The sequence below is a fragment of the Daphnia carinata genome, chromosome 8, assembly GCF_022539665.2.
Source record: "Daphnia carinata strain CSIRO-1 chromosome 8, CSIRO_AGI_Dcar_HiC_V3, whole genome shotgun sequence".
NCBI lineage: Eukaryota > Metazoa > Arthropoda > Branchiopoda > Diplostraca > Daphniidae > Daphnia > Daphnia carinata.
In genome coordinates this window covers 3188255-3310150 of record NC_081338.1, presented here as the reverse complement: position 1 = coordinate 3310150, position 121896 = coordinate 3188255, and the positions used below count along the sequence as shown (strand labels likewise).

Sequence of the window (121896 nt, the reverse complement as noted above, 5' to 3'; positions counted from 1 at the left end):
ATGATGAAGAGTAAAAGGAAGAGACTGTCACGATAGAACGTACATAGTCAAACAAGACGGGCGCAATATCGTGCCAGCTGGTGGCCCAAAAGGCCAATTCCTAAAATTACAGGTCGTCATGTATTGTATTGCTGTGAGATGGTCATCAACAAGTCATCATTATTTCCGATCGAAAGGCATGAAAAAGAAACTATACGATAAGCAAGAAGAAAACAAAAATAGCAAGTGACGAATTGAAATGGGAAATGTCGTGGGTGGGGTGCAATAGTTATGACCGCGGGTTATTGAGTTGAAACAAGTTTGTTCTGGAAAATTTGGATCTTACATAATGACAACCATTTTTGTTTACCCTTTCCACTCAAATGATGTTTCTTTTGTACCCTTTCCTGTCATTAGTTGGTTTCTTGTATTTCATTGCAGCACTCTATTGCCCAGTTGCTAAGAGGCTGCCAGACGAGATTGTACGTAGCATTTCTCTCGCTGTATTCATCTGTGCCCATTTCTTGTTCTTTTCATTTTATCTGATTTTGTTTATTGCATGTTCTTTAGTTGATGATAGCGGTGAAATGCGGCTCGCTATCACTCTTGCTTTTTTCCTCCTATTAGTCGTATTGTATTAAAAGAAACACTAATACCAATAAGTTGGTTGGCTTAGGTCTCACGATCATACGATTTTGAGCGTACATTGTAAGGTGCTGACGCACAATCCGCGTGTGTCAGTGACTCGCGTCGAACCACGCACACGGAGCCTGCACATCCGCTAATCAAGGATTCCGATCAAGGATGCTACATGTGTCAGGTAAAATGGACTTTGGCCTAACTGGATCTGCCGTTCCATTACATTCTTGATCTGTTTCCATTTGCTGCTATTCGATCTTGTCGTACTGTTGCTGTTTTGCATTTATAATTCTATGCCTTTTTTCGCTATTTTTTTTATTTGTTTCGTTAATCGTTCAGTTGGCAGATCGACACAGCTATGACGAAGTAATCGGGTTGCATTCGGGTTCGGGTGCATCTGGATATAGTCGAACATCGCCGTATGAGTGACGTCACTGTCGATGAAGGCGACAGCGTGACGCTGACGGGCACTGCAATGGGCAAACCTGCACCGAGGATCGTGTGGTGTCATGAAGTCGGTCAAAAAGTCGTAATAGTTTGATCTATGGCCCCGACTTCAGCATTTGGTTTCAACTGAAATAGTAGTGGAAGAAAGACGTCCCAAAATGGTAGCAAACTAAATGGAACCACAGCTGTTGCGACTGTTGTTGTTCCACGGCGGCAGACTTGCAATCATTGGTCAAGGAAGTACAGTAGCGACGCCGAGGGAGAGATTTAAAGGTAATGAAACTAACGATAGTCTCCTGCAATGTCATTTTCTTCTCTTGAATGTTTAACGATGAACGGAAATCAAGTCCAGTTCGTCTGTCAGTTGTTTGAATGCCATGTCCTTGTTTTTGGAAGTAGCGATTGCTGGGAAACGAAACGAATTTTTCTTTCTTCTTTCTTCATTCTGTTTGTCAATCCGACTGTCCATTTGGAATGCACATCTAATTTAGCGTGATGTCGTTTGGCTGTCAAAGCCACGTGAATTCCACAATCGGAGCTAGACAAAAGGTTTGACAATCAACGGTTGGCGGTGAATTCACTGTCTAAAAATCGATGAAAATATCCAGCCATCTTGTCGGCTATATCCTGGCTCCTTGATGGAATAGATAAATAATGCCTTGTCTATTGCTGGCATTGTTAGCTCATCGATTAGCGATTGTGTGTTTCTTGCCCTCCACGCAGCGCGTGTACGTTGTTTAGGGTTACGAATCGAAGTTTCATTTGGTTTTGATTTACATTTTGAAAATGATTTTAATTTGCTTGTTCAAGTTGGGTGGCATGGACGTTTATAATGGAGAAACGTTGAGACTGTACTGCGTGAAACGTCAAATGATGGCCGCCTACATGTACATTGCCTTAAATGACGTCCCACCCGCATTCAGCGAACGTGTGCCGCTCAACGTTAATTGTAAGTCTTACTATATTTAGCATAAAGGTTCTAGTGTTTTCAAGTTTGCTTTTAATATCTCTGTAAAAGATTTGCCCCAAAATAACCAGTTAACAACGATTTTCTGCCATTTTCTCAACTTATTCTCAAATTAATTGGTCAAAATTCTGAATGCCTGAGACTGGGATCCCTTTGATCCTAGAAATGTGCTATTTCTGTGAGATTAGAATGCCGCATTCCTTTTCGCAGAAAGAGAGACGAGAATGTCACAAAGGCTAGGTTGCAATCTGCTTTTAAAGTACAGTATCAATATAGACAAACATTTAATGGCATATACATTTTTCTATCGTTAAGTTTCAGCCGTTGTGACGTCGTCCATGAACATGGTGGGTGCTTTTGCTAAACACCAACGCACGTCTGACTTACTAAGTCGAATCGTATCCACCGAGCGTTAACTACTGAGTGAAAGGACGACAACAACACCAACACAACACGATGCTGCCGAGGTAACCTCAGGTGTTAATTAGTTGTGTAGCTTTTAAATTGTGGATTTTATCATGAATTGTTATAGTGCTAAGTAAACCATCAACGGTGAAAGAGGTGGGTCTTCCAGCTACAAGACGAGCATGTCGTTGATCATCCACAACTTCCAAGACAAGAGCGCTTACATTTTCGTAGCCGCAAACTCACTCGGCACAGCAGAAGCCTCAATTCAAATCTACGGTACGTGGTCCTTCAAAATTTTAACAAGACCCACCGGACGATATTTTGAGTGTAAGATATTATTTAAAACAACAGAAGTGACCAAACCAGTGAGTAGGATCCACATTCAACAGCCGCCGGACAGCTTCGTTCGGCAGCAACATCGAGTACTTCGCCATGGAAGATGGTAAATATCAGCTATATAATTTCTAATAGATTCTAGCTGTAGTGTAGTGACTACACTACACTACAGCTACAGTTGCATATGAATGTTGTGGCTACTGTAGCCACAGCGTTCATACGCAACTGGTTTAAGTTAATCTTAGAAAAGTTTTACCTTGCTCGAAGTTATCACGTTTTTACTTCACAGAGATTAGTCTACTTTTCTTCTTCATTTTAAGTTTCTGTTGCTCGGAGTAGGGCGGATCAAACGCAGTTCGTATATGACAGATGAAGACAGCCATCAGTCAATTTAGCATGTTGTCGAAACTATATAGATACCTTAACACACTTTATGTGCAGTAAGTGACACATTCCGAGGAGTGTTTGAGCGGAAGTTATACTTCTTCCGGGGGAGGGCTTATCTAATCGAAAGACTCGTAAATAGCATAACGTTCTCCAGTGGGGCGAACTTTACTTGATGATTGGAACTTTTCCATGTCGCTCGTTCTTCCTGTAGCCTACAATTAAAAATGATAAGGATTCACTTCGAGTACAAACTTTTGCTACCAACACATTGAAAAATTGTTCAGGAACCTAAAAGTACATTTAAAACAAAATAGTGTCTTTATAACTTGGATTTTTCTGTTACGAGATTAATTTCGTTACTTAATTTTTGCAGCCCAAACGTCACACATCTCCATGTCGCCTAATGACCAATATCGGGATAGAAAACAAAAGCAGCGAGATGGGATGGTTAATCAGATCAGAAGCGCTGCTTCAGCTGGTGCTGCACGTTGCTATCAGAAAGTCCAATCATTTATACATCACCGTGTCATGATTGTTTATTTATGTCTTGGTGTTGCGTCCTCGTAGATGACATAAAATTCAATTTGCAATAGCTTTATAAATTCATTATTATAACCCACAATTTTGTGTAAGAAATCTTAGATGTTTTGGTCAATTTACATTTAATTGTAATGGTTTTTGCCAAGTTTATTGGTTTATTTACTTGCAATGATTTGTACATACATATTGGATTGCATTTGATTGAAAGCCGTTAACAACCTTTCAAGGGAAATTGATCTTTGAACGAGAGGAAAACCGTGGCCGCTATGAAGAGGTGTAAAAGCGCTTATTCGCAACACGTCAATAACTTATTACCGCATTACCCAAAATTCGGCTGTATTATCGGTAAGCGCTGTTTTTCGAATTACGAGCTGGCTGTTCGAGTCGAAACTTCGGCAGCAAAACAATGGGTAACTAAGGCCAATCCAGCAGCAGGTTGAACAACGCGTTCAATATAATAGGCTGTATTACAAAACTGTACGCTGCACGAAATGAACAGCGCCGCCGAAAATCGATGAACTATTTAATATAGCATCGGCATCACTACATAAGCCAACTTGCCCATGATTCCATTTTTTATAGGCTACAGAGTTCATTTCACTTATTTCGCTACACGAAAACTAAAACAGACATACGGATATCAAATACTTTATAGACGTACAAAAGCGATACTGGGAAAATTGGGCAAATGCTTTTAATATTCATCAACATGCAACGAAAGATAACCGCAAAATTTATGGAAATGTGGGCGATTCATTCAAAATAATGAACCTTTTTGAGATGGAAGGAGAAATGATTTTCCTTTGGGGTGATGCAAGTAGATGATGCCTACATGTTTGATGATCTCAACCTTTTCTTTTTAAATGGCTCTATTGGGTTATAACTGCCTTCTAGCTGTTCCCCCGCTTGCAGGACTCATCATTGATCCTCTTCTGTTGCTGTCACTCCGAGATAAAAACAAAAGCCTTATTGTGTGAGCCTCAATGCAGAATAGTGTTTGTTTTGAGGGGAGGGCTTGAAGCATTGGAATCATGAAGGCGAGGCTGTAATGACAAACCACAAAAGTCATCATCATATCATCGACGGCAAGTGCGTTGCGCATCAAACCAAACGACGTCTCTCTCTCTCTCTCCATTTTCCATACAGCAAAGGCGACCAAATCGAATCCCTTCAAACTGCCACAGCATCCAGCGATTGATGATGCGGATTTTGCCCTCATCGACGTGTTCTAGTGGCTGTCCTGATAGAGTCTATTCCACGTAACCTTTTGCGAGACACGACTGGCAAAACACTTGACTGGCGACAAAAGATATCAATGCATAGAAGACAATAATAATTGTAGCGAATGGATGCGTGCCGATCCGCACGGGAAGCGGAAAAGGGAATCATTGTGATAATGCTGAGTAGAAAAATGATTGCCGTATTGCTGGCTACCTATTGTATACGACAATCTATGCTGATCTTCAATTGTCTCTAAGTTTGTCTTCTTGGCTAACCATGAAATTTTTTTGAATCTTGTGAACCGGAAATCAAATACAATTTCCTATTGGCTTTGCTATTGCACTTGTCCAGAATAACCGACAAGTTGGATACGTGTTACACGTTCTCTTGAAAATCGATTGGCGAATTGGAAATTGAAAAAAATTAATAAAGAAACGAAACACATGGAAAAAAAAGCGTTGAGCCATTTGTTATATTCCTCCAAGGGCAGTTACAGTTGTCTTCCATAAATATTTGATTATTAGCTCAGTAATCAGCCGTCCTATCCGCAATTTTCATGAGCTCGTTTCCCTATCGTTTTCCTTTTAAACTTCTTTCTTTGCCTGGCCTTTTTCTTCGATGCCACCTCATTTCAATGGAATCTTCTATGCACCCCGCCATAATATACATATCCTAATGTACCACGTTTAAAAATTCTGTACGGATGCGGACTGGATTCGTGATGTAAGCTCTTGGTTATCCGATGCGGTCCCGCAATCCGGAGGCCGGATTTGCTCCAGGTAAAACAAGGCTCAAACTCGAAAAAAAGCGAGTGGGACAATAAACGAAATGCCTACACGCTAATTCCAATCGGTTAAGTACATAAGCATGAGGCCTTCAAATCTTTAAGATAACGATTGAAACGTCGTCTATGACTGGCATAATTTCACAATTTTCAGCGTGACTAGATAAAATGTACTCTTCGATAGTTCACCATGTTTTCTACGTGTGCGTGTGAAAACGTGACGGATACACTTTCTGGCTGCTATTGATCGGCATTGATGGATATGATTGAACGGCGATTACGTTACAATGCTGGTTTGACAAGCTCGAATGACTACGCAGTATTATTTACGCTGAAAAAAAAACAATGGAAAACCTTTTTTGTTTTGAAAATTCCTGTATATATTTATGCAAAAAATCTCGTTATTGACACTTGCCAGTATTTGAGACTAGCTAGATTGACGTTGATCAAGTTCTATGAGTTGATGATTTTATCCTTATCACCATTCGTGTCCGAATGACAACATCCAGTTTTTATGGTGCTGTTTGAAAATAATAACACAAAACGTTTGGATGTTTTGACGTGTAATGATTTTGTTATTCTTTTGGCATGGCGTATAAACACGCCACGCTATCATCCAATATCACGGATGGCAGCTATTGCTCGCGTTTCTAAATAACAAGCAAAGCCCGCCGTGAAACAGGGTGCGTTCGTTCGCCCTAAGTATAACGCACGTCATATAAAGAAAAGAGATAAACCGATCAAAACCAAGTGTTGGCTGCTTTATTTTTGTTTCTTTCGTTTATTTTTTTTTTCGGCTTCAATTTTCTTACGTGCAAAGTAAAATCAATTAACAAGCGTTAATCGCTAAATTCTTGCACGATGGCTAAAACAGCGCAATAGGTCCCGGTGGCGAATGAAATGGCTCCAAAGATGAGGATGGCGATTTGTTTGGTGAGGTTTAATTTACTGACGTTAGGTGCGTACGTAATGTATTCTAGCATCGGTGGGAAAATGAGTGCCTGCAAAAGATTTTATGTTTTATTAACACCGGAAACGTTTGAATTAAAGTACAGTGTCGTAAGGTTACCAAAAACGTTCCGCTAACTGCTCCAACAAGCGAAATAACCAAGTCAATTTTGGGAATCGCTACAGCCAGAAGTACTAAATTTCAAAGTAGATTGCGATTAGTTCTGATCTTGATACACGTCCTAGACTTTTGACTCTTACAGGTAACAAGGACCATGAATGTGCGAAACATTAATTCAGCGGCAAACAGATTGCTGGTATACCGGGCTGCATGTTTCGATAAAGGTGGCCATATGATGGAAATGGGAACGTAAAATGCCCTTTCATAGTTGAATCAAAGGTTATTCCTACAATAACTGATAATGCGTGGATAAAGTAGGCAGTGAACTTACATAGCATAATTCCCAAAAATAGCCATGACTAACAAGATTTTAACCACTTGAGCTAACCTGAGAAGTAAACAAACAAATTCGTTAATCAAATGGACTAATTCTCTAGTGATTTTGTTAAAATTACACATCGTCTTTTGGTAAATTTTGTGTAATGCTCCCACCGATTTCATCCCCAAACGATAAGTAACCTGTCAATAGAGAAAAGAATACGTTAATCGCACTATCTTTATCTTTGAAGTGACATAAGGCACGTATGTCATTAATCTGATCTCACCATAGAAACCCATAGAAACGTAGATTACAGTAATTAAAACCATTCCAGTGTTAAGGATTCCAGTCCAACCTTTGAAATCCCACGGGCGGCCCATTTCTTTCTGGATGGGTAATACCAATGGAATGCCTTCAAACGCAAAGACGGCCGTACCGAAAAACAAGGGCAGACGTGACCAGTTCCCGAAAGCTGGCACAGAGCTAACTGGTGGCAAAGGATCTTGGAATATGTAATAGAAGACGACGATGATGCTGGCCAATTGCACAATTCCGGCCACCACCGACACGGGTGCCAAAAGCTTAAGATTGCGGATCCATGTGATGAATATAATTGGAATGGTCATAAAACACATGTATATGCGCACGTCCCATCCCAAGCCTGTGTAATATTCCACCACCTGAACAAAAAAAACGATGATTACAATCATTCATGGAACGAAAGCCAAGTGCATGTGTGACCTACCTCCCACATATTTGTACCTGTGAAGACGATGTATACAACGCAGGCTCCAAAATTCGTGAGGCAAATGAAAACATTCACCGTTATGCTGCAACGACATCGTTATTTGAGTCTTAAAGAACTTGAAAATCATTTTTTTAAATACCCAAAGGCTTCTCCAAATTTAGCGTATTTTTTTTGGCCGGTACGACAAACGCTTTCCGCTACACCTGCATATGAAACAGAAAAATCGCCTTCTCTCTTTTTCATAACAGATGCTGATTTTACCTGCCAAAAGGTTGTAAAGTTAGGAGTCATTTTAAATTGTAACGTAAGTCTCTGATTGAATGACGTCTATTACCAACATCTGCATACCTGCATAGAGTTAAAGAAAAAAGTTGTTAGATCAATAAAATGTTAAATTAAACACGCAGACTTACAGTGAGTGCAAATAATAGCAAAAATCGGAAGTAAAGCAGTTCCGACCCACAGGCCTGAATTTTTGAAGGCCGAAGGCATGGAAAAGATGCCTGTACCAATGTTACCTTTCAGGAAATGAATCATGGTCTCAAAGTTCCTTGAAATACAAGATTCTCAATCAGGAAAAAAGAATGGCATTTTTAGTCAGAAGACCAATATTTACGAAATAGGTTTAAAGGTTAGCTCTCCGGATGTAGCAGCTACCTTAGTGGCGGCATCGTTTGATTCAAGGCTCTCTCGTTTATCATTGGCTTTGTCTGTCGATAAATCTTCCAATGCAATTGTTGTCGCCATTGCGTGGCCACTCACTTCGCCGTCTAATTTTTCGTCCATCTCGTCAAACAAATTCCTTAATTTTCTGCTAGTATGTTGTACACCGGGCTTTTTGGATGGGATTCGATCCGGCTATCCCGTATTACATGAGGAAGATGATTGAAGACTGAGTGAGACTTCTCATCTAGGTTTGCCTCAACCTGTTTAGGCTGTCTTATCTTTTTACAGATCGAAAAAAGCTTGGCATTTGTCTAAGGTCTGACGATAGCAAGTGTCAATAATTAATCAGTTGGCAATGATCTTTGATTCCGAGTCCGCAGGCATGCGTTTCGTTTCGAAACATTTTGCTTGACAATTCAATAAAAACTGTAAACTACTGTCTTCCAGTTTAGATTTAACACGGATTTTTTACCACCGTAAGTATTGCCGGATGTGGTATTATATCGTGGGACAAAAAAGAAACACTTTGCAAACAAACGAGCGTTAAGAAGTCCACTTGTGTCTTTAAGAAGTCGACCGTGGATCGACTTTGTCCTTGTATGGGCAGTTTGTGTTACATGGGAACCCATTTTGATATGTGTATTTAAAAATAGAAAAAGAATAGCCCAAAACCTGATCGTTATCTAGCTACCTTCAACATAGAGTGCCATTACTGCACCTGTTATGCACAAGAAGGATCAACAGTTGCCCAGTGTTAACTGCTAGGTTTGACACTTTGACGTAACCGTGGGAGAGCGCATGATTCAATGCTCTTTAGGCAGATTTGCGTTTACTGTCCATACGGCTGAGGTCATGTCTGTTAAAATACTGTGATAACATTTGTCCTCAAGTGTAACATGAATTAAAGTTAATGAGTGAATTACAGGCTGAAAATTGTAGTTTTTCAACAACTAAATCGCATTTCAGCACTGCGTCCTAGTAACATATTCTTTTTTCTAAAGTTTGAATTTGATGCCAATTTTTCTAGCGACCAATCATTAAAATAATCCAAGCCATCTAGCGGAAGCCGTTTAGGTTACTTAGTCCTATCAAATGTATATGACGTGGAGATAAAGAGCTGAAAAACAATCTCTGACAAAACCATTAAAAACCTTTAAGATTTGAATGTGGAAACTCCGGTGACGTCAATAAACGTATTTGGTTTAAAATCTCAAGAAGGAATTGGTTCACGTCGGGATGTTTAACTTTACAGACACGCAGAGTAAGGGTTGCTTTCAAATTATGAATTCTAATGGTTAACAGCTACTTTGATTATGGTTGATGAATGTTATTGAATGAATCCTTTTCGCTGGTTTGCTTCAGTCTGTTTTATTTGGAAGACGAAATTTGGCTGTTTTTCATTCCATTATATGTACAACATTGTTTTTTTGTTTTTTCAGAAATCGGGGCTGGTTTGGCTGGAATGGGAGTTGCTTTCATATTTTTAGGCATTCTACTTTTCTTTGACAAAGGCTTACTTGCAATTGGAAATGTAAGACATGCAAAAAAGACATCATCATCACTCTTAACTAATGAACAATTAAATATTTTAGTTGTTATTCCTGGCAGGCCTAGCCTTCATAATAGGAATGAAGAAGACACTTTTATTCTTCTTCCAGCGCAACAAGATCAAAGCTTCATCATTCTTCTTTTTAGGAATTATAATTGTATTTCTTGGGTGGCCAATTATTGGCATGATAGCTGAACTCTATGGTTTTATTCTTCTGTTTGGGTAATGTTAATTGTTGTATGTGCATTATTAGATGTGCAAACCCATAAATACTTTTTTAATATTCCAGTGGATTCCTGCCCAATGCGGTGTACTATATCAGAAGGTTACCAGGACTCAATATTGTACTAAATCTTCCAGTAATCAGTACGGTAAGTTTCATCCAACATTTAAATATCATGCAAAGAGTACTGTTAATTAATTAATTTTTTTCCCCCTCACGTTTAAGATTGTTGACAAACTGGAGTCGCAAGACGCTAGAACACGAGTATAATACGTGAAGAGTGTGTGTGCGTGTGTGTGTGCGAAGTTTGCAATGCTGTTGGAATAAATGTCAGTGCCACTGCTGATCAACTATCAGATTTTTAAAAAATAAAAATTTAGTGCCATAACGCAACTTCTCCTACGAGTGTTATCCACGTTGCTGGCGTATCTTGACTGCCGTTATAAAGCTAACTGTGAAATGATCGCGGAGCAAGATAGTGATCTAGGATTTGGAATCGTGAGTACCCGTAGACCAAATAAGTATTCTCAGGAATCGCGTGAGTCGGCTTTCTCAGTATCTACAGATAGTCATTTATTGTAGCTGGCGAAAATATGACGTGTAGGATAGCGTCAGCCTAGAATAACCATTCCCGATCTTATGGATCAGTGTAACCTACATAAAATAATAGCTGTCATTGTCTGTATTGATCTTCCTATCATTCGCCAGTAAACATTCTGACGAACGATGTGCAATACGCATAAGCGAAGCTTAATGTGGCGGGCATGCGTACTGTTGTTTCTGTGTAAAAGTATTGTGTAGAAATCGTCAAACAGCGATCTTCAAGAAGAAAAACAGACGATGAACAGCATTTGTATTTAACTTGTATAGACACTGGGAGATCGAGCTCAGTCCACATCTGGAAATCGACCAGCTGCAAGTTGCTCATAACGTTATAAGTAAAGTAAAACTTTTTTAGAATAAGGAGACAAGTTAATTTAAGGTGATAAAAACATTTTTGTTAAATTTGTTAAAATTACCTTTTAATTTGTAAACGGAAACTACCGTTGACAAATAGGTGTGCAATGTTAATGCTCATGGTTGTAACCGAATGTCGTGGGACTGTCAAAGACTACCGCAAAGCATCGAAAAGTATTTCTTCATCGTCTTCGGCAAGTAATCAAGCGAAAGAGACAAAATTCTTTTATGGTTGTGAAAAATCTCATCGTGGCGATATTTATTCGTCTTGGTCTATTAAAAATCCAATACGAGCAGCACTTACGAAGTTTTTCACGAAGGCAAAGATCAGTTGCTCGACAAAGGCTCCCGTCTATAACATGAAGAAATTGTAATCACATTATTGTAACGAAGAAGCCGTCGCCTATCACGGAAGTGTTTGAAATTTCATATTTTTTGTGTTTACTGAAGCCCCTTAATTTTTAATTATCAAAACAGCTTGTGCACTGCTTTTCGTATTTGACAAATAGTTTGTTTTCTCATCCTGTCAAAACTCTGCATGCAGCATAAGCAAATGATAATTATATCATTGTTTCAAAACATGATGTTTTTCAAATTAATTTCTGGCTGCTAGCCTCCTCACTAGATTCTACTAGGCGGAAGGCCGTATTGGTTCAAAGTAATGATTAATTGTGTTTGGAAACAATTATCCAAAATCTCCAAGTTACAGAAGGACTCGATCACTTTTCTGCATTCGGTACGGAAAAACAAAAAAAAAAAAAAAATGAAACTTCGTTTATAATGGTTCTACTGTTGCTTTGATAAAAGCGGTCGTAATGATTTTTAAGTTTATTGCAATTGATACAGTCGAAATGCCTACGCGTTCCACACGAGTTGAATAGAATATATATCCCGCCAACTGAATCTACAGAAATAGATCCAAAGTTTCTGACGTCGGCCGACTGTCAATTAAGGAGAGTCATGCAGCTTCGTGCTGATAGTGGCGTGTAGCACGAGCTGGTAAACCACTTATTGGAAAGGTATCTTAGACCCTCCTCGGGGGAGCTTTTTTCGTAAACGAAATTTTGTAACGCATAAGTGCTTTGGAGATTAATATCGAATTGCGTACCCCCTACACTTCGTTAATAGTGTAAACGACAACGGTTGGTGAAATCGATCAACTCTTTTCGTTTTGAAAAGGAATTTATAAAAATAGAAGAAATACCAACAGTTTTTTTTATTTAGCGCCATGTACAAGATGCCTAAAACACCAGATATGTGTTATATCCATAGAATATTTGACACAATGCTTGCGCGCCAGTACGCTACAGCGCTAGCGCGATGCAGCAGAAATATTCGATATATTTCCAAATGGGTTGACTTAATGAAAAAAATAGCAATTTTGTCGGAAACAGTACTCAATTTTGAATATATCCTAAAATATTCAATCAATTCCGATGAGTGCCGGCTTTTGCAGAAAAAAATTTTAAGCCCGACTAAATAAGCCCGACTAAATAAGCCTGACTAAATAAGCCCGACTTTTCTTTTTCATTTTTGGTTTAATTTTAAATTTCACTTAAAATACATGATTTCGATTCAGAATTGAATGCTTATCCCAAATATCACATTAATTTTTCATTTCGTCTTATAGTTTTTTAATTAAACGTAAAAAACGAAAAAATAAGAAAAGTCGGGCTTATTTTGTCGGGCTTAAAAAAATTTTCTGCAAAAACTGACACTCATCGAAATTAGCTGAATATCACAGGATATCCTCAAAATTGAATGCTGATTCCGAGAAAATTGCTATTATTTTCATTACGGCAATCGTTTTTGAAACACACCGAATCTTTTTACTGCATAGCACTAGCACTATAGCATACTGGCGAGCTAGTATGGCAATCCGTTTTACATAAAAAAAAAAAAAAGATGGCGGAAAAAAAAATCGCGAAAAAAAAAAATCGCACTTTTTTCTTTTTTTCCGACACGTAGCCATCTACCGCTCAGACTCATTATTACTGGCGTAGGCAATTTCAGTCCATTGGATGCCATTCGCAGTTTGTTCAGTAGCGTGGATGGAGAATAACGCGTGGCTGGAGGAACAATTGAAAAATGGATAAGATAATACAACAAAAGGATGGTAAGTATAAACATTATTATATTGGTTTTCAATTATTAATTATTGTTTATTAGATCAAATTATGAAGCTGCAGGCCCAATTATTGGAACAACACAAAATATTAGATAACAGCAATGCTAAGGATGGTAAGGCCTAATACGTAATGATTCTATTTATTTGCTTTTATTCATTTGTGTTTTGTAGCTCAAATTTTGAGTCTACAAGGTCAGGTAGGGGAAAAGAACAAATTGGAACGGAACAGTTTCCAAACAGTGAAGGAGGTTTTTCCAAACTCATCCCTAACTGAACATGAGGATGAATTGGCATTAGGTGAACACAGTCAGGTACCTAAACTTTTCAAATAAGAATTCAAAATAAGTATAGAATTTTAACAAACAATTATTTATTGTTTAGTTATTCAGTCTACCACCTGACAGTGTGTTGAAGTTAAATTCTGTTAGTGCTGCACAAAAAGAATCGTTAGTAATAAGCCCATGCAGTGAAGGAAGTGAACAATTGTGGGACCGTATTTGGGCCGAAAATGGGTGTGGTACGGAAACCAAGATATGGCAAAAGTTCAACATGAAACATGGATTAGGTACTTTTCGGTTTTATGTCTATTGAAAAAGTATTTTTAATGCTATTATTTTGCATTCACAGAATTTAATGGGGGATCAAATCAAGTCTGGAAGTGTTACAGGATGGAAGAGTCAGCCTACAGATGAAAAAACACAGAGTGCATTACCATTAAGGTATGAGGTAAAGTAATAGAGTATGCACATTGTCTAATGAGAAGTACCATCTTGTGTTAATAAATCCAGTACAACAGCAATCCTTTATAGTTCTGTCACAGCTAGAAACCTCAAATAATTCTGCTTCTCTGTCTAAAGAACAACTTGTCCTTTACGTTCAGAGTGTTGGGGAAACTGGGTACTTAAATGGCCCTAAAGATGTTTTAATTTTGCTGCCATTGCAGAGATGAACATCATACATGGACTCTTTAGGTATGAAAGGATTTTTCTTCAAATAATTTTGAATTTATGACGAAGAATTTCTCCTCCTTTTTGCCAACCAGGTCTAATCTACCAAAAAAAATTTTATCCAATAGGAAAGGATTTTCATGTACTGGGAACACAACTATCAACAATGCAACATTGTACAGGTGCTAGTTTATCATTCAAGAGCCTTATACAATGATGTTAATCTGCAATTTGTATGTCCTTCCCCAAGCTTCCACCAGAAGTTGAATCTATGAGTCATGTAAGTTACATGATCAACAGTTGATATGTTTAACGGTGTTGTTTTTCTTTTCTCAATATAGGTTAATAGTAACATTGGATCTGAAAAAATTCTTGGTTGGGGCAAGACACTGAATAAATTGTATTGATTGGATGGATGACATGACATTTCTATACTTAATTCGGATTCCCCAGACGGTATTTGATATTAAAAAAATTGAAGTGCATATCTGGGCTCCCTTCTTTTCTGAAGCCCCGTTTCCCCTTGACTCGTAATAAGCCCGTAGGGGGTCATGCCCCTACTGTACGGTATATATAAAAACAACATATACCGAGGTTTGGAGGGCTCTGGCCGGAAAGGGGACGTGGGGTGCCGCTTAGTCCGATGATGTGTTCACGGAGGGCGATGTGGCTACCCACAAATCCGAACTAAAGGTTAATCGCTCCTGTAAAAATGTTCCAAATCTTCAGCTCTTCTTCCGGCTTCTCTTAGCCAATCACCGGGTAATCTCCCCGGTGGGTCAACAAGGCAGTGTCTCCCCCTGCCTGGGTTGACGGCAACTTTTGAAAGGGCTATTATGCCTTTTTAAAGTTGCAAAAATAATTGTAATGTGCAGAGAATTGTCAATAAATTTTTTTTATAAAATATTTTATCCAAAATTTGTTTCTTTCATTGTCTGTGTTAGCTGTGTTCACACATTACATTTATCAACTTTTTTTTTTTCTTTGCATTATTTGTTTTTGTCACCTTTGATGGTAACCATTGTTTCCATTGGTTTATCGTTTATCTGTAAGCATTCTATTATTATCCAGGGATCGAACCCTGGATGTTCGGCATACCGCGCCGATGCTCTACCAATGAGCCATGAATCATGTGATATTAAGTTGGCTTTTTTCTAGTTACTTGTGGACTTGCATTTACACTTAGAATAAAAATCAAATGCAATTCTGCAATATACTCTTCTACATTTAATCTACTTCATTTTTACACATATACTGAGGTTTGATCCCAGGGTAACAGGTATCGCAACTGAAGGCTCTACCACAGAGCTATGAACCTTATGAAAGAAATAGAAAGATAAACATATAGTTGTGAAAGACTGCATAAACATCCTAGACGATAACATATAATATGCGATAATAAAATATTTAGATAAATCTCGTGGCTCAATGTTAGAGCATCGGCGTTGCACGCTGAATGTCTGAGGATCGGTTCCCATACGGGTAAATCAAAGTACAAAATTACTTCAAAAAATATCCAGATATTACATGTTGTTCCTGGAATCTAAGTGGAAAAATTCAAAGAGTGTAATAAATAATAATTGAATACTTACATATAAACGATAAACCAATGGAAACAATGCTTACCATCAAGGCATCAAAGGTGACAAAAACAAATAATGCAAAGAAAAAAAAAAAAGTTGATAAATGTAATGTGTGAACACAGCTAACACAGACAATGAAAGAAACAAATTTTGGATAAAATATTTTATAAAAAAAAATTTATTGACAATTCTCTGCACATTACAATTATTTTTGCAACTTTAAAAAGGCATAATAGCCCTTTCAAAAGTTGCCGTCAACCCAGGCAGGGGGAGACACTGCCTTGTTGACCCACCGGGGAGATTACCCGGTGATTGGCTAAGAGAAGCCGGAAGAAGAGCTGAAGATTTGGAACATTTTTACAGGAGCGATTAACCTTTAGTTCGGATTTGTGGGTAGCCACATCGCCCTCCGTGAACACATCATCGGACTAAGCGGCACCCCACGTCCCCTTTCCGGCCAGAGCCCTCCAAACCTCGGTATATGTTGTTTTTATATATACCGTACAGTAGGGGCATGACCCCCTACGGGCTTATTACGAGTCAAGGGGAAACGGGGCTTCAGAAAAGAAGGGAGCCCAGATATGCACTTCAATTTTTTTAATATCAAATACCGTCTGGGGAATCCGAATTAAGTATAGAAATGTCATGTCATCCATCCAATCAATACAATTTATTCAGTGTCTTGCCCCAACCAAGAATTTTTTCAGATCCAATGTTACTATTAACCTATATTGAGAAAAGAAAAACAACACCGTTAAACATATCAACTGTTGATCATGTAACTTACATGACTCATAGATTCAACTTCTGGTGGAAGCTTGGGGAAGGACATACAAATTGCAGATTAACATCATTGTATAAGGCTCTTGAATGATAAACTAGCACCTGTACAATGTTGCATTGTTGATAGTTGTGTTCCCAGTACATGAAAATCCTTTCCTATTGGATAAAATTTTTTTTGGTAGATTAGACCTGGTTGGCAAAAAGGAGGAGAAATTCTTCGTCATAAATTCAAAATTATTTGAAGAAAAATCCTTTCATACCTAAAGAGTCCATGTATGATGTTCATCTCTGCCATGGCAGCAAAATTAAAACATCTTTAGGGCCATTTAAGTACCCAGTTTCCCCAACACTCTGAACGTAAAGGACAAGTTGTTCTTTAGACAGAGAAGCAGAATTATTTGAGGTTTCTAGCTGTGACAGAACTATAAAGGATTGCTGTTGTACTGGATTTATTAACACAAGATGGTACTTCTCATTAGACAATGTGCATACTCTATTACTTTACCTCATACCTTAATGGTAATGCACTCTGTGTTTTTTCATCTGTAGGCTGACTCTTCCATCCTGTAACACTTCCAGACTTGATTTGATCCCCCATTAAATTCTGTGAATGCAAAATAATAGCATTAAAAATACTTTTTCAATAGACATAAAACCGAAAAGTACCTAATCCATGTTTCATGTTGAACTTTTGCCATATCTTGGTTTCCGTACCACACCCATTTTTGGCCCAAATACGGTCCCACAATTGTTCACTTCCTTCACTGCATGGGCTTATTACTAACGATTCTTTTTGTGCAGCACTAACAGAATTTAACTTCAACACACTGTCAGGTGGTAGACTGAATAACTAAACAATAAATAATTGTTTGTTAAAATTCTATACTTATTTTGAATTCTTATTTGAAAAGTTTAGGTACCTGACTGTGTTCACCTAATGCCAATTCATCCTCATGTTCAGTTAGGGATGAGTTTGGAAAAACCTCCTTCACTGTTTTGAAACTGTTCCATTCCAATTTGTTCTTTTCCCCTAGCTGAGCTTGTAGACTCAAAATTTGAGCTACAAAACACAAATGAATAAAAGCAAATAAATAGAATCATTATGTATTAGGCCTTACCATCCTTAGCTTTGCTGTTATCTAATATTTTGTGTTGTTCCAATAATTGGGCCTGCAGGTCCATAATTTGATCTAATAAACAATAATTAATAATTGAAAACAAATATAATAATGTTTATACTTACCATCCTTTTGTTGTATTATCTTATCCATTTTTCAATTGTTCCTCCAGCCACGCGTTATTCTCCATCCACGCTACTGAACAAACTGCGAATGGCATCCAATGGACTGAAATTGCCTACGCCAGTAATAATGAGTCTGAGCGGTAGATGGCTACGTGTCGGAAAAAAAGAAAAAAGTGCGATTTTTTATTTTTTCTCTGCCATTTTTTTTTTTTTTTTTAATGTAAAACGGATTGCCATATGCCTTGGCAAAGTCGGGCTTATTTATTTGATCGGGCTTAAAATTTTTGTCTGCCATGGTCGTAATGAAAAAAATTTAAGACATCTGGCGGACAAATTCTAAACTTGATCTAAACTTCTTCTTTGTGTTTGGTTCAGTATGAGGTGGTGAGTGGGCGTTTATGTGTCGTTGTTCTTTGTGTTTTTTATGAATAATTGAGCTAAAATTCAATGGTTTGTTATTTAATTTCTATATATCCATCATTTTGTGTTTGGAGCTTTTCAAACTGATTGTTTTTGCAATTATGTAGGCTGGAATACCCCTAATGGCTTCAAGTGCTGTATGTAACCATAGCTGAATGTTACAGTTTTGTGATGCTCCCATTTATTAACTGCAAAGTGCCCCCCTTTCCTTATGGTGCCAACTTTCAACATTTCAGCATCCTTTCGTGCATATCCAGTTAGCTAGCCATCAGTCATTAACATCACCCCATTTTTAAGATTGTAAGTTACTCAGTTGTCCACCATCCCCTTGATGCGATAATAATTACCCATTATAGGATAGGCAAGTGTTCATCTGCTTATTGCTGTAATAATGCTGTTCCCTGCAGTTTATCCAATCTTTGCTGTATGCAGGCTTGACATGTAAGTTGAATTGCCTTCTCATTGGTTTGATTACAATAGCAGTATTCAATTCCACAATGAATTATGTTTTATCTCTTTTCAGTATTTGAAATTTCTCATCCTGCCACGTTATCGTTCCGTTGCCGCCTTCTCTTCATCCTGTTTTGCTTCCCGTCTACGGTTCGTCGTCGCTTCGCCAGGCCGCCGCCCCGTTTTCACTTCGCCTTCGGCACGTCATCGCTTTTTCGCCTTTCCTTCGCCTCGTGTTCGCTGCTCGTCTTGCTGCCTGGTTCGTTATATGCCATTTCGTTATGTTTGTTATGTATAATACTAGTTAACCCGTTGGCTGCCATCCCGTTTTTCTCCCCTTTTTTTTGTAGCTTTAGGGACGGGCCGCGCTGTTCTGCCTCTTGGCCGTATGTGCCATGAGGCGGAGCAGTCGCATCTGCCCAAGATTGGCCGAAAGGCCCCACAGGCAATGCACCAGTAGGGACTTCCCTTTGTTCGACACGCTGGTGGTATCCCAGGGATGTGCATTTCCGTAATGGTTTGCACCAGCGTGTCAGCCCGGACTTGTCTATCGACAAGTCCCACTTTGGTCGACATCCTTCTGATTAGACGCGTAGAAAGTAGAAAGACAACCTAAGGGTTGTACGGCTTGGCAGCCAACGGGTTAACTGTATGTGTATGTTTATGTATGTATGTAATTATATGTATATTTCAAAAAGTGGTGGAATTGTGGGTGGAGGAGGGACAATAAAAACAATTCTTTCATTACTTTGTCTACTTGTTTATTTTTTATCCTCTAGAGATTACAAATACTTAGATAAATTACTCACATCGATAAGGTCTGCAAACATGGTTTTTTGTTACCACTGCAACCATAAGCATTTCGCTTTCAAAGTTACCAAAGACTCCCTTTCACAGCAAGCGAAAAAGAATGCTTTAAAAACATAACTTAGGAAAACGACCAGTTTCGTTTGGCCAAACAAACCTTAAGATCACCGCTGCAACGAATAACTGTTAAGTTGTTGTAAAAACATTTGCCCGATCGGTTGAATTCAAATGCACTCAAAAAATACCACGTACTAATATCATTTAATTTTTTATCATCAATATTATTGCCTGATAATTATTTTTCCAGAAGGAAAAATTACATATGGTCATCACAGCTGCAAGGAACGCCACGAAGCCTGGAATGAAATGATGCAACATCTAAGGATCTAACTGGTCAAGAAGTATTAATGATGCAAAATATACTTGCAGATTACAACTGTAAGATTGACGTGGAAAAACATGTTTTCTCCATTAAGAGTGAGCGCTCATGGCAGACTATGACAAACACGATCTTTAACAATATATGGAAACCCAATAAAAACCGACGAATTCCTTGATTATAATTTCTAGAGTGGAAAATCACCTCACGCTTTCAAATCAACAGATTTAAAAAAGAAAAACACGAAAAACACTTTGTTCAAATTAAAAAGTTGGTTATTGATAAGAAAAAGGAAAAGAATGACCTTTCAATCTAGACATTTAGGCAAATGCAGAAAAAGAGTTAAAAAAACCACTTCAGTTGTTCAATGTAAGCATATGCAGCAAAAGTCCTACAGTTACTTGTTAGCTAAGCAGCAAAGTTGTCTATCAATACTCTGAATGGTTTCCTACAAAAGACTTGGGCTTATTTAATCAACTTCTACCAAAAAATTATCTGGTTCTAGTTAGATTGTCTTCCAGTAATGCAAAGATATTTACTGGAACACACTTGAATATCTACAGCACCTGCTAAATTTTTTCAGGATCATCTCTGATATAAGTTGGAAAAATTTTACCAGAATATTGACTCACCATCACACAACTATGTTTGAAGCCATTGATACTTATGTAGTAATATGTGGTCCCTGTCCCAGCAGAAATAGCCCTACAACTAACAGCCGTGAAAGGAAATCATGATTAGCCATTTCCGAGTTTCATCCCATTTCAAGATTTGCTTATAAGACATGAAATTTGATATTCTGTTTTAATTGATAATCCGTCTAATATGATATGAATAAGTAATAGGAAAACCTACTTTATCAGGGCATGGCATGATATTTGATATTTCAATAGATTCGGAGTGGTGGTGGTAAATCTAGTGGCTGAGCTACTTTCACGTAAGACTTTATTTCTGTTTACCGGTTAGTGGGTAAATTCATGTGATTAAACCTAAACAAAAAAGACACTTTGAAATGCATAAGGGAACTGTAAGAATAATATTATCTAGCATTTCGACACGATCAACTTACCTTTAACGTACGCCGTCAGAAGAAGGTAATGGAATGGAAGGCCGTACCTGACAGTCCAGCGTTGCCATTTGCTAATGTTTCAACCGGTTCAACCAAAAATTAAGACCTCTCACAAACAATTTCCATCAGAGAAGAATTTCTACTAGAGTTAAAGAATAGTTAGAGATAGTTGTTTAGGTTAGTCAGAGATAAATCCATAGCTCTAGTATCCACTTTCCACCACTATCACGGTGCGGGGCATCGAAGTTTTTGCTTCGAACGGGCTTTTTTCGGGATGGGGTGGAGCGCGATTACTGCCAATCGGGTTCGATCGCTACTTACACAAATTTTATTTAACAGTTTACTAGATTCCCTAAGAAGAATTCCTACAAGAAGGACCCAGATCTTGAGCACATCCAATCCGTGAATAAATAATGTCCCGATCAGTCCAGATCAGCCAATTTTAGAGGCGGGTCGGGGCGCAACCCCAGTCGATTCGACTTGTTTTGATAGAAAATTCCCAATAACCTCGGACTGGTTGGCAGACGACTAGACGAATCAACAACTTGAAGGGAAGAGGAGGATTAAAGAGTAATCTGACTCAGTTTTAAAAGAGAGGCGTTACTTCAGTGACAATCTTTCATCGAATTTTGACGTCTTAACCGCTATACATGGTAATATTAATTAGAAATTTCATGTAGTTGAATTGAACGGCCGTCTTTTGACAAACTAATGTTGAGATGTTTGCAGTCATATGAGCAGGAAGATGAAGATCATTATGGTCCGGGTTACGAAGTGGGATCATACACCAAAGACTATAATGATGGTCCATACGATGGAGAAAGTGATTTGAACGTAAATTCCAATCCAGAAGGAAAGCCTAGGATTTTGCTGATGGGGCTTAGGCGGTCTGGAAAATCATCCATACAAAAAGTTGTTTTCCATAAGATGTCCCCTAATGAGACACTATTTCTGGAGAGCACAAACAAAATAGTGAAAGATGAAATCTCAAATTCATCATTTGTGCAGTTTCAAATCTGGGACTTTCCAGGACAAGTTGATTTTTTTGATCCAAATTTTGACTGTGAAATGATATTTGGCGGTTGTGGTATGTAGTTAATTAGGATTATAGAGTACTTGTTCATGTTAGTTAACATGTTCTTTCACTTTCACTTGTTGGAAATTTTAATAGGAGCCCTTGTATTTGTAATAGACGCACAGGTAACTTTTAATTGAATGACATAAAGTATTGTTTTAAAGTCAATTTTTTCAGGATGACTATATTGATGCTTTAATGAAGCTAAATCTCACTGTGACACGCGCCTACAAAGTGAACCCCAATATTCGTTTTGAAGTGTTTATACACAAAGTTGATGGTCTTTCAGATGATCACAAAATTGAAGCACAACGCGATATTCACCAAAGAGCGAACGATGAACTGATGGAGGAAGGCTTTGACTCAGTTAATTTGAGTTTCTATTTGACTTCCATTTATGATCATAGCATATTTGAAGCATTTAGTAAAGTGGTTCAAAAACTCATCCCACAACTACCTACCTTGGAGAACTTGCTCAACATATTTGTTTCGGTATTATCTAGTTTTGCCTGAACATTTCAAAAAATCAGTAAATCAATGGTTTTGCCATATTAGAATTCGGGGATTGAGAAAGCATTTCTCTTCGACGTCGTTTCCAAGATTTATATTGCCACTGACTCTTCACCAGTCGACATGCAAAGCTACGAGTTATGTTGCGACATGATAGATGTTGTCGTTGACATCTCATGCATTTATGGGTACTATTTCCACTTCAAAAAGATTTAGTTTTTTGCAGTTGGCAAACATCGTACATCTTTGTTGTAGGACAAAGGATGCCGATGGTGCTGCATTTGATCATCAGAGTCTAAGTCTCATTAAATTAAACAATTCAACAATCCTTTACCTGCGGGAAGTAAACCGATTTTTGGCTTTGGTTTGCATCTTAAGAGAAGATCACTTTGCTCGTCAAGGTATGTCATTAATTTGTAAATGAAAACCAAGAAATGTTTGCACGTTTATGTTCCAGGATTAATCGATTACAACTTCGTTTGTTTCCGAAACGCCATCCAAGAAGTATTTGAAGTGCGTATGCAAGTACAACAAGCAAGCAACACTAACCCGGGCGCAGGTGAATTGATTCAGCCACTGAACAGTGTTGCTTTGAAAGAGTGACCTTTTATCTTCTCATTCTATTACACTCATCTTTTGTATCAATTGAATTCGTGCTGTTTCCATTTAAAAATGTTTTGCTTTACGAAATAATTAAATAAATAGTGCCTTGTTGTCAATATACATAAACTTTACCAACGTACTGAAGAGGGGTCAATCCATCAAAATAAATGGAGTCATTTTGAGGTAAGCACTTCTACGCCGCTTTCGGTGATAAGCACAGTGTGCTCAAACTGAGCCGCCCTACTTCCGTCTGATGTTATCGCAGTCCACTTGTCTTCGAGTATGATACATTGAGAACTTCCTTGAGCAACTGCAGGTTCAATAGTAAACGTTTGCCCTGCTTCCATCAGGCCCGGTACAGTATTTTCTGTTAAAAATCAAACACAAGTCGTTATTAGTTATTCTGTATAGGCAGCAATCAGCATACTAAAATGGTATATATCTGGAGCTCCATGAAAGTAAGATCCTATTCCGTGTCCTGTAAACGCAGGAACAACCCGGAAACCATGCTTTCTGGCACATGCTTCAATGACAGCGCCTTTTGATAGTTGAACAGAGAGGGTTAGCAATCACGCTTCCATTAACGAAAGAGAACATTTAAGCTTCTCTCAACGATGTTCACCGATGTAGTTAAATGGTCGGCCAGGTTTGCATATTGCCACAGCTTCATCCAAACATTTCTTTGTGACTGCTACTAGCTCTCTTCCTTTTTCATCAACGTCACCAACGAGGAAAGTTTCGGAAACATCGCCATGAAAGCCATTCAGATACACCTACGACAGCCATCCAATGAGCTGTTATTTTAAGTAGGGCAAAACACTAAAATGATTAGCTTACAGTGATATCCACATTTATAATATCACCATTAACTAGCGCTCTGTTATCAGGTATACCTAAAAAGATGTAAATGACAAAAATCACAAAAGTGGTCAAAATTAGCTGAATAGAAATACTATACCATGGCACACAACATTGTTGACAGATGTACAAATAGATTTTGGGAAGCCTTTATAATGCAGTGGTGATGGATAAGCTCCATGCAAAATAATGTATTCATGCACATTTTTATCTATTTCTTCAGTTGTAGTTCCAACCTATTGATTCAAACACAGCTAAAATTATAACAATTTACCAATAGATTCCTGTAAAATAAAACATTTACCATGACTAATTCTTCAGCATAAATTAATGCATTTCTTGCAAGTCTACAGGAGGCCCTCATACCATCTATCTGTGTATGGGATTTTATTTCAGGTTTAGTTGACTCAGCAACTGGAATTGGAATCCTTTGCCCATCCTGTGCATACAGAGGCTTCATAATTTTGGACGGAACACATCTTAGCGTCTGTAGGACCTGACCTGGAGTTTCTATGACTTGGTAATTTCCAAAATCTAAGCGTTTCCTTTAAAACGAGACATTAAAACTTTTCTTTTTCTAATTTTTTAGTAGTATACTTAAACCAAGAGTTCATTCTTATAGAGCGTTTTATTTGCAGTAGACTTTTCGCTGCCAATGGCGAACCTCGGTAACTCAACGCACTAATATATACTTGAATGAAAAGCATTACTGCTTATTGCAGGTGAATGAAATCAAGATAAAGGCTTAACAAGATCAATGGACGTACTCGTACTTGATGCAAGCCTATATTTGCAGGGAACACTGAATCGGAGAAGCAAATTGGAACAAGCTGGGCTATGTTGACAATTCACAAAAGATTTTTGTCTGCTAGACGTAACGCGGGAAAAGACGGCCCACGCCATCTATTGGGCCAACTTTTTCAGCCGTTCAGGTTGTCCCCACTCCTAGCAAGTTTCGCATGCTGCATGTACATTAAATAAGAGCTACAAAATTATAATTTATAAGAACTTGTTGCTATCCGTATTACCCTGAAATTCTTTATTCAACAGTAATATGGAAGGTAATTTTTTTTTGTAATATTCCACTAATCTTCAAGACATGACTAAAGCTATTTGTTTACTATGCTGCTTTTTGCTGACATTCTACCAAATTCATAGGTTCTTACAAAAAAAATCTCCTCCAGACGTTCATCACCGATTCGAATGAAGCTCTAGATTTAAAGTTAGGTGTGCAAATTCATTGTATATTCAGTTGTGTTTGTGTCAAACTAATTCATACAAATTCACAGTACGAGAACCTTCTGATGTTGAGAATGATGAAACTACTTTCAAGCCAGAAATGTCTCATCAGATCTTTGGGGAAAAGTACTACATTATCTACAATTAGTTTCTAATATTTTGTGGCTTAATGGCCCATCTAATTTATTATTTTTTCTTTCGAAAGTGAAAGCATATTTGGATACCAAAACCTCAAAATTAGTTTGTACTACACCGCAGGAAAGCTGAACACTTACCTAGGAATGACATACAAAGCAGAAGTGGATCCAAAGCAATTTGATGGGGCAATAGTGTGTTCTCTTTGTTTTTCTCCTACAAACTATTATTGTGCTGATCAACTATACTTATTTTTCATCAGGCTGATGATGTTATGGGAGCTATTTCTGCCAAGTTACCACCAGGTTACATGACCAACCTTGATGACTTTGTTGCTACACTCAATAAGGAGCAGACCTTCAAACCTTTTGGTGAACTACTTTCAACATACTCAATCAATAAAGGTAAATCACATTAATTTTTGAAATTTTGCACGTTCATGGTAAGTTCCATCATTAGGTTCAGTGACGGAAAGACATTTTCAGTTGTACAGCTGTACGATCGAGGAACCTGGTTTCCGGTCATATCATGAACGTTTACAAACTTTCCTGTTGTGGTATGTTGATGCTGCTAGCTTTATCGATGTTGATGACGACCGATGGCGCTTTTATTTAATGTAATAACTTGAATCGAAAATGATTATCAAACCTCAGTCTTCTAAGATCCTATTTCGTGTGTAGATTTGAAAAATACCCTTGCGAAAGTGGTCATCGATATGCTATTTGTGGATATGCTACAGTTTACCTTTACTTCGCCTACCCGAACAAAACTCGACCTCGCATTAGCCAGTTTTTGGTTTTGCCGCCGTTTCAACGGTTGGGTCTCGGAGCGGAACTTCTAAACGTTATTTATCGCACCTTCTTGAAGGATTCTAACATACTGGATATTACAGGTATCTACAATTCTTTAAAAACAAACTTCTAATAATTCCTTACATAATTCGTAATAGTCGAAGACCCTTCTGAAGAGTTCACTCGTCTTCGTGATTTCGTTGATGCGCAAAATTGCAAAAAATTGCCGTCCTTCTCAAAAGAAAAATTGCATCGAGGATTTAATGCTGAAATGGTGGACGAAGCTCAAAGAGACCTGAAAATTAATAAAGTATGATCGTTCTTTCTATCCTGCTTGGAATCTTAAAAACACTTCTGTTATATTCAGAAACAAGCGAGGAGAGTATATGAAATTCTTCGTTTCCAAGCTACTAATCTCGCCGATCTTGAAGAGTATCGCGCTTACCGCCTAGATGTAAAGCGTCGCCTGAACATTCCTTATCAGGTATTTTCCATCTTCACCGATTACTTAATAACTGCGTTACACAAAATCGTGTACATCTGATTTCAGAAAGAAGCATCAGATTACAAGAAGTTGCAGAAAGCTCTCAACCCAGAAGAACTACGCTCCACTCTATCTACATCGACAAAAGAGCAACGGATTGAAAATCTAGACAAACAGTATCAAACCCTAGAGAACGAGTACAGGTAATATAATTAATTAATTCAATTTTATTTTACCTTCACGTCCTTGTTCACGTTGGTCATTAATACGTTTCGTGCTATTTTCCGCTAGGCATACTCTGGAACGGCTTGCAGCAACGCAATAAACGTCACTCGATGTCTTGTACATGCTGCACGAATAAAAGGTTTCTTAAGCATTCGATCGAATCAAGTTCTGTTCTACAAATTTCTTGTTGAACAGGAAAGCATAGTACATAATGTGGCATACCATAGCACCATCTTTTATTTCGAATGATTGAATTAAAATAGTAGTGGTAGTTTTGCTGAATTTGTTCGCCATCCCATTTTCATAAGCTTGGCATTTTCTAATGAGGACAGGTTATGACGTCATCTAACAAGTGGTTAGTTGTTAAGAAAACGCAGTTACGAAGTCAAATTCAACAAACTTTACATACCCTTTACCCGCGCTCACTGGTTGGAACTGGTTTATTTACGTTGTAAGCTTGTATACGCACAAAGTCGTGTCCTTATACGCAACATAGCAACTAGCAAGAGAAAAACAGTGGGAAAGCCCAGGGCACGTTAGGCTGTTATCGTTTTGCTTTCCCTGAGATGCTTTGAGTACTCCCATTCCCCTGTGAGGACTATTCGACAAGAACCTTGTGAGATCACGTGATACAGATTGGGAACTTTAACTTTCCAGCAGGGTCTACTCTTGGGTATATAAATGAAGGGAAATCGTAGAACGGCATAAAGTGTTGTGCATCTCTTCGCTGCGGTGGGGAAAAAAAAATGATAGTTGCGGGCTTTGCTCGTAGTCTTTTTGTTCCTGGGAGGCAGGGAATTTCGTCACTAAGGGCCCAGCAATCAAGTAAATTAGACGACAAAGACGAAAGTCAATCCGTGTCTCAATATTTTAAGTTATTTAATTATCCTTAACTTATTCCAACTAACAGAACGCTACTACGAAGCATTTAGGCTGAAACAAACGAACAAGGTGAACATTTTGTCAGTAGTTCCCGGAGGTCATCAGCAAGCAGCAAAAATCATTTTTGATGACAGCTCTTCTACCACTGTCAACTTTAAATATATCTGGGTAAGATGTCACTTTTGCTTTGAGACATGGAACGACCATAACGAATTATCTAAATTTCCTTGTTACGCCTTTCGTATTTCCCTAGCTAAGAGACAATTGCAAGTGTTCACAGTGCGTTGATAAATCTACCAAGCAAAAATTAATCGATACGCCATCGCTTGATGTTAACATACGACCCGACCGATTGAACGTCAACAAAGACGGCCAGTTAGTGGTCGAATGGATGGAAAAAGGACAGAGTCATTCGTCAATTTACGAACCAGAATGGTTAGATGAAAGTTCTCAATTTCAAACATCGAAAGCATCTATAACATTAACACTATTGGATTTTACAGGCTCCTGCGTCACAGTAGATGCTTTATAGAAGATAATTTTGCATCGCCAGTGGAGGATGAACAAGTAAGTGAACGACCTCCCTTGACCTTATGGGATAGAACGACCATATGGAAAAATTTGCCAGAAATATCTTACGAGGAGGTAATGGAATCGAATAGGGGTCTTGCCATGTGGCTAGATATGTTTCACCGATTTGGTACAGCCTTGCTACGTGGGGTCCCTACTACCAAGGTACACTAGCAACACCCGCAATTTAAACAAAAGCATTCTTATGCTAGGATAATGAATTACATTCGAATCCCTCCGCACAGGGTAAAATAATCGAAGTAGTTAAAAGATTCGCCTACGTTAAAGAAACATCTTACGGAGTTACTTTTGACGTGGTAGCTGAGCCCGATCCAGAGCACTTGGCGTACACAGGAACACATCTTCATCACCATACAGGTAGCGTTCAAGTTGATCACATGGTCTTAGGATTCCAGATTAAGTTATCGGAATTCACCATTGCAGACATGAACTATCGCGAAAAAAGCCCAGGAATGCAGCTCCTACACTGTTTGAAAGTAAGTGATACGATTAGCTTTGAGATGTCACATGGATTTAAAGTATGAAACAAATTTTTCAGTCTACTGACATAAAGGGCGGCGGCAGTGATCCTGGAGGGTTGTCATTCCTGGTGGACGGCTTCCGGGCAGCAAATTGGCTCAAAGAAAACGAACCAGCTGCCTTCCATATTTTGTCGGCAACTCCAGTTCGTTTCCAGATCAGCGTTAATGGCGTAAATATTCCTATTTTGCGCCAGTGAAATAAAAAATTGAAATGACGCCATCGTTTTCAGATGAAATTTTCGCAAACTTGGCCCATAATTTGCACCGACAACGAAGGCAAGGTGACAGAGATTCACTATAACAATCGCACTATGGGTCCGCTTCAGGCACCTACCCATCTGATTACTCCGTTTTACCACTCCTACCATGTGAGTAGCTTTGGTTTTGACCAAAAGTTCTGCGACTAAGTTGTCACAATATCTTGCAGCTCTTAACGGAGAAAATCCGCACGGAATCAATGCAATTCGCTTTCCATTTGGCACCTGGGGATTTGCTAGCTTTCAACAATCGAAGAGTTCTACACGGGCGGACGTCATTTGATGAGACTCGCGTATCACGTCACTTAGAGGGGTGTTATGTTGACATCGACGAAACTATGGCTATTTATGATTTTCTGCGTAACAAGGTTTAATATAAGGTAACTTTTTGAACAGGGGAAAAGAGCGGGACCACTGTTTAACATAAAATACTCAAGTGAATTAAATGAGCTACCATAACATTGATAATTCTTTAAAAATTTTAACTTAGCTATGTCACCGTATTCATATCGCCTTATTTATCTATCTGCCTGTTGGGAGTCACTGGAAGGCTATGAGATGTGTTTCATCGGTTTCACTTTGAGTTTTCCAGCAAGAGCGGCCTACGGGCAACAATAGATTTGAAAGTGTTATGACTAGACAAGGAAATTTATAAATGATATTACCGAAGCATTAATTTGATTCACGTGATATCGAATTCCTCCTTCAGCATCTACCAGCGCAATATGAGCACGTTCAGGATCGCCAGCTACTAAGATAGGCTTGGTGGGATCAGCCTATGCCAACATGGCGATATACAAACAAATTTTTGGTAAAATTGCTATGAAAAACTAACGCACTTTATTACCGGCTCCATATGACGAAGGTGGGACATCAGATCTGACATTCTTGTCTGAAAACCAGAAGCAAAGCATTCTGGGTCGACGGCAATGAAACATTGACCTAAATCAGCTTTACGCTTAGTGTCCATCCATCTTCTAATGTTAGGTCCATAAGTAGCCCCTAAACCGCGAGTAAAGAAATATATTTCGTCACAAACTGCTTGTGATCGATATTTGTACCTGCAGAGATTCCACAGAAGATTTCAACCAAAGTTGCCAATCCGTACCCCTTGTAACCAGACGTTTCCTCTGCTCCTCCTAGTGGCATTAGGCAACCTTTCATCGCCACATCTGCGCTCGTTGTAATCTTTCCATCTGTGTCGATAGCCCATCCCTCTGGGATCGGTAGGCCTTTTCTTCGTTGCAACTCGATCTAAGAACATTGGCTTTCGGTTATAATTATGGCCCCTTATCTCCGTTTTCAGATGTACAACCTTTCCAACAGCAACAGTACAAGTAGCCATATCGAGAACGAATTGGTCCCCATTGAGTGCTGGTGCCGCCAATGTAATAGGGTTGGTTCCAAGGGCTGCCTATTTGATAATACGCCAATAAGTTTAACCGACGTTAGTTTTGTAATTATTATTACCGTTTTTGCCCGTGTCGGAGCCACTAAAGGCGATGTGCTGGTAAAAGACAGTCCCTAGAAGAAATGAAGACAATGAATAAGAGGCCTGTCATGAATAAAATGTTGTTTACCAAGAGGCCTTGGTTTGCTGCCAATATACTATACCAGCCAGCTATACCATAGTGATTGGAATCTACCAGAAAAATTAATAAGTTTGAAGGTATTAAAACAGAGAAAAAAAAATAAAAAGCTTACTATTTGCAACTACCCATCCAACTCCATGCTTTTTTGCCTTTTCAATTGCCAAATTCATACAAAAATTTCCAACAACAGGACCAAGACTGTTTTGCCCGTTTACAAGGGCTGTTGAATATTTATCTTTCAAAATTGTTGGAACTGCATTCCCATCACATATTTTACTTTTGATGTCTTGGACATACATCTCTAGATAATTAGAGGGAATATGAGGAATGATTTTTCTTGATTATCTAAAAGAAAAATTTCCTCACCTAGACGATTCAACCCGTGAGAATAATGACCTCTGTAATCAGCTGCTACAAGAACATCAGCTAAAGCAGAAGCATGATCTTCTTTTACACCTACACTCACCATGCAATCTGTTGCATACCTTTTGACTTCAGCAACCGGAACCGGGCTACTCGTGTTCTCATCATGCGTTTTTGCCGCCCATAGTCCTTGGCTTGTAGAAACTTCACGACGTTGGTTCACATTATTTTTAATTATGCCTGTTGATGATGAAAAGAAATCTTAATGACACAAATGTCGTTTTGTTTACAGTGAAAATTACATTACATAGCTATTAAATCTCTAGCATTGGCTTATTAAAAGCAATCTTTTTCTGAATTAGCTGACGATGGAGTTGAGTCGCTCGCGGTTAAAAGAAGACTACTCTAATGCCATCTGTCACCGCACAATCGAACTCGTAGATCTTAAACTGCGTAAATAAACAGATGGGTGAGAGGGTGGACGATAACAAAAAGTAAACTATTGCTATTTTTAGCCCAGCTTTAACCCTTTACTGATTCTACACTAGCAAATGTATGCAATTTGAGTAATCAAGTAGACGACACCGGTGGACTAAAATTACTACTCCAAAAAAGGAATATGTAATACACAGACATGATAATATATCTAGAAATTACGTTGTATCGTTGAAATTGGTACTGTCTGTCGTTTGAGTACAAGTTTGTGAACGTGAGCCATGATGATGAATAACGAAAAGAAGGCAACTTTTTGAATAAACGGGATAAAAAGACCAGAGATCCAACTAGGTCGACGTTATCGAAAGAACTTTTCCTTAGCTACTCATTCTGATTACGATTGGTTGTTACTAAGATCATCGTCTGCTTACTAAGATTAGAGACCTCTAACGTTGATTCTATGAAGTCCGATTGATTTAATATACAAAGACGGTTCTTCATATGTAGAGGAGAATAAAGGAGACTCGAAGGAGAAATAAAGGACGAATCTTAATGAACAACAAACAAAACTAGCAAACCAGCTGGCGATTAAACATCTTGGAAAATAACCTTAGTCATACAAAACAAACAGAAAGTCATTATTCCGCGATGATATTGCATAGGTCACACGCCTCAAAATCTATTATGTAGCAAACCTAAGCCAGTCCGCATGCCAATTACTTTATGCACGCCTCCTACACGTTAACTCGTGTTTGTTTTAAAGGAATCTTGCCCATATGTGCCACGTCTTGCTGACGGCTGAAATCTGTGATGCATTCCTAGAATCAATAGACAAACCTGTGTTACAGGTTGTTACTCTCATTGTATGCTTGGGCAAGTCCAAACGTCTTGATCGTTGATAACTTCCGTTATGTTATCAACGATCCTCGTGATCATGACACAACCATACCTTAAGTCTTATTTATTCAGCTTCTCAATAAATGTCAGGATGTCAAGAATCCGTACGCATCTGCTCTTTAGTGTCTTATCAACGCAGGAAACTTAAACTAATGACCACAATTGCTCACAGTCTGGGAAAACCTAGGAAACAGATCGGGTATATAATAAGCTCATCTTGCATGCTAGGCAACAGTATAGGACTGAGAAAGGGCAGTTTTAAGCAAGGTCTTGTAATAATTCTTTTGCCGTGAACTATGGCTAGTTCCACATCATATCTTCTTGTAAGTAATCTTAAATACTTGATTGATGATAGCAAAAAATCAATTTCAGTTTCTGCTTGTGTGTGATTTTCGTTAAAAAACTACCGTTACCAGGTAGGATTTCTTGTCTTGGCCACAGGAGCTCATGCTCAGAATTGTCCCTCTTCGAGTCCAAGTGGAACTCGTTGCTATTGTTATCCGCAAAGCACAGGCTACAAAATTGATTGCGATGTTAACTATTATAAAACCAGTCCGGAACAAATGAGAAATGTAATCACGTACTACCAATCTTACGGCAACATTGCCACTCTTTACGTCTACGGAATCGGGCAATCGTTTTTCAATTACGTGGGAGATGATTTCTTAGCAGGCAGCCAAATATCAAACGTCATCTTCCAATGTTCCCATTCCTCATCCGTAAATAGCATGTTAGCATTCAGTGTTGGCGCTTTTACAGACAGCCAAGGAATATGCGGTTTAACAGGAGAAATTAATTTTAGTCAGTGCAACTTGCGTCAGTTCTATGCATCTGCATTTAAAAACTGCAATAGATTGGAAAAAGTGGCATTCATGTCCAGCCACGTCGAAGGCCTCATCGATTTCCCGACATTGGAAAGCTTGAGAAACTTGACCGTTTTCACGCCAATCTTCTGGACTGGTGCAACGCAAAGAGGCCTTTCCCGTCTCACGGTGGTTCCCGGTTCATCGTTTCCTCTTCTTAATTATGTTGATCTCACCGGAAACAGTCTAGAAGACGACTCGGTTCAATTTGTATCTCAGCTAAGAAATGCAGAGCAAATTTATTTGGAAGGCAACAATTTCTCCACTGTGCCCAATTTGACGGATTGTTTTAGTTTACGCCAGTTTTCCATCACCCTGAATTCCAGTTCGTCTAGTTCTATTCTTCTCCCCAAGCCGAGATCACAAACACGACCTCTCCTTGCATCTTTTTATTCCGACTCCAATGCTGTGAACGACGTAACTGCTTTTGATGGTATGGCCTCTTTCGTATCTACTAATTTGCTATACAAAAATAAGCTTTAATTTATTATTCGCATTATAGGGATGTTTGTCCAGGACGTTGTAAACCTTAAATTGAACATGACGATGTTTGCTGAGGAAGTTTTCCTAGACCCCCTTCTCCAGTCGAGTGGCCTCACCATTAACCTAAACCCAAGTATGAACTATTTCTAATTGTAAATATCCTATGGTAAACTAATGATGATGTGTGCCATTTTGCAATATGTATATAGATGCGCGCATTATGTGTGGATGTTCAATTGCATGGCTCATTCGTGATAACCCCTCTCTGCTCTCTCAAATACATAACGGAAATTGTGCTGATGGGCGACCTTTCGAAACATACCCTTTGGAAGACGTTTCTTGTTGTAAGACAATTAAGCTGTAATGAAGCCTATCTTCATAGATGCTTATTGATTTTTTAAAAACTGAATCATAGGTTCAACAGAGCCTTTGATGGCGCTGATTAGACGCCAACGAAAGGAGATAAGCGATCTAAAGGCTCTTCTTGTGACTAATTGAGATGTTGAGTCTGCAGCGGACCCTCTTGCCAATCAAGACTATTTAGCCCCGCAATCTTTAGTGAAGTATGTGAATGACATTAGAACATAAAGTCTTGTTTGGTCTCTACCCTCTGTGTATACATTTGCTGTGTATGTAATATAAATATACGGCGAGTACTTGTAGATTCGTTTAAATAAATTTGCCGTTCTGCTACTTGTAGCAACATATTCGTTAAACGGGGCTTCAACATTACGCAGTTTAGGTCCGATAAACTTTAGACGATAGTAGGAAAGAACATATGCCTTTGACATCGATCATTAAACTCACGAAAGCTGTGATTATTGCCTCCTTATCATGAAAGTGTAACGTCCCTACAAAGCATTTTGACCACAGTAGCTATTTTAAACACTCTGTTTTATTTGGGACTGATTGGAGATATCGAATATCTCCTAAATAAAATCTGCATGTATAATAGCTCACAACCTTCACGTTCTATCAGCAGTTTTAATTTCGATCAAGGCATCTTTTATTCCGAAGTCAATAACATTTCCATAACAGAAAGAATGACAAATTCCTTAGTTTTCCTTTTCGTAAGTAAAATTTGAATCCATTATAATATGCCTAAATTAAAAAAGGGCATTTTATCTTCTTCCCTGATGTTGTTCACCACAGGTAGGCTTTGCTACGTTAACGTCAATTGTAAACGCACAAAATCCGACGTGCCCCACTGGCGGTCCCGCCGCATATTGCAGTTGCTACGCCGAGAGCCCTGGATTCAGGATCGAATGTGATGGTGGTTATGCAGATCCCGAAGAAGTTAGACAGTATCTGATATTCCACCAATCGTACGGCCTCATTGTTTCTTTGACCGTAAAAAACATTATGCAGAGTACGTTTAATTACGTTCCAGACGATTTTCTAGTGGGAAATCAAGTTCCAAGCGTCTCTTTTAAATGCGGTCACGGATTCTCAGTCAATCAAGGCATTTTGGTGTTCAGCGTCCGCGCGTTCACCGACAGTTTCAACGAATGTGGCCTCACAGGTGATTTAACATTTTCAAACTGCAATCTCCGTCAGTTTGATGCGGCCGTTCTAAACAATTGCAACCGATTAAACAAACTCGCTTTCATGGACAGCCATGTTGAAAGTCTCATCGACATTCCCACACTGAGGAGCTTGACAAATTTCACGGTGTATTCGCCAAGACAATGGGCTGGTGCCAATCAGAGAGGTCTTTCACGAATGAGCTTAGCTCCAGGTGCATCTCTTCCGCTTCTTACCTATCTGGATCTCACTGGAAACAGCCTAGACGATGGCTCCATCAGCTTTGTGGCTGAAGAAACAATCATTGAGGAGATGCATTTAGAAGGAAACAACTTCGCCTTCGTCCCTAATTTGACTAGCGCTTTTAATTTGCATACGTTCTCCATCGCGCTGAACGTGAGCTCATCGACGCCCATCCTGCTTCCCAATCCGAGATCGCAGTCACGGTCTCTAAACGCCAGTTTCTATTCAAATTTTAAAATAAAAAACGAAGTTGCACTTCTAGATGGTACACAAATTTGATTGATTTCTTATAATGTAAAAAACAATAAGCTTCAACTAAAATTCACCTTTTAATGTAATAAAGGAATGTTTGGGCAAGACGCCATCAATCTCAAACTAAACATGACAGAGTTCAGAGAGGATGTATTCTTCGAACAACTCAGCCAATCATCTGGTCTCATCATCAACCTGAACTCAGGTAAGAAAGGCTTCTTCGTGTTAGTCGGTATACCTATATTGTTATTGATTTTTGTTTTATCATGGATCAATCAGCTGCAAGGATCTTGTGTAGCTGCTACATTTCATGGCTATTGCGCGATAATCGATCTCTACTCAATCAAGTCAAGAATGGATTTTGCACAGATGGACGTTCATTCGAGTCGATTCCATTGGAAGATTTCGCATGCTGTAATCTGATATGACTAAGCTTTCATTTACAGCAATCGTTACAAATTTTTTGCATTTTGAAGGTGGGTCGGGATCTTTGATGAAACGCATCGAGCGCCAGCAGAAAGAGATTGAAAACCTGAAAGCTACCGTAAATCAGCTATTACATTCCGAAGCACGTCATGATTTCTAGGTCTATATGTGTCGATTCAAAACGAAATATTTTTTGAATTCTTTTCCTGTAGTAACAGTTTCGTGTCATGGCATATTTTGTTGTAAGAAAAGCCCACCTTAATTCCTGTACAATAGTGATTTAATTATTTGCGATATCAGGGCTATGGTTCGAAATAAAAACAAGTTGTTGTGAGGCATCTAATGATTTATTAGTTTTTGGGACATATCCATAAATATATATCGTCATTGGTCAACATTTTTTATCGCAAGCTTTTACAGTTGATTGGTTGGAAAGACGACAATCCTTACATTGTTATGCAGAGCGTTTTTTTTGTTTACCAACGGCTTCTTTTTTTTAAACTAGCAACACAACGATACCTGCATTCACTCCACAAACATACAGAGCCTACAAATGCTGCTTTTATTGATTTTTCGTGCCCGTGTGTCCATGCATCTCTCCTTTTTTTATCAATGTAAAAAGTTATTTATTGATTGCGTTGTGTACGGACTGACGTTCCTGATATTGAACTAGTCAAAATGATTGAACTTGGCTCTGAATTATAGACAGTTCTGGCGTGTAGTCTAAGTTTGCTTACCGTGATTTCACGTTCAGTTTCTCTCGGCAAAATGGCCGTGTCCTTTGTTTATTTCTTCGTAAGTATATCGAGTTCGTATGAATCCCTTAGATTCAAGTCTGATGTTCGTCGTTTTAATGGCACAGGTTGTTTACTGCGCATTGGCAGTAGGAGCTCAAAGTCCTTCGTGTCCCGATACTAATCCCACCTCGTACTGTAGCTGCTATCCCGAAGGCTCTGGATTCTGGATTGAATGCGAAGGCGATTACGCCACTGCCGAGAAAATGAGCGAAGCCCTCACGTTCTATCAATCGTACGCGCTCATCGTCCGATTCGATATCATTCGAATTAAGCAAAACGTATTTAACTACGTACCGGACGATTTCCTGGTAGCCAATCAGATTTCGAGCGTTTCGTTCCAGTGCAACCATTATCACAACGTCAACGACGGTTTGCTAATGATCAGCGTTAACGCATTCAAAGACAGTTTCGGCGAATGCGGATTGACGGGCAATTTGACTTTCAGAGATTGTAATCTGCGTCAGTTCGATGCGGCTGTTTTGAATAATTGCCATCAGCTGAAACACCTGGCCTTCGTAGACAGTCACGTCGAGAGCCTCATCGACTTTCCCACGCTAAAGAATTTGCAGAATTTCACAGTTTATTCTCCCAGGCAATGGACAGCCGCTCCGCAAAGAGGTCTTTCACGAATGGCTTTAGCTCCAGGAGCTTCGCTTCCTCTGCTTTCCTATCTGGATCTTACTGGTAATAGCCTGGAAGATGATTCCGTCAAGTTCGTGTCCCAGGAAGCCAGTATGCAAGAGATGCATTTGGAAGGCAATCATTTCTTCTCCGTTCCCAATTTGACTAACTGCTTGAATTTGCATACCTTCTCGACGACCCTGGACATCAGCTCTTCCGTTTCCATTCAACTTCCTGATCCCAGGGAACAGCTGCAGCCTCTGGAAGCTTCTTTTTATTCCAGTTCCAATACGGTTCATGAAGTCACTTCTTTAAGAGGTCAGTGTGATGTGAATGAAAAGCTTTTTCTCTATTTAGCAAGTGAATTTACACTGCAAACTCATATGTTGAATGAAGGTATGTTCGGCTATGACGTCCTCAACCTGAAACTGGACATGACGAGGTTTGATGAGAGTGTCTTCCTTGGCCCACTTCTGTCGAGTAACCTCATCATTAATCTAAATTCTGGTGAGAGCAAAATAGCATTAAAATATAAACCACTAAAAAGATTTCGATTTTTCAATTAAAATGCCTCAACTTATTCAGATTCGAAGTTCTTATGCGGCTGCAATATCGCGTGGCTGGTACGTGATAATCGCCAGTTACTCAATCGCGTTCGCAACGGATTTTGCGCGGATGGAACCGCGTTTGAATCCATTCCGGAACAAGAATTATCAGGCTGTAACAACACGAACTTCCCGTTTTTTTTTTTTGCTCTGTAAACAATAACAAGTGCATTGCGCCTTTCTTCTAGGTTTAAAAGACTCACGCGTCCGCCATCGTATTGATCGTTCCCATAAAAACAATGGCAGTCCGGGAGTGATGGTGAGCTCCCGTTACGGTCGGAACGCTGGACGACAGTCATAGGTCGATTTGCGGATTGATGGATGATTCACATCAACCTCCATTTCGCTAACAATAAATCTATTTCAATACAATAACGTTACTACAATATAGGATCGTTGATTTTCAATCCCGAACGGCCTTTAATTGCATTGGCACCCGTCCTGTATTGTTAGCAATAAAAGACAGCCAGCCTAAATAACAAGAAAAATACTAAATGGATTATTTTGATTGAATGTATTTTAGTTTTGTACGTTCAGTTGTGATGAAGAGTGTCCTACCTTTCCCCTTCAAAATATTTGATGGGCACAGCAAAAGGGCACAGTTTAGCGCCTTCTCCTCTGAGCCCATTTCTTTGACGTTAACCTCCCCATGAAGTTAATGGATATTTATACAAAAGGTTGGGAATTCACCTTCAAAAAAAAAAATGGGAAAGGTAAAAAAAAAGGGGGGGCGTAGGACAGGTAGGAATTTATCGGACCCTCCCCTTTGAAACATTGGCATTTAGTAGAACTATATTTGCAAAATCGGAGGAAAGGAAACCTTGTTGAGTTTCACCGGTTGTTATCGCAGATGGCAAACTTTGCATTTCTCCTTTCTGTTAAGAAAACAGTTCGAGACGCGTCTTTTGCCTGTCCACAGTTCACTCGGTGAAGTCGGAAGTATGCACGCACTGCGTTACAAAACATTTCAAGTGAAAATGGGGAAAAGAAAGTGATACCTTGTTATCCGCGACATGTCGTTTCACCTTTTCTTTGACAGGTGTAGTTGAATCTAGTGGTCTGACTGCATAGCTAATCGGGGCAGATTTCCAAGGCAGCCATGATGAAGTAGATATCAGCATCTCTGTCCAACAGGTATAAGCTTAACAAACTGTTGTTTTATACTTTGAACCTTGCGTGAAGCAACGCTAGATTTCAATAAATGTCGTGTATTCACGATCACTTGGGTGGATGCTGAAATGATTTCCCAGTAACAATGTCAACAGTTCTCGTGACAATGACGAAATTTTGTTAGAACAAAGGTCTCTCACTGTCACTAACTCAAAGAAATCCATCTGGTTCACATCACTGTCCATATTTTATCTCTAAGTAATAAGAGCATTCAGAGTTACCGTATCGTTGCCATAGAAACATGTTCAGTACATGTATTTAAAAGCTCCACCTAATTAACTCATCTTCTTCATACTAGGACAAACCACTGTATCCGACTGAGGTCGTCTTCATCTCCCTCTTATCCTCCTGTCTTATAGACATCAGCAATGGCGAATCCATTTATTCTTCTTGTAAGTTGAACTCGTATTTTTTTACTACATTAAATTTTACGCACACACAGTAAGAAAAACTAAATCATTTTTCTTTTTGAAACAGACGGTGTTTGTCGTGTTTGCTCAATTGACCAATGCACAGAAGGCTTCCTGCCCTAGTGGATCTTCTATATGCTATTGTCAAGTTGTTAACTCTGGAATTGCTCTTAACTGCGACGCTTACTATAGCAGTGCTGAAACCATACGAGCAAAGCTGGAATTCTACAAACCCTATGGTCCTATCTCGTTCCTCCAAGTAAACGGGATCGGAGATTACTTCAATTACATACCGGACGATTTCCTCGCGGGAAATCAAATCCCGGAAGTTAAATTTACTTGCAGCCACGGACACTCAACTACCGGAAACATGCTAATGCTCAGCTCGAGGGCATTCACTGACAGCGCGGACGTGTGCGGTTTAACAGGCAATGTCACCTTCGCAGACTGTAATATGCGCGAATTCGATGCAACTGGTTTAACGAACTGCGATCAGTTGAGGAAATTAGCCTTTATGGACAGCCACGTCGATAAAATTAGAAACGTACCCACTCTCGACAGTTTGACCAATTTCACGGTGTATTCTCCAAGTTCGTGGAACTACGCAAGTCAAAAAGGACTCTCGCAGATCACCTTAGCTCCAGGAGCCTCGCTCGCTAATGTGACTTACTTGGACCTTACGGGCAACAGTCTACGAGACGATTCGATTGAATTCGTCCCTCAGCTGCGTTTCCTCCAAGAATTGCGTTTGGAAGGCAATAATTTTACATCGGTAGTTGATTTGACGCACGCCGTTGATTTGCATACCGTGTCGATGACGCTGAATTCAAGTGCGACCAACATTTCCATTTCGCTGCCGAATCCGAGATCGCAATCACGACCTCTATTTGCAAAATTCTATTCCGCCAGTTCGTCCATGGTCTACGACGTGGCTCTTTTAGAAGGTACGTAACGAAACGCAGGATTCGTAGATTGAATCGACTAACAGTTTGTCTTGTTTTCGCAACAGGATTTTTTATTTATGACACCATCACTTTCTACTTTAAGATGGACAAGTTCCAAGAAGATGTTTTCCTTAGCCCGTTGCAGTCGAACGGTCTCACCATTAACTTGAACTCAAGTAATTAAAGAAGAAAAACGTTTGTAGAACGAATCGAAGAAATAACATTAAACTTGTTTTGGGATAATGTTGAATTCTTTCAGACTCAAGGATCACATGTGGCTGCGAGATTTCGTGGCTAATTCGCGATAATCGCCCTCTTCTGGGCCGTGTTAACAATGGCATTTGCATGGATGGACGTTCTTTCGCCGATATTCCATTGGAGGAAGTGTCTTGCTGTAAGGCGGACAGCGTCCAGCGCAATTTCAATATAACGATGTGTTCACTTCAACTAACCTTTTTTTTTTTTTTTTTGCACACGCTCTACTTGTTTCAGGCTCAACCGACTCGCTCCTACGGCAGATCAGTTTCTTGAGAAAAGAAAACGATGACCTAAAGGTCAATCAAAATGCCAGATGCAGTCGAGAGGAAGCTCACCCTGCGCAGCTGTATGGGCATTCGGCGGAAGTGTCAATAGTCTGAGCCTTTTCATTCCGGCGCCAATACCAAGAGATTCCATTACTATTTTTTGTTGTTGAAAGAATCATACACAGTTCTACTACCATACAATATAAAATAGCCTAGAGCACAAAAATATTTTTTTTCTATGAATTCGGTATGTTTTTTTTCCGTTTTCCCCCGAAAACCATTATAAGGCGGGGCCGTTTTGGTGTCCTATTCTTTAAAGGAACAAATTTCTAGGTGGGTCAAATATCTCCCCCCTCTGTGTGTACAGATCGCCGAAAGAACGGTGAAAGTTTCTCTTTCAGAGGGCATTCCTATTTCGAAGCTACCTGAAATCTCATAGTCAACAAACAATAGCGACGTACCAGCTCCATGTAGTACTTGTGTATACGCTGTTGTTTGTTTCCTATTTTTTTCGTCAACTGCCGTAGAAGAATGGGCATCAATTCTAAATAGGCGATCTGTACCATTATTAGATACAATATTTTTGTTGAACCAAATCCGAAATTTCAATGTTCCATCTGCTGTTTTTCCTATTTGGGTTTGTCGTTCGGCTAATGCATGGATTTTAATATAAAATAATAAAACGAAGGACCTGTTTTTTTTTTTAAATCGTAGCGCGATGATTTTTTTTTGAAAGTATATAATCAATCAGCTAGAAATTCTTCGTGTATTTCAAGGCAGTGTAAGCTTCGTTGTTTCGTTCGCTCTCAGTCAGATGATGTTGCTCGACTTATCTGTGTGTGTTTGTGTGTGACCCGACAGACAACAACAGGCAAAGATAAAAAAAAAAAGAAATGATGATAACAAAAGCCCTGCATCCCCTCCCCCATCCAAAAACGTCTCAAGTTTCGTGTTTGCAATGCTTTTCAAAAGTCTGAACCGAAATGATTAACGATGCCAAGCATTCGGAAAAAAGAACTGTCCTACATTATATCAAGCGATATGGGAAAAAACAAAACAAACTAATTTTTTTTTTTTAAAGTCTGATATTCTTTAACGGAAGAAGGAAGCTACTACAAGAAGTTAAGGGGTGAAAATCAAAAGGTGGAAATTGGAATTTAAAAAAAAAGAGAGAAAAAGTTTTTGTTTCTGTTTTTTTTTTTTAATCAGCTGTCAGCGCGTGTTATTTTTTTGTTTGTTTTGTATATATAAAGACGGTATAAAGTCATTAGAAACATGTGTCTGTTCGTTATGGTTGTTCTTGTTGGGTGGACATCAATTTCAAATGGTCGCCAAAAGCCGCAAAGTATGTATATAATAAGGCAATGAAAATAAAAGTTTAAAAAAAGAAATATCTAAATTAAAAAAAAAAAAAAAGGACGATGCCAAACAAATTAATAATCAAAACAATCGTTATACATACATGGCCTTCTTTTCATCACGCTCGGACACATCGTCATCATACACATGCGCGCTCTCCTTCAAATAACATAAAAAATTCAACATGTGTTTTATAAATAATAAGAAAATAGCAGCATCAAATAATAATATCAAAAGCCAAACAGAAAAAAGAAATAAACAAACCCCAAAAAGGATAAAAAAAATATTAAAAAATGAAAAGAGAAATGTCCAAGAAATGGGAACCTAAGCGTCACCTGTTGTCGTTTTCTTTCTCTCTCTTTTCTCTATCCGTCATTCAATTTTGATTTCATTCTTCTTTTTTTTTAAGGGCTTCTCGATAAGATGCACGTATAAAATGAGGGACTAGAACGACTCATTCCGTGAATAAGAGGAACATTTTCACTTCGAAATTCAAAAAAAAAACAAAAACAAAAAAATGACATTTTGCAAAAAGAAATGGCTTGCCATTAAGAAACTAGATAGCTACCGAATATAAAGAGATAAATGATCCATTAGTATTTAAGTCATTTTAGAGGAGGACAAACTCGAGCGGAAGGAGAAACAACAATCAAAAAGGATTGAACAGTGTGGATTATTTTTGGTTGGGTAAATTAAGACTCTTTTTCGGACACGTATATCAAAAAGCTTGAAAAATTATTCCCTTTTCTTCTTTTTTTTTTTTGTGTGTGTGTTTTAATTATAGAAAAGATTTCCTCATTCCATTTCAAAAAAAGCGTTGATTAATTATCTTTTTCTATTTTTTTTTTTTTTTTTTTTTTTTTTTTGTGTTGGGGTCTGAAGCAGCGGACAGCGCGCGTTTCGTCGTGCCACCATCAACAATCATCGTCGAACAAACTTTCGTTTTTCATTTTCTTTTAAAAAGTCTGGAGAGCTCCAGCACCCATTCCGTAACCGACGCCATGGGGTCCGTATTTTTTGCGATAGCAACCGGCACAGTAAATCTCATTGTCTTGACCGTCGTTCAGGTTGGTCGAGTCCAACGAACGGTGACAATCACCGCAATTGAAACAGCGTTTGTGCCAGATCTAACGTCGCAATATTTTTTTGTTTTCCAATCACTTGTTTTTTCATAATGAGGTAAATTGAAAAGAACAAAACAAAACTTACTCGGGTCTTGCTAATCATCTGCTCAGCAGCGTAGACGAAGAAACCGCATCGAGGGCAGCCTTCGCCTTCGGGAGCCTTGATGCCTTGCTTGGCCTCGACGGGCACATCAGCACTTCCCGACGTGCATACCAAAGTTGGGGCGTGTCCGTAACCGAAACCTTTCGGTCCCCATCGCTTGCCGTAGCAAGCCTTGCAATAAATATCCTTGTTAGGGCCGTCGCAGGCCAAAACCGAATCAAGTGGCCGATGGCAATCAGCACAATTAAAGCACAGTTTATGCCATTCCTGAGATTTTGTTTGAGGGATTTTTAAAAGAAAATTACACGAGGTTTTCTTATTTCGATGATTTTGCAAAAACACACCTGTCCCTTGGAAAGCATCATTTCAGCCGCAAAGACGCATCCACCGCAGCGAGGGCATCCCTGGCCTTCGGGAGCCTTGATGGTCTTGGTATCAATCGATTTGAATGCCATTTCCATTCCATTCCTGTTTGTTTGTATCAAAGAAAATGATCGCATAAAAATGCTGGATCTTGTGAATAAATGTGAAGGTTGAAGTCACGTACGGGATGGAATCGGCCATCAGGAAAGCGCCACCAGCGCCGAATCCGTAGCCTTTAGGGCCGAATTTCTTGGCATAGCAGAGCTTGCAGTAGACGTCGCGATCTGGTCCGTCACAGGCCAGCACCGAGTCCAAGACACGATGACACTCCTTGCAGTTGAAGCAAGTCTTGTGCCACACCTATCCAAAGCAATGAATCACGTGATTTTAAATATGGAAATGAGGCTTTATAACTAAACAATGTTTTACCGTTCCGCGAGCCAACATTTGTTCAGCGGCAAAAACGGCTCCACCGCAGCGCGGGCAACCATCCTGGCCTTCGACGGCCTTGATGACCCCCAAATCCGGCCGGCTCGGTCTCATCTTTTCCGCATCGCTATTGCGTCAAACAATCAAAAGCAATTGTTAATATGGCGAGTGTATAAAACGATTTTTCAATTCAAATCAGATGAGTCTATTGTACAGAGTGTAAACAAGCAAGAAAAAGAATGGAAGCAGTTCAATCGATAAATATTAAAGCAGCGGGCAGACCTACCCCTTATCGAGGCGATCTACATCGGAGGTAAGTGTTGTGCCAAAGCCATAGCCAATCGGGCCGAATTGTTTGGCATAGCAAACTGGATTATTTTTTATAGGCCGGAAAAGGTTTAAATAATGTTTTATGTTTTATTTTGCCATGATCAGCGGGGGTCGAGCGAACCATCGGAAGTTCATCCCCAAAATGGGTTTTGGAAAATTGAAAAAAAAAGGAGGTAAAGAAAGAAAAAGTTATGTGTTAGACAGGTTATATAGATACAGCCAAGCTTTAATACTACATTAAATCGGAATGAATTTGTTTTTTAAAGTTTAGCGGAATGAATTATTTCGTATTGGTTTGTTGTAAGATGAGCGCAAAAAATTCTTGAAGCCATCGTTAAAATTCAAGCCATTTCTTTGCTGTTTTTTTTTTTTATTCATTCAGTGTTTGCTGTTTTGATTTTATTTGTCTTCGACTGTTATGGAACTTTTTTCTTAGGATATATATACCTCGAAACTGTCAGAGCGTCGCTCTGCAAGATACCGGCACCTTGGCCAAAACCGTAGCCGGACGGTCCAAACTTCTTGCCGTAGCACACTAATGAATTTCATCCAATCATTTTCTTTTCTACTTCGTTTTTTGTTTTTTACTCCCACGTTATTAGATCATCTTATGGAACACGTTTCTTAAAAGAAACCTATCGTTATCGAGAAAGGGCATATACGTACGTTTACAGTAAATCTCTTTGTCGGGCGCTTCGCAGCAATTGGTCGAATCCAAATGCTTGCGGCAGTCCTTGCACTTGTAGCACTTCTTGTGCCATGACTAAAAATTTAAAAAAGGGGAAACATTAAAATATTTGAATCAATAATTTGAAAAATGAGATCATTTTTTAAAATAATATACCCGTCCTCCGGCCAACATCCTTTCAGCTTCGTAGACGTGGCCTCCGCAGCGAGGACATCCTTCTCCGGCCGGAGCTTGGGGCACGGGCTTCTCGGCAATCGGGACCGGACGGTTGCTGTTTATCGTGATCGCGGGTAAAAGAAAGATTAAACGAAAACAAAAAAAAAAATTGTTAAAATCGTTTGATGACGGATAGAAAACAGATTAAAAATCAAAGTCTGTCCTGGAACAGAACTGCCAAAAACGTTCAGGCAAAAAGCTCGATGGTTTTTCATTCCAGTTCGAGACGAAAGTCGTTGTCATTGTTTATCATTCGTAAGACTACGAAACACCACACGTAAATATTTATGTCTTGTTTTCATTTACACAGCAAATGAAGTAAACAATCGAATTTCCCCGAAAACTGGATAGAACGTCAATCGAAAAATTCCGAGTTATTTGAAGCTGAGTTATTTCGTTTTCGACCACACCCCATATGAAAATATCAACATCATGCCGCAAAAAAACAAATGTGAGGGCACAATTGAAAGCCAAGCGTTCTATTAATTTTTAATGTTTTCCCTTATGTATTGTTTTTTTTTTTAGTCAATGCGTTTAAAGATTCCTATCAAATCACAGAAGCTGTCGAAGCTTTCAAAGATGAACGTGGGCAAAACAAAACAAAAAAAAAATAATGTGTTTATCGCTTTGTAGCAGCAGGTAAATAAGCGCATTATCGGTAAAGCGTGAGTGTGAATATTGCTTCGTCTTTCGTGTGTGTGTGTTTAGTAAGAGTTAAATCGAGTGTGTCGTGCTAGTCGTAGCGTTTAAGGGCAAAGGAGAAGGTAAATACGACGCGACTCTCTCTTTTTTTTTTTTAAACGAGATCTGGAATTTGCGTTTACTATCGAAAAGAAAATCAACTATAGAATTGGGGACTGTCAAATGATGTGAAATAGCAACGGGAAAAGGGACTCCCAATATCGAAAAAAAAAAGAGATGGGAAAAAGCCAAATACGAATGACAAGGAATGTGGAAAAAAAAGAGAGCAGAACATCAGGCATCTAATTGTCCAATATGTAGGTAGGAGCAGATTATGAATGAAAATTCAATCCGACAATCAATTCCATTCGTTTTGATTGTCCCGCCAATGCGGAAATAAATTTTGAAGAAAATAAAACAATTTCAAAAAGACAATTTGCCTAGATTTACTTTCTTTTTTTTTTTTCTCATTTGAAATTTGGAATGATATGCTGAAAATTGATTTTTAGATGAGGGGAAAAAAAGAAATTTATAAAAATAATCGAAGGGCTCGTAAAACAAAAAAAAAAATACAGGGCAGTTCCTTATCCCATTACCATCCGATACGACGGCAATCATTAACACTTGATGGCCGTTCTTTCTCTTCTCATTCATGGACTTTGTTATGTGCACATCAGTATCAACTGAAGAGTATTATTATCATTTTTACTTTTTGTGCATCGTCAAAAATTCTAATGTTTGAACTCTTTTCGTTCGCGGCTGGTTATTTCATCAAAGAAAATTAAAAAGAAACCAAAAACCAAAAATAAACGAAAAAAATAAAAGGTGATAGACAGTCACAATCGTGAAGTTTTTTGTTTTTTTTTAATAAGTGATGCTATATAGATACCGATGTGGTGAGTGTCAATTTTTTAAAAGAAAAAACGATATGAAAGCAACAAAGTGAGAGAGAGAGACAGAAACTGGAGAAAAAAAATAAAAAATAAAATAAAATTCAGCCAAATCTTAATGAATTACACGGACACACGTGACGTGTGCACATGTTACGAAAACGATCAAACTCCAGAGCTCTGGCAGACTAGCAACCAAGAGTGAGAGGTGACGGTGAGGGAGGAATTGTAAATGAAATTAATTCAATTAAAAGGCCAAGATATCCCCGTTCCTTTTTTTTAAAAAAAACCGTTAAATCATTTTCTTTTTTTTTTTTAATCAATTCTGCAAACGAAATTTGTTTCGCGCTGCGCTAGCAATCAGCCAAAAGTGCCAAATAGCTCAAAGACGAATTAGAAAGAATTAAAAAAAAATATATATGTTTTGTGCTGATTAAAAAATACTGGAGGAGAATTTCAAACCTTTATCTTCTGCTTTCGTCTTCCACACACACAAATACCTGATCTGATATGTATATATACTGTATATACGAACGGGTAGCGCCGTAATCATCAACGCCGATTGGACACACACGGGGCTAAGAGTGACGTCATGACGCAAAAAGTGGAATTGAAAATTTTACGGATCACAAGACGTGGAAGAAAATTCTTTTTCTTCATTTTTTTATTTTGACTGAAACCAATGGTGGTAGATAATTGTAACGCCACATCAAATCAAAATTTAAAAAAAAAAAAATACGAACCAAAAATTTAAGCGGAAAGGGCTAAGAGATTGAACGGAAAAGAGAAAAGTTTAAACATTTTTTCTAAAGCCAAAAAGGAGGGATGTCAATCGTATACAGCGAGGAAGATCAGTCAGTTTAAGAACTCAGAAAATAAAGCCGTCATTTTCAAATTTCGAATCGAAGGGCAAAGAAAAAGTATTTAAAAAGCGCGCAAAATTTGAATTTCTTTAAGAAAATTACGCATAAAGGGGAGGATAATGGGAGTCTGTGGTTCTTGTTCTTTTGTCTTATTATTTTCTTTTTTTTTTTTTCGAGTCTTGTTTTTTTTTTTAATAGGCAGTAAAGGTGTGTGTGTGTGTGTGTGTTTGCAACGTGGCGTTCTCCTTACTACTGGCGCGTTCAAGGCTTAGGCCCGTAAACAGCGTCGATCGGCTTGTTTCTAATGTGAGAACAGGAACCAAACATGGGGAAAAAAAGAAGGGAAAAAAGAAAGAGAGAGAGAGAGAGACAACACGTCACTCTTTTTGAATATTTCTTGCTCGTCTCATCGATTGTCGACGACAATTAGATGCTAACAACAAAGTCAAAACAACTAAAAAACACGAAGTGGTGTAAGGAACGCCCTTTTGTTTTTTGTTTTTTTTCATTAGCCCCCGACCTGATTTATAAATTTCTTCGTATTATAGCAAAGAATTAAAATTAAAACTTTCGATCAATGAAAAATTGATTTGCCCATCGGATTGGATTGGTTTCAAATCGGGCCCCGACAATAATTTTATGAATGCTGTTGGTGGGTGGGCCAAAAAAAAAAAAAAAGAAGCTAAAAAATTTGAATGAAGCGCGCGATTGGCGTTAAGTCAACCGTTCACAAACCAAAAAAAATAAAATAAAAACAAATGCCACGAATTAATAAGTAATTAAGAAAAATAAAAACGAATTGGCTTCTGCTTTTTTTTTTTTTGTTTGTTGAAATGTACACAAAGGATTTGAGCTAATCGGTTATAGAACGACGATTGGTCATGTGTAACGTAGGCTACGCTTTGATATATATGTATGTATACAAAAAAATGTTGTTAAAAATCCACCCATTGAAATTTTTTTTTTTTTTTTAAAGAGGAGAAAAAAAATGAGAATGTCAGGACTTACGAGACGGACTGAGTGTTGCCCAGATGTTCACCGGTGTCCATGCTCAAGGCGCCAGCACCACCGCCGAATCCGTATCCCTTAGGTCCGTACTTGCGAGCGTGACAAACCTTGCAGAAGAGCTCATTCTCGTGAGTGTTGGCGTTGGTCGAGTCCAACATCTTGTTGCACAGGCCTATAGGATTTTATCATTTTAAAACATTTCAAAAAAAAAAAATTAAATAAATAAATAAAATGTGTGGGTTTCGAACGTTGTTTCGTGTGTGTGTGTTAACATTACCGCATTTGAAGCACTGCTTGTGCCATTTCAAGCCACCGGCTACGCGCTCTTCGGCGGCGTACACGGACTTGGAGCACTTCGGGCACTTGGGGATCTCGGCAGGGGCGAAAGGCATCTTGAAGTGCTAAAGGTTCTGTCCTCCCCCAAATTCAAATGAAACGGACAAATGAGTGATCATTTCCCTAACAAAAAACACTGCAAATATCCTGACGGATCGCCCTAAAACACGCGACATATCGCCGACGCCATTTTTTTATTTTTAAAGGATGCGCCAACGTTTGAGAGAGAAAACGTATCAAGTAGCAGGGAGGTCCATATAAGGACCTCATTGGACCGCCCCCGTTTTCCCGTGTTGTATATGTATCTCTGGTTTACATGGCCGTGCTGGGGTCTGACTCGTTTTCAGTGTTTAAAATTAGATCCCAAAAAAATCTAACGGGCAAAAACGGCAGCGGGGGATCGTCTGGGGGTAATAGACACGCACGGCTTCGTGGTGTTAGATACGGCCAACACACACGCGTCACTACCCACCTTAAACAATAACAAAAGGCAAAAACAAAAACAAAAAAAAATCCTATCCTAAGGATTTTCAAGAAGCAAAATGATCGAGCCAAAAATGACAAACAACATTTCCAAAGCGACAGGAAATATTTTTCCTTATTCCATTGGCGTGGAACGTTACAGAAAAATTGAACGACGCGCCAAATAGAATGTCGTTATTTGCCATCCCCAGCCAATAACTTTGTGACGTGGCACAAGAGACAACAAAAACAAAACAAACTTTTACCCAATGTTTTGTATGCGATGGCTATCCCCCCCCCCAAAAAAAATACTTGCGATGTCAATAAACTAAAATTAGCATTTGGAATTAAAAGCCAAAAACACGCTGGCTCTGGGCAAAATTTTTCGAACAGATAGGACAGGAGATAAAAAGACGATGGTGTTTCTTACCGGCTTGAACGGGTACTCGTTAAATCAAAACGGTGGAAAGAGACGAGTGAAAGTAAGTACGTGTGTTAGGTCACAGAGTCGGTAACCAACTAGCGTCGAGACAGGTTAAGGCACTGGGTTTCTATCCCTGCTGCTGCGGCGGCGGCGGCGATGCTGGAGCGAACGGTTCTGCTTTAGCTGAGAGCTTTTAGTGAGGACTAGCCATGCTCCCACCCCGTGTAATATAGGGTGGAGGGACGTGTGCGGGGGTCAAGTTCACAAAAAGAAAGAACGAAAACAAATCATATGACACGTTACAGCACCACCCGAAAAAAACAAAAAAAAACAAAAAAGAAAAACTGTTGGCCGGCGAAGAAGACGGGCAAAAACGGTGAGTCGTGTGTGCGAAAGGCCATCCAATCGTCATCGAGAATCCACGTGCATCGTACCTCCCTTTTGCGGCCTTTTTTCAAATTGCTTTGCCCCCTTGCTTCTTTTCCGGCGTGAATCTTCAATGCTTTTCCTCTTGACCACGCCCTTTTCCTCTTCGACTTTTGGGATGGTTCTAGTATATCTTTTTTTTTTTTCTTTTTTTCTTTTTAACCCCCCCACAAACTTCTTAGGTTTAATTATAGACCGATGCGCTCAATAGCTATTTTTCACTCGGCGCCGACAGCGCATCGCTAGCAGCGGCCCGTGCGATAGAACGTTTGACGCGCTTTTCAACCCGCTCACTCCCGCGGCCTAGTTCGCAGCCCCCCACTCACAGAGAAACGGAATCATGTCATCGTTTTTTTTCTTCTTTTTTTCTTTTTGTCAAACGATGGCCAACAGATTTTTGGAAAATCTTTAACGAGAGGTGTTGGCATTAAAGGTAGAATTTAACAGACATAGCGGCACGAATTCGTCACGCTCAGAGCCAGATGTCGGAGAAAATAATACTAAAAAAAAGCTTAATCATTTCTTTCTTTTTTTTTAAAAGAAGTTATACAATTGGTATTCTACATATAGCTACCAACGTGGTTCACGTTGTTATTGAGTGTCGTTTTTGTTTTTTTTGTTCTTTCTCTTAAAGGTTATACCATGTGTTATGCAGAACAACAAATGATCTGTTGGTTATTTTCTAAGTTTAGCCGTGAATCATCCCGGCCTGTGTATCAAACTAAGCAGCAGCGAACGATCTCCCTGCTGCAAACGGCACAACATCCCTCAGCGAACACTTTTCGAAAGTGAAGAGACTTTTGCGAGCAAAAAGGGCGAGGAATGTGACCTCGATGAACGAGGGCACGGTGACAGCCGACAATCTTTTCTTCTTCTCATTTATCTCTTTCCCTTTTTTTTCTCTTCTTCTACGGTAACACATGTGTTCTCCCCCCCCCCCCCCCTCTTTCACGTCTCAGAAATAGACCCGGGCACTTTGAAGTATAGAAAAAAAAACAAGTCAAATATGTTGCCTTCACATTTTTTTTTTGTTTTCAAAAAGAAAATTTTAATTATTCGGATAGCGGCAAGCAAATGTCCCGTTATGGGATTTCTATCGTGATCGATGGCGTATAAGAGAACTCTTTTTTTTTTTTTTTTTTCAGGATAGGACGTTGCCTGTCCATCGGCTGACAATCTACGTGATGATTTGTCATCACTTTGAGGACATCACAATGATTTTGAAAAGATCCCTTTTTTTTCTGCGTTATTCAGTTTGCACCCAACAGACCGTTTGAAATGACCAAATATAGGGCCAATGAGACTCTCCCTTCCAGCCGGCGGAAGGATTCCAGACAGCGTCTTGAGATTGTGGGTGTGACCTGAAAGCAGTGTGGAACGAGAAGCATTTCTTTCTAAAGCTTCACACCGGTGACGAAACGGACGGAGCGAGTGTCGCGCACAAGAAGGCGGCCTGTGTGTGCCAGCTGGAAGTGTGCGAACGATGAGCCGGCCGCAAAAGGGTCAGTCGCCATTTAGCTAATGAGCTGTCTGATTTTTTCTTGGCCCTTACGTTTGATCTTAGCTTCCCTTTGAACATTTTTCGAGGAAAAAACAAAACAAAACAAATCTCATACTAGTTAGCAACCATGCAGAGACCCCCCTCTTTAATTCCAGTAGCGTATAGTTCCGCCTTCATCGGTCCCAAGTAGGTGCTGAACAGAGATGCAAATGTTGTCCAGGATAAGGTAAAAGCGTAATCCAAAAGATATTGGGGGACTTCATTCTTCTCGTTTTTTTTTGTTTTTTTGTTTTTTTTTTTTTCACACGAAAATAGATGAAGGCATTTGCCTTGTTCACAATCTCATTCCAGAAACGATTACGCATCTCATGTTTGTACCTTTAGCCAAGACGGACAAAAAACAAAACAAAACAATGTGGGGATGGCTCATCGAATGGCTAACCTTTCAAAAAAGAAAAAGAATTAGAAAAAAAAGGCAATTGTAACAAGACTCATCGCATAGGTGTCTCAACAATCTTCGAGCTTCCAAATGAATCACACGATACGCAAAGACACGGGGAAGCAAGTTAAGAAAGCCCCCGTTTGTGTTTGTCTTGAAGTTGTCGGGACGATCGACACCCACGCATCACCGACGCAAATAGAGCCGTGAGTCAGTCGAGGTAAAGAGCTCTAAGTTTAGAGCCGGCCGTGCTCCACATTCTCGCTCCTGACGCCTGGTCGTTTATATAGAGAAAAACGAAATAAATAAAATTATACTGTATATATATATATATATATATAAAAAAGGGAAGGAGATTGGTCATGTCCAATAGGTATTTTGCTTTCTCCTTCTGTTCTCACTTTGAAAACAAAAAAAAGAGAGAAGATGGATCTTATTTTCTTTTTTTTTGTTAATACTTCGCCATGTTGCTGTGTTCATTCGGACGGCAATTGTTTACCTTTTAAATGCTGTTACCATCAGAGTGTTGTATAGGTTTCGTCGAAATGTTTTTAGTTGGGAAAGGAGTTCACCACTTTTTCGAGTGAGGTCTGGAAAGACCGAAGCTTTTCTTCATTTATTTTGTTTTTCTCCTCTTCTAGTTCCGAGGTGATGCAGTTGATGGTGGAGAGGCCAGGAGCTTGTTTTAAAATTAAACTCGCCGGGTTCGTGTTATCTAAAAATACACCACCCTTTTTAGTTTTTCATTTCATTTTTTATTGACTAGAGCCGAGAAGCTAAGCGACCATTTGCAGTAGCAACATGATATTAGAGGGCTCTTTATGTCATTGGCAAATCAATATGCAGCTTTGATTTCGCCTGGTCCTCCAACACCTCCTGTGGGCTGGTTGTTCTCGGGTCCCCGTTGGGCCGTCTAGATCACCACTGTCTAACAACTGGAAGATTCTCAAGGACGTTCAGAGACTTGGCAAATGTCCTGACGGCCCGTGACCGGTTTCTTTTTTGTTTAATTTTTGTTTTTTTATTTTTTTCCTAATGCCAAAATCATCCATAACTCAAGAGTGTTGTTGTTACTGCAATATTACCTGGGCCACAAGACAAATTATCACGTGATAGGACTGATTAGCGATCTGGGTTTACAACGAGTCCGTCCATTTCGTAAGAAACTGTAAAGTCTACGTATAAGTCGGAATCTTCATGCATGAGAGTATAGAAGGCATCGTTTTTGACTGCATTTTTTGGAATGATTCAATCACATAATTGCTGTATCATATTAATATTCGTCGCTGTTGGATTCTTCGTTGTCGGAACTCGAGTGGTTCGATCGAGCTGGTGCTGGAACCTTGGCAGCATCGGTTCTTGCGCTATTAAGCAACGACGGATCGTAACCTTCTGCTCGCATTTTCTGCTCGACGGCCATTAGAGGGACGCCAACTGCCAACATTTTCACGAATCGAAGGATTTCGGGATTAGAAGGAGGCACGACTGCCGTCTGGTGGACGTCGGAAACATTTTCATGAACGGCTCCTGACGGGACAGGTGGTGGAATAGGAACGATGACGGACGATGGCGTAGAAGATGAGCTGGTAGTAGGCGCCAGTGGCGGTAGAGCCGGAACTGCAGTGGATTCCAGCGATGGAATCGAAGCCAGCTATTTGCAATTTTCCGAACGACAAAGAACAAAAATAATCATTCCCCTTTTGGCTCTGCTGGCTTCATATTACAATGCCTGCTGCACAGAGTTGACTGTAAGAGGTATTGTTTTAATCATCCATATGAATAAGCTACATGTTTTAAAAATTGTCTGAATTGTAGAAAAATCATTTGATTTTCATATAATATTCCAATTTCAGGTAGTACAGAAAAATCTGCAAATCCAGCAATGTCTTTTCCAACACGTTATTCTCTCTAGAAAGGATGGGATAGGACAAAAAAATTTTACCTTTGCTTCCAGAATGGCTAGTGTTGCTTCAATATCTTGTAATCGAAAATCGAGATCCACCAGTTTGGTATCACATATAACGGCGAATTTGTTCAGCAATTGGACCGAATTGGAGACAAATTGATTGAAATAACTCAAGATTCTTTTGGTTTCGATAGGCGGAACCTAACCAACGAAACGACATATGAGTTATAACATCAGCAGTTAGAAACCATAGTTTAACAAACCGAAGAGAATTCGACGCTAGGTCCGAAAAACGGCAATCCTTTGCCTTCCATCCCCTTCCGAAACCTCCTTGTTTTCTTCTAGTTAATAAAGAGATTAAATGACTAGTTGATCACACGGAATACGTTTGATTGTTTTGTTTTTATCTGGCATTAGCAGTCGACGGAATACGGAAAAACAGCGTTTCAAGTTGGTGCGCAAAAGGGACCGAGTTGGCAATGCCGATTTCTCATCCACATAGTTCTCCTTCATTTTAGTGTCTTTCTCATTCTACGTCTAGTACGCCGTTCCTCGTCGAAAATGGTTCGTCTCTTCTTTTTAATATCCTATAACATCGTTTGATATATAGAAATTTAAAGGACTTTGTTAGTTTCTGTATGCATATTAAAATTTAATTGTGCCTAAACATTTTGTTTGATTACTCTGTTTTGCTGGTACGAATATTTTTTACGGTCTGTCATTGCAGCATCAAAGTGTGATTGTTGATCCAGATGTAATGTAGAATAATAGTTACTTTTCGAGAGTTTCATTAGTGGCAATTATTTAGTAGACATGTTGGTGATAAAAAATTTGCCAGCCGTCTTCCTTATCGTACATTCTTGAAATTTTGAACATCAGGTATTGATATGTTGATGTCGTTTTAGGTGAACGTACCAAAAAGTCGTCGCACCTATTGCAAAAAATGCAAGACCCACAAGGTCCACAAAGTGACGCAGTACAAAAAGTCCAAGGAGCGTAGTGCTGCCCAGGGTCGTCGTCGTTACGACAGAAAACAAAAAGGTTATGGTGGTCAGACCAAACCTATCTTCAGGAAGAAGGTATAAGAATTCAATGTGTTTTGATAGTTCATGTACTAATGCTTGTATTGAAATATTCAGGCCAAGACCACCAAGAAGATTGTGCTGAGAATGGAATGCTCTGAATGCAAAGTTCGCAAGCAGATCCCCCTGAAGCGTTGCAAGCACTTTGAGCTCGGAGGTGACAAGAAGAGGAAGGGACAGATGATTCAGTTCTAGACTGTTTGTCCTCATCTTGTGCTGGCCAATACAACATCTTTGGCGCCTATACTCTGTTCAATAGTTCCATTCGCAAAGTACTTAACAAATCCAGGGTGATGCATTTGTGGTGTTTTTGGCTTTCTAGCAGATTAGTTTAACATTCATTTGGTAGATGTGACATTAGATCCGCCCTATTGAGATTGGTTTTTGGGTAAAAGTGGTGAGGGATGGTTAGATGCCAAATTTTCAATTTGTAATTTTTTCTTTAATGCTTGCTCAGTAACAGTTGGCCACCTATGGGTAGTGATAACAACTTGATGCTAGAAGAGGCTTTAGGTATCTGGGCGAACACGCATCAACCGTCGAAAAGCGATAAGGAAAACTCTTCGTCATTGGTTGACGCGTTCGCGGTGTACATGTTGAAGAGAAGACGGAGATTGTAATAGATGGCGAGAGTGAGAGAACAAGAATAGACAAGAGTAAAGCGTTTCTTGGCGACCATTGCAATGTGTGTGACCGTATTTCCGGTTATATATAAGCCAGAAAAAAAACTGCGGCGACTTAGAGCAAAACATTAAGTAACAATGTAGTAAGTAAAGTTAAAGAATAATCGTATGGGTTTTCCAAGCCGTTTCCAGATTTTTAAACGTATGTTTTTCTTTCTGGGTAAGAGGTTTTGATCGACAAACGATCGCCCGAATTCCACGCTTTGATAGCTTGGACGGATAAATGACGTTAACGCTATTATCTTCAGTTGGAAGAACGTCAACTCGCCGGCAGTTGGGAGATGAGACGTTGAGATGAGCCTTCTTTGTTTTTCAGGTTCGCGCGGATTCTCAATCCGCCCGGTTTGCCTAGACAGCACACGGATATATAAAAACCATTGTAAAATATGGCCGGCAAGAGAGATAGGGGGTTAAAAAGAAATCGCGGATGGTGCAACCGACTTCTTTAAACAGTGACGTGCATCTTGGTGTTTTATTTTTACATTTTTTTGGTCAAACCAAATTCGTACTTTATTTCAAATCAAGGGCTTTGTATCATTCGGATTTTTTCTCCAATGAGAAAGTTCAGTTGAAACCCCAAGTACGAGCACGCCACGCCAAAGAACCGGCTTTTTCTTGCTATGCTTGAGGGGATATTCGACTGGCTTGGGCTTTGACCACCCCACGCTTCACTCAATGTGTGTACCGGTATACGTATATACCAGATATAAATTTTAATATACTGTAATACCTGAAGCACTAGGAATGGTGGATGGGAAAAGAAAGGGGATAGGGAGAAACGGTCTGTAAGCAGAGCCATCTGGGAAGCAGCGTGGCTGCGCCATACTATCGACACGGGCTGTCTTTTCCGACCCGAGCTTTTTAGGTACCAACATTTTTACTTCTCCCTGCACTCTCTTATGCCTTATGCCTAATGAAAGAGAAAAGGGCGGAGCCTCAGCTGGAGCGCTAGTATACACAGGGTCCTGTGATTCGATCTAGACGCTACGGCAATGCAAAAGGGACGCGCGCTTTGCCAGCGAAAAACCCGAGGCGAAGGACAACCCATCCGCTAGAGGCCGACCCAAGCCGACGCTAGTCACCGACGATCAGCGGCCCTACCAGTGTGCTCTACACCGTCCCGTATATAACACCTCGAATCAGAACTCTTGCGAACGCGCCAAATTTCCTTTTTTAAGGCACATCTCTCTACCTTCTCCCGTTTCGTATATCTTTTTTAACGGTCTCTTGTTAATCAAACAAGTCGAGAAACCTCGATTCGTCTCTTTGCACGCTCAACAACCCAAAGCAACACACCTCAAACAAAATGAGTTCCAAGGAAGCAACGAAAGAAGTTGAAGCTGACGAAGTCATCGCCGCCGACGCCAAGAAAGACGCAGTCAAAGGCACAAAACGGCCAGCAGAAGTAAGTCATTTTCTGTTTAAATGTTTTTGGCCTAATATTGAGTGCAGGAGAATAGTCGTAAAGAAAACTTATTTTGTCCAAATTAAGCGTTGAGTCGAAAACCCACGCGCCGCGTGCTCGCTTCGATTGCCGCCATTTGTGTGTGTGTGTGTATGTGCTGTGTGTGTCTGGCACAACGCCGGCTTCTAGCCCCACGCTCCGTCTCGTTCGCCATGACTGCTGTTGTTATGGAATATCTCGTTATATTTAAAAAGGGATTTTGTTGAATTAGGTAAAGCATATTTGTATCGACGAATGGTTTGCGTTGAATCAAGTGTTGAGTCGAGAATTTTGGCGCGTTGAGCAGAGTTGCCGTTGAGTAGACGCCTTTCACTTCAGCTAAAAGCCGGTGTGCGCGCGGTGACGCGCCGCCATGTTTTCTCTTGGATTTGGCTTGCTTGCCTTTGCTCTATACACATCCGTGTACCAACCATTTGTTATGTTTTGTACGAAGTGAAGACAATTTCTTGAGGTCATTGATTTAATAGAAATGGAAGGGTTTTTAGAAAGTTATTTTGGGGGAGATTAAGTCCTTACAATGTCTTGGCGTTATTTTGTATATCGAAAAGGCATGTAACGCGTAGTGCTGCAACCGGCTGTTCAGTTTCTAACATTATCGAACTGCCGACGCCAGGCGACCGGCTTTTATTTCACGTCTGTTGGCAGACTGCGCGGGCATTTTGACAACGATGCTTCTACATCCCAAAACTTTTTCTATTCCTTTTTTTTTTTTAATTTGCCAGCTTCATAAGTTAGGGTTTTGATTGAGTTTCTAGTTGAATGCTTTAAAATGTGTTGTAAGTGGTAGATGGCTTCTTGTGGTTGTTGCATAGATTTTCTTAATTAGTTGAAATCTTTTTGCCTCACACTAGCAAATCTGTATACCTGTACAGTTTTTCCGGGATGGTTTTACAAGAGCTCAAGTTTCAAGTAAATTTCTAATTAGAATGCTGAAGAAAAAAAACGAAATGGGAAAATGGCGTGCCTTGAGAATGCTGTGAAGTGAGAAGCGTCTTCTGGAATCGTATTTTTTTCCCCTTTAGTTTTTTTCGTTAAGAAGTCATGGCGGCGGGTAAAGGAAGCCAGTGGGAGCCGGCGTGGATCCGCGGATTTGGAACCGCTTTTTCCCACAGTACACATGCCTTCTTCTTCCGCTGTGAATAACAAAGAAACACCCGGTTGGGGTGGGCAAAGTGGGAGGACTTTGATGAAGAGGGTAGGGTGGGCAGCTGCAGAGCAGATGAAGTCCTGGCAAAGCGCGGAAGAGGGTGGTAAGGGGAGGTCAACCCCCAAGGTTGGGCGAGTGGGGTAGTGCCGTGCGCAAAACCCACGATTTTTCCCCCACCCGTGTCAGGCAGCATTCAGGCTTGAAGTCCTTGGGAGCCACTAGCGCCGGACGTGATGCTAGCGTCATAAAATGGCAACTCTTGAGGGAAAACGTGATCGTTTCCAATTAAGACCCACCGTTAGCTTTATCTCTCAATACTCTTTATGTAATTTACTATGGCTCATTACGCAACGCTATTTTCATTTAATAATTTTTAAATTCCCTGAATTTCTTTTATTTTAATTATATATTCAATCCTTGTCTTTTATTAAATGGCATAAGCAAAGTTGTAGACGTCTACCGGTAGATGGCTTTCGGGTAGCAAATCATTGATTTGTCCTCGGCTGATATTGAACATCGATTTCTTGGCTCTGTTTTAGCGTTTGGACTAAATCAATTTTTTTGTGTTTGTATAGGACAAAAAGGATGATATTAAGAAATTAAAGACAAACGATGAGAACGGCGATGATGAAGAAGCCGAAGATGAAGAAGAGGCTGAGGGCGAGGAAGATGAGGAGGAGGAAGACCTGCCCGAAGGTGAAGAAGATTTTGACGAAGAGGGCGAGGGTGAAGGAGAAGGAGACGACGACGGTAATATCGAATTTTAAAGTTTATTTTTTCCTGCTGTTAATCGATATGTTTTTCAAATTTCATAGATGAAGGAGAAGGAGATGATGACGATGATGATGCGTAAAAGTGTGTGACAGGAGAAATTATTATTTTTTTTTTCCTTTTTTTTTTTTTTGGCTTCGGTCAGGGTCCACTTTTTGCGCATGCGTTACACCGCTCAGCGGGAAAGCAGCCGGCACCGGTCGGAATTTTTTTTTGTGAATTTTGATTTCATCTCTCTCTGTCTGTCTCTTATACACTCCCCTGAATCATGATACCTTTTATACCCACCTTTTTTTTTCGCCTCCATTTTTTTACCGAGACACAACACAAACAACACGAAAACACTTCATAATGTACGAAAAACAACTTATCAGAGCAGCCGCCCCTCCATCTTTATGATTTTGTAATTGTGTGTGTGAACGAGCGCGCGAACCCAACGCCATCTCTTTTTTCTCCCTCTACAACTTAACTACTACTTCGGTCGCACTGTAATTTGTATGAACGTTTTTCAGTTTGACTTTGGAAAAAAATCACTCACAAGACACAACCCCACCACATACAAACATTACCACCACCATCCCTGATCTGTCCAGCCCAATTTTTTTCCTCCTTTATTTACTGGCGGGAGATTTTTGAATTAAAAGAGGAAGAAAAATTTTTTTGAGCGGTGCCGTGTCTTTTTTTTTTCTTTTTTATTAAGATTTTCTTTGGGATGTCTTGAAAAAGGTAGGGGAGACAAACCTATAGGAAATAACACGAAAAGAATCAGATACAAAAATAATAATCTTACATAAAGACTAGATACCGTCTCCTCCCCTCTCGTACATGAACGTTAATGTGTGTTTAAGTTTACCGTACAACTTTTTTTATGGCATCGTAGAGAGAAAAAAAACCAACGATGTAAAACTTTTGGGTTCGGTAGATTTGTTGTAACTGCCGACACTTTCTTTTTGACAGATTAAAATCAAGCTGAGCGCTCAGGATCATTATCATCAAACTCTCCTCGCCTACCATCTCCTCATTTACCTTTAATTCACCACCAGTATCGTCGTTTATCGTCCGACTATTTCTTTATTTTTTGAAATTTCATACCTCGCCACCAATTTCTGGCCCAAACTCACGATGTCAATTTGAAAATAATAATAAAAAAAAAACAAGACAAAAGACTTGCAAGTGTTGGTGTCATGACCGCGATCAAACTATCGATTTGCGTTTGGCCTCGTTTCGAATGGAAGGTAACAACTTTAAACGATGACATTGATGGAAAATAAGTCATATTTTATTCAATTTACATCTACAGTGACGTAAGAACATAACTTTATTTAATCGCGTTTGGTTTTCAATGATGGGCAGTTACGAACGTCAGCACAAAACAAAAATCCAACTACATTATGTGAAATTCATTGTACTACTGGCTGCGTTCCGTTTCCACTAAAACATCAATAGTTGAATATGAAATGAAAAGTTTAGATTTATACTACGCAGTTGATAGCAAATCAGTAAAACAGTTCGACCGTTATCGATCGAACAGAATACGTTTCCACGCGCTGCACACCTAACAAACTGTGCGGAATGTCCTTGGCTGAAACGTAGGATCGACGTCTGTGATTGTTGGACAAGTTTGGCTTTGTGTGTAAATTCTTTCAGTACAAAGATCTGTCGTGATTGTCCCAGATCAACTGTACTTTACAGCCAATGTGTAATCATATTTGATCAAAGATAAACATTTCTATGTGTTTTTTTGTGTGTAGTGATATCGTTTCGCGTAATCTGGTGACCGTTAACTTTGTGTGCGTTAGGACGAGAGGCATTTTTGCCGTTAAGATCACATTATTTCCTCTGACAAACTGTTAGAAAAAAAACGAGATAACAACTACATAGAGTTTTAAAAATTTTGTGTATTTTAAACTGGCAGAACAGTTTAAAATAGTTGGTCAATCGAAAAGTAAAATGGAGGACAAACAAACAAATGAATTTTGCTATATACATAACCGAGTGACATGCGTGTGAATTTTGTTATATACATTCAAGCAAACAAAAAGGAATTTTGCTATATACATACAAGCAAACAAAAAGGAATTTTTCTATATACATAACCAAATGATCGTACAAACCAGAATTGGTCATGGTACAGATTTCACTGTGCTGGAGAACTCTCTGCGAGTTGTTTAATCACCATAATGCTTCGGGGCGAAAATGTCGGCACGTCAAAAGTCGGTTACGGATAAGCACTTTTATCGTAGATAAGTGCTATATCTGATACCGCCATTTTCCCTGCGTCCAAATGGCCACGAAGACACCAATGAATGAAAAAAAAATCAAAGCATCGACAGAGAGTTCCACTATGCTGATGAACGGGATGAGACCAATTCTGGGCTGGTGGTAGATTTCTGTACAGTTTTTGATCGAAAACCAAAAGATGCCAAACTGCATCGACGTCTAAACTTGAGGGGCTTTTTGAGGACTTGGGGGATGTAAATGTGAGCATCAGGGCCCAAAGCTGCACGCTGAGCTTTCCAAGCTGCCGAACGCCTCTTGTTGGTATGGATGTTACGTTTTTGCTTCCGTGTTAGTGTGGCATACCAAACAGGGTCGACTACTCGTGGTTCAACTTGGCCAGCGGGAGCATCCGGAGCAGGTCGAGCCTCCGGGACAGGTGGAGCATCCGGGGCAGATGGAGTATCTGAAGCAACCACCTTGTTCTTCTTCTTGCGATTTCGCTTCTTCTTCTTCTCAGTTCCAGAAACAACTTCAGAAGGAACAGGGGCCTCAGCAGCCGAAGCTACAACGGGAGGTACCACTTCACCATCATCAGCGGCTTCAACAACCTCTGCGGCAACAGGAAGGTGTTCAATCACCTGTGCAGCATCGACAACTTCCTCAACGGCCTCAGCGATGACAACATCTACGTCGACGACCGGAGCAACTTCAACAAGTTCTGCAACAGCAGCAACTTCACCTACTTCGTCTGGACGGACAAGTGCGGCCTCAACAGACAAAGCGGCTTCAACAACCTCTGCAGCGACAGGGAGGTCTTCAATCACCTGTGCAGCATCAACAACTTCCTCAACGGCCTCTGCGACAACGACGTCTACTTCAACGGCCGGAGCAACAACTTCAACAAGTTCTGCAACAGCAGGAACTTCACCTACTTCGTCTCGACGGACAAGTGCGGCCTCAACAGGCAAAGCGGCTTCAACAACCTCTGCAGCGACAGGGAAGTCTTCAATCACCTGTGCAGCATCAACAACTTCCTCAACGGCCTCTGCGACAACGACGTCTACGTCAACGGCCGGAGCAACTTCGACAACTTCTGCAACAGCAGGAGCTTCACCAACTTCGTCTGGACGTACCATTTCTGCATCAACAGACAAAGCGGCTTCAGCAACCTCTGCAGCAGGGACTTCAACAGCCACATCGACGTCGGCAACTTCCTCAACTGCGTCTCGAGATGGAGTGGCTAGAACAGCCTCGGCAGCAGGAACTTCCACGACTTTAGGAGCCTCGTTGGATGCAGGACTCTTACGGCTCAGCACAGGTCGAAACGGCTGGGCGTAGTGGCTTTTCGGAACAGGTTTGGCACGGAAAGGTATAGCCAATTCCTGGATGGGAGATGATTTGAAGGACGTGGCACCGGTGGCAATGGGCGATTTCGTCGTCTTCAATTTGGGGCACTGACTCTCCTGGATCGGTTTGCCCGGGGCAGTTGCGGCAACAGCGGATGGAATTGCTGGCCTCCTGCAGTCAACCTTGGATTGAACGTGCACAAACTGCTTCTTCGCACCTGGAAGCTTTCGAATGGGCGAATTCATTTTCGGAACTTAGCAGGGGAAGTTTTCGAATACTTGACGTGATAGACTTGGTAAGATTTGCAAAATCTAGTTTGAACTTGAGAGTATGTGAAACTCAGAAAGAACTGCGGATGAAAATTCGAGCCGAACGCGTTTCTTAAGTACGATTTGGCCACGGTCGATACCCATTTTGAGTCGCCATCCTCCCTTGATTTCGCGTTTTTTATTTCCATTTGATCGCGAACGCGCAAATTTCTATGTGAAATTAGTTGTCAAATGCAGTTACAATTACTGTTCAATCATTTTTAAAGTCGTGTTAATTGAGAAAATATATTATCTCCTTGTTTAAAGTGAGAGGGTATTCATGGCTGTGCTGTGGCTTGTCGCGTTCAAATGAGCCATTACGCGGAACATTGTATATTGCTATTACTCTTATGGCAACGGTTTTTTTTTGTCGTCAATGTTCCGCATAGTGACTCATTACGCAAAATATTAAAATTCAAAACACTTAAGTATCGATAATTAGTGCCCCGTCTTTTTAACCGTTTTTTGAATACAAAAATGCAAGTGTTTAAATATTTTAATTGAAATAATGAAATTATATTTTGAAATAATGGAATTATATTTTCATTAAGCCGGGACAGAATTCAATTGAGTTAATAATAGGAAATGTCGAAAAACATCAAATTTGGCACACCTGTGGTGGGTAGGGGAAAGAGTGCGCCATTTCATCAAAGGAATCATTTTTGCTTTAAGCTGTAAAAATGCCCGTAAGGTAAATTTACATGTCACTTGATGTAATCATTTTGCCGTTGAGATCACATTTTTTCTCTGACAAACTGTTAGAAATAAAACGAGGTAACAACTAGATTGAGTTTTAAGAATTTTGTGTATTTTAAACTGGCAGAACAGTTTAAATAGTGAGTCAATTGAAAAATAATAGCAAGGACAAACAAACAAACAAGCAAACAAAAAGGAATTTTGCTATATATATAACTGAATGATCGTACAAACCAGAATTGATCATGATACAGATTTCATTGTGTTGGAGAACTCTCTGCGAGTTGTTTAATCACCATAATGCTTCGGGGCGAAAATCTCGGCACGTCAAAGTCGGTTACGGATATATACGGATGTATCTGATACCGCCATTTTCCCTGCGTCCAAATGGCCACGAAGACATCAATGAATGAAATAAATCAAGGCATCGACAGAGAGTCTCGAATATGCTGATAAACGGGATGAGATCAATTCTGGGCTGGTGGTAGATTTCTGTAAGTTTTTGATCGAAAACCAAAAGATGCCAAACTGCATCGACGTCTAAACTTGAGGGGCTTTTTGAGGACCTGGGGGGATGTAAATGTGAGCATCAGGGCCCAAAGCTGCACGCTGAGCTTTCCAAGCTGCCGAACGCCTCTTGTTGGTATGGATGTTACGTTTTTGCTTCCGTGTTAGTGTGGCATACCAAACTGGGTCGACTACTCGTGGTTCAACTTGGCCAGCGGGAGCATCCGGGGCAGGTGGAGCCTCCGGGACAGGTAGAGCATCCGTGGCAGGTGGAGCCTCCGGGGCAGATGGAGCATCCAAAGCAACCGCCTTGTTCTTCTTCTTGCGATTTCGCTTTTTCTTCTTCTCAGTTCCAGAAACAACTTCAGAAGGAACAGGGGCCTCAGCAGCCGAAGCTACAACGGGAGGCACCACTTCACTATCATCAGCGGCTTCAACAACCTCTGCGGCAACAGGAAGGTCTTCAATCACCTGCGCAGCATTGACAACTTCCTCAACAGCCTCAGCGATGACAACATCTACTTCAACGGCCGGAGCAACTTCAACAACCTTTGCGACAGCAGGAACTTTACCTACTTCGTCTGGACGGACAAGTGCGGTATCAACAGACAAAGCGGCTTCAACAACCTCTGCGGCAACAGGAAGGTCTTCAATCACCTGCACAGCATTGACAACTTCCTCAACGGCCTCAGCGATGACAACAACGTCTACTTCAACGGTCGGAGCAACTTCAACAACTTCTGCGACAGCAGGAACTTCACCTCTACTTCGTCTGGACATAACATTGACTTTTTAATGATGGGCAGTTACGACGTCAGTACAAAACGAAAAACGAACAAAACATTACGTAAAATTCATTGTACTACTGGCTCCGTTCCGTTTTCCACTAAACCATCAATATCTGAATGTGAAATGAAAAGTTTAGATTGATACCACGCGGTTGACACCAAGTCAGCAAAACAGTTCGATCGTTGTCGATCGAACAGACTACGTTTCTATGCACTGCAGACCTAACAAACTGTGCGGAATGTCCTTGGTTGAAACGTAGGATCGACGTCTGTGATTGTTGGACAAGTTTGGCTTTGTGTGCAAATTCTTTCAGTACAAAGATGTGTCGTGATTGTCACAGATCAACTGTACTTTATAGCCAATGTGTAATCCTATTTGATCTAAAATAAACATTTCTATGTGTTTTTTTGTGTGTAGTGATATCGTTTCGCGTAATCTGGTGACCGTTAACTTTGTGTGCGTTAGGACGAGAGGCATTTTTGCCGTTAAGATCACATTATTTCCTCTGACAAACTGTTAGAAAAAAAACGAGATAACAACTACATAGAGTTTTAAAAATTTTGTGTATTTTAAACTGGCAGAACAGTTTAAAATAGTTGGTCAATCGAAAAGTAAAATGGAGGACAAACAAACAAATGAATTTTGCTATATACATAACCGAGTGACATGCGTGTGAATTTTGCTATATACATTCAAGCAAACAAAAAGGAATTTTGCTATATACATACAAGCAAACAAAAAGGAATTTTTCTATATACATAACCAAATGATCGTACAAACCAGAATTGGTCATGGTACAGATTTCACTGTGCTGGAGAACTCCCTGCGAGTTGTTTAATCACCATAATGCTTCGGGGCGAAAATGTCGGCACGTCAAAAGTCGGTTACGGATAAGCACTTTTATCGTAGATAAGTGCTATATCTGATACCGCCATTTTCCCTGCGTCCAAATGGCCACGAAGACATCAATGAATGAAAAAAAATCAAAGCATCGACAAAGAGTTCCACTATGCTGATGAACGGGATGAGACCAATTCTGGGCTGGTGGTAGATTTCTGTACAGTTTTTGATCGAAAACCAAAAGATGCCAAACTGCATCGACGTCTAAACTTGAGGGGCTTTTTGAGGACCTGGGGGGATGTAAATGTGAGCATCAGGGCCCAAAGCTGCACGCTGAGCTTTCCAAGCTGCCGAACGCCTCTTGTTGGTATGGATGTTACGTTTTTGCTTCCGTGTTAGTGTGGCATACCAAACAGGGTCGACTACTCGTGGTTCAATTTGGCCAGCGGGAGCATCCGGAGCAGGTCGAGCCTCCGGGACAGGTAGAGCATCCGTGGCAGGTCGAGCCTCCGGGGCAGATGGAGTATCTGAAGCAACCACCTTGTTCTTCTTCTTGCGATTTCGCTTCTTCTTCTTCTCAGTTCCAGAAACAACTTCAGAAGGAACAGGGGCCTCAGCAGCCGAAGCTACAACGGGAGGTACCACTTCACCATCATCAGCGGCTTCAACAACCTCTGCGGCAACAGGAAGGTGTTCAATCACCTGTGCAGCATCGACAACTTCCTCAACGGCCTCAGCGATGACAACATCTACGTCGACGACCGGAGCAACTTCAACAAGTTCTGCAACAGCAGCAACTTCACCTACTTCGTCTGGAGGGACAAGTGCGGCCTCAACAGACAAAGCGGCTTCAACAACCTCTGCAGCGACAGGGAGGTCTTCAATCACCTGTGCAGCATCAACAACTTCCTCAACGGCCTCTGCGACAACGACGTCTACTTCAACGGCCGGAGCAACAACTTCAACAAGTTCTGCAACAGCAGGAACTTCACCTACTTCGTCTCGACGGACAAGTGCGGCCTCAACAGGCAAAGCGGCTTCAACAACCTCTGCAGCGACAGGGAAGTCTTCAATCACCTGTGCAGCATCAACAACTTCCTCAACGGCCTCTGCGACAACGACGTCTACGTCAACGGCCGGAGCAACTTCGACAACTTCTGCAACAGCAGGAGCTTCACCAACTTCGTCTGGACGTACCATTTCTGCATCAACAGACAAAGCGGCTTCAGCAACCTCTGCAGCAGGGACTTCAACAGCCACATCGACGTCGGCAACTTCCTCAACTGCGTCTCGAGATGGAGTGGCTAGAACAGCCTCGGCAGCAGGAACTTCCACGACTTTAGGAGCCTCGTTGGATGCAGGACTCTTACGGCTCAGCACAGGTCGAAACGGCTGGGCGTAGTGGCTTTTCGGAACAGGTTTGGCACGGAAAGGTATAGCCAATTCCTGGATGGGAGATGATTTGAAGGACGTGGCACCGGTGGCAATGGGCGATTTCGTCGTCTTCAATTTGGGGCACTGACTCTCCTGGATCGGTTTGCCCGGGGCAGTTGCGGCAACAGCGGATGGAATTGCTGGCCTCCTGCAGTCAACCTTGGATTGAACGTGCACAAACTGCTTCTTCGCACCTGGAAGCTTTCGAATGGGCGAATTCATTTTCGGAACTTAGCAGGGGAAGTTTTCGAATACTTGACGTGATAGACTTGGTAAGATTTGCAAAATCTAGTTTGAACTTGAGAGTATGTGAAACTCAGAAAGAACTGCGGATGAAAATTCGAGCCGAACGCGTTTCTTAAGTACGATTTGGCCACGGTCGATACCCATTTTGAGTCGCCATCCTCCCTTGATTTCGCGTTTTTTATTTCCATTTGATCGCGAACGCGCAAATTTCTATGTGAAATTAGTTGTCAAATGCAGTTACAATTAATGTTCAATCATTTTTAAAGTCGTGTTAATTGAGAAAATATATTATCTCCTTGTTTAAAGTGAGAGGGTATTCATGGCTGTGCTGTCGCTTGTCGCGTTCAAATGAGCCATTACGCGGAACATTGTATATTGCTATTATTCTTATGGCAACGGTTTTTTTTGTCGTCAATGTTCCGCATAGTGACGCATTACGCAAAATATTCAAATTCAAAAACTTAAGTATCGATAATTAGTGCCCCGTCTTTTTAACCGTTTTTTGAATACAAAAATGCAAGTGTTTAAATATTTCAATTGAAATAATGAAATTATATTTTGAAATAATAAAATTATATTTTGAAAGAATGAAATTATATTTTCATTAAGCCGGGACAGAATTCAATTGAGGTAATAATAGGAAATGTTGAAAAGCATCAAATTTGGCACACCTGTGGTGGGTAGGGGAAAGAGTGCGCCATTTCATCAAAGGAATCATTTTTGCTTTAAGCTGTAAAGATGCCCGTAAGGTAAATGTGCATGTCACCTGGCAGGTATATAATGGGTCGTACGTTTGTTTAAACTTCAGTCTTGTCTAGTTCTGCTTCGCATATACAGTAACTAGCCACCTCAAGTCTGGTGTCTGTCAAGTTCATCTTCATTTTTCAAAAATGGGTAAATATTTGTGTGTTTTTTGTTATTGGTTTAGAAAAAGTTACTTGAATGATGTCATAACCTTACGCTGAACTTCTAAGGGTGTTGTTTTTTGTTTAAAATTTGGCTAATGATTGTTCTTTATTTCATAGTTCACCGCAGTTCCATATTATTGATGGCTGTGGCCGCGTTGATGGCTGTTCCTGTACATTCTGGGCCGATGGGCTCGGTGTCTGGTTATGGTTCCTATTCGTCTCCGATTACCACTAAGGAGTACTACACAACGAAGCCGGCCGAATACTACACCACTAAGAAGGCTGAGTATTACACAATGACGTATGCTGCTCCCGTTTACACAACCAAGGCCCCCGAGTACTACACTACGGCCTCTTACTACACAACCAAGGCCCCCGAGTACTACACTACGGCCTCTTACTACACAACCAAGGCCCCCGAGTACTACACTACGGCCTCTTACTACACAACCAAGGCCCCCGAGTACTATACAACACAAGCTGCTTACTACACAACTACCTACGCGGCCACTTCCTACTACACCACTAAGGCTGCAGAATACTACACGACGAAGAAAGCTGAATATTACACTACACCGGCCCCATACTACACAACAACGTACGCAGCTCCATCTTATTATACTGAGGCCCCGAAATCCTATTCAGCTCCAAACTACACCACAACGGCTGCTCCTTACTACACCACTGAGGCTGCCAAGTATTATGTGGCTCCAACTTACTACAACCAGGCTGCTCCGTCTTATTACTCTGAGCCGACTTACTACACCGAAGCTCCGCAATATTACTCTGCTCCAAACTATTACCAAACAGCTGCACCCGTCTACTACACCGAAGCACCAATGTATTATTCTGCCCCGAGTTATTATACGACAGCTGCACCTTCGTACTACGAGCCTGTCTACTACACCGAACCACCGAGGTACTACAGTGCACCCAGCTACTACGAGACTGAGGCTCCTGCTTACTACACAAAAGCACCCGAATACTACACCGAAGCCCAGAAGTACTATGCTGCTCCAAGCTACACCACGACAGCTGCATCGTACTACACTACTGAAGGTGCCAAGTATTACGTAGCCCCAACTTACTACACACAGGCAGCTCCGTCCTACTATGCAGAGCCGACTTACTACACAGAAGCTCCTCAATATTACGCTGCACCCGCCTATTATACTGAAGCCACGAAGTACTACACTACTAAGGCACCGGAGTATTATACCACCAAGAAGGCTGAATACTACACCACAACCTATGCAGCTCCCAGTTATTACGCTGAGCCTCCGAAGTACTACACTACAAAGGCTCCTGAGTACTATACCGCTGCATCCTACTACACAACAAAAGCCCCAGAGTACTACACAACTAAGGCTCCGGAATACTACACCACAGCTTCGTACTACACAACTAAGGCTCCAGAATACTACACTACAGCTTCATACTACACAACTAAGGCTCCAGAATACTACACTACAGCTTCATACTACACAACTAAGGCCCCAGAATACTACACTACAGCTTCATACTACACAACTAAGGCTCCGGAATACTACACCACAGCTTCGTACTACACAACTAAGGCTCCGGAATACTACACCACAGCTTCGTACTACACAACTAAGGCTCCAGAATACTACACTACAGCTTCATACTACACAACTAAGGCTCCAGAATACTACACTACAGCTTCATACTACACAACTAAGGCTCCAGAATACTACACTACAGCTTCATACTACACAACTAAGGCTCCGGAATACTACACCACAGCTTCGTACTACACAACTAAGGCTCCGGAATACTACACCACAGCTTCGTACTACACAACTAAGGCTCCTGAATATTACACTACAGCTTCATACTACACAACTAAGGCTCCTGAATATTACACTACAGCTTCATACTACACAACTAAGGCTCCTGAATATTACAGCACAGCCTCGTACTACACAACTAAGGCTCCAGAATACTACACTACAGCTTCATACTACACAACCAAGGCTCCAGAATACTACACGACGGCGTCTTACTACACCACTAAAGCTCCCGAGTACTACACAACCAAGAAACCGGAATACTACACCGATGCACCTAAATATGCTGCTCCTGCTTATTAAATTTTAATATGTTAAAGAGTTGTTAATCTATCAATTGTTTTTCCCATAAAGTTGTTTTTGGATGGAATAAAGAAATCTCTATATGCCAGTTAATTATTTTACGTGTTTTCCAAATTTAGTATACAATCAGCATAAGTTATCCATTAATAATTATAAGTTATAAAACAAACTAAGTACAGGATGGAAGTACTTATGCAACAGTGAGTTGAAACAGCAATTACAACATGCTTCTTACTGCTGCAAATATGACAGTGAATATATTGTACTCTGAAAATTCAACATTTCGATAGAAAATTAAACTTCAAGTTGAAGGTAAGAAATTCTTTTAATTGGTTGCGAATTAATTCATCAAATTTTAATTAACGTCCATTCAACAAATGTAAACCTTAATGTGAAGTTTGTCTGGGAATTTTTCAATTGCTAAACTGCGATACGCGCACGAAATGTGAAAAATTGCATTTAAAAAAAAGCAGATTTCATTAAATTCAATTTTATTTTGATGTCAACCAAACTTTTGCACAGCACTAACAAAGATTAATTCAACGTATAAAATCCACAACATACGCAAACATTTCCATCTTACTTGTTTTTCACTTGGTAGTTAAAGCTCTAGTGCCGAGCTGGAAGATGCCAACTAATTTGGGATGGTGCAACAGCGATAGAAATGGCTTCTCCAAAACAGATATCAGCAATAGGGCGAGGCGCATAAGTCGTTTAAGCAACGTACTGAACGTTAGCCGGACTGAACGGACTGAACGTGGCTGTGTCCGCTGCCAAGTTGGCGTAGTAGTAATTGACAGAGACGTCCGTAACGTAGGCATCGCTTCCGGCAACGTAGTTCTGCTGGCCGTCGTAGACTGGAACACTTCCGGCGTAGGTGGGCGCGGTTTCGGCGAAGACCGGTGGGCTCGCGGTGTAGTAGCCAGCGTTCTGGGCATATTGTTCAGTACCAGCAGCCACAGCGTAATACTCTGTCGTGTCGGTGTAGGGGTAGTAGGATGGAACACTTGCCACATTGTATCCAGCGTCCATGTAATGGGCTTCGACGGCTGTGGCGTAGTCAGGTGGAACGGCTGGAGCGTAGCCTCCTGCACCTGCTGAAGCGTAGTCTCCTGGAACGGCTGGAACGTAGTCTGACGAGGCATAAACATTGGGGGATTCGGTAACCTGTTGGGAGACATCCTCTCCAAAATAGGTTCCTGCATCGACGTAAGTGTACTGGGAGCCGGTGTAGTAAGGAGACTCTGTTGCTGTTCCAGAAGCGGCTGGTAATTCGGTGCTGTAATAAATACGTTCGGCGTAGTAACTAGGAGGGGTAGTGGTGTAGTAGACAGGCTCAGTGGTATAGTAAACCACTTCAGCGGTGTAGGGCGCTGCAGTCGTGGTGGGTAGAAGCGTTCCAGCGGCGTAGTCACCCGACTTGTACGAGGCGGTGGCCACAGGCGGTATGGCTGTTGTTGTTGCTGTCGATGCCACGTATTTTGGAACGGCGGTCGCTGGTAGTACGTACTTGACGGCCGGCTGCTGGGGCGGGATGCCACGCGCTGCCGGCCGCACGTAGGAATACGTTGAAGGCCGCTTAGCAACGTAAGCAGACGGCCGGACGACGGGCTGCTGTTGAGGTCTGTAGCCATAGGCGTGAGCTTCCACCGAGATGTAAAGACAAGACAATAACAAAAGCCATCTCAATTTGAAACCTGTATGCACAGCACAATCAAATCGATTTGCTGTTTTTTTAAATCAACGAAATCGAAACGAGTTAATTGACTTGATCATTTTTTATTCAAATGCTTACCCATTATGAGGAGGTCGATTGAGAAACGAAAGGCTAGTGCAACTATCACGTCAGATGTCGTCCACGCGACTGACTGGAACGCTAGATAGCCACCCACAAATGGCAAAAAAAATGGCGGATGTGGCTCCAGGTGGTTTATTTCACTGTATTTTGGGGGTTTACCTGGGGGGGGGGGGGTGTTATACGATCGTTATGTACGCCACCCATCATGTCTGTGACGTAAGAATAGAGTCGTTAGAGAACTCAGAAGGTTGGGTAAGGTTTAAGGTGTTGTTTTAACCGCCGTACAGAACAAAGGGATTTCTCACCTTTAGGAACAGTATAAAAGGCCAGGTGAGTGGAACAAACATCACTCGTGTTTGCTCGTTCGTTATAGTAACTAGTAGCATTTCACTTGTCAACATCTCCCCCTTGTGTTTGCTTTATATGCTAATTATGAGTAAGTGATTTGAATTTAGTTTTATTTTGTAATAATTTCTGTATAAATTATTTGGGTTAAGAGCGATCGTTAGTTCAAGAGCAATTTGAAATTGCGTTAATTGAATATTTTGATTTGAATAGCTCGCCACAGTATGTCATTGTTGTTGGCTGTCGTGTGTTGGATGGCTGGGTTGATCCAAGGTGGTCCGATGATGGGTGGCTATTCTTACGAGACCACTACATCAAAGCCTTACTACACCACGAAAGCTGCAGAATATTACACTACGAAGAAGATGGAGTATTATACTACACAAGCTCCGTACTACACCACGACTTATGCGGCACCTTCTTACTACACGAAAGCGCCAGAATACTACACCACAACGTACGCGTCTCCGAGCTACTACACCGAAGCGACAAAGTACTACACAACAGCGCCTCCTGTCTATTATTCTGGGCCGGTTTACTACCCTGAAGCTACGAAATATTATGCTGCTCCGAGCTATTACGCTACTGAGGCATCTTACTACACCACTAAGGCACCCGAGTATTATACTGAGGCTCAGAAATACTACTCAGCTCCGAGTTACACTACTACCGCTGCACCTTACTACACTACTAAAAAGTACTACGCCGCTCCAACTTACTATGCCGCTCCTTCGTACTACACTGAGAAGCCAACATACTATACCACTGCCGCTCCATCGTACTACACTGAGAAGCCCACCTACTACACCACTGCCGCTCCATCGTACTACGCTGAGCCCACCTACTACACCACTGCCGCTCCATCGTACTACGCTGAGCCCACCTACTACACCACTGCCGCTCCATCGTACTACGCTGAGCCCACCTACTACACCACTGCCGCTCCATCGTACTACGCTGAGCCCACTTACTACACCACTGCCGCTCCATCGTACTACGCTGAGCCCACTTACTACACAACTGCTGCCCCGAAATACTACACTGAGGCGCCACAATACTACACAACTGCTGCCCCGAAATATTACACCGAGGCCACGAAATACTACACTACAGCTGCATCGTACTACACTACCAAGGCTACTGAATACTACACCACTACCTACTCTGCTCCTTCCTACTACAGCGAAGCTCCAAAGAATTATAAAGCTAGTTATTGATAAGAAAAGTGTTGGAATATCTAAATGTTACTAGTCATTCGTGTGTAGTTAATTGAGAGATTGAAATAAATAACTTATTACCAGTATACAGAACAGCTTATTTTCTTATAGCCAAAATGTCTTAATACTTGAGGCATGTTTATTAATAAGAAATTGCGTGTCATATCGTAAACGGAGAGCTACTTGAATTCCACATGCGCTTGAGTTCTTTCATGGTTAAGTCTCTTTGAGATTAAAGATGCTCTCAAATTTCATCAAGCGTGTCATTTGGTGGTTGGCAATAGCGAATATTAGTCCTGTATTTAGCAACACGAGAAGTCAGTTTCCATGTCATGCACTGCAACTGTTGCAATGAATCGTTACGTCATTTCAAACACCATCTAATGCACATTGTGTTTGTGTTTCTCGATCATTTGCCAATATATCGTTAGAACTGTGCCAAAAGAGAGCGATTATCGGTTAGATATAGCAGTACATATGTAGAAACAAAACATACGTGTCTTGCTAGTTAATAGACTTATTTATGTAACTAAAGCTTTCATTATAGAAATTATGAATGTTTATCTTTAATCGTGGCGGGACTCGAACCCGCAATTTTCGGATGTCGTCCATATTTAGAAGTCCGACGCCTTATCCATTAGGCCACACGATCTGATGATCATGTAGTTTAAATTATTTACAACAAAAAAACAAGCAGTATATTGCTAGTATTGTGTTAAAAGAGCATAACTGTCTAATATCTGGACAAATTGAATGAATACTATGCATGTAAATCATTCACATTATCAGTTGTCGATCCGCACAATGCAGACTAACATCAAATTAATTCATAATCGTGGCGGGACTCGAACCCGCAATTTTCGGATGTCAACTGTACATTAGAAGTCCGACGCCTTATCCGTTGGGCCACACGATCTGATAACACAGTTTAAATAGATTAAACCAATACAAGTAATACGTTGTTAGAATTCCACTAAAGGGTATTATTGTCAAATGTTTAAAGTTAAAAGCTTTATGTGCATAACTCATTACATCATCTACAGATCTACATAATTTAAATTTATAATCGTGGCGGGAGTCGAACCCGCAATTTTCGGATGACTCAAATGCCAATGATAGAAGTCCGACGCCTTATCCATTAGGCCACACGACCCGTTTCTAATTATGTATAGCAAAACAATTGAATTTTAGTAAGTTACCTCGTTCTCTTCGTCCAAGTCTGGAAGTTAAAGACTATCCATGAAGCGAGCTCATCATGACTTACGCCCATCTTGCCATTGCGTTAGCCAACCAGGAATTATAAAGCAATACGTTTTTATTGCATTCTAAGCAATTGCAGTTCTACCTCGAAAAACTAATGGCATAAAATAAACAAAATGCTTTTGGATGGCTCAATTTTTTGATGGGTCATTCTCCAAAACAAGAAGTTCAAATGTAATTTGAAATCCCCTCGTTTAATTGATGACGATTCAAACAGGAAAACTCAAAAATAATGTTAATCTAATTTACTTTTAGTCGAGACATACGTAACTTTGTCCTTTGAACCCAACAACCCCCCCCCCCCTCACGTCGCGCTATGGGGGTAGGGTACGCATTTTGGGCATCCTTACTGAAAACTGTATAGCCCCGGGAGTGTAGGACAAGGGTAAAGTTGTCAGGGTTACATTCTAGCCACGTGCAAATGAGCGCAGGTATAAAAGGAGAAGGAAGTGGTAGTTGAAATCAGTCGAGTGTTCATCTCTCACTCGCACTGCAACGTCCAGTTTCAATCACTGAGGATGTTTTCGGGATCAGCGTGTCAAGCACACAATCGTTTAGGTAATCATTTAATGGTTTCAATGGCGTGTTTAATTTCTATTACGTTTTTTAATTAATTCATTTTCAAGGCATATGAGGAAGTTACGTGAGTCTTATGTTTGCTGTTTGATTGTGTAGTTCAAGATGTTTCAAGTAAATATTGATTTGTTTTTTTTTTAATTAGATAATTGTGGAGTTATGCTGCTGTTGGCTGTTTCGTTGATGGTTGCTGGACCGGTTTTGGCCGGACCGGTTAACCCTGCCATGTATGGTGGCGTTGTATACCAGACAACTACGGCCAGAGACTACTACACCACCAAGGCTGCTGAATACTACACAACGCGTTCGTACTACCCTACAAAGGCGGCCGAGTACTACACGACGGCGTCTTACTACACCACGAAGGCTCCCGAGTATTATGCTACTACGAAGAAGGAAGAGTATTATGCTGCCAAGGCTCCAGAATATTACACCACAGCTTCATACTACACGACTAAGGCTCCAGAGTACTACACCACTTCATCTTACTACACCACTAAGGCTCCCGAATACTATACCACGGCCAGCTACTACACCACCAAGGCTCCTGAATACTATACCACGGCCAGCTACTACACCACCAAGGCTCCTGAGTACTACACCACGGCCAGCTACTACACAACCAAGGCTCCTGAATACTACACCACAGCTTCGTACTACACCACCAAGGCTCCCGAGTATTACACCACTGCTTCTTACTACACTACCAAGGCCCCCGAATACTACACGACAGCCTCCTACTACACTACAAAGGCTTCTGAATATTACACTACAGCTTCCTACTACACAACAAAGGCTCCGGAGTACTACACTACAGCTTCAGCCTACACTACTAAGGCTGCAGCTTACTACACTACCAAGGCCACTGAGTATTATACCACAAAGAAGGAAGAGTACTACACTACACCTGCGTCTTACTACACAACTACTTACGCTTCACCTTCCTACTACACCACTAAAGCTGCGGAGTACTACACGACGAAGAAAGCTGAATACTACACTACACCGGCCACCTACTACACAACAACGTACTCGACTCTTTATTACACAGAAGCTTCAAAGTCCTACACCACAAAGGCGGCTGAATACTACGCTGATGCCCCTAAATCCTACTCGGCTCCAAGCTACACCACAACGGCTGCACCTTACTACACCACAGAGGCTGCCAAGTATTACGTTGCTCCTTCCTCCTACACAACTGTACCTTCTTACTACGCTGAAACATACTACACCGAAGCTCCGAGCTCATATTCAGCCTTGACTCACTATGAAATTGAAGTACCGGCTTACTACAATTCCTACTCCGACCCTGCTTACTACACCGCAGCTGCAGAATATCACGACGCTTCAAGCTACTACACGACACCTTACTCAGTTCCTACTTACTACACTGAAGCTTCTAATGCCTACACTACCAAGGCTGCTGGGTACTACACCGAATCATCCAAATACTCTGCCCCGAGCTACACCACAGCTGCAACTTACTACACCACTGAAGCTGCCAAGACTTACGTAGCTCCAACATACTACACCCCGGCTTCTCCTTCTTATTACGTCGAGCCAACTTACTACACTGAAGCGCAGCAATACGTTGCAAGCCAAGGCCAGTATCACAGTCAGGTGCCAGCGTACATCCCTAACTACGCGCAGGAAGCCTACACCGTAGCTCCAAAGTATTCGAATGTGCAGAGCTTTTACGCAGGTGCTGCTCCTTCTTATTCTAGTGATTCGCGCTATTACTCTTCGTATGTTGATCCGAAATACTATGCTGAAGCTCCTGTTTATTACTCGCCCTCTACTTACTACGATGCTGGACGTCCTGCTTACTACTCCACGGCTTTTGGACACCGAGATCATCACAGTAGACGTATGGCATCCAACTCTCGTGGATTCTATTCAGCTCCATCGTACTACACCACTGCAGCTCCATCGTACTACACCACTGCAGCTCCATCGTACTACACCACTGCAGCTCCATCGTACTACACCACTGCAGCTCCATCGTACTACACCACTGCAGCTCCATCGTACTACACCACTGCAGCTCCATCGTACTACACCACTGCAGCTCCATCGTACTACACCACTGCAGCTCCATCGTACTACACCACTGCAGCTCCATCGTACTACACCACTGCAGCTCCATCGTACTACACCGAGGCTACGAAGGCGTACACAACTAAGGTGACCGAGTATTATACCACTAAAGCAGCTGAATATTACACTGAAGCCCAGAAGTACTACACCACCACCAAAGCTACAGAATACTACACTACTAAAGCAGCCGAATACTACACCGATGCCCCGAAATACTACACCACTAAGGCAGCTGAGTATTACACAGAAGCTCCGAAATACTATACAACTAAGGCGACAGAATACTACACCACTAAAGGCTGCCGAGTACTACACCACGAAAGCAGCGGAATACTACACCACTAAGGCAGCCGAGTACAAAACAGAAGCTCCTAAATATTCGCCACCTCGTTATTGATGAGTACTACTGTCACCTGTTTTAATTTCTAAATTCAAAATTTATATTTAAGTATTCGTTGAATTGATTGGCTACAGTCAAACTTGTTCCATTACATCTGTTCATTTACCAATCACCATTTAAAAGAGATGTTGTTCCCAGATGAAATGAGCATTCAATATATTCCACGTTAAAGAAATCTTTTCTTTAAATCTTTTTATTTGCGAATGTTTATTAGCTTATCAAGTCGCCTTGACATTCGTTTTGCTTTTTGTTGGACTAACAAATGTGTTCGGGGTATTTCGTAATAAGTTGTACATCTTTACGTATCTTATGGTTGAGTGAGGCATAGTGTTTCAGAAAGAGTTCAGTGAAGATAATAAGTTTAATGTTTATTTAGTTTAATTTTCAAAAACTAGGACAAAGAAATTTAACTCTCAATTTGCTAACCAACTTGTGGCAATCATTTTCATTCTTTCCTTTAAACACTAAGCTTGAAAGTGGAAATCAATTTACATCAAATGTTAACTGAGAATAACATTTATTTGGCGCTGTGTTTTGATAGATAGATTTAAAATGTAAATCATTCGATTTGTATTAGTTCGTCCCCCACCTTTGAACACCTCAATCCTTTGAAAACAATTGATTATAGCTAATTTTCAATTGAATTACAAATGAACTAAGAAAATATCGGCGATGAATGTATTTCATAAAATGTGTGTGTGCCTTTTATAATCACAATATTAAGACAAAAAAATATATATATTATCTCTATAGACAAATCAAAATAACACGATGTTGAAGGTGAGGCGCGTCTTTCAAATTGCAAAACCATTCACGACTAGTTTTACAATCCCGCTCACCCTTTTTTTTACATCCTCGTTGTCGGTAGCGTGCTGCTTTGCGTTTTGCTGGAATCTGGAACAGCCACTTCATCCACATCCGTAGACGAATGAACGATAGCTTCCCCCGAACCGAGCGCATCAGATGAAGCCTCATCAACGGCATGTCCTTCAAGATTGGTCAAGCGCCACGTGTTGGACGTACCCGAAGGATTGGCTTCCATCAAACTCCTGCGAACGTGATCGTTCAAATAAGAAAACACGGCACCGGCCAGCCCGTCAAACGAAGCCGTCCTCTTGCGGCAAGGTCCCACATCAACAGCCTCTGACGAACAGTTGTCCTCCGAAAGACTTGCCGTCGAAGAAGACACGACAGGTGACGAAACAGCGTTGGCATCTTCGCTTGTCGGCCTGCCCACATCCGGCGGAGACGTGGGCTGATGGAAAATGGTGAGGATGGCGTACACGTGCGAAGCAATCGATGGGCCCACCTGACCGGAATCGTTCGATTCGGGCATCTCTGTCGTCACGTCCGATATCGAATCAGGTGAGATCGATGGATGTTCAGTCGTGGTGGGTAAAGGCAGCGATTCGATGCACGGCAATACGTTGACCAACAAACACACGCCGGTCAATATGTTGAACAGTGCAGAGCTACCTGTCGTTTGCAATTAGAAAATCAAAAAGGTTGTGTAATGTTAAGTGATGATCAAGTTTATGCGATGTTTACCCATGTTGAGGCGACGACTGGCAGGTGAGAAGTGCAGATGAACTGGATCGTGTGCTTTTATAACCACCACGTTTTTCAAGGTCGCTTGTAAATGAACCGAATTCTGAGAACGATGACGTCATCGTGCCTATAGGCCAACAGGTAAGGGTCAAATTTATTTCCGTTGGTTCATTTGACGCCTGAGTTTTACGATGGATCCCTTCTATCGAATTGCTCAAACAGCAATCGGGTAATCCTTTTGACCTTGCCGTGAGTCAATTTGCATAGGTTGTCCACCTCTATATAAAGAACATCGACGAACATTAGCCGCTCGTCAATCGATGTCTTCGACTCGTTCGTCATGCGTCTCTTAGACAATCAAACGTGCGTGACTCCATTGGTAATCATATCTTTGTATTTTTTTCAATATCAATGTATCTTAATTTGCAATGCTCATTATTGCGTTTGATTGTGCACGCAGAAATCCATCGTGGCATTGATTGTTCTTGCGTTCATTCATCCGATATGTGCCGCTGCTCTCAACAGGGACAGTGAAGACCAATCCACTTACGAGCCGTCCATGTATTACAAAATGTACGCCAGTCATTACGAAGTTACCACCTACGAATACACGTATCCACGCATTCGCGCTGACGTCATTTCGTACTCGTCCTACGAGGCTGATTCACCTGTGTACATCGCCACTCCACGACGTCTACACACGAAGAAGGACATTGGTAAAGCTCACGCCAACAACCACGGAAGTGTTCCAACACATTATCAGGGCGCTCGTGAATTACTGTAGGGACAGTAGTTTATTAAATCAGACCTTAATGTGTTTAGTGATAAGTGTGCCCTCTATTATTACTAAGATGCTCTGTTCCGTGTTATGTAAACTCATGAAGCCCTATACACGAACGTCATCCGAAATATTTCGTGAATGTTAATTCAATTATATTATTTCTTTGCTCACATGATTGAAAGATTACAAAATCGAGCAAGTCAATCATTATGATCTTGTTAATATTCTGCATATGTTTAGCCGCTGCTACTGCTGCTGCTGCTGCTACTGCTGCTGCTCGTACCACCTGTGCTACTGCTGCTACTGCTAGTATTACTACTGCTACTGCTGCTGCTGCTTGTTCCTGTACTGGTACTGCTTGTTCCAGTACTGCTACTGCTAGTGTTGCTACTGCTCGATGTTTCGCTGGCCGTACAGCTGCTCGAGGTCGTGCAAGAGGCTTTATTTCCATTGCTCGCTGTGCTATTGCCAACATCGTCATCTTGCTGTTTATCGATGGTCGGGACTTCTTCGGGCAAATCAAGTTCACGTTTTGTGCGTTGTTGATGGCTTAGCGTTCTCGTCAATCGAGCCTTTGGATGTCATTGAAAGTTGAATTGGATGGAGAGAGAATTTTGGTTTTATTGGTTAGAATTTATTTTTGATTGATATACCATAAACTTTGACCATGTAACTTCCGCATTTCCGGAATGCGTTACGTCTGTATTAATTAAATCAGCGTTTTGGGCAGTGCAGTAAGAAATCAAAACTGCTAAAATGAAGCCACGAATTCTGGTCATTCTAAAAAGAGTTCATTAAAGATTTCGATCTGTGAAAACATAACGTTGTTTAAAATAGAACAACGAGGCAAGTAACGTATACCTTGGTAACGTAAGTGGCGATAACGGCGGTAAAGCGGTTAAATGAGACCGATGTCTTCGTTAATACCGATAATAGCGTACTGAATCCGAATTGGCTATTTTACTGGTTTATATAAGTAAATCATTTGGCGTCTTTTTAAAAAGAACCCTTTATCGAGCATGACTGTAATGTTTAAACACACATAATTAGGCTATTTAAACACACGTGCAATGCGTCTGTGGCGATCCGTTTGCTTAATCAGATTTGCTGCTATTCAAAATCTGTGGCACGTTCAGTCTGTATTTACATTTTCCGTGTCTGTTACGCAGCACGACGTTGCTACGCACTTTCACACCCCAATAAGAATTCACCAAGACCATGACATTATCGTACTAACATAGAGAGTTTATGCAAATTCGACAATAATTTGCTGTAACCAAATTTTCGAAGAAAACGATTTGGATTTATTTCATATCATGTCGTTGTTCAATTCCATCAGTTCAACTTGCATGCACTGTTCATATACGAAAAGAGAAACGAGGTGGGAATGGCACGTGTAGGAAGTGAGAGGTAAGGGTAAGCAACCTGTGGCTGTTGGACAACGCACAGCCGCCGGGGTTTCGAAGAAAAGCTCACCTGCATTCAAAGGATGACACTCGTGCATGGGCCTATAAAAGCTGTTGCTATGGACTCACTTGATCATTCGATTCAGCTCCTTCAGCAAGTCAAGTCTGTACTGAGTCTAATAGAATCGTGTTACGCACATCTTCTTCTGCGGAATGGGTAAGTTAATTGATATAGATCTTTGTGCTTGTTTGTTTGTTGTCGATGATGTTGTTGTGTACATTTCAATTATGTTTGTCAGATTTGTTTTTTTTATTGGATATGGTTAAATGATAGCTTGGCTTTGTGTGATGGGGAACAGTGTTGTTGGGGATTGTAATGATTGTGTTTAAACAGCTAGGTACGGTGTCGTGTTGCTGTTGATCCTTATATCGTTGATGTCTGGGCTCACGTTGAGTGGACCGGTAGATTCCGTTTACTACCCTAGTGGGGCTCAAACTTACACCACGACGTCAGCGCCTTACTACACTACGGCCTATGGAACACCAAGCTACTATGTTGAAGGTACAAAGTCCTACGCGGTTCCAACTTACAGTACGACAGCGGCCCCGTATTACACCACAGCGGCCCCGTACTACACCACAGCGGCCCCGTACTACACCACAGCGGCCCCGTACTACACCACAGCGGCCCCGTACTACACCACAGCGGCCCCGTACTACACCACAACATACGCAGCTCCTTCTTATTATACAGAGGCAACTAAATCCTACGCTACAAAGGCGCCTGAATACTACACCGAGGCATCGAAATACTATTCGGTTTCAAGCTACACAACTACGCCGGCTTACTACACCACTAATGCTGCAGAGTATTACACGACAAAGAAAGCTGAGTACTACAGTGCACCAACCCCGTACTACACAACGACGTACGCATCTCCATCTTATTACACTGAGGCTCCCGAGTACTACACCACGACTTCGTACTACACAACCAAGGCCCCCGAGTACTACACCACACCTGTGTCGTACTACACGACTACCTACACGGCTCCTTCCTACTACGCTACTAAGGCTGCAGAGTACTACACTACACCGGCCACGTATTACACAACGACGTACGCAGCTCCTTCTTCTTATTACACCGATGCTTCCAAGTACTACACCACCAAGGCAGAGGAATACTACACCCCAGCTTATTACACCACAAAAGCGGCTGAATATTACCCTGATGCCCCGAAATCCTATTCAGCTCCAAGCTACACCACAACGGCTGCTTCTTACTATACCACTGAGGCTGCCAAGTATTATGTGGCTCCAACTTACTACAACCAGGCTGCTCCGTCTTATTACTCTGAGCCGACTTACTACACCGAAGCTCCGCAATATTACTCTGCTCCAAGCTATTACCAAACAGCTGCACCCGTCTACTACACCGAAACACCGATGTATTATTCTGCCCCGAGTTATTATACGACAGCTGCCTCTTCGTACTACGATCCTGTCTACTACACCGAACCACCGAGGTATTACAGTGCACCCAGCTACTACGAGACTGAGGCTCCTGCTTACTACACAAAAGCACCCGAATACTACACCGAAGCCCAGAAGTACTATGCTGCTCCAAGCTACACCACGACAGCTGCATCGTACTACACTACTGAAGGTGCCAAGTATTACGTAGCCCCAACTTACTACGCACAAGCTGCTCCGTCCTACTACACAGAGTCGACTTACTACACTGAAGCTCCCCAGTATTATTCTGCCCGCACTTCCGAGGCTGAGGCCCCAAAATATTACTCAGCGCCCCAATACGCTGAAGCCCCGAAATACTACACCACCAAGGCGCCTGAATATTATACCACTACAGCACCGGAGTACTATGCTACAGCTTCGTATTACACTACCAAGAAGGCCGAGTACTACACCACACCGGCAACGTACTCAGCCCCAAGCTCCTACACCACCAAGGCTCCCGAGTACTACACCACCAAGGCCCCCAAATATTATTCTGCTCCGGCCTATTAGATCTAGATGTATTTAGGGAAAGGTGTCTAATGCGTTAATCGTTCTGTTTATTAATTCTTTATCTTTGTTTTTGTTTTGGATGACCAACTACACTTTACGCTCAAATTTCTCTTTCTTCCATGTTTCTTTTGGCTGGTGCTTGACTTCGATTAGCTCGCTTACCTTGCCTCAATACCGCCTATGCCAAAACAAACACCTTCTTACGTATAGCTCGTGCATGAACGAGACTCAGAACTACAGGTGCTTCGTCTTTTCGGCACTGTTTCACCACCTCTTCAAAGCAAAACATAGCCTGCATCGACTCCACAAACAACACTGCCTTCTACGACATAATGTGCTCTTCATTCGACTGTACAGCAGAAAACTGATGACGTCACATCGTCCTCGCTTTTCATCACAAGCAGCTACAACACATGTAAGTCTTATCACTGATTTTCTATTTCCGTCACTCGTTCTCCATTTGTTTAAAGCTATTTTTTTTGTTTTTTTGTTCCATTCGTCCGCCTTTCATTTCAATCGCACAGTGTTCCCATTTTCGCCGTAGTCAGTTTAGGCCTCGGCCATGTTCATTTGGAACAATCATCGAAAGACATTCTAAAAAGAAAAAAAAACCTTTGTTTATAACGGGCCCAGGAATTGTTAAATGAAACTTGTTATGCAACGGACATGCAAACCAGTATTTATCAGACTCCTATACAGCTAGAGGACATCAATGACCTACATCAAAACAAGTACTTATTCAAAGATTAAAATGCCTTTGTTTTTTGTGCGATAGGAGAGAGAAATGATTAGACATTTAAACATATCCGTTGATTAATTTATTTTTATTTAAAGATAGCGGGAAGGGGTGGGGGGGGTCAGATTTCTGTACAATTGTAAATTTTACTATGCTGTTGTTGTCGTGTTCGATGATCTTATTTTCCGAAGCTCAATCCATTGCCGGTACCTGAGGCGAAATTTCCGCCAAACAGACTCGATCCAGCGACGCCGCTTCCACTTCCGGAGCCGAATCCGCCATTAAAAGCGCTTGAAATGCCAACCTGAAAGATGAAATCGAAATGATTAGCTTTTTTCTTATACCATTTCATTTTTAAAAAGAATCATCTAACACTTACTCCTGCTGCGTTGGCTCCTCCAAAACCAGCGGATCCTGTTCCAGCTCCAGCACCAGTTCCACCACCTCCTTTTGTTTTGTTTTTTTTTAAGCAAAAAAAAAAATTCAAAAAATTCAAAATTGATAGTGATAATAGGCGATAGAGCTGGTTTGAAACTTACCGAAACCTCCGAATCCTCCTAGGCCACCGAATCCACCGATAGGGCGTAGGCCAACTAAACCGGGTCCTCCGAAACCGTTGTTAAACCCATTACCGAAAAATTGTGGGGCGGCCGCGGTCACGGCCAAGAAGAGCGCTAGACTGATCAACACCTATCCGAACCAAAAACAAAAATAGGAAATATATGTTCAATTAATTTCGAGTTTTGAAGCTCTTACCTTGTTCATTTTGGAGCTTATTCTGTGCGTTTAATGGCGAGCAACTGCCGCTTTATATATTGCGAATCTGTTGATTTGAAAATGGCCGCCATTTTAGTACCATCTAGTCCAAGGTTAAATCTATGGCGTTATTACAGAAAAATATCCTTCTATCTCTTGTTTTCTAGTATTTTGTGTAACGAGGCCAACTATCTCCTGCGCACGCTCAATCGGACTTGAAACACATCTGGAAAGTTCACTTTTTTTTTTGCTGTTTGTCAATCAAAAGGAAAAAACCTGATGAGGACCTCGTTCACCTTTGTCTTTCCAGTTATGTTACAATTGATTCAAAACACGGTCCATTAAAACCCGATTTACATGATCGCTTGTCGTGATCAAAGAGTTTCTCACGTGATAACATTTTTTTTTTTTTTTTTAATTCAAAACTCTGTTATTCCCAGCGAAAATAGTGAATTCAAGCGCATTGCTTCATTGACCTGCAACTCTGAGATTTAAAGTGAATTTCACATTTGAACTGTAGTTTAAAACTGAAATCGAGACGCAAAGAAGTGGAGCGAGATGAGAACGTATGTTGTCCTAATTGGTTGTGAAATGTTTTTGATCAGTTAAGATAATCTATTGCTTCATTTGTTACAGAGACAATAGGATAAGCGTTTGCGTTTGGTGCACGTTCCCAACGACTTCTAAGGACAACCCCGGAATCCCTAGTATGGATATCTAGGTAAAGGGTAATTTGTTTCTATTTCGTATTCATCGCAAAAAAATGTGGAAATCAAAAGACATTGGCCTGTTTTTCATTAATCATTAAGCATTGGAACATTTCCAGATCGAAACGGCCTCTATAAGAAACATGGAATGTCTTCTAGTTATACTGTACATCCAGCTAGCGCAAATGTATTCGAAATGTATTTCAAAACGTTACGAAGTTCCTATGTTTTCCTATTGATTGACTCTGTTAAGGAAGGAAGATGGTTTTATTTAAGACTTTGAAGGATATGACATCACATAAGTCCCATATTGGAATAGTACAATAGCTTTAGATTGCAAAAAAATGCAAATGCAAAATGTGATGTTTCATTTTTTGCCACCTCCTCCTCCTCCTCCACCGCCACCTCCTCCTCCTCCGCCTCCTCCACCACCTCCTCCTCCACCACCTCCTCCTCCACCACCACCGCCGCCTCCTCCACCACCACCTCCTCCTCCTCCGCCAGTTGTAGTTGTCGTGGTGCAGGCCGTGCCTGTGGCAGTGGCTGTGCATACAGTGTTGACGCAGACAGTAGTCGTACAGATGCAATTGCTGCAGGAGACGGTGGTGGTACTGGTACTGGTACTGGTGCTTGTGGTAGTAGTCGTAGTGGTCGTAGTTCCAGTACTGGTGCTGATGGAACAAGTGCCGCTCGTACAGACGCACCCATTGATGGCATCACAAGTACAGATGCCCAAAGCGCTAGCACAACTGCACGGCACTGAAGCGATTGCGCAACTGGTACTCCGACTAGTTGGCTCATCGATGGCGACAAGATCCTTTCAGCAAACAAACAAATGGGATTAAGTTTTAAAATCATAAGATTTCAATAATATTCAATTACTTTAATCGTTTCATTCTTCATTTCAGTACTCCCAGATCTTGCGAACTCTCCTCTATGGGCAGCGCAACAGGCCACTGCCATTGCTAAAATGGTGAGGTAAGCCTCTTTCACCATTCTATTAACAAATTAAAGGACAAACAATTTCAATGGCCAATGATTGAAGGATTGATTGACGAAAGATCCGGACAGAATGTCGCACTGTGTGAAACTGATCTTAATCGGCCCGAACGCGTTCGCGTTATATAGCGACACATCAAAAATGCCTTTGCCATCAGGTGTACCCCGGGGTTGTTGGGTCCTACTATAAACGTATCTGCACGAGAAATAATGTTTGCCTTATTTTTACCTTTATCCAGCTCATATGCGTGCTACGGTCCACCTCCGTACTGTTTAAACAGATAGTTAAACACATGTTTGTACTGCGTTCAACTTGGCCGTAAGTAATTGCCTTTTTTTTGTGTGTGGGCAAAAGCTCGAAATACTTGTTCTAATTGACCTGAAAATTTGTTCTAAAAACAGATGCAACAGCAGGAGGCATAACGTGTCGTGTGGTCAGGCAGTGTGAAGTCAATGTGTTTATACTCCACGTCTATGCCGCTATCATTCAACACATGTTACATGTGTTTGGCAACAAACGAAAAATCAAAAATAGAACATAGGTGTAACATTAGTGCGCCAATTAAATGAAAAATTGATTTCCTAATGAATTCATGTCTGTTTTATTCTTTAATAGATTTTATTGCGACCTTGGTACATTCATTTTATACGGAGGCAATGATGGCAATCGTAAAGGGTAAAAACACTAACATTGTATTGAATGTATTTCTTATTTAGGTCATCCCCTTTTATGACATCCAAATTCATTATTTTTTTCCTCCTCCGCCTCCGCCTCCACCTCCTCCGCTAGTGCCTCCTGTACCACCAGTACCACCAGTGCCACTTGTACCTCCAGTGCCACCGGTGCCCCCAGTACCGCTTGTGCCACCAGTACCTCCAGTACCTCCACTTCCACCACTTCCTCCAGAGCCTCCAGTTCCGGTGGTACAGGCCGAGCCAGTAGTGCCAGTTACAGTGCAAACGCCATTGTTGCACGAACTGGTGGTACAGATGCAATTGCTGCACGTCGTCGTCGTGTACGTAGTGCTGCTGATGGTACACGTGCCAGTGGGGCATGTGCAACTAGTGCTGCTGCAGCTGCAACTGCCTGCCGAGCTGGAACAACTGCATCGGGCGCTAGAACTGGCACACGCACTCGCCTGACGGCTGCTCGCACCACCGAAAACTGAATTCCGCACACCATCACGGACCTTTAAGGTAAGGAATAAATAATTTAACGACATCTAATTGTGCAAGTAACACCGTAGGACTCGATTTTAGATTGCATTATGATTTACCGAGTTCTCCTGGGTTAATTCCCAATCCTCCGGTTGCATTTCATTTTCATGGTTAAAACCGAGGGTGTTAGCGGAGCAATAAGGTATCATCACGATTAGTACGACCAAGCGAATTTTCGCCATTTCGTTTTACTAAATTGGGAATCTAACATTGTTACAAACGTCATTATTTGGAGATGGTCATGCATTTCTAATTTCATCAATAAGATTTTGCTGTATAGGCTTACCTCTTTACTGTAAATATGACTAGATTAACTGAATATCTGACTGATTGCGTTGAAGTACTGTGTGAAACTGAATTACAAGATGCAATTATGTTTATAATGTAGCTCTATGAAATTACGCACTTACGTGCATAGCGTCTGCGTGAGTGCAATTATTGACACTGTGTCTAATAGCCCACTATTCTGATCGATTGCTACACGTATGTGCTATTTTTGCATTGTTTAAACAGGCAGCGCAGCAGGTTGGCCATCGTGCGCACACGGATTTGAAACTTTCAGGTATGTCAGGTGGAAAAAATTGTGTATTTACTTATTAATCTGTTCCAGTAGGAAACGCTGGCTATGCTGCGTACCACGTTTTACATCCCACAAAAAACAAAACACTATCACGTATACACGATGCGTAGTAAAAAAAAATCCCTCGGTGATTCGCAAATAATGAACAGAACATTCTGTTTGGGTTTGAACTATAAAACTCCTGTGCTGAGTTGTATGAGGCTTTCGTTTCCATACTATGAATCAAAATACCTAGCATGTCAGACTATGCGCAATCATCCACGTATGAAGAAAGTGTTTGATTTCAAAGAACAGAGGCAAAATGCCAACTGCAATTCTAACAATTGTTACGGATTGAATGAGTAACTAAAGAAGCAGGTTATTTAATAGAGGACTGGAATATGCTCATGACAGTTATACGGAATCTGTTATGATCATAAAGTAATCAGTAAAAGTAAAGCTTGAAAAAAATATATATCAAACCTCATCGGGTATATTCGAAACCTTCTAGCGCGTGGCAGCTATTGCACGCAATGATCTAATCATTGCTCATTTGCATTAGACTTTTATTCTTCTTGCTGCAACTTCCGATACGGAAGTCGGTTAATCATCTGGACGAGCGCTATCAAAACCAACATGGTCAAAAGTCTTTCTTTTGGGTATTTTTACACTGAACTCCATTTTTCCGCATTAGGTCATTTACGGTGAATCAATTCCGGAACAGGAAGCATCATCCAGCTTTCGAGATTGCTCCTTTTGTTACGGTTGTTTTCCCGCATTTTCACGGAAAGCTTTGCCTCTTGCCTCTGGCCAGCCCCGGAGATGATGAGACGCTCCCAGAAAAATGTTTTTATTTTTCATGTTGGTTGCACAACCCTTGCCCTATCTTACACAAGTGGAGTAGTAAAGGGTTAGGTAACGAAATGAAAAAAAAACAATTGAAGGTCGAAATGGGTTAGCAGAAACGTCAGCATTTCTGCCAGCATGACGTAATGCTACAAGATTGCTCTAAAGTTATTGTCGTGCTGTGAAATGTGATATTTACATAGTGAAACATAGACGTCGAAGAAACTTCTCAGCCACATAGCCTTCCCAGCATTGTTCACCTTGTAAAGCAGTTGAAAATGTCGTTACCGAATCCGAAATACAAGAAGGAAAACTACATACGGCGCTTGAACACCTAGTAGAAAAGTAAGTTCTTTTATGTCATTAAACAGATAGGGCCATTAGATGTTTTCTCGTTACCGGCCGTGCATTACATTCATGTATTATTATGCATTACAAGTCACTGTCGTGACTCATCTAGCACGCTGCCCAACAGTCATACCACCTTTAAGACACCCACTTGAGAAAATCGATACGTTCTTTAACTAAATCAGCACGTTTCTTCAAATCCAAATCTCACGTTCTGTCAAAGTGCCTTAAATTGCCATTGGAAATTTGCGTTAGTCTTGACTTGAGAGCCAGCACATACACTTGTTCCTGTAGCCTTAAAAAGCAACGTAAACATGGCCAACGAAATCTTCATGTTGAGCTTGGCTATTACAGCAGCTTTGTCTGTGACGGACTCTGCGGAAATCAAGCCGAATAGGCTACTCAACACCCTTTACGAGAAATCGTTTCAAGATCGTAAGTATTGCTTCCATCAGTTCAAAGACCAACTTTCTGGATTTCTCCAGGAAGTTACGCCTCCCGAAAAAGCGAACCGTGTACGTATAAAGAGAAAAAGATTTAATTCTAGTTTAATTAAAGCACCGGACTGTGTGTCAATTATCTTGATTTTTCCTTATTAGACCGCCATTCATCGTATTGGAAAAGAGTCAGCAGAGATCATCGATAGAGTAAGGCACGCTCCTTTTTCTTTGCGAGCTCTTCATTTAAATGTTCTCTTTACCTCTTAGAAAGTAAAAGCCATGATGGGTAATTGCAGTGGAGCTTCTCTTCAAGTTTCACCGTTCGTCGTGACACACGTAACTCAGATTTTCTAAGTTGAGAGCTGAACTGTTGGGCATCACTAACGTAATCGACGGTTCGTTCGCGTTGTTTATATCTATACAGATGAACAAAGATGGAAGGAATTTTTATGTTGAGCAAATCGTTATTCAAAAAATTTTAATAAAGGTAACTTTCCCTTTTAATTAAAACATCGTAGCCATCAAAGTGAATGTTATTAGAGTCTTCATCGTTTTTTAGCCCATCTTAATTGTGGATCGAATTGACGTCAGTGTAATGCAAGTTCTTGCGGTTAGAATCAATGAAACGATGCACGACAAGCTGAGAATCGAAATAACCAATGAAAAGCTATCGAAGGAGCCGAACGCTCTCGAAATTGAAATACGGAGGCTGGAGGCAGAGTTACGAAACGCGACCGCCGACCGAGATGCTCAGGCAGCTGAGGGGAAAATACATCACGACGCTTTCATGGAAGTCGACAAGGTGTTGCAGATTGAGAAGCGCAAGTTCAACGAATTAAAGGATATAGTTGATTACATTATACGTAACGCTTGTGGATGTCAGAATTGTAAGGCTAACCAAATTCCGAATTGGACTAGCTTTTTGGCAAGTAAACCGCCTACAAGGCCTAACTAATTAGGCTACACACCACTCGGCGGCTACGAGGTTCTACACCACGCCTTAATTTCATTACCAATTATAGTATGACGCAATAAAGTTGTTCTACCTTGATTCAGTTTTCCGCTACATCTTATAACTGTCGTTTCTTACTTGTTTTATTTGGATTAACAAGAGGTGACAGATAACAATCTTCACAACGGAATATAAGTTGGTTGGGGATTGTTAATTGCAGATATTTATATAGTTAGCCATTTCCTGAGTTTGTTAATGCCCTGGCTCAATTTACGATGATTCTTAAAAAAAGGAAGGAAGACATTAGTCGGTTCCTAAGCCTGAAAAAAGGAGGCCAATGAATAGAACCAGTTAACAAAAAAATCATCGTAAATTGGAAACATTAAAGCTAAGGCAATGATAGTTAGTGGTCGTTTTTTTATTGATTTATGAATAGAATTGGCGACACGAAAAACAAAGCGTTCTTCAGATGTAATAGATGACAACTCTGGCACGCAATGAGAACGGGCCTGCATTGCATAACAGTGCATATTGCAAAATTGTTTCGTCTTGAGCGCTGTGGTTACAACTAACTGTACGCGATTTCGTCATTCGTGATGAAAACAGGATGTTACTTTGATGTTATCCAAGGCATAAAAGTCTGTAATTTTATAGCCTATCCAGTATAACTTTTAGGGGAGCAGCGCTTTAGTGGCGATTTTGTCCCATAGATCGCGTCGTTGTTACCGTAAGTCTCAAAACAGTCGATGGAAGTTTTGCTGTTTGCTCCTCGAAAAAAAATCACAGTTTGCTTTTTACCTCATAAATTTGTCAAACTCGGACAAATTTGATGTATCTTTGCAAAGCATTTGTTTTAGCCTGATTGACGATGGCTGAAATTCTAAGCATTCGTGATTTACCGGATGACAATTCTCTGAGTGAGTCTGCGACATTATGCATCTTACACTCATTCCTTTATGCAAATTTTTTAACGTTGTTGTTTTTGATCGATTTTCAAAGGTGTAGCTGCCGAGTCTGGACTATGCAGTCCCCAATCAACCAAAGGTAATCATGGTCCATTTGACTTCTGTACCCATACTTTGTCATACAAACTTCTTTTTTGCCTATGTAGATGATATTGTCCCAGCGCTTGAAATTCCTAAGCTGGCTGACATAATTTCCATTGGGGATAAGCTGGATTCAGATAGACCAATTGGCGAGAGGCAGAGCCCTGATGGGCAAGAAGAAGAAACAGATTCCAATACTACTGTGAAAACAATAGGTTTTTGAAGACACACTTTAAATTTAAAGAAATTTTAGTTGAAAACCTTTTGGCTTTAGATGAACAGTCTCCTACACCTGTTGAAGAGCAGGGAGAAGATGTGATGAGAGATGTCATTCCAAGCAACAATATTTTACCATGGTACGCAAGGAAAGAAAGGTCGATTAACACTCCCACCAGTGTTCAAGTAGAAACATCACTTAAACCAGGGGAATATGTTATGAGAAATTTATTTGCGGAATTTGTTATCCAAGCTGATAAAAAAATTACGGGTGTGATGGCAGAAGCCTTCGTAAGTACTCTTTTTAAAACGTTTGGGAATTCGCGTCACTGTTTTTTCTTTCTCACAGGATCGTTCATTGTCAAAATCCTTGCAAAGAGGAGAAGACGCCCAATTTGACCAGCTATTGAGTTCTTTTGGCTCAGTCGCAGAGCATTGTCTTCCCTCTCTCTTGAGGACATTGTTTGCTTGGTTTGAAAGGCAAGGAATTGAGTGGATGCCCGGAAATGAACATAAACAAAAAGGCGATACAAAAAGAAGGCAAGTAGCGGGAAATTTGTCCAGTATTTGACCCTACTGGATTTTGAATATTTTTTAATTTGGTTTCAGCAATGCGTCGGAAATATTTGCACTGTCAGAAGAAGAATATATAATGGAACGCAGAGATTTAGCAGTACAGTTCATACTATGCCTAGTGCTGATTGAAGTCTTAAAGCAACTGCCAGTCCATCCAGGCCATGAAGATCTCGTCAATTATATTGAGAACTTGGCTTTCAAAAACTTCAAATATCGCGATGGGTATTAAGCATTAAAAAATAATGTCAGGTGGTTTGTGTAAACCCTCTAATAAATTTCTTAAACAGTGTACAAAACAGTCCCAATGCAGCTAACATGTTGGTCATTGCTGATTTATACGCCGAAGTTATTGGAGTTTTGGCCCAATCGCGGTTCCACTCGGTCCGCAAGCGTTTTGTTTCTGAACTTAAAGAACTGAGAAGTCGAGAGCCATCACCAGCTACAACTCAGGCCATCATCTCTCTTTTGATGGGCATGAAGTTTTTCCGAGTCAAAGTATTTGAATGCAAACAAAGGTAGAAAAATCAATCGTTCATACTGTTCCTTTTCCTCAATGGTTGGAATAGATGGTACCTATCGAAGAATTTGAAGCTTCATTCCAGTTTATGCAAGAATGTGCTCATTATTTTTTGGAAGTTAAGGACAAAGACATCAAACACAGTCTCGCAGGACTGTTTGTTGAAATTCTTGTCCCTGTGGCCGCCGTAAGTGACTGTAAAATCGCAGTATTTTACATCTAATCTCTTATTGGTTTCTAGACTGTTAAACACGAAGTAAACGTGCCCTGTTTGAAGAACTTCGTTGAAATGCTTTATCCACCAACTATCGATCTAGCCACGAAGAACAAACATCGTTTGGCTCTCTTTCCTCTTGTCACATGTTTATTATGCGTGGGCCAAAAAATGTTTTTCTTGTCCAATTGGCACTGCTTCTTGGCCATGTGTTTGAACCATCTGAAAAACCGTGATCCTCAGTTTTCTCGAGTGGCTCTAGGTATATTTAGCACCTTTTGCATTGCAGAACTTGTTACAAATATCGCTACATTATTATTTTATCCTTCTAGAATCCTTATATCGTTTGCTGTGGGTGTACATGATAAGGATAAAATGTGAGAGCAACAGTGCTACGCTTTCACGTCTACTTAGCATCGTGAATTCGCTCTTTCCAAAAGGCTCGAAATCAGTAGTCCCTCGTGATACACCTCTCAATATTTTCGTCAAAATCATCCAGTTTATCGCTCAGGTATAACCAATTTGGATAATACCTTTTTACCAAAATTATACATTACAAAATTAATTCTATGCTTGATTGCAGGAACGCCTCGATTTTGCTATGAGAGAGATAGTGTTCGATTTGCTTTCTGTGGCTCGTCCAGTCAAGATTATTTTGACACCCGAACGCATGAACATTGGCTTGCGAGCGTTTCTCGTTATCGCTGATAGCTTGCAAAAGAAGGAAGGAGAACCACCTATGCCGAGGACGGTTGGAGCCCTTCCTTCGGGTAGTACCATGCGAGTCAAGAAAACTTATTTGAGCAAAGTATGTTGCTTTAAGAACTCCGCATTCGCATTCTGTTTTACGGTGGATATTGTGACGTAGATGCTGACAGAGGACGCAGCCCGAAGCATCGGAATGAGTGCGTATTACCCATACATGAGAAAAGTACTGAATGGAATCCTACGAGCGTTAGACGGGCAGTTCGGTCGTCCTTTGATTATGACCAACTTGCAAAACATTAACAAGGTCTGCTAATATTACAATGCAAAGAAATTCGCATAGATTTTGCTAACGCACTATAAATAATAGGAACCTGATGAAATGATGAGTGGAGAACGGAAACCCAAAATTGATTTGTTCCGGACATGTGTGGCAGCCATGCCACGTTTGATTCCTGACGGAATGTCGCGTGCTGAATTAGTGGAACTTCTATCGCGCATTACACTACACATGGACGAAGAACTGCGCACGCTTGCCTTCCAGTGCTTACAAAACATTGTCGTCGACTTCCCTGTTTGGCGAGAAGATGTACTTTATGGTAAAGCGTTTGGCGTCCGTATCTTACAAGAGCCCTTACTCAAGTCCTCCTCTATTAATACTTCTAGGATACATCCAGTTTATCGTGAAGGAAGTACCAGATACATCTCCGCAATTATTGGACAATGTGCTTCGCATCCTCTTACAGCTTCTTAGCACCTGGCGGAATAGCGTCATTACTGCTACGCATCGCTCTCCTCAAGAAGATCTTCCTAGTACCATTTCGGTAATTCTCTATTCATTTCCTAACTCCACAGAGTAATGTAACAAATATCATTAACGGAAAAAAAACAATAGAAATTGGAAACTGCCAGTGCATTACGTGCAGCAGAAGGGCTGGCTCTGGTGATGCTGTGTCAGTGCCGATTACCACCCCGACGGGTATCGGCGCTTATATTGAAGGAGGTCAAGTTGCTACTCAAAGCATTCGGTGAGTTATGTTTGCATGATCTTACACCACTCATTAATTTCATTTGTATTTTATAGGATTGACGAGTCGAGATGAAGAACCTGTGCTTGATGTCATGGATACCTATTGTGCTGCTGTTGTAGATAAATGGAGCCACCTACTGCCTTCGTCAGAAAGGGCCGCGTTGCAAAATGTTGATTTGCAATGGCTCTCGGAGCGTTCATCTCCTGTATGGACGTCAGGTCTGTAACGACTTATTAAATTCGGCCTATCAAAGCCATGAGTACCAATACTGACAATGCTCTTTCCCACTGTTCGTTCATCTAGGTGTAATTGATGATAGTACTAACAAAGGGAGCGTTGCGGCAAATAGCGTCAGTGGTGTGGATGTCTGGTCATCGTGTTTGTACTCGTTCTTGGAAAAGGATCGCGTGACATCGCACTGCCTTTCTGCCACAGCCAACGCCTGGACCATTGTTTTCACGCGTTTAAATTCTTTGTATATTGTGGTCGATCCAACGTGAGTTCATATCCTTTAATGTCACTATTTATTAACTAACGGTAAGAAACGTTTCGTTATAGTCCTGTCTCCGATAATCGCGCTTCTCTCTTGAGGAGCGCAGCCACTGTCAAACGGCCTGTCAATGAACGAGACGTCTATCTCCATCTATGGAAGAATTACGTGGCATTCGCTTGTCGAGTGGTCCCCCCTTCCACCAATCCAGTTTTGCGTTGCGCTTCGCCTGACATCAGCTTGAGGTAATAAGAGTAAGGCCACTTAACTGTTTCAAGTTTTAGCACAAAACGTTTGTAATTCCGCAGTTCGTCTCCCGACGGAATGTCCACGGAGAGGAGCGAAGTGCGCAGCTCTAGTGGAACAGTGTCACCGTCGTCCCTGTACAAGTTAATTGTGCCGCTTATACGTTGCGAGGTGACAGATATGCGCAGTACCGTTGTCAACGCGTTGGGGATGATAAACCATGCTGCTATTCGGTAAAGCTTGCTTGGCGTTACATACCAATCCGTCAGCCACTCCAGTACGTCATTGATTATTTCGACAGGGATTTGATGGATGAACTCCTACTTTATATCCGCGAAGCGCTTGACCGAAAACAAGGCAATGTTAGGCGTCAGCGTAGACGAGACGCTCTTCGGCTGCAACTAGCACGCGTTTTCCAACTGATAGCCAATCGTGGAACATTTGGAATGAGGTAAGGACGTAGCAGACGTTATTACGTTTCACGCAGCCGTTATTACGTTTCACGCAGCCGTTCTGACATTAGTTTTCCTATTTTGTTTTCAGTTACGTGAACGGAGAAAGCAATCCACTTCATCCAGTTGTAATTGAATTCCTGGATGGAATGAGGCAATGCCTGGAATTGGACACGGACCGTGATTCGGTAGCTGGACGTGAAGTCCGTTCTTGCTTTGCCCTTTTCGTCACCAATCTGATTGACTGCTTTCCATGTAAGTTTTCCATTTAATTTTTAGTTTTTATTGTTTTCCTGGAAATGTCTTTCATTGTAAATTTCTTTTTACTCTACGTAGTGGACGTGCGTCCTAGCCTGTTGAAGCGTGATTTACGCCAACAACTTTTCATCCTGTTTGCCGGCTGGAGTGGCAAATTTGGTCGACCTTTTGGTTTCAACTCATCCAGCGCTGCCAAAGAGCAGGAGCCCACCGAGCTTGAATTGACAGCTGTGGAAGCGATGAGTTCAGTTCTCTGCTGCGGACCTTGTTTTAACCGACAGGGCTTGACGGAGGATAACCACAGCGACGTCTATTCTTGGCTGGACATTCTTTTGGCCTCCAAAAACGATAAGGTGATATCATCATGAAAAGCAAACTTGATCGGAAATGATTACGAACCTTTTGTTTCTGTAGGTTTATTCGTTGGCTCAGGAGACAGTTGTGCTTCTACTCGAGTTCAACCCAGATATAAGCCCGTTGTTAGACTGGGTAGTCGATCGATGCTACACTGGAAACGCGCAAGTGGCCGACGGTTGCTTCCTAGCGCTGGCTACAATTTTTAGCGCCAGAGAATATCCATGTGACCATTATACGGCGATTATTAACGTCACACTCATGTCGACTGGTTGTCCGAGAACAATTATTCACGAAGTCGCTCTGCAACTTTTGCAGGTAAACATAATATATAGATTAATTTTTTGTTGTTGTATAAAGATGGTAAGTTCGTTCGCGTGTGTTGTTTTGATTTTAGGTACTCGATGCCCGATTTTTCGGAAGTGGCCCTTCGCTTCCTTTAGCTTTTGGGGATTTAGATAGCGAAGCAACCGAGCGAGCCGAAGGGGGGATTAGCACTCTGGATGCCCTTTTGGCGACCACGTACTCACGATCACAGATATACCTCTCCCGGCAACTGGCACAGCTTCATCCGGAATTAACTATGCCAATGTTTTCGGGTACTTAGCCTAATCGAAGCTATTTTTTAATGGAGAAAATGCAATTCTTTATTTTCCTAGAAATAACGCACCGACTCCAAACGGCCAGACCTACTGTCCGCCAACTTTTATTCCGTTACCTGCTCCCTTGGTTGTGTAACATGGAACTCGTCGACCCCAATCTACCACCAATGAGCAGCGGTTATAACTATCCAACTTATTGCGCAGACTTAGGGAGATCAGCACCCGGAGCAGCCGCGAATAATATGGCTGGAGATGCAAATGAAACTGGTAAAATTTATTATTATTTTTTTAAAACAATAGTTTCGGACTTGTGTCATCTGATCTCATATTAAGGCCATCGTGAAGGTTGGGGTTCGGCAGAGGCGACGGAAATGGTGTTGAACAACCTCTTTTACGTCACGGTGAAATTCGGAGACGATCATCCCAAAGAATTAGAGGATGTGTGGGCTGAGTTGTGCACGTGTTGGCCTACTAATTTACGAGTCATCTTGCGCTATCTGTTCATCGTAACGGGTATGGCGGCTTCGGAACTTCTTCCCTACGTAAGAGCCCGGCAGTCTGCTACAATAGTAGATGTATTGACGTTTTACTTACCGTTCCAATTTAAAGGCAAAACGCGTAGTAATCTACCTTGGGCGCGCCCGACCAGAGCGCCTGCTGGACGAACTTATCAACGAATTGCAAACGATTGAGACAATGTCTTGTTTGATTGAACGGACAGAGACACCGCCCTTTTTCCGCGTTACGAGTCTTCGTAAGACTTCCTCTCATTGGGGTGAGTCTGGAACGGAGCCAACAGCTCCTAGCGGGTCTAGTGGAGGCCAAATCAACCGTGCTGAAGATGCGTCACTTGGAATTGGAGGACTGAATGTTGAGAAAGGGACAATCCATACCAAGAGACACAGCAGCGAAGATCCAGGTATGCTGACGTTAAGTGCAGCCGCCGTTGTGGCTGGCAGTGTTTGCAGTGCCTCGATTCCGGCAGTCAACAAGCTATCGTGCTCCTCCCCTCGTCTCGACCGCTCCCGATCACACAACGATGTCGAGATCCACATAACGAAAAAAGTTGTTTTGGAAGAGCACCCATCCACCATCAATCCCCCGAACAACGACTACGAAGCTTCGCAGCCGCACCCTTTACCTATGCCGGAGTATGGTGGATACTTCGCCCCATTAACCGAATTTCTTCCTAACAGTTCCCAGCCAGTCAATGGATTCCATCGGTACATTTCGATTTCTTAAATTATGTAATCAAGCTGAAACAAGGAGCCACGTTTCAAATTCTAGGTGCAACTTGGCTGTCATGTTTCTAGTCGATTTGGTAGTGGAAGGTATGGAACAAGGAAGTGAAGTCGATTGGTCCGTCCACCTTCCACTTGTTTTACACATGGCCATCCTCGGTTTGGACCACACCCGACCTTTAGTCTCAGAACACTGCAAACAACTGCTCTTAAATTTACTGCTAGTTCTGGCCGACCATGGAGATCATCTGACGGGTATTAGCTCATTTTTGCTACGATTTTAAATTATTTTTTTCCACTCTCCAACAAGCTTACCTAATAAACCAATAACTTAATAGTTGCAAAGGTTTTGCTTCAAACAAGAACGGAGCAACTCAAATACGGCCTGACAACTTCTACGTTGCCTGTTCAGAAACATAATTTTACCGAGCCCGACTCTGAGTTTGATAGCTATCTTCAAGCTCCGTTCATGCAACTAGGAACGCCCACATGGTCTTCTTCTGAGACTGGAGAAGATTTGTCGGGCGATGACGATAGCACGGAAATGCCAGCTACTGTTGCGCTGTCCGATGTCATCAAATCGTTGATTTACTACATTTCATCCAGGTGAGAGGATCAAGATGTACCCTATGCATTGTGGCTGTTGACAGTTTTTGATGATCTATTCTGTTTTTTTCTAACGTAGACCTGGACAACCTCTGTGGAGTTACGAGGATATTACATCGAAAGTATGGAGCGTTCGAAGCGCCGAACAGTTGGATGTTTTCGTTCAACACATTTGTCGCGTTTTTAGTGAGTCGCTGCCTCACAGCCACCTGGAAGAAAGGTTACGACATTCAGAGTGTTTATCCACTCAAACAACTCCTTACTATAAATTTTTTGTCGATTGTTTAATTGTCCAATTAGATGGGCTCAAGTCGCACTTCATTTGGCTCTATCATCACCTTCGAGGCATTATGCTGGTCGTTCCCTTCAAGTATGAACCAGATTTAAAATACAGTTAGTTGCAAGCAGTGGTTTTAACATTTATCTCTAACGTTTCGTGACAGATCTTCCGAGGATTGCGTGTTCCAATAACATCACGGATGCTTACCGACATCCTGTCGCGTCTAGTAGAAACAGCAGCTGAGCAGGGCGAGGATATGCAAGGTTACGTGACGGAACTTGTATTGACGCTCGAGGCATCTGTCGAGTCGCTGGAAACGGATTTCCGGCCGATGGACGTAGCACGCGACATTTTCAAATCGACGCCCAATCTGAACAATAAAGAATGTGGCAGTCCTTTCCTCGAGAGAGCGACAGGCGCTAATCTTACTCGTCGACATGCTTTCTACGGCCGGACTCATCTTAGTGCGGGCAACGCTCCTTACAGTCACATTCGATCCACTAGTTATACCGCAGCGTGTGGCGATAAGAAAACAGGCAACAGTGATCTAAAAGGTAAGCAAATTTGCCATGTATCATGACGAGAATTTATTATTTTTATTTTTATGAAACAAAAACAGATCAAATGCGAGGCAGAAGCAGCAGTGGGAATGCAAATGGCGTTACGCTCTTCCCGGGCTCAAGCCTTTCACGTTCGCGATCGGCCCAATCCCTAAAGGTATAATTTCAATACATCAGTTTATTAATAGATTGCTAATGAGTCTTAAATATTCTTGTTACAACACAGCAGGCTTTAGAGACAGGCCTCGTACAGGATGACAAATTAGCAATCTTGGCACAGCTATTCTGGATTGCAGTATGTCTGTTGGAATCCGATTACGAACACGAATTCCTTCTCGCCTTACGGTTGCTTGAACGAGTCCTTCATCGATTACCACTTGATCGTCCGGATTGTCGTGATAGGGTAATTTGCACAAGTGCTTTGGCCATAATCCTATGCAAAATATTACGTTAATTGTTATGTTATATGGGATTTTAGGTGGAGAAAATGTTACCCCAACTGAAATGGAATAACTTTACCGGCGTCCACGCCATCGTCCTCAAAGGCTGTACCAGTCCCAACGTCTCGACCTACGAATCGACGTTGTCGTTGTTGAGCCAATTCACACCTTTCTTGGAGATCGCATTGATGGATCCTTCCACCGGTTCCGCTTTCGCCATCAACGTCATGGCTCTTCTGCCCTACATGGTGGCAAATTACGAAGACGCCACTCCGCTTTGCATCCGCAGTGCTGAAAACATCGCTCATGTAAGGATGCTTGAATTTTATAGTTGCTGAAAATTAGTTTCAAATACTCTTTATTTTACATTACATAGGTGAGCACGGAAAAAGGCAAAAAAATGGAAAATTTAGCAACGGTGATGACACTGTACAGCCGTCGGACGTTCAGCAAAGAAAGTTTTCAATGGACCAAGTGCGTCGTCAAGTACTTGCATGATTCCTACGGCTATCTCACTTTGCCTATGGTCACCTTCCTTGTTGAGGTACAATCATTTATTCATAAGAAGATTTGTGGATTTAATCATTGATGAATTGAATTCTGTTGTAGGTTTTGGAACGTGGACCAAATGGCATGCAAGGTGCTGTCCTAAGCATTCTGCACTGCCTTCTTCATTACGTCGACTTCAATTTGTCCGCCAATGCTCAACAGGTTAACGCTGATCTTTTACGAGTCATAGCCAAGTACATCGAGGTAATTGTGTTTTTTGGTTTTATCCCATATGTTTTTATTAATTTTCGATGGTTTGATAACACCAGGGTGCGCATTGGAAGGAAGCCCTAAAAATACTGAAGTTAGCCGTTACCCGTTCCTCCTCGCTTGTTGCTCCTCCGTCATCCGCAAGTGGCCCTGCAAGTGGTTGGGGCTCTGATTCCAATGCGTCTTCTTTTTCTGATTCCGAATTGTTCGTTAAAAAGGAACTTCCAGGTGATGAAATACTTTTCCCTCATAACTATGCTATTTAACCGAAAAGGATATAAATATTCGATGACAGGACGCACAATGGAATTCACCTATGATCTGTCGCAAACTCCGATCATCGGTCGACGGCATACTGGTCCTGGCACAGAGTCTTATCGGCCAAAAGATCCGTTTACATCTGCTACTGAAGCTGATACTAAGGTTGCAAGCAGTAAAGAAGAGAAAGGACCGGGCAATGGTGCATCATCGCCTCGACGATCTGTATCGCTTTCATCGGCGGACTCTTCGTCTATCTCGGGCTGGAAGAGACCCTGGCTATCACAAGTAACACGCAAAGAAGTGTAATTTTTTACCAAAAGATCTCAGACTAACGTCGGTTTGTTTTGCTACGTGTCAATAGGCTCGTGTTCGCGAATCTCTAGTCAACTTGTTAACCGCATTCGGGCAACGCGTAGGTCTGCCCAAGAGCCCATCGGTAAGTTGCAATAAATTTATACGGTTTCAGATTTTTCTGAGATACTTAGGAATAAAAAATGTCCTCGGTTTAATGCCGGGTTGATGCGAAAGAAGAAAGAAAAAATGGAAGTGTTGAGCCGTGAATTCTGAAAGCCTCCCAACCATTTATCTATCTCTTTCATTTAAATATTTAACTTTCAAACTTTTTCATTTAACCCTTTGGGAACTTTGATATTTGTTTTCACGGCTGTGGTTTCACGTTGTTCACACACCCTTCTCTATTTAAAGTGGGTCTTCTATGTGGACCACCAGACGGGCAAGGTAAATTCTCCTCACCAACCGAAATTCAAGCAAAAACAACAAAAAAGGGCTTTCTTATTAAAGCAATCAGTCTGAATAACACCTTTTCATTGCGTTAACCAACATTTTCCCTGGGTTGTTTCTCATCATCATTCCACTTCCCACATACCTTCTCGTTTGTGCTTCTAGCTTGGCTTATTTTTTGGTCTGATTTCCTACACTGCAGGAAAGCTTCTTCTATATCACCTTCGCACTTTGGTCCCGCAACGGCTCACTCGTAGAGCTTTCATTACAGTTAATATTCTGTAGTCACGCTTGAGATTGGTTGTTTGCCCAATGACAAATCGGGCAAATATCAATTACCATAAACTACCCCTTCGACAGCGTAGTTGTGCCCAGCTCCGAACGTTCACATTTAACGCTCAAACCGCGAACGTCATGATTCGACATTCAAGGAATGATTCATTAACCGATGTTTGCTATGATTTCTCCTGTAACAGGTTATCTTCAGCCAGAGTTCGGAGTTGCTGGAACGCCAGTCGAGCATGGCCTCATCGATGGAAGAGGTGTCGACGCAGCAGGACTTGTCCGGCGACTCTAAATTGGACGACTCGGTCACCACCGACCAGCAGTTTGGCGTCTTTAAGGATTTCGATTTCCTCGAGTACGAGTTGGAATCTCAGGAAGACGAAGGGATGGATCAGTTCAATTGGGGTGTTCATCGACACTCGCTCTCTAGCTTGAACGCCGAGGGCGAGAAGGAAAACACCACTCAAGCGACTCCGAGTCATTCATCGAGAAAGGTTTGTAATCCTTAGCCATGATTTGCATAATATGAAAATGTAATGAAACGATGAATGTTGTAATAGGATCATGGTATTGAGGAATCGTCCGACGATGACATGGGCTCTGTGTCTCCATTGGATGATATGGAAGCCGGATTGAGGCACAGTATCAATGAGTTTCCGAGCATGACCATCACGAGAGACCTTCCTTCATCGCTACCGCTCGATCTCAACTCCAGCCATTCTGAAATCCATTCGGATTCTTCGTGAGTCCATTATCAGGATTGAGAGATATGGTTATTATTTCTGACTAAACCTAGTCTGTTTTACAGTCAAAGTGAATGCAGCGAAGGAGACGGAGGTGATGTGACTCCGTGCAACCTTTCGCCTTGCATTATCGGACCCATGGCGTCGGTGACCCCACCGAGTTTCATGACAGCAGCAGAGACGGCGACCCAACCTCACAGTAGTTTGGAGGATGTCGACCCAACTTGGAGGACTCACTTCCAACTCTTAGTAACGGAGGGTGGCCCCTCTCAATTAGTTTCTTCCCTTCATTTCCTTCCGAAACTCTTCAGGGTAATATTTGTACCCATGTGGCAGAAGAGCTTATTCAATTTTCCACACGACTGATTGTTCTTTTATTTTTCTATTCTTGTATTTTAATAATTTTTTCCTTGTTATTCAGGACGTACGAGCTAAAGTGCTTTCAGCAACTAGGGAATGTTGCCATTACCTCCAGAATTCCCAGGGCAATGGAGCAACTGTACTGAGACAGATCTGCGCCAACTTTCAAGTAAGTTTAAATCAAGCTTCGTTTATTTTCTCTACGTGGCTGCGATACAGAGTATAACCATGTCTTCTTCCCGATTTTCAGGCGACCGCCGATGTGGTGGCCACCCGCTGCGAGTGTCCGTTTATATTCTGCGAGAGCAGTCTTAACGACTGGGCCCACAGTCGCTATTGGAAGCGATTGCGCTTCACGTTGATGGAATTTTACGAACACAGCGAAACATGCACCGACCGGAGAGAGCACGCCTTGGAGGTAAATATTAACACAACCTCGTAATATAAATGCTGCAGATCATTGACCACTTTCCATTGTTCTTGGTTATCAGTGCCTTGGGCTGGTGCAGTCGACGTTGAAGCTTCAAATGATGGGGGAAACGTTCCCCGAGCAAACTCATGACGAACAACACTATGACCTGTGCCGCTACCTTTATCGGCTCCATTTCCAAGTCCTACTCTTTATGGAAAATTCGGCCAAGTTGGTGAATGCGCTGCAGAATGTCGCTACGGCTCATGAGGTTTTATTATACATGATCGAAAGTGTTTTTCGTATCTTTTGCGATGGTATGTAACTGTTGTGTATCTGTTTAGATGTTGGACATGTCATCCGACATTGGTCTGATACGAATGGGACTGTATCAAGCTTTGGAAGAAATCGAACTGGATTCGTTGGACGGCAGCCAAGCTACTCCGACGGACATGTCTTTGAACGACACTTCCATTCAAGAGGAAATGAATATAAAAGAGCTCGAATACAACTTATTGGAGCTTCTCATGAATAAGCGTTTCGTCAAAGCGCTGCGCCTGACGCGCCAGTATCGGTAATACAATTCACTGGTGTTGCCGTTTAAACATGTGTTGACAATGTGATTTGGTTTTCCACAGTCAATGTTGGCCGCATGATTTCTTTGGAACCAGTGATGACGAAGAGTTGGCGGCCATTTTGCGAGTTTATGGAAGATACATTGCTAGCAAGAAATCATGTAACATATATTGACGAAAAATCTGTTATCAAATTTGATTATTTTTTCTTTCTTATTTTTTTAAAATTTAACTATACAGGCGCTATAATAGCAACGTGCCCCGATGAATCTTCTTTGGCCGACAGCAGTGGCGTTATAATGGATTTTAATATGCAGACGCAATCGACGCTGAAAACCCTCGAGAAAGCGCTCATGATCATTTCTGATTCTCGTAGCGACCGCTCCGATTACAGCGTCCGTAAAACTGAATGTTGAAATCGTCGCCGTCATTCGCTTGATAAAATCTCATTTGTTTTGTGATTTTTACCCTTCCTTATTTTGTGTATTCGTTCAATATACGAGTCTTTATCGTGTGTTCGACTCATTCGTCGCGCTTGCTGTCAGTTTCGCCTCGCTCTAGTGACGTTTTTTCCGTTTGAATTGTTTTGATAATGAATATTTTTAACTTCTTCCTAGGATATGTTAGAAGGCCGTTCTTACCGACTTACAAAGCGGTGATCCACATAGTACGAGGAAATATGACAAGAACCCGTCGAAGATCAACTTTTTTGTGAAGAAAATGCCGTTACATCGTTCGTACCTCGTTTTACTTGTTTTGAATTGTTTTAATAAACAAGCACGTTTTAGCTCCTACGGAAATAGCGTTAACTCCCTACGGCTTGGTTTTTAATTGGGTCCTGATTGGGTGAAAAAAAATAATAACTTGAAGGGCAATTGCGCGTGACATAAAAAATTTAGTCCAACGGAGTTTTAACACAATCATTTCATTTTCTGAATGGTGGTCATCGCACTGATTTTGTTGCATTGAATCTCCTACAGATGAGAGTACATTACATACTTAATTTCACCTATGTTTTGTTGAAACTTTCTCTTTATCTCCCTTTTATTTCTTAAGGCCCTTGAACGGGAAAAAATCATTCGACGATTTTGCAACCGTGCGTATATATAAATGGCGATGCGCATGCGCTGTGGAGTTTTTGTGATGTGTTTGTAACGAAGTGAAGCCGTTTTTCAACTTCATTTATTTAACTCGACCGACTCTCTGTAATTGATACTGTCTAAACTGGACGAGGTGTACCTTTTCGTGATATTTGATTACTGTGTTTTGATCGGACTGTGTTTCATTCGGAAGTGGCCCCTAAGTGTACTGTTTGCTGTCTGCAGTAGTTGAAACGATATCTGTTCTAAAGGTAACCGAACGTCTGGAGAACAGTAATTTGAATAAAATCGGTCTCCTTATGCGATGAAGAGGAGAACTGGCGATATGTGCGGAAAGTGGCCGCGTCGTACAGTCAACCGCAGTCGCGGAAAACTCGGATCTGTCGAAAATGTTTGGTGGTGCTCACCTGGTAAACCAACTTTTTTTTCTGTCTATAATTGTATCATTTTTGTGCCAAAAGGTGATGTCCTGAGCAACATGTTAGCTTCTGTTGCTTTCATTCACTACCTTTTGGTAAGCAATACTAAGCATATAGGAGCAATTGTCACAGACAATCAAAACTGATTTGTTTTGTTTATCGTTATGATGTCTAGTAGACAAGACCAAAAAAGAGCTCTATATATACAATCTTTAATATTTAAAAGTTTTCAGTAAAAAGGAAAGCAGTCTGTTCATTTTGATTAAGCCTTACATAAAGCATGTATTTTAATTATCTGTTGAATATCTTTACAGGTTTTGTTTACATTCGTGTACTGTCTTTCTGGGCTTTCGTTCTGATCATTGACTTCCTCTTGGAGTTCCGTCTAGAACTTCTATGGCCCCTGTGGCTGTTCCTGACATCTGTATATGATTCATTTAAATACCAAGGCTTGGTATGTGTCCCATATTTTTTCTCCCTGAAGATTCTAATCAGATCCTAAGAAGATGTTTTCTTTTTCTTCTGTTGACAGGCCTTCTCAGTATTCTTTGTGTGCTTGTCATTGACGGCCGATTTTCTCTGTTTTCTATTCATCCCAGTTCAGTGGCTGTTTTTTGTTGCCCCAACATATGTATGGATACAATATGTTTGGCACACAGGTAATTGATCAGTCACACAGTATCTACGAGTGCTTGGTTTCTAAACATTCAGCTTCCAAATAGAAAGAGGAATTTGTCTACCAACAATTTGCCTGTGGGTGCTCTTCATCTACGTAGAGGCTTCAATACGATTAAAAGATCTGAAACATTTCCCAGCACATCTGGATCTCTGTCGGCCCTTTGCCGCTCATTGTATAGGCTATCCGGTCGTTACGTGGGGATTTGATATTAAAGGCTACATATCCTATAGGATACGTCAGGTGAGGCTAATTTCCTTGCAGGCTGATATTGTCAGAATATGTTAACACTAAACTGTATTTTCCATTCTAGCGTAAGCAACGGGAAGTTGCTAAGGAAAACGAGTTCTACTACGAACTTTTGGTACAGTCCTTGCCGTCAGAACAGCAAGAGGCATACCATTTAAGAAATAGTGCATCACAGGTAAGCTTAGTATACTTGTGGTCCATACAGGTTTTAAATTTAATTTTAAAATCTGAATGGAACAGCCGTCGCGATTCGATTTTTATTTCTGCTTTATTCCTGGGGATCGTCCAATCATTTAAATTCTTTTATAATGTTTCTTAGCAAACCGTACAAAGTACGGTTGAAGACTTGACGTTGCCAGTTGCCAACGGCAATCCCATAACCAGCGCCCCTAACGCACCTTCCAAAAATGTGTCTTCACCCCCATCTTCATCGTCTTCTTCATCTTCATCTTCTTCCTCATCTTCCACCCAACAGGTTTCTTCTTCAATCAAGAGAGAAAAAGAGAAGAACTCAGATAAAAATTACGAAAAGAAAGGGTATGTATATAAGACGACAGTACTTGGAGAGATCCACAACATCGACCTCATACTCAACTTGTTGCTATTCTTTGCACAACGTCCATACATACAGTTCATTCCATGACTTCCATGAAGCGATGGAGGCCTCTCAACTCCTGAAAGAAAAGGAGCGAGAGAGGGATCGAGATAAGGAGAAAGAGAGGAAGAGCAAGTTAAATAACTCAGCTCAGATACTCAACTCCAACAATACCAACAATAACGCTCATATAAAGCAGCGGAACAACATTCACAGTAACTCGTCTAACGAGTCCGGTAGCCCATCGGCGCCTAGTGAACATGTCCTCAGACTAGAGGCTGATATTAAACGGCTCAAAGCCGACCTACAGGTAAAAAGTTGTCGATCTAGTTAGCTTCGTAACAAAACTCGATTCACACTGGCTCATTGCAGGCTTCAAGACAGTCAGAAGCTGAGTTACGGTCGCAATTGTCCCAACACACATCCGGCGAACGTGCCATTCGTGCTGAATTGTCACAGCTTCAGCAGGACAATGACTCTTTACAAGCCAAGTACGCATGGAACTTAAGCTCATTTGACGGCATCTAATGTCCATGTCCTTTATGTTCTCAGGTTGCATGGTCTAGTCTCTGCCCGTCAGTCAGATAAGCAGACGCTGGCTTCGCTCGAAAAGCGGTTGCAAGAAGAGCGCAGATGCCGATTGTTAGTCGAGACACAGCTGGCAAATGAGAGACGAGCTCGAGCCAACGATGTGATCGAGGCTAGCAAGGCTCAACAACGGTAAATATTGTGTTGCTCTATTTATTTATTTTTTTACCTTTATTTGCTCGACGCTCGGGCCTGCCGGCGAGTTATTGCCATCGAATCGCACAAAGTAAATCCCAGATCTTAAAAAAAAAGCAATCCAATTTGTTCGTGTTGATCCTTAGAGATTGCAGCGTAAGGAAATACAGCTAGAAAATTTTGGCTTTAGGAATTGGTGGGAAACGAAGGAGAGATGAAGTTGGGGATGCTGGTAAGAGGGATTTTTGCCTTGTCATGTGGTAGCTATAACACTAATGCCACCATTCTCTCCCCATGAAGTATTTCGGGTCATGTGTTTTTTGTACTGTCGGCGTAATTAGATTACTATTATTTTGCGTTTCTTTGGTGTCATGCATTTAATGAAGTTACGAAAATATTTAGGTCCAAAAACAACAATGGTGTCACTGAATGTGGGGAACACTGTCGCCAGAGACGTCGCGAGCTGGAGAGTGAGGCCCAGCAGCTGCGACGAGAGATTAAGAGCGGCGAAGACCGTCTTCGAGCGATGGAGGGGGAAATTCAGCAGTACCAGCAGTTGCGACGTGCTCAGCAACAAGCGGCAAGCTCACCTAGCCAACAACAGCAGCAGCAACAGCAGCAACAGCAGCAACAGCAACAACAACAACAGCAGCAGCAACAACAGCAACAACAACAGCAGCAACAACAGCAGCAACAACAACAACAGCATCAGCAGCAACAGCAACACCACCATCAACAACATCACAATGTGGAAACAGAGTTGTTGGTTTCTGCTCTGTCTGCCCTGCAAGATAAGACATCTCATCTGGAGTCATCACTCAGCGCTGAAACGCGAATCAAATTGGATTTGTTCAGTGCGCTGGGAGAAGCTAAAAAGCAGTTGGAGCAACGCGAAAGTAAAACTCATTTTCTTTTGACCTTGATTACTCTCTACTGATTCGTTGCATTTTGAATTTGATAATTGCAGGTTTGCTGATGGCACGCGAGCGTGAAATCTCCGAGTTGAAGGCCAAGGTGACGGAGGTTTTGGCAGTGATGCCCAGCATGAACGAGCCCAGCCAATTGGGTCATAGTTTGGGCATCAGCGATCTCGGCAACCACGCTCTGTCTATGAGCAGTCTGAGCAGCTACTTATCCACGTACCCGCTGTCCATGGCCGACCTGGGTCTGTCGAGCAACCTGAACCTGAGCGACCTGAACCTGGATCCGGTGCCGTCATCGGCTCTGACGCCCTCAAGTCCGCTGACTCCGATGCGCCCGTTTACGTCCAAGCTGTTCAGTTCCCACGCCAACGGCGGATCGAACATGCTCAACAGCTGCATGGGTGGCGCTCTCAACGACGACGGCAAGGGGTCCAAAGCCAGTTTGTCCAGCGGACTCGACCCAAACGCTACTGCTTACACCCCGAAAACCCTGGGTAATGGGGAACTCTAAGAGAGCGCCATTAGACTACAAAACAATCAAATGAAAGAAAAATATACACAGACAAACAAAATATAAGAGAGAAAGGTAAGAGATAACTGTGGCTTGTTCCTGCTCCCCCTCCCCCACTCCCAATCTTTCTCTTTCCTTCACCCAATCATCTCCATATTGGACCTATTGGCTATCGGAATGCGAACAGGGGAATCACACAATTATGGGTTATTGAGTATGATGTGGTTTTTTTGCATCTTTTTAAATGGCTACGTACTTACATCTTTTTTCTTTGCGATCGCAACTTATTTATAATGATTGGAACTAATTTCTCCTTGGTTGCGTTTCGTACCCGCCCTCCGAGTCCTCGCTCTTCCCCTATTCCCCCGTGATAATCATGATGAGTGTGTTGACCGTTGGCTCGCACAACTGTTTCAAACCAAGATCTGAGAACATCAATTGATTGCTAATTTGTGTTGTTGACCTCTTCTGCTTTTTTCCCCCCTTCCCTATTACAATTTACATCCAGCAGCGCCATGACCGACCAATTATCTATTTTCCAGACTCGAATCCTTTTCCAAGAACCCAGCCCGTTCAATTGTGGGAAATTTCGATACTTCAAATCACACAAAACCCAACCCAATTTTCTTTGCCCTCCCCAAACTCATTGTTGTCCACTGTTGAGTATACGGTGTGTTAACTGTTTGTGTTTCGCTCTTCTGATTTTCCGGTTCCTAAACCGTCCCCCCGAACCAGTTTCTGTATTCTTTCATTCACACCTCTTCCAAAACCTCAGTTTATTTATTCATTTTTTTTTTCTTAAACAGCTTCCCGCTCCTTTCAGATAAGTGTCGTCTATCCTGTTATCACCTATGTTTTGTTTCGTTTGGATGTCGTATGTTCCAGCAAGCAAAAACAAACAAAAAACTAAAACATGACGACATAATATGCTATGAGGAAGTAAAAAAAAGGAACAAGATAAACATGACGAAAAAGAAGTTGAAAAGCAAAAACAAACAAAAAACAAAAAAAAAGGCAAAAAAAAACAAGAAGCAAACCGTTGTAAAGCCGGTTTGCCAACATTTTGTGTGTTCCATACAGGAGAAAAGGGGGTCGCCCGCCGCCGTCTCCACCGCGCTCTCTTATCACTTAATATGTATGTCCTAACGTTGTGCTGTTAACAAGTGCAACGGATTGTCATAACGCCAATAAAAAATGGAAATATTTGAAAACAAAATGTTTCCTATGGCCTATGTCTTATTTTCAAACGTGCATTGACCCTCTACTGGTCTATTCCTTATCCTTAATCCCAGTAATGAAGAGGTGGTTTTGTGATAGTAATACAAGCAAACATACAGAATTTCTCAGATCCGGATGCTGCAGATCCAGACTGTCGACATGACCACGAATTTGCATGCTATCAAAATGATAGACATATGAAACGCGAGGGCTTCGAAGACAGAAATGGAACAAACATACACTACTCAAACGATATAAAGCGGTGTATCTCTTCTACATGACTACTACTTATTACTATTACAAACGATTCAAGTCTGTATCCACAGTTTAATTGTACATCACAACACTCAGTGATATAATTTGCATTTATTTTAAATACTAGTTTCAGAATTAAAGTAAGCTGAATAGCTTACTTAAACCCGATTGGGAATAATAAGCAAGAGCCATGTAGGCAGGAGCTTTGTACGCAGGAGGCTGGTACGCAGAAGTCTGGTACGTGGGAGTCTGGTACGCAGGAGGCTGGTACGTGGGTGTCTGGTACGCAGGAGGCTGGTAAGCGATAGGCGCTTTGTAGGCAGGAACTTCATAGGTGGGAGGTTTGTAAGCAAAAGGTTCGTACGTAGTAACCTTGTATGCAGAATCTTGGTATGCAGGCGTGGTTGTTTGTATCCATCAGCTACTGGTCCACAGCTACACTTCACATCCATCACTTCTACTGATTTTATTTTGTCGGGCTTATTTTCAAGCCCCTAACTTACTGAACATCGGGAGCCGTTGAGTGAAGTAAAACTGGATACCTAACCAATAGATGGCTATACCGTTTGGTGAGTCGTCTGCGGTATAAATCCAAGGTTAAAACGGATTGTCATAGATTGCATCAAACTTACCCATTCGGCAGTGTGGATATGTTTTTCTTTGATAATTATTTTATTTTGCTACTATGCTTGGTAAACTGCAATCGTGTTCAATATTTTTGCCTTTGCATTTTAGGTCTACGCTTAGGTGATCTATACCTGATCCTGTGTTTTAAAGTCATCTGCTTTCACAGCTACATTTCTTTTTTCTTTTCCGTTGGTCTATGGTTCTGAATTGAGGCAAGTATATCTATTGTGCTATGTCACTAAGTACTATAGGGAAGGGAATAACTGAAGTTGATTGAGATCTATTCTGATTCTCCTTATATCCATCTCAACAGGTTTTTATTTACTTTTCAACATCCATTTCATAGTGGGACATGTGGCTTTGATTATTATTGCCATAAAGACTGCCGAAAATGGGTGTGGTACGGAAACCCAGAAATGGCATGAGATCAACATCAAACATGGATTAGGTACTTTTCGGTTTTTTGTCTATCGAAAAAGTATTTTTAATGCTATTATTTTGCATTCACAGAATTTTAGTGGGGGATCAAGTCAAGTCTGGAAGTGTTACAGGATGGAAGAGTGAGCCTACAGTTGAAAAAAAAACACAGAGTGCATTACCATTAAGGTATGAGGTAAAGTAATAGAGTATGCACATTGTCTAATGAGAAGTACCATCTTGTGTAAATGAATCTTGTATAACAGCAATCCTTTATAGTTCTGTCACAGCTAGAAGCCTCAAATAATTCTGCTTCTCTTGCTAAAGAACAACTTGTTCTTTACATTCAGAGTGTTGGTGAAGCTGGGTACTTAAATGGCCCTAAAGATGTTTCACTTCGCTGGCATTGCAGCGAACAACATCATACATGGACTCTTTAGGTATGAACAGAATTTTCTTGAAAAAATTTTGAATTTATGACAAAGCATTTCTCCTCCTTTTTACCAACCATGTCTAATCTACAAAAAAAAAATTTATCCAATAGCAAAGGATTTTCAGCATACTGGGAACACAACTATCAACAATGCAACATTCTATGGGTGCTATTTATCATTCAAGAGCCTTATACAATGATTTTCATCTGCAATTTGTATGGCCTTTCCCAAGCTTCTGCCAGAAGTTGAATCTATGAGTCATGTAAGTCACATGAGCAACAATTGAGATGCTTAATGGTGTTGTTTTTCTTTTCTCAGTATAGGTTAATAGTAACATTGGATCTGAAAAGATTCTTGGTTGGGGCAAGACACTGAATAAATTGTAATGATTGGATGGATGACATGACATGACATTTCTATACTTCATTCGGATTCCCGAGACGGTATTTTATATTTAAAAAATTGAAGTGCATATCTGGGCTCCCTTCCTTTCCGTAGCCCCGTTTCCCCTTGACTCGTAATAAGCCCGTAGGGGGTCATGCCCCTACTGTACGGTATATATAAAAATAACATATACCGAGGTTTGGAGGGCTCTGGCCGGAAAGGGGACGTGGGGGTCCGCTTAGTCCGATGATGTGTTCACGGAGGGCGATGTGGCTACCCACAAATCCGAATTAAAGGTTAATCGCTCCAGTAAAAATGTTCCAAATCTTCGGCTCTTCTTCCGGCTTCTCTTAGCCAATCACCGGGTAATCTCCCCGGTGGGTCAACAAGGCAGTGTCTCCCCCTGCCTGGGTTGACGGCAACTTTTGAAAGGGCTATTGTGCCTTTTTAAAGTTGCAAAAATAATTGTAATGTGCAGAGAATTGTCAATAAAATTTTTTTTATAAAATATTTTTTCCAAAATTTGTTTCTTTCATTGTCTGTGTTCGCTGTGTTCATTCATTACATTTATCAATTGTTTTTTTATTTAGCTTGCTCAATTCACCTGTTTTGTTTATGCCACCTTTGATGGTAAGCATTGTTTTCATTGGTTTATCGTTTATCTGTTAGCTATCAATTATCATCCAGGGATCGAACCCTTGATGTTCGGCATACCGAGCCAATGCTCTACCAATGAGCCATGAATCATATGATGTTAAGTTGGCTTTTTTCTAGTCACTTGCGGACTTGTATTTACACTTAGAATAAAACTGAAATGCAATATTCTTTTCTACATTTATTCTGCTTCATTTTCATATATCTTCTGAGGTTTGAACCATGGGTAACAGATATCGCAGCTAAAGACTCTACCACAGAGCTATGGACCTTATGAAAGCAAAAGAAAGATAAACATATAATCGTGAAAGACTGCATAAACATCCTAGACGATAACATATGATATGCGATAATAAAAAGTTTAAATATATCTCGTGGCTCAATGTTAGAGCATCGGCGTTGCACGCTGAATGTCTAGGGATCGGTTCCACTACGAGTAAAATAAAATAAAAATACAAAAGTACTAGAGAAAATACCCAGGTATTACACGTTGTTCCTTGAATCTAAGTTGAAGAATTCAAAGAGGGTAATAAATAATTGAATACTTACAGATAAACGATGAAACTACGGAAATAAGGCATACTTCACGGTGGCAAAAACAATAAAGATGAATTGAGCAAGCTAAAAAAAAAAAAAAAAAAAAAAAGTTGATAAACGTAATGAATGAACACAGCGAACACAGACAATGAAAGAAACAAATTTTGGAAAAAATATTTTATAAAAAAAATTTTATTGACAATTCTCTGCACATTATAATTATTTTTGCAACTTTAAAAAGGCACAATAGCCCTTTCAAAAGTTGCCGTCAACCCAGGCAGGGGGAGACACTGCCTTGTTGACCCACCGGGGAGATTACCCGGTGATTGGCTAAGAGAAGCCGGAAGAAGAGCCGAAGATTTGGAACATTTTTACTGGAGCGATTAACCTTTAATTCGGATTTGTGGGTAGCCACATCGCCCTCCGTGAACACATCATCGGACTAAGCGGACCCCCACGTCCCCTTTCCGGCCAGAGCCCTCCAAACCTCGGTATATGTTATTTTTATATATACCGTACAGTAGGGGCATGACCCCCTACGGGCTTATTACGAGTCAAGGGGAAACGGGGCTACGGAAAGGAAGGGAGCCCAGATATGCACTTCAATTTTTAAATAATTAATACCGTAATACGCGGGAATACACAGGCGACTGATGGAGGGAAATTCAATTCCGTACTTTAAATTATTATAACTTTTCGTCATCACATCCCAACCAGAAACCTTTGCAGGCTCGCTATTGCTATTAATCTAAATTAAGAAAATAAAACATAGATAAGCATAAAACGTTGTTATTGATATCGCTTACATGGTACATAAATTCATCATCTGCCATATTCCTGTAGATTCCTGGCAGGAGCTTCTAAAAGGCTATGCAGTTGCAAATGATCACCATAGCCAAAACTTGAATACGAAAGTTTGGGAGAACCTTTCGTGTTGGCCACAGAGACCTTCCATGGGCTTTCCGATTGAACGTTCCATGCACCTTAAAAAAAAAAAAAAAAGGTTACAAAGTTGGTTGTTTTGATCACTAAACGTGAAGGTAAACAAGGTACATGGTCTCGGCAGTCTTGACGACAATTTCCATTATAACCTCATATCACCGCATTTTATGGAAAAAGAATTTCGTAGGCGACAGTTCAGAATAGAAATGGTTGCATTCAAATCTTTTGACAGGTGGGATTAAGGAATGTCGCCTTAGGGAGTGCAAACCGCGATTTTCAAAACTATTAAATGCTTGTTAGCCATTGAAAGATTGCTGGCTGACGCAGGCAAACGTTTGGGACATGATTAATGAGCTGCTTCGTGGATAAAGCTCTTTTTTTTTAGTCCTCTCCAGGATGACCTGAATTCCAGCATGTTCTACACATGTAACAGCACTTAGCGATACACCAATTAAAACAATTAAAACATTTAAAATAGTACCACCTTTTAATGTTTTTGACTCCATGATTCGTCTTCATTGCAATTGTTAAGGCAAGGCAACTGACCTATGGTGATTTATTCATCGCACTTGCCATAACCATTTTCCCAATGTATCAGCTTTTCTGCCAACAGTAGTTTGCTAATATGACATAGACAATTAAAATTAGAAAACTAAACAAACTCAGCAGAAAAGCATTACCAAGGGGTAACATCTTGCATGTTGACGAAGAATCCTCAGTTTATAATGTACATGGCAGAATATCCACATTGCCTGCTGGATGGCGCAATCCTTTGCGTAATCACACAAATAATAAATAACACATATTGAATTGAAACCAAATTTAACTGAAGTTTTACCATACAGCCGGCTAGCACCTCTGAATTCCGAAACTACGCCTACACATTCGTATCAAGCTTTTCCAGCATGTCTCACCTTTGACATTTGTTTAGTTCATTCCTTCAAAAAATTTTAATAAATGTAAATAAAGTAAACAATTGATATTTATGTGACGTCGGAGTACCATTTGGCTGTCAAGCATTCCATACAAGATAGGCATTTTGAAGAATCAGTGGCAGCCATCAAGTGCTACAATTTGAAAATGGGCTAGGTGTTACAGTCACTGAGGGCTCTCAATCCCTAAACTGAACCTTGCTCACTGATGTGACAATCTATAAAAGGATTTAAATCTTAATTAATGAGACATGCAGGATACTGTATAAAATTATAGTAAAGATGGTAACAAATGCTGAGTTACTAGAAATTTTGCCTGGGAAATCTCCAACTGACCACGTGAAACATAAGTCAGCTGTACTGCATTTGCAAATCCAGTGTTCAAGTAACCATACTATCCAATCTATGTCTGAAGGAATGAATGAGAAAATTAAATAGGAATCTGGCCGCTAGATGGCCATAGCTGTAAAAAAGAAAAAAAAACCAAATTTTTTTTTTGGGGGTAAAACGGATCGCCATATATTTTACTGCTATCGCCATCTACCGGTCAAATTTCTAATTAATTCTCTACATACACTCACCGAATGTTTGAGGCACTGCTAGCGCGATGCAGCAGAAAGTCGGGCTTATTTATCAGTCGGGCTTAAAATTTTTTTCGGCAAAAACTGACACTTATCGGAATTGGTTGAATATCACAGGATATACTCAGAATTGAATTCTGATTCCGATAAAGTTGTTATTTTTTTCATTAAGCCAATCATTTTTTACATACAGCGAATATTTGACACAGTGCTAGCGCGATGCAACACAAATATTCGGTGGTAACGAATTGCCATATTATTTTACTGAGAAAATTGTTCCTGATATGTACTTCCATCTAGTGATCGGGTTTTAACGGTTTTAAGGGCTTTTTGTCGACCCGACAAAAACTCGGGCTTTAAAAAAAGTCGGGCTTATTTTATTGAGAAAATTGTACCTTTATGGCAGTGCAGTATTTTTATCAACCAATCGAAAATTGAGCCAGAAAAAGTGCTAGAATTGAATAATAGATGGCGGTTATGTGTCCAATTAAATTGTCACAAGTAATGTGTGAATTTCGGTTAACAATACTTTTTAACTTCTAAATGTTTTGAAAGATAGTTTATCAAAATTTTATGGTAGGAATAGTAATTGAACATATAGATTGCTTTTCTATGTTGCGACGGTCATGACAACAGCCAAGAAGGACATAAGGAAATTGGTGATGGACATCTGTGATTTTGGTTGAAGCGAACTTGGCGAATTGAAATGGTAATCTCTAAAAATTGAACATGTTGGTAGAAATTGTTGCGTACCTTTGGCTGAAATAAAAGCTGCGACTGAACTTGAGGAAGTGATAAGATGATAGTCGTCAAGTTAAGCATACTAGAACATTTTGAGCGCAAATGTATTTATACTGCACCAAACAGTGTGTTGGTTAAGGGATACTACGAACTCCTGCGATAATGCATTTTAGTTCCAAGATCAAGGCCAATGCGAGTCCTAACGTTTTTGTTTTTATGGGAAAACTCAAAGCAAGGCTAAGATCATTTGTAAGTGACTAGGGTCAATGACACGTATACAAACAGAAAGACAAGATTTTCATTTCCGATTCAGACTGTACAAAGGCTTCCATATCATTATACTCCATAGACTTAGCAATAATAAGTTATAATGACCTACCACTGCAATCAACTTTTATACGTCTTTCGATCTTATATATCTTATGATTATCCGCACTTTGTATATGCAATTCGATTTCAGTCAACGTCTTCTCATCTGGTTTGGCAACCTGTCAGGAAACGGAGCTACGGTCTGCGGATGCTAACAACCTGTCACTCTTCATTTTTCTGTGCGATCATTTCCGACTGGCATAGAACTGAGTGATTTCCAACGACAACTGCAGCGATCATAACACATTTGAAAAGTTATTAAAACATAATTGGGTGCACTTTCGCTTCAAAATAAAATTTTCCGCACGCAGAGTAGTTATTAGAGAAGGGGGTTATCCAATACAGGAATGAAATGAGCTCGCGACGTTCATAAAAAATGTGTTGTCAAATAAGTCGTTGTATAAAGCAATGGATAAAAGTAAAACTTGTAAAATCATAGGAGACCGCATCGGATTTTTGAAACCGTCTATCATATACCAGGTAATGCACGCAACAATCTAATTACTGCTAATTTGCATTCGAATTTTGAATCCGATACTTGTATTGTTGTAGTAATCTTGATACAGAGTTAGGTTAGCTCACTTTTGCATTAGAGCTGCAAGACTACCGTTAATCTTTAAGTGGTTGACTGAGAAACATAATATTTTAGTTAGCGAAACGGACAGCACACGAAAGAGGATCTAACAAACAGCATTTAATTTGTGTTTTTTGTTGTTTTCATTAAACTAAGGACGTTAGAGTTTTGTGCAATATGTTCTCATTAAGAAAAAGGAAGAATACTATGTGTGCAGCGTATAAACAGCAGAAGGGTAGTGAGCGGAGGAAAGATGCGGAGGAGCAGGTGGATAGTAAGGGTAGTCAGCAGGGTAAGCGTGCTGGGCAGTGACAGCGGAGTAAGTTGAACGAGAGTAGCTATCCCGCTGAGGGTAGTAAGCTGGTGTAGGAGTCGGAAGTGGTGTAGAATAGCGAGTAGGAGGCTGAACTGGCGTAGGATAGCGAACAGTTGGCTGGACTGGTGTAGGATAGCGAATAGCAGGCTGGGCTGGAGCAGAATAACGAGCTGGGGGAGTGTAGTAAGGCGGAGGAGGGTAGTACGTAGGTGGAGAGTAGTAAACTGGAGTCCCATAAGCCGGGTAATATGCAGGACTTCTATGCACAGGTAGCAGGTTGCTTGCAGCTGGACGATAAAGCTGTTTCATATAAACGTGTTGCTTATGTTTAATGCCCGGCTCACTGAAAGCTGTCCGGGCAAGCGCTAACAAACATAGAACGACGTTGACTATCGACATCTTCCTTTTTACTCTGATGAATGCAAAGAGAACAGCGGATTCTTTAATAACTGTAAAAGAAAAGTTCATCAACCCTTCAGACAATGACGTAATGTGTCACAATTTGTCTTTAAGGGTTAGGGCTACGTACCGTGTAAGCGTGAAATGTATTGTACTTAAACGGGTGTTGCTTCGAGTGGGTTCGAACACGTTAGACGATAAGGTAAATGTAACGCGATTCAAGAACGACATGAAACTAAGCAAAATGCTGGGAATACCAGACCGTTTTATGAAGGCTTACGTCCATGACGATACGCATAACTCTGTTGTCAACAACAATGAGGGTTAGCACGTAATACTATTTTTGAGGAATTATAGTTATCCAAAGACAAGTCGATTACATGCCCAAGGCCGATGATAATGGACATAGCGCAATAGGCGAATATGTCTGTAGTCACGATTTACGAAGAAAAAACAGTTATTAATTTTAGTGGAACAACAACCGACGTCCGGCTTAATGGTACTTAGTTAGGCTAGTTAGGTGACCTAGCTGCCAAAAAGTTAGTTCAATTCGGAATTTGGTTAAACCTACACATTTGACATCCACAAGCCTTAAGTATAATGTAATCAACTATAGCCTTTAATTCGTCGAATTTGTCATTCTCAATCTTCGACACGTTGTAGACTTCTAAGAAAGCGTCGTGATGTATTTTCCCCTCAGCTGCATGAAGATCTCGATCTGCGGTCGCGTTTCGTAACTATGCTTCCTAGTAGGGAACTAGCGTTCCCTTTAAGTTAAAAGGGAACGCTACCTTTATTACAATTTTTTGAATAATCAGTTGCTCAACATAAAAATTCCTCCCATCTTTGTTCATCTGCATGTA

At 41.0% G+C, this 121896-nt stretch overlaps 29 protein-coding genes, 2 long non-coding RNA genes and 3 other non-coding genes across 43 annotated transcripts; 21 read left to right on the top strand and 13 right to left on the bottom strand.

Moving 5' to 3' along the window:
* Nucleotides 1–6469: 6469 nt before the first annotated feature.
* Nucleotides 6470–8748, bottom strand: LOC130703788 (proton-coupled amino acid transporter-like protein CG1139). The gene is made up of 11 exons (XM_057525242.2): nt 8461–8748; nt 8258–8394; nt 8179–8192; nt 7984–8105; nt 7842–7926; nt 7383–7776; nt 7233–7296; nt 7109–7165; nt 6918–7036; nt 6778–6851; nt 6470–6709 (listed from the first exon to the last, which is right to left on the bottom strand). The coding sequence occupies exons 1-11, from the start codon at nt 8628–8630 to the stop codon at nt 6548–6550; spliced, it is 1398 nt and encodes a 465-aa protein (XP_057381225.1). The 5' UTR covers nt 8631–8748; the 3' UTR covers nt 6470–6547.
* An 846-nt stretch (nt 8749–9594) lies between these two features.
* Nucleotides 9595–10626, top strand: LOC130703806 (vesicle transport protein GOT1B-like). Its single transcript, XM_057525267.2, has 5 exons — nt 9595–9771; nt 9950–10041; nt 10103–10281; nt 10349–10430; nt 10508–10626. Exons 1-5 carry the CDS (start codon nt 9747–9749, stop codon nt 10550–10552), a joined length of 423 nt encoding a protein of 140 aa, XP_057381250.1. The 5' UTR covers nt 9595–9746; the 3' UTR covers nt 10553–10626.
* A 2639-nt stretch (nt 10627–13265) lies between these two features.
* Nucleotides 13266–15036, top strand: LOC130703804 (uncharacterized). 3 transcript variants are annotated; one of them, XM_057525263.2, is made up of 7 exons: nt 13266–13355; nt 13409–13480; nt 13539–13678; nt 13749–13932; nt 13995–14086; nt 14156–14338; nt 14410–15036. In XM_057525263.2, the coding sequence occupies exons 1-5, from the start codon at nt 13328–13330 to the stop codon at nt 14057–14059; spliced, it is 489 nt and encodes a 162-aa protein (XP_057381246.1). In that variant the 5' UTR covers nt 13266–13327; the 3' UTR covers nt 14060–14086; nt 14156–14338; nt 14410–15036. The 3 variants fall into 3 exon arrangements, with proteins under 3 accessions (XP_057381246.1, XP_057381247.1, XP_057381245.1); XM_057525264.2 differs by having other exon boundaries at nt 13995–14338; nt 14410–14496; nt 14565–15036; XM_057525262.2 differs by having other exon boundaries at nt 13995–14338.
* A 1311-nt stretch (nt 15037–16347) lies between these two features.
* LOC130703813 (uncharacterized) lies at nt 16348–17508 on the bottom strand. Of its 2 annotated transcripts, XR_009004818.2 has the most exons (4): nt 17347–17508; nt 17193–17284; nt 16941–17123; nt 16348–16869 (listed from the first exon to the last, which is right to left on the bottom strand). It is a non-coding gene; the product is annotated as an uncharacterized LOC130703813 (long non-coding RNA). The 2 variants fall into 2 exon arrangements; XR_009004817.2 differs by having other exon boundaries at nt 16941–17284.
* Nucleotides 17509–18249: 741 nt separating this feature from the next.
* LOC130703814 (uncharacterized) lies at nt 18250–19123 on the top strand. The gene is made up of 4 exons (XR_009004819.2): nt 18250–18373; nt 18451–18643; nt 18700–18784; nt 18867–19123. It is a non-coding gene; the product is annotated as an uncharacterized LOC130703814 (long non-coding RNA).
* Nucleotides 19124–21559: 2436 nt separating this feature from the next.
* LOC130704154 (histone acetyltransferase type B catalytic subunit-like) lies at nt 21560–27117 on the top strand. The gene is made up of 17 exons (XM_059496586.1): nt 21560–21701; nt 21778–22135; nt 22220–22248; nt 22301–22615; nt 22679–22821; nt 22889–23034; nt 23091–23192; nt 25253–25321; nt 25384–25459; nt 25539–25662; nt 25731–25872; nt 25916–26084; nt 26149–26360; nt 26418–26569; nt 26627–26743; nt 26810–26946; nt 27035–27117. Exons 1-17 carry the CDS (start codon nt 21699–21701, stop codon nt 27066–27068), a joined length of 2328 nt encoding a protein of 775 aa, XP_059352569.1. The 5' UTR covers nt 21560–21698; the 3' UTR covers nt 27069–27117.
* On the bottom strand, nt 23066–24934 carry LOC130703798 (methionine aminopeptidase 1D, mitochondrial-like). 2 transcript variants are annotated; one of them, XM_057525254.2, is made up of 7 exons: nt 24692–24934; nt 24399–24639; nt 24195–24330; nt 24074–24129; nt 23850–24009; nt 23664–23774; nt 23066–23603 (listed from the first exon to the last, which is right to left on the bottom strand). In XM_057525254.2, the coding sequence occupies exons 1-7, from the start codon at nt 24799–24801 to the stop codon at nt 23410–23412; spliced, it is 1008 nt and encodes a 335-aa protein (XP_057381237.1). In that variant the 5' UTR covers nt 24802–24934; the 3' UTR covers nt 23066–23409. The 2 variants fall into 2 exon arrangements, with proteins under 2 accessions (XP_057381237.1, XP_057381238.1); XM_057525255.2 differs by having other exon boundaries at nt 23859–24009; nt 24692–24932.
* Nucleotides 27118–27558: 441 nt separating the features above from the next.
* Nucleotides 27559–29680, top strand: LOC132088231 (gamma-butyrobetaine dioxygenase-like). Its single transcript, XM_059496582.1, has 9 exons — nt 27559–27793; nt 27879–28018; nt 28104–28285; nt 28354–28585; nt 28666–28798; nt 28865–28917; nt 28980–29132; nt 29193–29330; nt 29390–29680. The coding sequence occupies exons 1-9, from the start codon at nt 27715–27717 to the stop codon at nt 29591–29593; spliced, it is 1314 nt and encodes a 437-aa protein (XP_059352565.1). The 5' UTR covers nt 27559–27714; the 3' UTR covers nt 29594–29680.
* Nucleotides 29620–32010, bottom strand: LOC130703792 (uncharacterized oxidoreductase YjmC-like). 2 transcript variants are annotated; one of them, XM_057525246.2, is made up of 10 exons: nt 31832–32010; nt 31178–31414; nt 30924–31112; nt 30800–30861; nt 30690–30743; nt 30535–30633; nt 30281–30473; nt 30067–30221; nt 29885–29995; nt 29620–29821 (listed from the first exon to the last, which is right to left on the bottom strand). In XM_057525246.2, the coding sequence occupies exons 1-10, from the start codon at nt 31890–31892 to the stop codon at nt 29771–29773; spliced, it is 1212 nt and encodes a 403-aa protein (XP_057381229.1). In that variant the 5' UTR covers nt 31893–32010; the 3' UTR covers nt 29620–29770. The 2 variants fall into 2 exon arrangements, with proteins under 2 accessions (XP_057381229.1, XP_057381230.1); XM_057525247.1 differs by lacking the exon at nt 31832–32010 and adding an exon at nt 31482–31500.
* A 666-nt stretch (nt 32011–32676) lies between these two features.
* Nucleotides 32677–34514, top strand: LOC130703791 (uncharacterized). The gene is made up of 5 exons (XM_057525245.2): nt 32677–32829; nt 32923–33802; nt 33872–33985; nt 34062–34196; nt 34268–34514. Exons 1-5 carry the CDS (start codon nt 32803–32805, stop codon nt 34348–34350), a joined length of 1239 nt encoding a protein of 412 aa, XP_057381228.1. The 5' UTR covers nt 32677–32802; the 3' UTR covers nt 34351–34514.
* A 282-nt stretch (nt 34515–34796) lies between these two features.
* Nucleotides 34797–36457, top strand: LOC130704153 (uncharacterized). The gene is made up of 5 exons (XM_057525626.2): nt 34797–34922; nt 35005–35884; nt 35963–36076; nt 36151–36285; nt 36348–36457. The coding sequence occupies exons 1-5, from the start codon at nt 34797–34799 to the stop codon at nt 36455–36457; spliced, it is 1365 nt and encodes a 454-aa protein (XP_057381609.2).
* Nucleotides 36458–36942: 485 nt separating this feature from the next.
* On the top strand, nt 36943–38775 carry LOC130703790 (uncharacterized). Its single transcript, XM_057525244.2, has 5 exons — nt 36943–37092; nt 37160–38033; nt 38112–38222; nt 38301–38435; nt 38509–38775. The coding sequence occupies exons 1-5, from the start codon at nt 37066–37068 to the stop codon at nt 38619–38621; spliced, it is 1260 nt and encodes a 419-aa protein (XP_057381227.1). The 5' UTR covers nt 36943–37065; the 3' UTR covers nt 38622–38775.
* A 1011-nt stretch (nt 38776–39786) lies between these two features.
* Nucleotides 39787–41554, top strand: LOC130703789 (uncharacterized). Its single transcript, XM_057525243.2, has 5 exons — nt 39787–39882; nt 39968–40844; nt 40910–41020; nt 41104–41238; nt 41337–41554. Exons 1-5 carry the CDS (start codon nt 39859–39861, stop codon nt 41480–41482), a joined length of 1293 nt encoding a protein of 430 aa, XP_057381226.1. The 5' UTR covers nt 39787–39858; the 3' UTR covers nt 41483–41554.
* A 1266-nt stretch (nt 41555–42820) lies between these two features.
* On the bottom strand, nt 42821–50836 carry LOC130703787 (muscle LIM protein Mlp84B-like). 2 transcript variants are annotated; one of them, XM_059496581.1, is made up of 11 exons: nt 50651–50836; nt 49700–49832; nt 49423–49594; nt 45921–46035; nt 45743–45839; nt 45033–45114; nt 44747–44873; nt 44502–44677; nt 44299–44422; nt 43937–44221; nt 42821–43854 (listed from the first exon to the last, which is right to left on the bottom strand). In XM_059496581.1, exons 2-11 carry the CDS (start codon nt 49812–49814, stop codon nt 43684–43686), a joined length of 1464 nt encoding a protein of 487 aa, XP_059352564.1. In that variant the 5' UTR covers nt 49815–49832; nt 50651–50836; the 3' UTR covers nt 42821–43683. The 2 variants fall into 2 exon arrangements, with proteins under 2 accessions (XP_059352564.1, XP_057381223.1); XM_057525240.2 differs by lacking the exon at nt 45033–45114 and adding an exon at nt 45524–45611 and having other exon boundaries at nt 50651–50835.
* A 2907-nt stretch (nt 50837–53743) lies between these two features.
* LOC130703801 (WASH complex subunit 3-like) lies at nt 53744–55347 on the bottom strand. The gene is made up of 3 exons (XM_057525260.2): nt 55180–55347; nt 54953–55117; nt 53744–54661 (listed from the first exon to the last, which is right to left on the bottom strand). The coding sequence occupies exons 1-3, from the start codon at nt 55228–55230 to the stop codon at nt 54284–54286; spliced, it is 594 nt and encodes a 197-aa protein (XP_057381243.1). The 5' UTR covers nt 55231–55347; the 3' UTR covers nt 53744–54283.
* LOC130703808 (large ribosomal subunit protein eL42) lies at nt 55337–56242 on the top strand. Its single transcript, XM_057525269.2, has 3 exons — nt 55337–55480; nt 55822–55995; nt 56056–56242. The coding sequence occupies exons 1-3, from the start codon at nt 55478–55480 to the stop codon at nt 56191–56193; spliced, it is 315 nt and encodes a 104-aa protein (XP_057381252.1). The 5' UTR covers nt 55337–55477; the 3' UTR covers nt 56194–56242.
* A 1526-nt stretch (nt 56243–57768) lies between these two features.
* On the top strand, nt 57769–60336 carry LOC130703809 (prothymosin alpha-B-like). Its single transcript, XM_057525270.2, has 3 exons — nt 57769–58086; nt 59869–60043; nt 60109–60336. The coding sequence occupies exons 1-3, from the start codon at nt 57988–57990 to the stop codon at nt 60144–60146; spliced, it is 312 nt and encodes a 103-aa protein (XP_057381253.1). The 5' UTR covers nt 57769–57987; the 3' UTR covers nt 60147–60336.
* A 1336-nt stretch (nt 60337–61672) lies between these two features.
* Nucleotides 61673–64689, top strand: LOC130703797 (uncharacterized protein DDB_G0271670-like). Its single transcript, XM_057525252.2, has one exon. The coding sequence runs from the start codon at nt 62612–62614 to the stop codon at nt 63620–63622; it is 1011 nt and encodes a 336-aa protein (XP_057381235.1). The 5' UTR covers nt 61673–62611; the 3' UTR covers nt 63623–64689.
* Nucleotides 64690–66330: 1641 nt separating this feature from the next.
* LOC132088200 (uncharacterized protein DDB_G0271670-like) lies at nt 66331–68931 on the top strand. The gene has a single exon (XM_059496447.1). It carries the CDS (start codon nt 67145–67147, stop codon nt 68171–68173), a length of 1029 nt encoding a protein of 342 aa, XP_059352430.1. The 5' UTR covers nt 66331–67144; the 3' UTR covers nt 68174–68931.
* Nucleotides 68932–69232: 301 nt separating this feature from the next.
* LOC130704151 (uncharacterized) lies at nt 69233–79341 on the top strand. Its single transcript, XM_057525624.2, is given in 4 exon segments — nt 69233–69345; nt 69477–70644; nt 77197–79066; nt 79068–79341. Coding segments are annotated over 4 exon segments (3138 nt in total). The 5' UTR covers nt 69233–69341; the 3' UTR covers nt 79164–79341.
* LOC130703796 (uncharacterized) lies at nt 71948–73352 on the bottom strand. 2 transcript variants are annotated; one of them, XM_057525250.1, is made up of 2 exons: nt 73269–73352; nt 71948–73200 (listed from the first exon to the last, which is right to left on the bottom strand). In XM_057525250.1, exons 1-2 carry the CDS (start codon nt 73270–73272, stop codon nt 72188–72190), a joined length of 1017 nt encoding a protein of 338 aa, XP_057381233.1. In that variant the 5' UTR covers nt 73273–73352; the 3' UTR covers nt 71948–72187. The 2 variants fall into 2 exon arrangements, with proteins under 2 accessions (XP_057381233.1, XP_057381234.1); XM_057525251.1 differs by having other exon boundaries at nt 71948–73170; nt 73269–73342.
* LOC130703795 (adhesive plaque matrix protein-like) lies at nt 73636–74900 on the top strand. The gene is made up of 2 exons (XM_057525249.2): nt 73636–73707; nt 73830–74900. Exons 1-2 carry the CDS (start codon nt 73695–73697, stop codon nt 74831–74833), a joined length of 1017 nt encoding a protein of 338 aa, XP_057381232.1. The 5' UTR covers nt 73636–73694; the 3' UTR covers nt 74834–74900.
* Trnar-ucu (transfer RNA arginine (anticodon UCU)) lies at nt 75401–75485 on the bottom strand. Its single transcript is given in 2 exon segments — nt 75401–75436; nt 75449–75485. It is a non-coding gene; the product is annotated as a tRNA-Arg (tRNA).
* Nucleotides 75664–75749, bottom strand: Trnar-ucu (transfer RNA arginine (anticodon UCU)). The gene is given in 2 exon segments: nt 75664–75699; nt 75713–75749. It is a non-coding gene; the product is annotated as a tRNA-Arg (tRNA).
* On the bottom strand, nt 75897–75986 carry Trnar-ucu (transfer RNA arginine (anticodon UCU)). The gene is given in 2 exon segments: nt 75897–75932; nt 75950–75986. It is a non-coding gene; the product is annotated as a tRNA-Arg (tRNA).
* A 1703-nt stretch (nt 79342–81044) lies between the features above and the next one.
* On the top strand, nt 81045–81498 carry LOC132088217 (uncharacterized). Its single transcript, XM_059496544.1, has 2 exons — nt 81045–81093; nt 81175–81498. Exons 1-2 carry the CDS (start codon nt 81055–81057, stop codon nt 81496–81498), a joined length of 363 nt encoding a protein of 120 aa, XP_059352527.1. The 5' UTR covers nt 81045–81054.
* A 217-nt stretch (nt 81499–81715) lies between these two features.
* Nucleotides 81716–82431, bottom strand: LOC130703805 (uncharacterized protein DDB_G0271670-like). The gene is made up of 3 exons (XM_057525266.1): nt 82357–82431; nt 82149–82275; nt 81716–82067 (listed from the first exon to the last, which is right to left on the bottom strand). The coding sequence occupies exons 2-3, from the start codon at nt 82272–82274 to the stop codon at nt 81732–81734; spliced, it is 462 nt and encodes a 153-aa protein (XP_057381249.1). The 5' UTR covers nt 82275; nt 82357–82431; the 3' UTR covers nt 81716–81731.
* Nucleotides 82432–83046: 615 nt separating this feature from the next.
* Nucleotides 83047–84944, top strand: LOC132088245 (uncharacterized). The gene is made up of 2 exons (XM_059496661.1): nt 83047–83118; nt 83296–84944. The coding sequence occupies exons 1-2, from the start codon at nt 83115–83117 to the stop codon at nt 84927–84929; spliced, it is 1638 nt and encodes a 545-aa protein (XP_059352644.1). The 5' UTR covers nt 83047–83114; the 3' UTR covers nt 84930–84944.
* Nucleotides 84945–85734: 790 nt separating this feature from the next.
* Nucleotides 85735–86473, bottom strand: LOC130703807 (keratin, type II cytoskeletal 68 kDa, component IB-like). Of its 2 annotated transcripts, none has more exons than XM_057525268.1 (4): nt 86422–86473; nt 86205–86355; nt 86045–86112; nt 85735–85969 (listed from the first exon to the last, which is right to left on the bottom strand). In XM_057525268.1, exons 1-4 carry the CDS (start codon nt 86428–86430, stop codon nt 85844–85846), a joined length of 354 nt encoding a protein of 117 aa, XP_057381251.1. In that variant the 5' UTR covers nt 86431–86473; the 3' UTR covers nt 85735–85843. The 2 variants fall into 2 exon arrangements, with proteins under 2 accessions (XP_057381251.1, XP_059352568.1); XM_059496585.1 differs by having other exon boundaries at nt 86045–86109.
* A 367-nt stretch (nt 86474–86840) lies between these two features.
* On the bottom strand, nt 86841–88229 carry LOC130704150 (integumentary mucin C.1-like). The gene is made up of 3 exons (XM_057525623.2): nt 88011–88229; nt 87615–87945; nt 86841–86905 (listed from the first exon to the last, which is right to left on the bottom strand). Exons 1-3 carry the CDS (start codon nt 88122–88124, stop codon nt 86841–86843), a joined length of 510 nt encoding a protein of 169 aa, XP_057381606.1. The 5' UTR covers nt 88125–88229.
* Nucleotides 88230–88613: 384 nt separating this feature from the next.
* LOC132088232 (mucin-21-like) lies at nt 88614–89324 on the top strand. The gene is made up of 3 exons (XM_059496584.1): nt 88614–88669; nt 88744–88803; nt 88918–89324. The coding sequence occupies exons 1-3, from the start codon at nt 88629–88631 to the stop codon at nt 89294–89296; spliced, it is 480 nt and encodes a 159-aa protein (XP_059352567.1). The 5' UTR covers nt 88614–88628; the 3' UTR covers nt 89297–89324.
* A 548-nt stretch (nt 89325–89872) lies between these two features.
* LOC130703799 (uncharacterized) lies at nt 89873–92529 on the top strand. The gene is made up of 5 exons (XM_059496583.1): nt 89873–91613; nt 91698–91745; nt 91806–91874; nt 91963–92025; nt 92098–92529. Exons 1-5 carry the CDS (start codon nt 91413–91415, stop codon nt 92491–92493), a joined length of 777 nt encoding a protein of 258 aa, XP_059352566.1. The 5' UTR covers nt 89873–91412; the 3' UTR covers nt 92494–92529.
* A 717-nt stretch (nt 92530–93246) lies between these two features.
* Nucleotides 93247–107251, top strand: LOC130703810 (protein furry-like). The gene is given in 51 exon segments (XM_057525271.1): nt 93247–93407; nt 93490–93534; nt 93602–93751; nt 93811–94043; nt 94102–94550; nt 94616–94823; nt 94895–95032; nt 95087–95321; nt 95392–95570; nt 95643–95867; nt 95928–96071; nt 96135–96363; nt 96431–96588; nt 96660–96792; nt 96849–97013; nt 97099–97291; nt 97354–97530; nt 97594–97764; nt 97833–97982; nt 98075–98238; nt 98320–98594; nt 98656–98913; nt 98993–99194; nt 99255–99464; nt 99531–99739; nt 99807–100420; nt 100485–100693; nt 100777–101044; nt 101124–101264; nt 101345–101414; nt 101488–101878; nt 101944–102041; nt 102111–102287; nt 102363–102632; nt 102701–102868; nt 102934–103077; nt 103143–103311; nt 103379–103629; nt 103706–103780; nt 104050–104082; nt 104562–104864; nt 104931–105112; nt 105179–105425; nt 105535–105642; nt 105724–105891; nt 105965–106153; nt 106227–106456; nt 106521–106618; nt 106698–106852; nt 107075–107096; nt 107099–107251. Coding segments are annotated over 51 exon segments (9603 nt in total). The 5' UTR covers nt 93247–93358; the 3' UTR covers nt 107173–107251.
* A 311-nt stretch (nt 107252–107562) lies between these two features.
* LOC130703782 (macoilin-like) lies at nt 107563–112869 on the top strand. Of its 2 annotated transcripts, XR_009004815.2 has the most exons (12): nt 107563–107967; nt 108291–108430; nt 108509–108635; nt 108699–108895; nt 108966–109076; nt 109221–109438; nt 109533–109806; nt 109869–109987; nt 110049–110216; nt 110622–111115; nt 111187–111728; nt 112460–112869. XR_009004815.2 is itself a non-coding variant. In XM_057525235.2 (11 exons), exons 1-11 carry the CDS (start codon nt 107862–107864, stop codon nt 111651–111653), a joined length of 2421 nt encoding a protein of 806 aa, XP_057381218.1. In that variant the 5' UTR covers nt 107563–107861; the 3' UTR covers nt 111654–112869. The 2 variants fall into 2 exon arrangements, 1 of the variants encoding a protein (XP_057381218.1); XM_057525235.2 differs by having other exon boundaries at nt 111187–112869.
* Nucleotides 112870–121896: the final 9027 nt, after the last annotated feature.

Bases quoted from the DNA above. Each gene is read 5' to 3' on its own strand.
- LOC130703788 (XM_057525242.2), bottom strand. From the start codon at position 8,630: ATGGACGAAAAATTAGACGGCGAAGTGAGTGGCCACGCAATGGCGACA. The intron at 7,927-7,983 runs GTATTTAAAAAA...ATGTCGTTGCAG, and splicing joins AAATTTGGAGAAGCCTTTGG to CATAACGGTGAATGTTTTCA. The intron at 7,166-7,232 runs GTAATTTTAACA...TTTACTTCTCAG, and splicing joins AATTTACCAAAAGACGATGT to GTTAGCTCAAGTGGTTAAAA.
- LOC130703806 (XM_057525267.2), top strand. From the start codon at position 9,747: ATGTTTAACTTTACAGACACGCAGA. The intron at 10,042-10,102 runs GTAAGACATGCA...TAAATATTTTAG, and splicing joins GCTTACTTGCAATTGGAAAT to TTGTTATTCCTGGCAGGCCT. The intron at 10,282-10,348 runs GTAATGTTAATT...TTAATATTCCAG, and splicing joins GGTTTTATTCTTCTGTTTGG to TGGATTCCTGCCCAATGCGG.
- LOC130703804 (XM_057525263.2), top strand. From the start codon at position 13,328: ATGGATAAGATAATACAACAAAAGGATG. The intron at 13,356-13,408 runs GTAAGTATAAAC...ATTGTTTATTAG, and splicing joins GATAATACAACAAAAGGATG to ATCAAATTATGAAGCTGCAG. The intron at 13,933-13,994 runs GTACTTTTCGGT...TTGCATTCACAG, and splicing joins CAACATGAAACATGGATTAG to AATTTAATGGGGGATCAAAT.
- LOC130704154 (XM_059496586.1), top strand. The intron at 22,616-22,678 runs GTATTATCTAGT...TTGCCATATTAG, and splicing joins TGCTCAACATATTTGTTTCG to AATTCGGGGATTGAGAAAGC. The intron at 23,035-23,090 runs GTATGTCATTAA...TTTATGTTCCAG, and splicing joins AGATCACTTTGCTCGTCAAG to GATTAATCGATTACAACTTC.
- LOC130703798 (XM_057525254.2), bottom strand. From the start codon at position 24,801: ATGCTTTTCATTCAAGTATATATTAGTGCGTTGAGTTACCGAGGTTCG. The intron at 24,331-24,398 runs GTAAATGTTTTA...TTGAATCAATAG, and splicing joins ATGCTGAAGAATTAGTCATG to GTTGGAACTACAACTGAAGA. The intron at 23,604-23,663 runs GTATGCTGATTG...GATTTTTAACAG, and splicing joins TCCAGATATATACCATTTTA to AAAATACTGTACCGGGCCTG.
- LOC132088231 (XM_059496582.1), top strand. From the start codon at position 27,715: ATGATAGTTGCGGGCTTTGCTCGTAGTCTTTTTGTTCCTGGGAGGCAG. The intron at 28,019-28,103 runs GTAAGATGTCAC...GTATTTCCCTAG, and splicing joins TCAACTTTAAATATATCTGG to CTAAGAGACAATTGCAAGTG. The intron at 28,586-28,665 runs GTACACTAGCAA...CCCTCCGCACAG, and splicing joins GTGGGGTCCCTACTACCAAG to GGTAAAATAATCGAAGTAGT.
- LOC130703792 (XM_057525246.2), bottom strand. From the start codon at position 31,892: ATGGCTCACGTTCACAAACTTGTACTCAAACGACAGACAGTACCAATT. The intron at 30,744-30,799 runs GTAAACAACATT...CATTTCTTCTAG, and splicing joins CAGCAAACCAAGGCCTCTTG to GGACTGTCTTTTACCAGCAC. The intron at 30,634-30,689 runs GTAATAATAATT...ATTATCAAATAG, and splicing joins CTCCGACACGGGCAAAAACG to GCAGCCCTTGGAACCAACCC.
- LOC130703791 (XM_057525245.2), top strand. From the start codon at position 32,803: ATGGCTAGTTCCACATCATATCTTCTT. The intron at 33,803-33,871 runs GTATGGCCTCTT...TTCGCATTATAG, and splicing joins CGACGTAACTGCTTTTGATG to GGATGTTTGTCCAGGACGTT. The intron at 33,986-34,061 runs GTATGAACTATT...ATATGTATATAG, and splicing joins CACCATTAACCTAAACCCAA to ATGCGCGCATTATGTGTGGA.
- LOC130704153 (XM_057525626.2), top strand. From the start codon at position 34,797: ATGTATAATAGCTCACAACCTTCACGTTCTATCAGCAGTTTTAATTTC. The intron at 34,923-35,004 runs GTAAGTAAAATT...TGTTCACCACAG, and splicing joins ATTCCTTAGTTTTCCTTTTC to GTAGGCTTTGCTACGTTAAC. The intron at 35,885-35,962 runs GTACACAAATTT...AATGTAATAAAG, and splicing joins CGAAGTTGCACTTCTAGATG to GAATGTTTGGGCAAGACGCC.
- LOC130703790 (XM_057525244.2), top strand. From the start codon at position 37,066: ATGGCCGTGTCCTTTGTTTATTTCTTC. The intron at 38,034-38,111 runs GTCAGTGTGATG...TGTTGAATGAAG, and splicing joins TGAAGTCACTTCTTTAAGAG to GTATGTTCGGCTATGACGTC. The intron at 38,436-38,508 runs GTAACAACACGA...CCTTTCTTCTAG, and splicing joins GGAACAAGAATTATCAGGCT to GTTTAAAAGACTCACGCGTC.
- LOC130703789 (XM_057525243.2), top strand. From the start codon at position 39,859: ATGGCGAATCCATTTATTCTTCTT. The intron at 39,883-39,967 runs GTAAGTTGAACT...TTTTTGAAACAG, and splicing joins CGAATCCATTTATTCTTCTT to ACGGTGTTTGTCGTGTTTGC. The intron at 41,021-41,103 runs GTAATTAAAGAA...GAATTCTTTCAG, and splicing joins CACCATTAACTTGAACTCAA to ACTCAAGGATCACATGTGGC.
- LOC130703787 (XM_057525240.2), bottom strand. From the start codon at position 49,814: ATGCCTTTCGCCCCTGCCGAGATCCCCAAGTGCCCGAAGTGCTCCAAG. The intron at 45,840-45,920 runs GTATATTATTTT...TTAAATTTTTAG, and splicing joins GGATGTTGGCCGGAGGACGG to TCATGGCACAAGAAGTGCTA. The intron at 45,612-45,742 runs GTACGTATATGC...GAAATTCATTAG, and splicing joins CAAAGAGATTTACTGTAAAC to TGTGCTACGGCAAGAAGTTT.
- LOC130703801 (XM_057525260.2), bottom strand. From the start codon at position 55,230: ATGGAAGGCAAAGGATTGCCGTTTTTCGGACCTAGCGTCGAATTCTCT. The intron at 55,118-55,179 runs GTTTGTTAAACT...TTCGTTGGTTAG, and splicing joins CTAGCGTCGAATTCTCTTCG to GTTCCGCCTATCGAAACCAA. The intron at 54,662-54,952 runs GTAAAATTTTTT...AATTGCAAATAG, and splicing joins TAGCCATTCTGGAAGCAAAG to CTGGCTTCGATTCCATCGCT.
- LOC130703808 (XM_057525269.2), top strand. The intron at 55,996-56,055 runs GTATAAGAATTC...TGAAATATTCAG, and splicing joins AACCTATCTTCAGGAAGAAG to GCCAAGACCACCAAGAAGAT.
- LOC130703809 (XM_057525270.2), top strand. From the start codon at position 57,988: ATGAGTTCCAAGGAAGCAACGAAAGAAGTTGAAGCTGACGAAGTCATC. The intron at 58,087-59,868 runs GTAAGTCATTTT...GTGTTTGTATAG, and splicing joins GCACAAAACGGCCAGCAGAA to GACAAAAAGGATGATATTAA. The intron at 60,044-60,108 runs GTAATATCGAAT...CAAATTTCATAG, and splicing joins AGGAGAAGGAGACGACGACG to ATGAAGGAGAAGGAGATGAT.
- LOC130703797 (XM_057525252.2), top strand. From the start codon at position 62,612: ATGTTACGTTTTTGCTTCCGTGTTAGTGTGGCATACCAAACAGGGTCG.
- LOC132088200 (XM_059496447.1), top strand. From the start codon at position 67,145: ATGTTACGTTTTTGCTTCCGTGTTAGTGTGGCATACCAAACAGGGTCG.
- LOC132088217 (XM_059496544.1), top strand. From the start codon at position 81,055: ATGCGTCTCTTAGACAATCAAACGTGCGTGACTCCATTG. The intron at 81,094-81,174 runs GTAATCATATCT...TTGTGCACGCAG, and splicing joins AAACGTGCGTGACTCCATTG to AAATCCATCGTGGCATTGAT.
- LOC130703805 (XM_057525266.1), bottom strand. From the start codon at position 82,274: ATGACCAGAATTCGTGGCTTCATTTTAGCAGTTTTGATTTCTTACTGC. The intron at 82,068-82,148 runs GTATATCAATCA...TGACATCCAAAG, and splicing joins TTACATGGTCAAAGTTTATG to GCTCGATTGACGAGAACGCT.
- LOC130703807 (XM_057525268.1), bottom strand. The intron at 86,113-86,204 runs GTAAGTTTCAAA...ACAAAACAAAAG, and splicing joins AGGAGGATTCGGAGGTTTCG to GAGGTGGTGGAACTGGTGCT. The intron at 85,970-86,044 runs GTAAGTGTTAGA...TTCATCTTTCAG, and splicing joins GAGGAGCCAACGCAGCAGGA to GTTGGCATTTCAAGCGCTTT.
- LOC130704150 (XM_057525623.2), bottom strand. From the start codon at position 88,124: ATGGTGAAAGAGGCTTACCTCACCATTTTAGCAATGGCAGTGGCCTGT. The intron at 87,946-88,010 runs GTAATTGAATAT...GTTTGCTGAAAG, and splicing joins TGAAGAATGAAACGATTAAA to GATCTTGTCGCCATCGATGA. The intron at 86,906-87,614 runs GTGGTGGTGGAG...TTTAAATCTCAG, and splicing joins AACTGGCGGAGGAGGAGGAG to AGTTGCAGGTCAATGAAGCA.
- LOC132088232 (XM_059496584.1), top strand. From the start codon at position 88,629: ATGTGTTTGGCAACAAACGAAAAATCAAAAATAGAACATAG. The intron at 88,670-88,743 runs GTGTAACATTAG...ATTCTTTAATAG, and splicing joins AAATCAAAAATAGAACATAG to ATTTTATTGCGACCTTGGTA. The intron at 88,804-88,917 runs GTAAAAACACTA...CTCCTCCGCTAG, and splicing joins AATGATGGCAATCGTAAAGG to TGCCTCCTGTACCACCAGTA.
- LOC130703799 (XM_059496583.1), top strand. From the start codon at position 91,413: ATGGCCAACGAAATCTTCATGTTGAGCTTGGCTATTACAGCAGCTTTG. The intron at 91,746-91,805 runs GTAAGGCACGCT...TTTACCTCTTAG, and splicing joins CAGCAGAGATCATCGATAGA to AAAGTAAAAGCCATGATGGG. The intron at 92,026-92,097 runs GTAACTTTCCCT...ATCGTTTTTTAG, and splicing joins TTCAAAAAATTTTAATAAAG to CCCATCTTAATTGTGGATCG.
- LOC130703782 (XM_057525235.2), top strand. From the start codon at position 107,862: ATGAAGAGGAGAACTGGCGATATGTGCGGAAAGTGGCCGCGTCGTACA. The intron at 108,431-108,508 runs GTATGTGTCCCA...TTCTGTTGACAG, and splicing joins CATTTAAATACCAAGGCTTG to GCCTTCTCAGTATTCTTTGT. The intron at 108,896-108,965 runs GTGAGGCTAATT...TTTCCATTCTAG, and splicing joins TATCCTATAGGATACGTCAG to CGTAAGCAACGGGAAGTTGC.